Source organism: Marmota monax, unplaced genomic scaffold (assembly GCF_021218885.2).
Source record: "Marmota monax isolate L192 unplaced genomic scaffold, Marmota_monax_Labrador192_F-V1.1 WCK01_AAM20220418_F8-fsc00004, whole genome shotgun sequence".
Taxonomy (NCBI): domain Eukaryota; kingdom Metazoa; phylum Chordata; class Mammalia; order Rodentia; family Sciuridae; genus Marmota; species Marmota monax.
Genome location: NW_026692881.1, coordinates 11,205,701 through 11,349,879, shown reverse-complemented (window position 1 = coordinate 11,349,879; position 144,179 = coordinate 11,205,701). Strand labels below are relative to the sequence as shown.

At 37.5% G+C, this 144,179-nt stretch overlaps 2 protein-coding genes, 1 long non-coding RNA gene and 1 pseudogene across 3 annotated transcripts; all 4 read right to left on the bottom strand.

The window, feature by feature from the left end:
- Nucleotides 1-250: 250 nt before the first annotated feature.
- LOC131424387 (uncharacterized) lies at nt 251-14,977 on the bottom strand. The gene is made up of 2 exons (XR_009227293.1): nt 13,887-14,977; nt 251-1,299 (listed from the first exon to the last, which is right to left on the bottom strand). It is a non-coding gene; the product is annotated as an uncharacterized LOC131424387 (long non-coding RNA).
- Nucleotides 14,978-16,802: 1,825 nt separating this feature from the next.
- Nucleotides 16,803-45,651, bottom strand: LOC124096537 (cytochrome P450 2C5). Its single transcript, XM_046450483.2, has 9 exons — nt 45,445-45,651; nt 44,293-44,455; nt 43,980-44,129; nt 40,769-40,929; nt 39,573-39,749; nt 32,627-32,768; nt 29,644-29,831; nt 18,786-18,927; nt 16,803-17,344 (listed from the first exon to the last, which is right to left on the bottom strand). The coding sequence occupies exons 1-9, from the start codon at nt 45,610-45,612 to the stop codon at nt 17,163-17,165; spliced, it is 1,473 nt and encodes a 490-aa protein (XP_046306439.1). The 5' UTR covers nt 45,613-45,651; the 3' UTR covers nt 16,803-17,162.
- A 7,464-nt stretch (nt 45,652-53,115) lies between these two features.
- On the bottom strand, nt 53,116-91,299 carry LOC124096345 (cytochrome P450 2C5-like; annotated as a pseudogene).
- Nucleotides 91,300-101,621: 10,322 nt separating this feature from the next.
- LOC124096538 (cytochrome P450 2C55) lies at nt 101,622-139,643 on the bottom strand. Its single transcript, XM_046450484.2, has 9 exons — nt 139,291-139,643; nt 138,018-138,180; nt 137,722-137,871; nt 127,376-127,536; nt 124,355-124,531; nt 120,340-120,481; nt 115,756-115,943; nt 104,175-104,316; nt 101,622-102,145 (listed from the first exon to the last, which is right to left on the bottom strand). The coding sequence occupies exons 1-9, from the start codon at nt 139,456-139,458 to the stop codon at nt 101,964-101,966; spliced, it is 1,473 nt and encodes a 490-aa protein (XP_046306440.1). The 5' UTR covers nt 139,459-139,643; the 3' UTR covers nt 101,622-101,963.
- Between the last annotated feature and the right edge of the window lie 4,536 nt (nt 139,644-144,179).

Below are 144,179 nucleotides of genomic sequence, written 5' to 3'. Positions count from 1 at the left end.
ATCTGCTCTTGCTATTTTGGAGTTCTATCCGAGAGGCACACCCAGAGCCCAGTGGAAGGGGAGAGAGTTCCCGGGGAGCATGTGTGGAGTGCTGGTGGAGTTCAGCAATAAAGAGTTGCTGTTTTGAACCTACAAGTGCTTCTTGGAAGCTCGGTTATTTGTGCCCAGCCAGACTGCGACACTGTGCAGTGATGAACTCCATCTGTTATGCTGAAATTCGGGACCCCCAAAGACCACCAGAGACCCGAGATCGATGCAAGCAGCAAAGAGGTGTTTATTGCGAGCTAGCTCGGTCCTCTGCATGCCCACACAGCAACTGGTGATGCTGAGAGGCCCCGAGCCCAGGGTTTGCAGCAGTTTTATACATTTTTTGGAGAAGGCAGGGACTTCACATACATCATAGCCTCTTTTAGCAAATCATCACACACCGTGGGAAAATCAAATAACAACTCTAAAACATGATTAGCACATTCACTGGCGGGAACAAGTTGGGTAGGGGTGATTGGTCAGTACAAAAGGGGTATTCGTTTGAACTGATTGGTTTGAGCCAAGAGGGGTGTACGTGCTGAACTACATGGTTTCCAAACTTGTTATTAACCACCATAAACCACTGGGAGGGTTATCTGGCATCCCAGGTATTTCCCTGTCTCATGCTGATTGGTGGCTGCTAGGGGGCTGCTATGGATCTCCACCTAGCCTGACTGAGTCAGGGACACCTGGCGCAGCAGATCTCTCCTGTTATTTGTAGATAAACAACTTAGCAGGGTGGGAATGTGCTTAGGAGTGCTCTGTGGGTTTTTCCAAGGACTAAGGTCATGTCCCTTCCTTGGACAGGCTTTTCTCTGAGGTAGAGGCTAGTTTTTCATTCCCCCTTTGTCTGGAAACTTGGGAACCAATCATGGTTTCCTCAGTTGGGGGCCTATTTGGACAGGCTCTACATCCTGGTAAACAGTAATCCTCAGGAGACAGTCTTCAACTTCCCAAACTCACTTAAAACTGGCCTCCTAGATCCAACCTGACTCTATTTACCTATCTACACTGCCTAACCATTTCTGGCTTTATTTCCCCTAATTTTAGAAACTTTGTTGCTGTAAGGAGAAGGGGTGAGAAGGGGCAATGGCTCGTTCTGGCTGCTTCAGAGCTGAAAAGGCGTGTCGAACATGAGGGGGCTCAATGACATGGGGGACAATGGACGACGTGGGGGACGATGACATGGGGGACATGAGTTCCCTTTTAGAAGTCAGTTCCATTTGAGGTCTGGTTGGGGAAAAACAGGTTGTCATCTGGGGATGGGTGCTTCTATGAGAGAAACAAAAACCATGAGTACTGAATAAATGTTGCAACAGCTGAACATGTCACTGTACATAAGTTCCCTCACCGGGCTTTAACATTTCCAGTTACCAGGACTATAAACATAACATTTAACTTTTAGGGTTACAGATATCCTTCCCCTTAAGACACAGTTTAATAATTTAATGTCATCTGATCTTGCAAAATCCTTTTACTAGTATGACCTCTGTGTCTAATAGAGAAATCTTTATTTCTGTTACTTAGGGCTGGATAATCATACTAGCAAACACTAAGCCTACCTGTGTAGGTTAGGAATATCTGTGGGCCTTAAACTAAAACTACTCTGGCAGTTTCTTTTGATAGTTATCAGTCATTCCTACCTAAGAATATCTTTTGCAGCCTCCAGTTTACTTATTCATGGAAGTTACATTTAACTATTATTATTATTATTTAAAATGTCCAGGAATAGCTGTGTTTTGGCTTTGACTGTCTTTGCTAAGTGTTTAAGATGAAGCAGTCAAACTGACTTTTGTTTCTATCTATTGTTAACAGTCAGCTGAGTTTCCCTGGGAGTCCTGGGGGAACTTTACAGCAGCTTCTCAGTTCTGCTAGTGCCATTTGCACTAGGATGGGTCCAGGCCTTGCTTAACCATGTGGCTTCCCTTGGAAGCATCAGGGATATCTCCTTTTTCTGATGACCCTCCTCTTCATAGCAAATGCACTGATTTGCTTTCTGTCCTCTAGTGGTCTCATTAATCTCCCTGATTGGGAGGTTATGTGGCCCAGGGTTGCAAAGCTCTTTGGAGATGTCCCCTGTTCCCTGGATTCAGACTGACTCAGAGGGCAAGAGCCAAATATTTGTTTCCTTAGCCCTTTTAATTTAACTTTAATTTTAAAACTTAATCTTAAACATCTAGCAAATAAATTTCTACAGCCTTATATTAAGATTACTGGGCTTTAATGTCTATCTCTCTATCCTGTAGGTGATAACTCATTATCTTAAATTAACCCAGGTTGTGAGTTCTTAAAACAGTACCTCTGCAAAACATTAACAGGCAATCTTTAGACCATTTATAAGAAAACTACAAAATAAAATTATCAAAAGTAAAAACATATTTAGTTCATATAATACCTACCTTGAATTTTGGTTATAATTCCCTGTTTGAGATCCTAGTAATCTTGACAAAAATCAACTTTTGGACACGACTTTAAATGTACTGAAATTTGGCCTACTTCTTTCATAGTTGTGAGATGGGACACAGAGCCTTATCTCAGGTAAGGCGGGCTCTTCATAAATCTTAAGTACTGTAGTTCTAAAACTGATCTTTGCTTTTTAAACATCATTTTACTGAGATCCAACATGGCGGCGGGCGTGGAGAGATCAAGTCTCTGACCTCTTCAGCTGTGCAGGCATAGGGAGACATAAACCATCTAAATGCTGTTTGCTCAGAATCACTAGGGAATGCTGAGCTGACGTGGATCTGGGGCAAACAGTCTGGGCCTCTCAGAACACACACCGAGCCCGGATAGGCTGAAATCAAGCTCCCGTTCACCTGCTTTTCGCAGACACACTGCTGTGACTCAGCACTAAATGATCCCGCTGAAAGAACTGGTCGGCCCTTCTGATCCTACGGGGGTTAATGCCAAACGAGCCTTCATAGGCAGTGGCCACAGGATTGAAACGGGGATTGGGAGAGACAGTCAGGACCCACCCGTTGCATTGGTCACCCGGCAAAGGGAACAAACGGTCACCATTTGCATGGGATATCACCATGGCAGAGAAATGGCGTCACGGGCGGAGGAGATAACTGCATTGAAACCAGCGTGACAGGTGTGTAATCCCCTAGTCATCTCTCTCCACACAGCAGGGAAAACTTAAGGGCCACTCCCAGCTCTCCTGTGAAAGCAATAACCAGACCGAGGGAATCAGGAGTGGTGCGGGACCCTCAGTGCAGAACTCCCGGCTACCACTCCCACCAGTGCTGACAACTGAGGTCTCTTGCACCAGCTACCAGGGGTGTGGCTACTGGCGGGCAAGCAAAATTCGCTGAGGGTTCTCAGCACCAAGCTGTACAAACTTAGGGTGTGAGGGAATGGCAAACAGGGAGAGTGTGCCCAGTCATTCATGAAAACAGGACTCCCGGGAGCAGCAGACCTGGCGTGTAGCCAATATTGTGGTGAGCATCACCAGTGAGCGGGGCCTGGCATGAGGAAAAGTGGGGAAGTGACTAGACACAAGAGAAGGCCCTAGGCACCCAGGATTGGAGACCCGCCAAGTCTGGGAGGAGGAGCTGCTGCACAGTGATTGGTTCCCACGTATTGAGAGGAGAAGCTTGGCCCAGTGGGCACAGCTCCACCTACTGGAAGAGACGTTAATCAAACTCTAAGACTGCATTTATTAATTTTTTTATTTGTGTTTTTTTTCATTTTCATTTTTTTGTTGTTTTTTAAATTTTTTTAATTTTTTTTAATTTTTTTTAAAAATTTTATTTTTATTTTTTATTATTTTTTTTAATTTTTTTTTTTTATTTTCTATTTTTTTTCTTTTGTCTTTTCAATTTTCTTATCCCCCCTTCCTTGAATTCTACCTGCTTACTCTCATTCTCTTTCGTGACTTCTTCCCTTCCCTTCTAATACCTTTCCTCCCAAGCATCAAATAAATTTATAGGAGTAAACAGTAACTCAGCAGTCAAACAGAACAAGAAGTAACATGAGCAGCATGAAAAGCAAGGAAGAAAAGGAGTACAAACAATGCAGGACAGCCTAAATATTCAGGAGGACCTAGAGTCATCAGAAAAATGGTCAAATAAAGAACTCAAGGAATACCTTAGACAGATGGAATGGAACCTTAAAGAGGATATGAGACAGCAAATTCAAACAGTGAAAGAACACATTGAAAATGAATTACATAAACAGATAAAAGAAGAAGTTAAGCATCTTTATCAGGAGATAGAGATTATTAAAAAAATCAAACAATAATTCTAGAAATGAAGGAAACTATAAACCAAATTAAAAACTCAAATGAGAGTATCACTAACAGAGTGGAGCAAGTAGAAGCCAGAACGTCAGATAATGAAGACAAAATATATCATCTTGAAAAGAGTCTAGCCAACTCAGAAAGGCTGGTAAAAAATCACGAGAAAAACATCCAAGAGATATGGGATAACATAAAAAAAAACAAACTTAAGAGTCATCGGGATAGAGGAAGGTATAGAGATTAAAACCAAGGGAATGAGTAACCTGCTGAATGAAATAATTACAGAAATCTTTCCAGAAATCAAAAAGGAAACAGATATACAAATTGTAGATGCATACAGTACACTGAGCATACAAAATCACAGTAGACCAACACCAAGACACATTGTTACGAAGATATCCAATATATAGAACAAAGAAAAAAATATTAAAAGCTACAAGATAAAGGAGGTAGATTACATTCAGGGGTAAACCAATAAGGTTAACAACGTATTTTTCATCACAGACGCTAAAAGCGAGAAGATCCTGGAACAACGTATTTCAAACACTGAAAGATAATGGATGCCAACCAAGAATTCTGTATCCAGCAAAATTAAGCTTCAGGTATGACAACGAAATAAAAATCTTTCATGATAAACAAAAGTTAAAAAAAATTACAGCCAGAAAACCAGCATTGCAAAGCATCTTGAGCAAAACACTAAATTAGGAAGAAATGAAAAACAATAACCAAAACCATCAGTGGGAAGTGCCTCAGTAAAGACAAAGGGCGGGGGGAAAGCTAATCATGGAGAAACAAACTAAATTAAAAAAAAAGATAAATAATCAAACATGGCTGGAAGTACAAACCATATATCAATAGTAACTCTAAACATTAATGGCTTAAACTCTCCAATAAAGCGACATAGGCTGGTAACATGGATTAAAAAAACAAATCCAACAATATGCTGCCTCCAGGAGACACATCTGATTGGAAAAGACATACACAGGCTGAAGGTGAAAGGTTGGGAAAAAATATACCATGCACACGGTCCTCGTAAGCAAGCAGGGGTGGCCATCCTCATATCGAATAAAATCAACTTTAAGACTAAGTTAATCAAAAGGGATAAGGAAGGACATTATATACTGTTAAAAGGAACAATTCACCAACAAGACATAACAATTATCAATATTTATGCACCAAATAATGGTGCTGCGACGTTCATAAAACAAATTTTCCTCAAGTTCAAGAATCAAATAGACCACAACACAATAATTATGGGTGACTTCAACACACCTCTCTCACCATTGGACAGATCCTCCAAACAAAAGTTGAATAAAGAAACTATAGAACTCAATATCACAATCAATAACCTAGACTTAACTGACATATATAGAATATATCAACCATCATCAAGTGGATATACTTTTTTCTCAGCAGCACATGGACACTTCTCAAAAATAGACCATATATTATGCCATAGGGCAACCCTCAGTAAATATAAAGAGGTGGAGATAATACCATGCATTTTATCTGATCATAATGGAATGAAACTGGAAATCAATGATAAAAGAAGGAAGGAAAAATCCTACATCACATGGAAAATGAACAATATGTTACTGAATGATCAATGGGTTACAGAAGACCTAAAGGAGGAAATCAAAAAATTCTTAGAGATAAATGAAAATACAGACACAACATATCGGAATCTATGGGACACAATGAAAGCAGTTTTAAGAGGGAAATTCATCACCTGGAGGTCATTCCTCAAAAAAGAAAAAACCAACAAATAAAAGAGCTCACACTTCAACTCAAAGCCCTAGAAAAGGAAGAGTAAAACAACAGCAAATGTAGCAGAAGGCAAGAAATAATTAAAATCAGAGCGGAAATCAACGAAATTGAAACAAAAGAAACTATTGAAAAAATTGACAAAACTGAAAGTTGGTTCTTCGAAAAAATGAATAAGATCAACAGACCCTTAGCCATGCTAACGAAGAGAAGAAGAGAGAGAACTCAAATTACTAACATACGGGATGAAAAAGGCAATATCACAACAGATGCTACAGAAATACAGAAGACAATTAGAAATTATTTTGAAAACCTATATTCCAATAAAATAGAAGATAGTGAAGACATCGATAAATTTATTAAGTCATATGATTTGCCCAGACTGAGGCAGGAGGATACACACAATTTGAACAGACCAATATCAATGGATGAAATAGAAGAAGCAATCAAAAGACTACTAACCAAGAAAAGCCCAGGACTGGATGGATATACAGCGGAGTTTTACAAAACATTTAAAGAAGAATTAATACCAATAATTTCAAGTTATTTCAGGAAATAGAAAAAGAGGGAGCCCTTCCAAATTCATTCTATGAGGCCAACATCACCCTGATTCCAAAACCAGACAAAGACACCTCAAAGAAAGAAAACTGCAGACCAATATCTCTAATGAACCTAGATGCAAAAATCCTCAATAAAATTCTGGCGAATTGGATACAAAAACACATCAAAAAATTGTGCACCATGATCAAGTAGGATTCATCCCAGGGATGCAAGGATGGTTCAATATACAGAAATCAATAAATGTTATTCACCACATCAATAGACTTAAAGATAAGAACCATATGATCATCTTGATAGATGCAGAAAAAGCATTCGACAGAGTACAGCACCCCTTTATGTTCAAAACATTAGAAAAACTAGGGATAACAGGAACTTACCTCAACATTGTAAAAGCTATCTATGCTAAGCCCCAGGCTAGCATCATTCTGAATGGAAAAAAATTGAAGACATTCCCTCTAAAATCTGGAACAAGACAGGGATGCCCTCTATCACCACTTCTATTCAATATAGTTCTTGAAACACTGGCCAGAGCAATTAGACAGACAAAAGAAATTAAAGGCATAAAAATAGGAAAAGAAGAACTTAAATTATCACTATTTGCAGTTGACATGATTCTATACCTAGAAGACCCAAAAGGGTCTACAAAAGAACTATTAGAGCTAATAAATGAATTCAGCAAAGTGGAAGGATATAAAATCAACACACGTAAATCAAAGGCATTTCTGTATATCAGTGACAAAACTTCTGAAATGGAAATGAGGAAAAACATTCCATTCACAATATCCTGAAAAAAAATAAAATACTTGGGAATCAACCTAACAAAGGAGGTAAAAGATTTATACAATGAAAACTACAGAACCCTAAAGAGAGAAGTAGAAGAAGATCTTAGAATTTGGAAAAATATACCCTGTTCATGGATAGGCAGAACTAACATCATCAAAATGGCGATGTTACCAAAAGTTCTCTATAGGTTTAATGCAATGCCAATCAAAATCCCAACGGCATTTCTTGTAGAAATAGATAAAGCAATCATGAAATTCATATGGAAAAATAAAAGACCCAGAATAGCAAAAGCAATTCTAAGCAGGAAGTGTGAATCAGGCAGTATAGCGATACCAGATTTCAAACTATATTACAGAGCAATAGAACAAAAACAGCATGGTACTGGTACCAAAACAGGCGGGTGGACCAATGGTACAGAATAGAGGACACAGAGACTAATCCACTAAGTTACAACTATCTTATATTTGATAAAGGGGCTAAAAGCATGCAATGGAGGAAGGATAGCATCTTCAACAAATGGTGTTGGGAAAACTGGAAATCCATATGCAACAAAATGAAACTGAATCCCCTCCTCTCGCCATGCACAAAAGTTAACTCAAAATGGACCAAGGAGCTTGATATCAAATCAGAGACTCTGCATCTGATAGAAGAAAAAGTTGGCTCCGATCTACATATTGTGGGGTCGGGCTCCAAATTCCTTAATAGGACACCCATAGCACAAGAGTTAATTACAAGGATCAACAAATGGGACTTACTTAAACTAAAAAGTTTTTTCTCAGCAAAAGAAACAATAAGAGAGGTAAATAGGGAGCCTACATCATGGGAACAAATTTTTACTCCTCACACTTCAGATAGATCCCTAATATCCAGAGTATACAAAGAACTCAAAAAATTAGACAATAAGATAACAAATAACCCAATCAACAAATGGGCCAAGGACCTGAACAGACACTTCTCAGAGGAGGACATACAATCAATCAACAAGTACATGAAAAAATGCTCACCATCTCTAGCAGTCAGAGAAATGCAAATCAAAACCACCCTAAGATACCATCTCACTCCAGTAAGATTGGCAGCCATTCTGAAGTCACACAACAACAAGTGCTGGCGAGGATGTGGGGAAAAGGGTACCCTTGTACATTGCTGGTGGGTCTCCAAATTGGTGCGGCCAATTTGGAAAGCAGTATGGAGATTCCTGGGAAAGCTGGGAATGGAACCACCATTTGACCCAGCTATTGCCCTTCTCGGACTATTCCCTGAAGACCTTAAAAGAGCATGCTACAGGGATACTGCCACATTGATGTTCATAGCAGCACAATTCACAATAGCTAGACTGTGGAACCAACCCAGATGCCCTTCAATAGATGAATGGATAAAAAAAAATGTGGCATTTATATACCATGGAGTATTATGCAGCACTATAAAATGACAAAATCATGGAATTTACAGGGAAATGGATGGCACTAGAGCAGATTATGCTAAGTGAAGCTAGCCAATCCCTAGAAAACAAATGCCAAATGTCTTCTTTGATATAATGAGAGCAACTAAGAACAGAGCAGGGAGGAAGAGCAGGAGGAAATGATTAACATTAAACAGAGACATGAGGTGGGAGGGAAAGAGAGAGAGAAGGGAAATTGCATGGAAATGGAAGGAGACCCTCATTGTTATACAAAATTACATATAAGAGGTTGTGAGGGGAATGGGAAAATAAACAAGGAGATAAATGAATTACAGTAGATGGAGTAGAGAGAGAAGATGGGAGGGGAGGGAAGGGGGGATGGTAGAGGATAGGAAAGGTAGCAGAATACAACAGTTACTAATATGGCATTATGTAAAAATGTGGATGTGTAACCGATGTGATTCTGCAATCTGTATTTGGGGTAAAAATGGGAGTTCATAACCCACTTGAATCTAATGTATGAAATATGATATGTCAAGAGCTTTGTAATGTTTTGAACAACCAATAAAAAATAAATAAATAAATAAACATCATTTTACAAAGCCTACATAAATTTTTGCTCAAGTTCACATGAATATTAGCTAACACAATATAATATCACATCTAAAACATGACTTAAAGAAAAGCTGAAAGCTTTTAACCTTTTGTAGAAAAGTAGCAATGTACTTTTGTGTTTTACAATAAAACCTTCACACAGATTAGGCTCTCATTAACTTAAAAATACATTTAAATTGTATCTCAGTGTAAAAAGTAATATAGAACTATATATAACTTATAGATAACAAGTCCAGTTATAGAACACAAATGATGTAAATAAATCTCCAACATGTTTTTTTAAGCCTAAAATTACCATACAATTTTAGAACACCAGCTTGATATAATGCTCTTTTTTCTTACAGACTTGTATACCTGGAAGATATGAACACATTAATAGCACCACAATTACATTGATGTTTTTATATTAACCAAGTTTAGCTTTTAAAGAAATAACATAGCACAATGCTCTAAAACAGCACTTGTTTATCCAGCTGTTTAATTTCTTTAAGATTACTTGCTCAAAAACTTACACATATAACCAACTTACATAGACCTTTTTTATCACTTACTTAAACCCTCTTAATTACTTAATCATATAGACTCTTATCCAGAAACACATTTCCCTCTATTAAATCCATACCTAGAAGCTTTTAATTTTTTTTTTCTGTTAACCTTCTTTTCTGTTCACATTTTTAAACAATACTTATAAATTTCTGAATTTAAGCAGATTATTTCATAGACATTGTATCAACATTTTATTAGGGCCTTTTTTGAACACCTAGAAAAACTTATAAGCTTAATTTTAAAGACATCTTTACTTTTATCTGTTTACCCAATTTAAATTGAACCATTTGAATCACGTGAATCAAAGATAGCACTCCTCATATATCTGCCAATTGTCATATAATTGCATGATATATGTACATACACATACAGACATACAGACATACAACACGTAACACAAGTGTGCACACATACACAAGGCCTTGTAGTTTTTCTCAGGTGAAATCTCCATTGCAATGTTTAAAAACTCCACAGCTGATCAAAAATAGAACTGATCAGAAAACATTAACTTGTCTGTAGGATCAAAATCATGAGCTCAAAAAAAACAGAATTAAGAAAAAGCAAAAGTCCTAGAAGAAAAAAAATGACTGGCCAGTTATTAGTAGATACCACAAAATTTCCTTTTTGGTTTAATATAGTTTGATTTCAAGTAAAAAGACACTTTTATTCTTTTTTTTCCCTTGGGCCTCAGATCTGTCTCCTACAGAGCTCCAGGCTTCTTCTATTTGTATTTCAACTTAAATCCTGCCTGAGGTCTGGGAGGAGCAGGAAAAACTGGAATTCTGAGGAGAAGCCTCATGCCTAAGGCATTTTAACCATAAGTCACAATTTTCAGGTTTGGATGTTGGAAATTATGATACAAGTTTAAGATACAATTCTCAAAATTTCATACCTTTACATCTTCCTACAATAGAAAAACTTGCTCACACAAAACTGAAAATAGGATCTCTACCATCAGAAGAAATTTTTTTTAGGATCAATAAGCCACATCCTTTGTTCTGAAGCTCCTAAAGTAGTATTAAGTTACATTAAATCACCTGAAAAGAAATTTCAAAAGAGAACCACACACTACCATGTATATCCAAAATTAAGCTTTAAAAATTTCTAAGATTGTTGCTATTCAATGTCATTTCAATAAGCCAGACCAATGTCCCAATCCAACACTTTCTTTTCCTAAATCTTACGCACTGAGGGGAACAGATATCATATCATAATTTATTATCCTTGCCCAAGTTAATGTACTGGTACACCTAGTGAAATCTTTTCAGGCTACCCAGTTCAAAAATTGATGAAAAAAATAAAACTAAATGATTGGGAGTTACTTGCCAACTTGGAAGTAGAGTTCTTTAATTTTCCATCCTAAGTATTTAAGTTTTCTAGCATGAACTAACTGAAATCACAAACTACACAATTACTTAAACCCAAATTTTAACTGCAAGATTGTGCAATGCTTTAGAAACCCATTCAGATACCACATTGTTACAATAAAAAATCATCTTTTAGATACACATTCAGCCAAGATCATCCCCAAGAAACAATCTATAATATCAACACATTACTGCATTTATTGTCCCTTTTTTAAGTAGACAGAGGTGGAGTAATCCTTAAAGTGCAGGTAAGGAAGAGGGAGTTCCCCAAAGCAAAATGGCTTTGGCAGCTGCTGGGAGTCCCTCAGTCCTTTTACTTACAGGATTAGTTCCTCTGGTTTGGTCCGACCCCAGGCACCAGGCACTCTCCATATCTCCTAACTTTTCAGTAGTCAGCTCCCAAAAAAGTTCATCCTCTGCTTGCAATTGTCTCAAGAGTGCTAGGCTTCCCCAAGAAGGCAGAGTGGGGACTCCTCTAAAGTCCCCTCTGGGGTGCCAAAATTTGTGACTGAAAATTCGGTTCCTGCTCTTGAAGCCAACTAATGCCAATTTAATAATGAGGACAGGGTTTTGAGAAAAAGAAAAAGCGAGGTATCAAAGTTCTTAGATCCCCAGCAGGCATTTCCCTCTGCAGTGGGTGCACTCAAGCCAACTACGGAAGAAAACACTGCTTCCCTAATCTTGCTTAACAAAGGGGAGTAAAGTTTATCAAAGTTCTTTAAAACACAGCTAAAAGGGGTGTAAAAGGTGAGAACAGAAAAGCTGTTCTATTGACTTTTGGTCCCTTACAGGAGAAGCATATTAGGGACAATTTAGGCTAAAATTTAGCTAAAGTTACCTCCACACATCTAAGGCAGATTGGAACTTGGGACTCTGCATCTGTCCAAAGTAAAACAATGCCATCACACTTAACAGAGACACAGACAAAGACACACAAAGACATAGATTCCCTTTTCAGATTGTCAAAAAAACGAAAGAGGGTGCTGGCCCCAAGCCAACTGGGGCCTTCCCTTCAGACAAACGGATTGAGGGAGTATCCCCCTAAGATTGGGTCTGATGACCCTAGACTGGGAGATTAGTTCTCTTGCCAGAGTGTTGGGGTGGAGACAGACAGGACAATAGAAACAAACACACATAACACAAAATTTGCAGCGCGGCCACAGAATTCGCAGCGTGTCGTGGATTGCTACCCAGAAACTAAAGGCTCAGGTGGACCGCGGATCCGTCAGCTAAAAAATACTTTACCAAATACTTCACAAAATACTTTACTACAGGCAATCCACTCAGAACCCAGAAAGGGGCTGGGGACGTCTCCCACAAACCCCATCGGCTGCCCTTCGGTGCGTCCACCTGGACCTTTTGCCGACCACACTACACAAAACCAGGACCTGCATGCAACCAGAGTACATTTTCTTACATATCGGCAATGCCTTTACTTACCGGCCGGGTCATTATCACCTCTCAATTGGGGTGTCTGGGTAGGCTTATTAGGGGGATCCCAGACGAGCCCCCATATATTATGCTCGAATTCGGGACCCCCCAAAGACCACCAGAGACCCAAGATCGATGCAAGCAGCAAAGAGGTGTTTATTGCGAGCTAGCTCAGTCCTCCACGCCCACACACAGCAACTGGTGACGCTGAGAGGCCCCAAGCCCAGGGTTTGCAGTAGTTTTATGCATTCTTTGGAGAAGGCAGGGACTTCACATACATCATAGCATCCGTTAGCAAATCATCACACACCGTGGGAAAATCAGATAACAACTCTAAAACATGATTAGCACATTCACTGTCGGGAACAAGTTGGGTAGGGGTGATTGGTCAGTACAAAAGGGGTATTCATTTGAACTGATTGGTTTAAGCCAAGAGGGGTGTACCTGCTGAACTACATGGTTTCCAAACTTGTTATTAACCACCATAAACCACTGGGAGGGTTATCTGGCATCCCAGGTATTTCCCTGTCTCATGCTGATTGGTGGCTGCTAGGGGGCTGTTATGGATCCCCACCTAGCCCGACTGAGTCAGGGACACCTGGCGCAGCAGATCTCTCCTGTTATTTGTAGATAAACAACTTAGCAGGGTGGGAATGTGCTTAGGAGTGCTCTGTAGGTTTTTCCAAGGACTAAGGTCATGTCCCTTCCTTGGACAGGCTTTGCTCTGAGGTAGAGGCTGGTTTTTCACATCCTCATGTCATGGCATGGTATTTTATATGTTGTAATTTGATTGGAAATTGTCTCTTCAGCAGCCATGTCCTTGCTTTTGTTTTATTATTAATTTGTGTCATCTCTTCTTTCTTTGAGTCAGTCTAACTAACAATTTATGTATTTATTAACTCTCTCAAACACCTCGATGTGCATTCTCTTTCTCCTCACATAGATTTTTATCTAAAGAATAGAGTCAGCATATTCTAATTATTTAATAATTGCATGTTTTCCATGATGCTTCATGGATATTCATGCTCCCCTAGGTTATCCGAGTGCTTGACAATCACTATTGTCCTGACCATGTAACATCCCTAGCAAAGTTACAGCTTGTAAGTGAACGTGATCAAGGAATCAAAAGACTAGGCTGATGGCAACACTTTACCTGGGCCATTTTTATCAGGAAATAGTCAATGAAGTACTGAGGATCATAAACATCCAGGGATTCTTCTTTTTTTTTTTTTTTACTTTCTCCAAAAAATAAATTTTCACATAATCAATATTTTTGAATAAAATGTGATGATTTCCTGGAAGATAATCAATGAGAGTAAGAAAATTATTGCAGGCCTATAAGAGAAAATAATAATACATTGATAAAAATTATTAAACTCTAGTAAGAACTTATTGCTCTATATGTAAATACAATCTGGACCTCAAGATAGAGGTGCCATTTCTATTGAAAATATATAATTCTCTCAGCTTATAGAATGATTGATGGGAGAATTTTCTTGCCACAGCATCCAAAGTGATAATCATTTCAGAAATTAAAAACCTTCTCATGGAATAAGTGTTCTAGGAGTGGAGGTTGCCCAAAGGTAACATGAAGCCCAACTGTCCTCTAGAACAGCTAGGCAACTTCTAAAGATCATTCAAGTGTTAATTAGACAGAGTATAGTACATGCCAACTCAGGACAGAGAAAATTTGTGAGCTTTTATGATCCACACATCATAAAACCAACCATTTTGTCTCTCCTAACCCAGTGATCTTTTCCACTAGGATAACGCTAAACAACAAAAACCTCTACCCCACTCAGTGATTCCTCAAAGTTTCATTGTCCCTAATATTCTCTTTAATTCCAGAAAATGTTCTCTTCTTGAATTGAGGTATTCCTGTCAAATATTTTGATGTAAAGGCCTCCAAGTGTTGATATTGCAGGGCAGATCTTGTGGGCAATGGGAACTTTCAAAAAGTCCCAGGATGTCCACTGAGAGACAGGGTCATCCTTTGGGCAGTCACCAAAAGACTTACAGAAACAGGGCTTTTGAGATTTAAAGGGATATCCACTCACTGCAATGGGCTAAAAGGCTTTGAAGCCAGCTCTTTTTATGCACCTTCATTTTCCTGCATGTAAAATAAAGAACTCAGAAACTTTTCCCAGATATTTACTCCGTGATGCTCTTGACAAGACAGTAGATTCATTTCACAGTTTCTCCCTTTTCACGTCCCTCATTCCTCCTCAATCCCCTTCTTCTACTCCACTGATCTTTCCTCTGTTGTAAGGAAATCCTTCTTCCCCCTTCCACCCCCCTTTATTTCTTGGTTTTATTTATCTCCCCACCCCCTTATTTTGTATCAACTTCTGCATATCAGAGAAAATATTCAAGCTTTGACATTTGGGGCTTCTATAATTGAGAATGATATTCTCCAGTTCCATCCATTTACTGTCAAATGCCAAAATGTCATTCTTTATGGCTTAGTAATTGTGTATATATGCCACAGTCTTTATTCATTCATCTGCTGAAGGACACCTAGGGTTATCCCATAGTAAGGATGTGCTTTCAGTTTTTTTCTCATCCATAACAACATTGGCGATGGGTTTATTATAGATAGCCCTTATTATGTTAAGATATAACCCTTCTGTAACTAGGTTTTATAGGGTTTTTATCATGAATTTATGCAGAATTTTATTGAAGGGTTTTACTGCATTACTGAAATAATCTAGGATTTTCACCTTTGATTCAATTTATGTGGTGTATTACATTTATTGATTTGCCAAGGTTAACCAAACTTATGTCCCTGAATTGAAGTGAACTTGTTCATGGTACATGATTTTTTTAATGTCATGTGGAATTGGATATATAAGTATTATATTGAGAATAGTGGCCTCTGTGTTCCTCGAGAATATTGGTTTGGTTTATAGTGTGTGCATGTTTTTATGTGCACACAGTCCCTCACAATTGGTGAGAGGGTAATAATAGCTTCATAGAGTTTGAAAGAATTCCTTCCTTTCTTCTTAGTGGAATAGTTTTAAGATAATTGGTATTAGTACTTCTTTTAAAATCTGGGAAATTGGGTGGTGAGTCTATCTGCTTTTATTACTTCCAACAACATCATTGCTTTTTATTTGATATATTTAGGCTTCTTACAATCTCTTGGTTCCACTTTGGTAGGTTGTATGCCTAGAACTTTCCACATTATCCAATCTGTGGACATATAATATTTCTAAAACATTCCAGAATTCAGTGGTATCTGTTGTAATATGCCTTACTGTCCCGACCAGCAGGACATCAACGAGGGCCTCGAACCTAGGCGGGGAGGAATGAAGGGACAAGAGACACGAGGGATGACAGCAAGACAGGAGTTCTGATCAAGCTGCACACACAGGTATTTATATGCTGGGGATGGGGAAGCTCTCTTATTGGCATTTGCTGGATGTCTGCACAAGGTGAGATAACCGCAGGATGTTTCAGGAAGATAGGTAGCTGCAGGATGTCTCCCAGGCAGGATGTCTCTCAGGGGGCTGTTTCTTGTAAATGTCAGGGTGTTCTTTGAAGGAGAATTTCCTTCTAGCTCCTGACACCTTACTTATGTCTGATGCAGTATATTTGGGTACCCCCTTTCTTTTGGTTAGTTTAGCTAAGGTTCCCCAATTTTCTCTATTTGTTCAGAGAAGTAACCCTTTATTGCATTGATCCTTCATTCTCTGCTTTCAATCTCGATTTAATTTCTTCCTGGTCTTTATTATTTCTTTTCTTATGCTCACTTTGGAATTGGGTTTCTCCTTGTTTTTCTAATCCTTGACATGCATCATTATGTTATTTACTGGAGATCTATTTTTCCAGTGTAGGCACTTATAACTATAAGCCTCCCTCTTAAACCTGCTTTTGATGTGTCCCAAGGGTTCTCATAAATTCTGTTTCCATATTCATTTGTTTCTATGAACTTTTTAATCTCCCCTGGTTTCTTCAATGACCACTGCCTCACTGTGCCTACCATTATGAGAACCAAATTGGATCTTGGGACTCTATTTTCTTACCAATAATGCACAAAAGAAGAGAAATTTGAGAACTGACCCAGAAATCAATTACGTATTTTATTAAGAACATGCATAGAATAGATGGTTCTGACAGATCATATTCTAAATGACCATGATGTTTTACAGTGATAATGTATCAATAACTCAGCATTAGATCCATGTTATTACTTGGGGTGGTCAATACAAGTATTACAGAACACAGGAAAGAGCAGGTATATCTGTACAATGACCAGAAAGAAAAAAAACTCTATAAAGGAAGATCTGTGTTCCCTTACTCTCTATAATGAGGAGATGCAGAGGGAGAGGTCAAGAATGCATCACAGATGGGGAAAGGATGTGGACGATGCCCTGGGGGAAGGGACTGCAGACAAGAGCACAGCAGCAGCCACATTGTCTGCTCTGTTTCACACAGGAATGAAGCAGATCTTGTATAAGGGAGGAAGAGAGGCAAATCCTTTAGCTATTGGGGTGGTATCGAGTTCCTTTGGGTCAAACTGAGATTTCAGATGAAAGTGCTGTAAAATGGTAGTCAGAAATAAAAATAGCTCCATGCGGGCCAGGCTCTCTCCCACACACATACGTTTCCCTGTAACAAACAAAAAACACGACATGCTTATGTGTCATTTGGACAGTGACAAGCACTGTGCTTCTTATGTAAAAATGAGAATATAAATAAACATTTAATGAATGATTGAATGTTTGGATGGACAAATGGAAAAAGAGCAGACACTTTTTGTCCATCTTAACAAATATTTCATTCAAACAGTATTTTTGGAGGTATCAGCTTTATGCCAAACACTTTATTTAGAATTCCTACACTGGAATGACACTTTTGAATTTGAAGTTTATAAGTATTTTTTTTCTGAAAAGAACTCTGTTACTTGTATTTTCTATTCCCATTCTGATGTTCCATGACCTTGCCCTCATTCTTCAACCCTCTAATCTCACCTTTAACAGAATCCTTTGGAATCTCCAAAGAACCATGAATGTTCATCTTTTACATCATGCTAATCTTCTTGTATAAGACACAATTTCCCTTCATTCCATTCAGGACACAAGTGGAAATTCATGTCCTCTTTACACTCTTTATGATCCCCTCAAGCACTAAAATCTTGCCCACTTTTGATATCCTCAACATCATTCTCATGCTCTTTTGGAACCATGAAACACCTGGAATCATAGTTTTCCATGTCCATCTTAATTTTCTAACCTGTTGAAATGTGAACACTTGAAGAATGGTTCCTTGACTCATCATCATGGGATGTACAGTGCAACATGTAAGGCAGACATCTAGAGTCATGGAATCAAGGAAGTAGAGTCCAAGAGCAAAGAATCAGTAAACACATTGCAGATGGGAGACACATAACCATAACTGGAGGAAGAGCAGGATGCTCTGTGGTCATTGTAGGGTCTCTTCCCTCATCCCCAATTCTTCCATAAGCTCATGGTTATCAGGCAATTTCTGATATCCCTGACTGAGAACAAAAGTTCTTCTGTGGTGATTCATTGCTTCCTTAAACATGTCCTGCCTTTTCTTTTCTCCATTCTATGTGACTCTTTTGAGTCAGCTCAAACATCATTAATTATGAAGACACAAAGTCCATTTTAAGCCTCAAGTGGAATATTATAGTCCAACATCCTGGAAGCCTCCCCTGGTAAGCCAGGAAATCTTCCCTAACTCAGCGCACTAGTCATACCAGAATACAATCAGTTGTTCACGAAGCTGCTTGCCTAGAGGCCCTTTGCTATGTGATCTCATGCTTGTAGAGACTACCATCACCACAGCGGAGCAAGAGGGGTGTAGAACAAAACCATTTAGAAACCAACCAACATCATGGAGTGAGATGCCTTTCACTTAGTGGGTGAGGAATATTTAAATGAGATTGAATTTACATAAGGAAAGCTTAGCAGGGAGAGTACATTGGTATCACAATGGTGCTCTACTCATGTAAAAAACAAATGTTCTAACACCAGACGAGGCTGGAGGCTCGAGGTAAGAAGTAGCTGATCCCAAATATTTCTCTTACCTGATGAGAAAGGCATGAAGTAGTCACTTTTCCTCAAGTTGCCACAATCATCCAGAAAGTGCCCAGGGTCAAATATCTCTGGGTGGGGGAATTCTTTGTTGTCATGGAGCACTGATGTCAGTGAGGTCCATATGGCTGTGCCCTGGAAAAAACAAAGACAAATCAATTTAAACAGGAATTCAGGAGCTGAAAGGCACAATGGATATTACTTAGCTCAATCTACTGGTCTGAAAAATGGAAACTGTGTCCCAAAACAAGCAGTGACATTTTCAGAGAGAGAAACCATATGACAAAACTACATAAAGCAAAAGAGAATAAAATCAGCAATATCATTTTACAATGCCTTCCGTCTGAATATCAGTTCAAGCAAGGAGCATCAATCAAAGCTAGAACAGTTAGGTGAGTGATTTCATAACCAGGATGTTTACATAGTCATGAAGGACCATAATGTGATGTCTATCACTTACTTATAAGAGCAGAAGCTCTGTAATGGAGAGATCTGTTGGATACCACCTTCTTTCCTGAGAAAATTAGCATAAGCTATATTGAATAAGTGACATGATGTGTTCCCACCTCACCATGTGATTCAGTGACACTTTCATTGACATTTATGTAGTTTTCTTCCCAAATTCACAATGAGAATCTAATCCCTAGAAAACTACCATACAAAGCCAGCCTCAGGAATGTTTGATTTCTGTCCTGGATTCCTTGGTAAGGCGAACATGATGAAAGGAAACAAACAAGTACAGGAAAGGGAACTACGACCCCTGATTACAGGAGAGTAAATAGAAAAGATAATCACATTACATGTCTGTTCTTTAACTGGACACTAAATTGTACAAGAAAAATCTACAAGAAGATTGTAAAATTAATGGGCTAATTTAAACACAGGCTTAGGTTAGTATTATAGTGTGAATGATGTCTGAGTATAAATGCAATGTCTACTGTGCAGGAGAAAATCATCATTCTTGAAATGACTTGAGGCACCAGTCTATAAGTAAATAGCTTAATGGACAGATATTAAAGTATAAATGTACTTCTAAATTTTATTTAGATTCCAATTTTTTAAAAAAATGTACCAGTGGGAAAAATTTAATCCCCTAATATTTCAAAAAAAAAACATAAAAGAATTTGCCTCACATGCACAAGGCCCTAGGTTCAATCCCCAGCACCACAAAAATAAATAAATAAATAAAATCATGTATCAATTTGCTTTTAAACTTCTTCCTTTAAGTATAGTTAAAGTAGTGATATATGACAAGGTTTTCTTAAGATGCATGTGGATATATGTTTAGAAAAAGTTGTTTGAACACATGGAAATTCACAAATAAAAAAATGAAGCAGAACAATACCACCATAAGCAAAAGGTAAAAGAAAAACTGGTCAATTAACTAAGAGCTAAACAAAACAACTTTTACAAAAAGACAAGGGCATATCTTTGAGAACTGGTTTTTGCAAATTCTCTTCAGATAGGACATAAATCCACAAATTGACCTCATATGATTATAGAAAGTCTACTGGAACAGTGTGTCTCATAAGAGGGTTGAACAACAAAGTCAACAAAATGCAGCCTGCCATGTGTATTCATATAACCAGTGAGCAAAGAATGTTTAAATTGAAAGAAAAAGAAGAATATTTTTACATGAAAAAATATTTGTGAATTTATTATTTCAGTTTCCATAACATTGAACTTGGTCATGTTCTATAGAATGCTCTATAGATTGCCTATGACTGCTTCCATGTTGCAATGGCAGAGTTCAGAAATGTCAACAGAATCCTAGTATCCTGCAAAATCCATATTGGCTATAGACATTTACAAAAGGAAGTTAGTCAACACTATTAGAGTGTTATCTCCACTGACATCAGTGATTTCAGCCTGTGGAAGAAAAAATAATTTATCTAATTGGAAAATGGCAACCAAGGATTGAAAAATTCTATATCAGACTTTTCCAAAGGAAGAGCATAAATGGACCATTCTCTTGAGGCTACAGTTCTATAAACTTCAAAGATACCAGCCATATCATAACCTGCCAAGCAGTGAGCTGAATGGGATCATCAAGCAGGTCCACAAAGCAGATGCTTTGTTGGATAAGGAGGACTGACAATCCCTGATTCTTCAGTCTATTTCCCATTTAGTTGCACATAAGGAGGCAATCAACTTTCATTAATTTTATCCTCTCATCCCAATAAGAAATAAACACCATCTCCTCCTTGTTCCCCTGCTAGAAAGAGAGTAATTTCAGGTCCTAATCCTTATACTGAAGGACCCCAAGGCCCCAGGCCCAACATTAGGAAAACTAACCCCTGTGCCCTGAAGCTGCAAGATGTTCCCTTACCCAACCCCCATGTCAAAACCCCACCAGCTGCACGTAGCACTTCAAGTCTCGCACAATGTTACCACAAGATGTTCCATATAGATAACCCCGGAAGGGCCAAACTTGAGCAAACAGGGTAAGAACAGGAACTAAAAGGACAGGATGCAATTTTATGGTTTTTCCGAGAACTAAAGTGGGAAAACAAGTTTACCCCCCAGGTGACCTAAAGGCTGAATTCAGAGGAACCAATAGAATAACTGTTACTGTGCTAAGCTAAAAACTAACCCCCTGCTCCCTATAAAAAATCTGTGCCCTAGAGCCCGGTGTGCCAGTTCGCCGCAGCTCCGGCTGAGGTCTCGCTGAGCACCCGCAGGCGCCTGTGTAGCAATAAATCGCCTCTTGCTTTTGCAGCCAGTGCCTCGTGCGTCTTTCTTGGACAGGGAATCGGTGGGTCTTTCATTTGGCGAGCCAGCCAGGAGTACTCCTGTAACCCCATCCGGATCCCTGCCCGAGGAACTCCCGACATCACTGGGAGGTAAGCTGGCCAGCTCAAACTTTCTGTCTTGTTGTCCTGTTGGCTATCTGTTCTCTGTTCCGTGCAGCGTCTGTAAGACTATATGATCCTAGGCATAGTCATTTAGTATTCTGAGGCAGTTCTGTAGTCATCTAGTATTCTGAGGCAGTTTGAGAAGGAGTTGACGAACTCGGACTTCTCCCCTGCCACCCTGGGAGACGTCCCAGGGATCAGAGGGGTCCATTTCTTTGGAGCCCCCCGGTGTTTCCGAAGATTACACCATCTTTGTAGGCAACGGAGAAGTACGAACTTCTCCCAGGCCATCTGATTTTTTCGGTTTCCACCGAAGCCGCGCAGCGATCTCACTGTTTGATTTCGTTTTTGTGTCGTTGTGTCTGTCTCTCTATTTCCTCTCTGAGAATATTTTGGGGGCCTTAAATGTTTTCGAAGAGTACACTGTTCTTGTGGGTGATGGAGTTCCTCCTCCCCCTAATCTGATATTTCCGGTTTGTGCCGAAGCTGCGCAGCGTTCTTTGTGTTTTGTGTCCTGTCTGATTTGTATCTGTCTCCTTGCCTCTGCATTTTCTCATTCCACCTGAGACTAACATGGGACAATCTATAACAACTCCCTTGAGTCTCGCCCTTGACCATTGGCAAGACGTCCGAAATCGGGCAGACAACCAGTCAATAAAAATTAAAAAAAAAAAATGGGTAACACTCTGTACCACGGAGTGGCCAATATTGGCCCACCCTCGAAGTTAAATGGCCCCCAGGAGAGTCCCTCCATCTCTCTCTCTAATCTGCAAAGTCAGAGATTGTCTTTCAGCCGGGGCCGCATGGCCATCCAGATCATGGCTTTTAACCTTTCAGGACCTCTGCGAATCCCCTCCTGCATGGGTGGGATCCACGCAGTCCGCCGGGAGGATTCCACCCGGCGGTATGGCGGATCTGTCCCGTCCCTGTTCCTCCCGGCCCCTCCACCCCAGGAAGCGAACGGGTCTTCCTGGAGTCGGGCTGCTTGGAAATGCAGCCCAAGGCGGATGATAAATTCTATCTAAGGCTGAATACTGAGACTAGGGAAGCAATGTTTTCTTCCCCCCCCATAACCGGCTTGAGTGCAAATAGAGATGCCTGCTGGGGATTTAACAACTTTGACATCTCGCTTTGACTTTTCTCAAAGCCCTGTCCTCATTATTAAATTAATGTTAATTGGCTTTAGAGATGGGAACCAAATTTTCAGTCACAAATTTTGACACTCTCAAGGGGACTTTTAAGGAGTTCCCACTCTGCTTTCTTGGGGAAGCCTAGCACTCGAAACAACTGCAAGCAGAGGATGGACTTTTTGGGAGCTGGCTACTAACAAGTTAGAAGAAAAAAAAAAATACCTAAACTAGAGGAACTGATCCTGTGGGTGAAAGATAGGATTAAGGGACTCCCAGCAGCTGCCAGAGCCATTTAGCTCTGGGGAGTTCCCTGGGTCCTTATCTACATCTTAAGGATCTGTTTACTTCACCTCTGTTTACTTAAAAAGAAGGGACACTGAATGCAGTAAAGCCAGTCACACTGAGACCCTTGATTTTACACCTATAGTTGCCCCTACGTGAAAACATCTGGTCCACTCATAGGAAAATCTATGGTGCCACTGATGGGAGTCATAATTAAATGAAAGTTCAAAACCTGGAGAGATATTTTCTTATCTGGTTGTCTAATTGTTTCTTAGGGATAATCTAGGTTAAATGTGTGTCTAAAAAATAAATAATAATATTTTTTTATTGTAACAATCTGGTATCTGAATGGGTTTCTAAAGCATTGCACTATCTTGCAGTTAAAAGTTGGGTTTAAGCAATTGTTTAGTTTGATTTCAGATAGTTCATGCTAGAAAACTTAAATACTTGGGATAAAAAAATTTTAAAAGTTTCAATTTTGAACTGGGTAGCCTGAAAAAAAAATTAAAAATAGATCCAAATATCTTTAATTCACGTGATTCAAACGGTTCAATTTAGATTGGGTAAACAGATAAAAGTAAAGATGTCCTCAAAATTAAGCTTATAAGTTTCTCTAGGTGTTCAAAAAGGCCCTAATAAAATGTTAACTCTGCTTAAATTTAAAAGTTTACAAGTATTGTTTCAAAATGTGAACAAAAGGAGGTTTATGTAATTATGGTGTTATTAATGTGTTCATATCTTCCAGGTATACAAGTCTGTAAGGTAGAAGCTTCAAAAGAACATTATATCAAGCTGGTGTTCTAAAGTTGTATGGTAATTTTAGGCTTAAAAAAAAAAATGTTGGAGATTCAATTATATCATTTGTGTTCTATAACTGAACTTGTTATCAATAAGATATGTACAGTTCCATGTTACTTTCTACTCTAAGATACAATTTATGTATTTTTAAGTTAATAAGAGCCTAATCTGTGTGAAGGTTTTATTGCAAAACACAAAAGTACATTACTACTTTTCTACAAGAGGTTAAAAGCTTTCAGCCTTTAATTCATATTTTAGGTGTGATATTATGTTGTGTTAGCTAATGTTCATGTAAACTTGAACAACAATTTATGTAAACTTTGTAAAATGATCAGCTTCAGAACTATAGTACTTGAGATTTATAAAGAGCCCTGCCTTACTTGAGATAAGGCTCTGTCCCATCTCACTACATGTGAAAGTGGCTATGAAAAAAAGTAAGCCAGATTTCAGTACAGTTAAAGTTGTGTCCAAAAGTAGGTTTTTGCCAAGATTACTAGGATCTCAAACAGGAAATTATGATGTATAACCCTGCCAGAATTCAAGGTAGCTATTATATAAGCTAAATATGTTTTTACCCTAGTTAGTTTTGTTTTGTAGTTTGCTTATAGATGGTTTAAGGATTGCCTATTAATATTCTAAAGAGGTATTGCTTTAAGAACACAACCTGGGTCAACATAAGATAAAGAGTTATCACCTACAGGATAGAGAGATAGACATTAAAGCCCAGTGTTCTTAATATAAGGCTGTTAACTTATTTGCTGGATGTTTAAGATCAAGTTTTTAAAATTAATTAAATTAAAAAGGCCAAGAAAACCAATATTTGGCTCTTGCCCTCTGAGTCAGTCTGAATCAGGGAATAGGGGACTTCTCCAAAGGGCTCAGCAACTCTAGGCCACATAACCTCCTGAGCAGGGAGATTAATGAGACCAGTGGAGGACAGAAAGCCAAATGGTGCATTTGCTGTAAAGAGGAGGATCATTAAAAAAGGGAGACATCCCTAATGCTTCTGAGGGAAGCCATATGGTCAAACAAGGCCTGGACCCATCCTAGCGCAAATGGCACTAGCAGAACTGAAAAGCTGCTATGAAGTTCCCGAGGACTCCCAGGATAACTCAGCTGACTGTAAACAATAGGTAGAAACAAAAGTCAGTTTGACTTGCTTCATCTTAAACACTTAGCAAAGACAGTCAAAGCCAAAGCACAGCTGTTCCTGGACATCTTAAATGATAATAATAATTAAATGTAACTTCCATAAATAAATAGACTGGAGGCTACAAGAGAAATTCTTAGACAGAAATGCCTGATAACTGTCAAAGGGACTACTAGAATAGTTTTAGTCTAAGGCTTTTATTTCTAGCCAACGCAGGTAGACTTGATGTTTGCTAATATGGTTATCCAGCCCTAAGTAGCAGAATTAAAGATTTCTCTATTAGACACAGAGGAGAAACAAAAGTTCTCTTGGAAGCTCACAAAAATGTGCCAGGGGACATTGGGCGCCCCACCCAACTCACAAATTTGATTAATGAAGTTTTCCTTTAACCCGGCCAAACTGGGACTATGCGACTGAAGCAGGTGAGAACCACCTACGTCTCTATCGCCAGTTACTCATAGAGGGTCTCCATGGAGCAGGGGGATCTCCATGGAGCAGGGCGATGGCCCACCAATTTGGCTCAGGTAAGACAGACTATCCAGGGGTCAAAGGAAACTCCGAAAGCCTTCTTAGAGAAATTAAAAGAGGCTTATCGGAGGTTTACTCCCTTTGATCCTGATAGTGAGGACCAAAAAGGAAACATCTAATGGGCCTGCCTTCGTCTCCCAGGTGTCAGGCGGTAGCCAATACATTGGAGATTAATTAAAAATTACATTATGGTTATAGACCCCAAAGTTCAGGACAGGTAAAAAAGATAAATAGAACCATTAAGGAGACTTTAACTAAATTGACACTTGAAACTGGCACTAGAGACTGGGTACAACTCCTACCTTTAGCCTTGTATGGGGCCCAAAACACCCCAGGCCCACATGGACTAACCCCATTTAAAATCCTGTACGGTGCCCCACCTCCCGCTATTAACTTTTATAAAACTAAAACCTATGCCTCCCTCACCCCATCTATGCAGACTCATTTGCATGCTTTGCAATTGGTCCAGAACGAGGTCTGGAAGCCTCTAGCTGCAGCATACAAAGAGGAACTTAAAACCCCCTTGCTGCCACATCCCTTCAAGGTCGGAGATACCGTCTGGGTATGCAGGCACCAGAGCAGGAACCTCGAACCGCGGTGGAAAGGACCCTACACTATCCTGCTGACCACTCCTACTGCACTCAAAGTGGACGGCATCGCTGCTTAGATCCACGCTTCCCACGTGAAGACTGCACATCCACAGGAGTCCGCAGACACCTCTCCGGATCCAGAATGGAAGTTGCAACGTACCCAAAATCCGCTAAAGATAAGACTCACTCGCTGTTGATTTTTCTTGCTTTGTGCTGTGTCTTCCCCATATCAGTTAACCCCAACCAATCTGTGAGCCAGACATGACAAGTATTATCGGGGACAAGAAATATAATTTAAAAAAAAACATCCACAAAATACCCCCTTTGGGCTTGATGGCCTACCCTAGGGCCTGAAAACTAGGTCGCAGGCACAAAAATGTGGGCAACATGAAAGTTACTATTGTAAGTCTTGGGGATATAAAACTACGCGGGATGCATAGTAGAAGCCAAGCTCATCTTAGGATTTAATTCAAATAAAAAAAAAAAAAAACAGGATCCCCCACTTTCTGCCGACTCTTGCAGGAGCCTGAAATGGTACAGGGCAAGGCCATGTACCGCATTTGCCTGCAACCCCTTAAACATTACCTTTACTCAGGCAGGCAAAGCATCAAAAGATTGGATAAAAGGAAAACAATGGGGCCTGAGAGTATATCATAAAACTGCCTATGACCCTGGGGTCCTATTCAAAATTAGATTAATAGTAAATACCAACCCCCAACCAGTATGCTGAGCCGTCAGCTGAAATAATGCTGGAATCCGAGCAGATGGGTCAATGGATATAAGATTATATCCATGATATAAAAAAAAGGGGGGGAATGAAGGACCCCAAGGCCCCAGGCCCAACATTAGGAAAACTAACCCCTGTGCCCTGAAGCTGCAAGATGTTCCCTTACCCAACCCCCATGTCAAAACCCCACCAGCTGCACGTAGCACTTCAAGTCTCGCACAATGTTACCACAAGATGTTCCATATAGATAACCCCGGAAGGGCCAAACTTGAGCAAACAGGGTAAGAACAGGAACTAAAAGGACAGGATGCAATTTTATGGTTTTTCCAAGAACTAAAGTGGGAAAACAAGTTTACCCCCCAGGTGACCTAAAGGCTGAATTCAGAGGAACCAATAGAATAACTGTTACTGTGCTAAGCTAAAAACTAACCCCCTGCTCCCTATAAAAAATCTGTGCCCTAGAGCCCGGTGTGCCAGTTCGCCGCAGCTCCGGCTGAGGTCTTGCTGAGCACCCGCAGGCGCCTGTGTAGCAATAAATCGCCTCTTGCTTTTGCAGCCAGTGCCTCGTGCGTCTTTCTTGGACAGGGAATCGGCGGGTCTTTCAATACTAAATACAAGAGCAAGCCCCATGGCCTTCCTTCCCCTGAAGCCATCAGTCTTCTCCCCAGGACAGCCTTAATAAGTGCAACCTAATGAATCTTACCAGATTTTTCCAATGAAAAGACAATTCTTATTTGTATTATTTTAAATATAATAGTGATATTTTCTGACCTCAAATTTTTTTAAAGAGAGAGAAAGAATTATTTATTTTTTTAGTTTTCAGCGGACAAAACATCTTTGTTTTTGTATATGGTGCTGAGAATCAAACCCGAGCCGCACGCATGCCAGGCGAGCGCGCTACCGATTGAGCCATATCCCCAGCCCTGACCTCAAATTTTAAAATCTATTTTGTAACAGCAAGTAGGTTTTCAGAATGAACACAGAAAGCATGTGGTAGAAAGAATGTCAGCGCTTCACAGATAAAAATCATCTCAAGACTTCAGATGTGGATGCTGGAAATGAGGCCCAGTGGTAGAATGTTGCCTGGTGTATGCAAGGTTCTGTATTTGATCCCCTGTGTAAATGGATGGATGGATAGATAGATAGATAGATAGATAGATAGATAGATGGATTCCATAAATGGGAGACAGAGAGGAAATGGAATAGCACAATTTGATTATGTTCATATACTGTCCTAGTAAAGATGAGGGAAGGAAGTGTTACAACATTCTTTCCATTTATGGGAAAGAAGTGAACCCTTTCTGGAAGAATATAAGCTCTGAAATTTTATATTTTTCCCCATGTGATACCCAGTTCTTCACCAAAAAAGATTTGGCATTTCAAGCATATGACAAAGTGGCCATCAGAAAGAAGAAACATACCTACTTCAAGGAACATTTCTCACATATTTTTATGCAGTCAGCACTATCTTGATATCTATTATCAAAGAAATTTTTTGGAGGAAAAATTATTGACAAAAAATCTGTTATAAGCACTGAAGACATGAAAACATGTGATAGATCAAATCCAGCTCTGTGTATGTATTTGCAATTTGCATATTTACTGCAGAAAATCCATCCAATATCATATAATCTATCCCCCAGATGCTGAAAATCAATTTGTGTATACACATTCTTGACCAAAGTTTATACGAAATTAAGAGAAGAAAATTTTCCTTATTTGAAAAAGAACATCTACCAAATTGTACGTAAAACAACCTTCTCTGCGATGAGATAGAAAGCCTCTAACCATTCCTATAGATAAGAAATTAAAAAAGAATGACTGCAATCATGTATTCTGTTCAAGGTGATTGAGAAATCCTAAAAAGGGCAATAATGCAATAAAGAGAAATCAAGGATATAAAAACAGGAAATACATCAAATTGACTCAAACAAGAGGATAAAAAAAAACAGACAATTCAAATGTATCTCAGGCAAACCATTGGCAATTACTAGGAAAGTTATTAAGTTTACGAGAGGTAACATCATCACAATGATAAAATCAAATATAATCCCACACACCAGTTAGAAAGAAGAGGCAAAGATGTGTTTAAATGACATAGCATGAACAAAAATATTCATTTTACAGGAAAAAATAACAAAATACTTATGAGTCACTGAACTGAAAAAAACATGACTGAGAATATTATATGAAGCAAAAATAAATTGAGAACATAATCATGAATTTAAAGAATCAACAGGTCAAGATATCAATTCTTACTTAATTTGTCTATAGGTTTATTGTTCTCATGAGGAAAACCTAAGAAATCACTTGGGGAAATAACAAACTAGTTTTTTAATCAGAAATTGAATGCAACACTATTTAACTACTGAGCTACATCCCCAGCCATTTTTTATTTTATATTTTGAGTCAGGGTCTAGCTAAGTTACTTAGAGCCTTGGTAAATTGCCAAGACTGGCTTAGAACCTGCACTCCTCTTGCCTCAACCTCATAAACTACATGAGCCACCACACCCTGTGACAACGAAATTTTTAACCTTGGTATGGAAATGTAGACATTTAATAATGGCAAAAACAATGTTTAAAATGTAAAACCAATTTGGAAGGCTCACATGGCCAGATACAGCCACTTCTTAGAAAGCTTTATACCCAAACTAGAAACTACACACAGGCCATTAAGTAGCCAAATGTTTTGCAACTTGTCTCATCCTGTGTGTTAGAGAATTACAATCCTGCTATGGATTTGGGACCAGGAAGAACACTGAGGTGCAGCCCAGAAGAAACAAGCTTACCTTGGGAATGAGGTAATTTCTGAATTTAACATCACAAGTCACTGCATGGGGCACGTTGACTGGAAGGAGATCAATGTATCTCTGGATCTCATACAACACAGCATCTGTGTAGTGCATGCGGCTTCTGTCCTGCATGCAGGGGCTGCGGTGTCTGCCAATCACACACTGAATCTCTTCCTGGACTTTAGCTGGTAAGACACAAGAAAGAAATGAGGGGATAGGAGAGAAAGGGCACTTTTGTCATAGCAACTGAGTATCATAGCATTATGAATATAAATGATATGCCCAGAGGCACACTTACATATATAAACAGTGCCACTAGTGTGTATATATATATATATATGTATATACACAAACACACACACACACACATACACTCTTCATTAAACTACATTTTAAAGTAGATAGAAGCAAATAAAGTAAATAAAATAAAAAATAGGACCATACTTATAAATTAGCATCCCACAGAATTAATATAAGTAGAACTAAATAATATTTTCAAAAAATTTAACAGAATATAAACACATCAAGAATTTACAGTTCTGACAGAAAGAAAATGGGAATCAAATATTAAATTTTCATGAAAATAATTTATGTTTAATATAAAGTACAATAGATTGATATATATGTATGAAGGTTTTGTATGAGAGCAATTTGCAGTGGAACTCCCATCATATTCCAACATCTTTTTTTAAAATATTTTTTTTAGTTGCTGACGGACCTTTATTTTATTCATTTATTTATATGTGGTGCATAGAATCAAACCCAGTGCCTCACACATGTCAGGAAAGCGCTCTACAAATGAGCCCAATCCCAGCTCTATCCTCCCACATCTTAGCCACAGGCACTCAGCACTCTACCACCTCGTTCTGAAATTTAAAGTCATATTCAAACAATGATTCTCCGTTTCTTGTGTGTGCATTATTACACAACACTTAATGATTTCCAAGTATGTGGAAATGAGAGTTTGCATAACTCAATGAGTTAAGCACAAAATTGGGAAAGGACACACACACACACACACACACACACACGAGATTGCCCACCAGACTCTATTCACGAGGATATATTAGACGGCAATTTTTGCTTATATCAACATCCATGAGGTACGACCTTCTGATAGTATACACATACTTTCTGTTATATGAAATTATGATTATTTTACATTGTTGGTGCTTTCTTGGTCTTCTCCCAGTTTCTCTATGTAAGCCCATCATTTTCCAATTTTGAGTTAGGATTATTCAAGATGCTCAGGTAGATGTTTTATACTGCAGGAATCATTGTCCAGCCGTCGGAAACCTCAGATTATTTCTCACATCCCTTTTGCTCCTGAGTTCTCTCCTGTCATCTGTATCATCCACCTTCATGCTGAAGGCTGCTTCCTAGGTCCAGCACCCAGCAGTCTCCCCAACACTCTCATCCCATTCCTGGAGCCCATGGCTTCCTGACTTATAGACATTTAGATGCAACATTCTCCAGTAATTTTCTGAGAAATAGGGGTACTGGTATAATATTTTGGCAAATGTGCAGGTCTGAAATACACCTATTCTATGAAATAACAAGATATTAGTTACTTGTAAGAACTCTGGTGCTGCTCTGGTGTTTCACATAAGTCAAGGGATATTTCTCTGAATGTTGTAATGAATTCTTCATCCCTTGTGATATGCAATGCTACAACCCTGTGTTTTGGGTGGATGCTTTTATTTCACTCTCTCTGATGGATGATTGGAAGAATTTTCTACTAAGATGGCAAAATATGAAAGTCTTTACTCCACAGTTCTTCCCTCCCTTGAGAGCACATGACTTTTCTGATGTTGAAGGAAGAGCTCAGATTCTCCAAAGCTTCCTTTCAGCCCCACACCTCAATCTTTCTTTGCCATTACATAAGATCCCTTAGGAAATGGATTCTGAGGCTCGGTATGTTCCCTTACAGTTCTTTTCCTACAAAGAAAATATTTGTCACCTGATGAGTGAAGATGTGAAAAGAATGATTTAATGCTATTAGCTGACAAGGGATTTGCCTGAGCAGAAAAGCCTCCCTTTTCAACCTCACTCTCCCTTCATTGATTCCTGTTATTTCCAAACAAGAGAATCTTGTTGGAGTTTTAAGAACAGAGATTACTTTTCTTTCTTCATAAATTTTCCTCTTCTAATATTCAGGTTACCAGACTATCCTCCTTTTAGATTCCATCACCACACTTGCATCTGCCTTCTATGATTAAGAAACTTGGTAAAGAGTATATAAAGTGTTTATTGTTCCCGTCCTCTCGTGCTTGAAAGAGAATGAGTCTAACAAATAATTGTGTTGCCATCCTTTAGTGGAATCATCACTCAAGACTCAAAAAAGTATGCTTATTGCTACTGCATGAACAAAATTCCTTTAAAGGTGATTTTTAAGTGGTATTGATAAAACATCAAATTTTTGACCACCCCTCAAGAAAGGTTCTTACTCCATGAAACACAAGTTTTATGGAAGCAGTCTGTTGAAATGATGAATTAAAAAATTAGGAACAGATCTGCCAAAATTAAAATACCTTTCTGACATATATACATGAATAGAATACTTCCAAGTGAGGAATCATCTCAGGAAGCTTCATTACATTCTAGGATTTCCACCAAGGCTTCAAGAAGGAGTTTCCTTTTCCCTACCCCAGAATTAGAATTAGCAGAATGAGGAGAGGCATCTTCAAGACTTCATCTGCTGAACCAAGTGGTATTTCGGGATACAAACAGGAGACATTCCCATGCCCGTTGATGCTGGCTCTGCCACCACAAATCACCTCCAATGAAATGCAGACACTGCACCAGGGTTCCACTGCCTCTCCTACTGCCATGCTTTCTTCACTTTCTCAGCCCTCCTCCTGATCACACTTGGTGGCAGAGAAAACTAAACAGTGAAGCTTCCATAAGACAAACAAGTGAGGACCAAGAACTTCTTCCCAACATCTCTCTCAGTTCACTTGCTCGTCATCTGTGTTCATACCTGTGACCTGTGGGTGCTTCAGCAGGAGCAGGAGAGCATATCTCAGTGTTGTGCTTGTTGTCTCTGTGCCAGCACCAAACAAATCAGAGGCAGCAGTCACCAAGTTTTCATACGTATACTCTAACCCTTGATTGTCCTTTTCCTAGGAATGATTTGATACTGTTACATGTCAAGTCATTTGCCAATGGATGAAAATACAGTGAACCACATTAACTCATAATGTTGTAAAGTTGGCCAACACAGACTCTGAAGCATGCAGTACTACAAGCATTAACTGGTTGTCGTGGCAGAGACTATATATCCCTTGACCCAAACTTCATTTCGTACACTTTATTTCCTACCTGAGATTCTATGCAGCGTGATCGATGAGCTGTGTAACATGTTTCTTTCCCCAAAACAGAACGAGCATGTCGGGTGGCTCTCACCCTGGACGTGAAGGCTTAATCATAAAAGTGAATGCCCCAATCTTAAATAGGGAGTCAAAAATGAAAGGCTTTTTTATTTGTATTACAGAAAATAGGTGAATGAGTACTACATCGTGGTAGATGTTATAAGTCTGAACAGGAGTTTTCATTTCTCTTCCGTCAAAAATTGAAAAAGTCTCAATAGAACCCACAATTTTCATAAAGTACCAATTATGAGAACAGCATTGTAGCAAATCCAAGAAGTTATCAGAGGGAAAGAGAACAGGTTCACCAAGACAGGATGGGCCAGCACTAATGTAATGAACAAGGGAAAGAACAAATATATGGTCTAGGGGACAAGAATAAGAATGCATTAATTGAAAAGTCACTAAACCATAAAGACAAGAAGTTGAGACATTAACTGTCCAAATGGGATATATGACAGCGAAGGGGTAATGAGATGCCAAGGATAAAGTTTTGGACTGAAAAGACTATGAAAATGAATTGAAAACATCATAGCTGTTTAAATACTGAGTAAAGGGGATCATTATTATAAAAAATACATTATTTGACAGCTAGTTCCAGGGCCAGCATGGTACATTCATAATCTCTATGTGGCTATGTTATGCTTCACATATGTAATTAACACCATCAAAACAAACTAATCTCTTTCAACACACATACTGGGTAACCAAGCTCAGTATATGTCTTGGAAATACCTACTTCATATTGAGCCTGTTAAGTCAAAGTTCATCAATTAAGTCTCAAGTTAACAGTCATAGACCAATGTTAACCGGTGTGCTCTAAAACCAATGTTAATGTTTCTATCACCTAAGATGAATTTGGAGAGTTACTTTATATAGGCATATATGCAATCACAATTAGCCTTGTATAAACCATATAGAAAATTATTTTTTAATACTCATTTTCATTTTTTCTATATCTTCATTTATTTTTATATGGTGCTAAAGATCGAACCCAGTGCCTCACCTGTGCAAGGCAGATGCTCTACCGCTGAGCTATAGTTCCAGCCCCTACAAAATTATTTTAAAACTAAATAAATGGGCACACATTCCATGCTACACAATCAAATATTAACATTGCTATGGAATCATTACTTAGTGATGTCACAAACATCATAGATCAGAACATCCAGGAACTGGCCTTTCCAAGACAACAACTGTCAACCTCACGTAAACCATTTAAAGAAACTTCTAGGGAGTTGTGGTGTCTAGGCAAAGATCTTCACCATCCAGCAGTAGTTCATAAGGAAAGTGTCTGAAAAATTACAGTAAATTTGCATTTCAAATAGAAGCTGACACTCCCTATTCCCCAATTCTGGGATAAAGAGTTGTGGGCATACTGCAGTGTGTTTCCGTGCAGCCTGCTTGTTCCTCGCCAAAACTAGGAACAGGTTCCTCCAATAACCAGTGTTGCATCTTTTGATTGTTGATGGTCCACACAGAGCCTGGCCACTGCTTCAAACATTATGGACTCCAGTGACATCCCCACTGACAATACATGAAGAATTTAAACAATGATTTCCTCTTCTTTACTTATTGGATCACAGGACTTAGGAAAATAACCATCAGCCTTATTTTACTGCTCTGACATAACAGAAATGTGATTAATTGTCTCCAGAAATATAGATTTTGCAAAAATTATTTGGAACAACTCTCAAGTAAATGAATTGCTGTAGCCTTCATCATGCTATTCAGCAATTGCTATAACAGAAAAATGCTCTTCCTTAATGAGTCATCCAATTGCAATGGTAAATTCCAATTCTCAACAATAAATTACATAAATTTTTCATTCACATCCTCTACTGACTTCCTTAATTCACACAGCTGTTTTTCTATATTTTCTTGGTATTGACTGATCATATTATAGTCATTCATTGTATTTATTTATTAAATATTTCATCCACTTCAGTATCTTTGGGATCAGTAGCTAGTGAATTATGAACTTTTTCAGCTATGTGTTACCTTGTATTTTCATATATCTTATATTCCTGTGTTGTTGTATGCATCTGTTCAAGTGGATTTCTTTACCACTCTTATGTGTAGGCCTTTTTAAGGCACAGTCTTCGCTTGCCAAAGTGTCCTGGACTTCTCAAGATTGAGACCCATTCATAGTTGGGTAATAAACAAACTTTATGTTAATTCACTGCTTTTGCTATAGAAATGAATTTCCAAGAGTGAGACCTAAAGGCCCTCCATTAGCCATTCCTACTTAGGGCTATTACTGGTTTTTCTCTTCTATTTATTGTAATAAACTAGAGATGAACTCTGGTAATTTATGTGTACAGGAAGGTGCCCTTTTCATCATGAGGTTTAGTTCAGCAGCAGAATTTCTATCCCATAAATTTCTACTTCCCTGTAGATTACCATCATCTCACAGGAAAGAGGGAAACAAACATATCAACAATCAAAGCAAAAGCAGACAGTAGTAAAATTGGTGCCTGCTGTCTCTCTGTAGAGTAAATGATGCTGAAGACAGATGCTGAAAAAATGGTCAGTCTTGAAAATTCAAACATTGTTAAAGAAAAGAAAAGAAGTAGCCATGACCAGAATATACAAAAACTCTGGAACAACACTAAGAAACCAAATTTAAGAATCATTAGAATTGAAGAGCAGTGGGAATTGTGGGCTAATGGAATTGATAGCCTTTTCAGGTAAATAATAACAGAAATTTTTCCAAATGCAGAGAGCAAGATGGCCATCAAGACACAGGATACATTCAGAAACCAAAATATACAAGATTGAAAAAAGAAACTCTCCACAAAACATTATAATGAAAATACCTATCATATAGACCAAGGATAGAATGTTAAAACACTCAAGAAAAAAAAAAATTCATGTCACATTTAGAAAAGGCAATCAGAGTTACTTTTAATTTCTGAGGTCACACTCTAAAATACAGAAGGACTTGGAATGATGTATTCCAAGGGCCTGAAAGAAAATAACTGCCAACCAATATTGCTACATTTAGCAAAACGATCCAGCAGAATTTTAGCAGAACAAAAACCTTCTGAGATAAGCAGAAACTAAAAAAATTAATGACTACTAAGCTGTTACTAGTGAAAATACAGAAAGAAATACTATACAGAAAAAAATCAAAAACAAATCCAAGTCTCACAAAAGAATAAATTTCATTTGAAGAACAGCTAAGCAAATGAGGAAAAGGACCAAATTAAACATTATAAATAAAGCAAAATGCCAGCAATGAATAATCAACTCTATACAATAACATTGAATGTAAATGGTCTCAGCTCCCCTAAGTAAAACACATAGGCTGCCAGAATGGATTTTTTTAAAAAGATCAAATTATATATGATTTGCAAGAGACTCAAATTATAGGCAAATACATCCACAGGCTGAATGTGAAAAGACGGAAATACCATGCAAATAGAGCCTGAAAACATGCAGAAATTGCTATTCTCATATACAGCATCAGAGAATCAAGTGTCGTGTGTTTTCAGTCATATGTGAAAGCTACATAGGAAAAAGGAAAAAATGTTGTGGTGGGATCTCATGGAAATGGAAGGGATATCAGTATAGTAGAGGAAAGTGATCATGGGGAGGGAAGAGGGAAGGAAAAGGGGAAATACTGGGGAATGTTATTGGCCAAATCATAATGTTATACTGTGTGCATGTACATATATGAAAAAATGAATCCCACCATTAAATGCAACATTATGCAACAATAAAATATGGGAGGAAATAAAAAGCAAAAGAACACTAGATAATAAACCAAGGCCATATTAAGAAATAATTATCATTATTAATAATAACTACATGGTTTAATAGAAAATATGCTCTGATATTCTTTTATTTCTATGTAGTTTTTTTAGTTTCTATAACAAAGAAATATGCAAAAAAACACAACTGTTTTTTTATACTGGAACCTATTTAAAGATATAGATTGTGACTAATAACAATAAAAAAAGAGATGAGTTTGCATGGGAGTAACACGATCTGTGTGCAATTTGAAGCTTAGAATCAACTCAACCTGGACTATTAACATTGACCATGTTAAAAGAAAACCACATGGTATATAATAAGAAAAAAATTAAAAACAAAGAAAAAGAGAGGAAATTTTAAAGTTTCAATAGAAAAATGTTGATCAGTTAAGACATTATCAAAAATATGTAATGTTATTGTGCACATGCATATCCATCAATCAATTGAGCTCAACTTGTATGAGGTAAACATTACAAATGAAGAGAAAGGAGAAGATTATGCATTCTTCTCAAGAGAACATAAACCCTTCTATTCTCCAGGACAGTCCAGGTGGTGGGACATACACAATTCTCGATAAATTTTAAAATCACATGATCATAGAAAATATCTTCCCTGATCCCAATGGAATGCAACTAGAATTCAAGGAGAGAAGGAAAATCTTCCATTACACAACATGCTCTTCTACAACTAATGGGTTAAAGAGGGAATCACTAGGAAAACTAGATAGGATTGAAATGTAAAGGAAACAAGATACAATACAACAAAACACTGACAGGAAGCAAAAACCAGTTCTTAGTGGGAAACTTAGAGGGGTAGTACTTATAATCAAAGAGAAGACAAGAGCTCAAGTACAATGTAACTTCTCAACCTGGGACTAGAAAGATAAGAGCAGGCTGAATGCAAAGCCCCCCAGAAAGGAAAAACAGAGCTTCATTACCTCTTAGAAAGGCAATGTGATTGTGAGAGGGGAAAAAAAGAAATGAAAAACAGAGTGGGAAAACAGCTGAATACTCACTCAAACCAAATACTGCTTCTCAGAAACTGTAAGCAATTGTCCTAAATCATTAGCTGGACTAAGCACAAATAGAGAGAAGACACCAACCACTAAATTCAGACATGATAGCAGGAAACTACTGATTTTACAGAAATAAAAATGGCAACAAGATATTACCTTAAATTACTGTACAACAGCGAATAAGATAATCTGAATAACAGGAAAATTTAATAGAAACACAAATTACAAACTGATTCAAGGTCAGTATGCAAAACATGATCAACTGCAACAACTTAAGATAGACAATTTGTAATCAAACTCCCCCCAAAAGAAAGGTGGATTGTGTGATATACTGGTGGATTCTATCAAAAATTTTAAATCATACTATGTACACCAATAAAAAACATAAGCACTCAGCCACACAAAAGAGCAAAATGGTGATACTTGCTACAACTTAGATGAGTCTCCAATGCATTATATAGAATAAAAGAAGCCAGAAACAAAAGGTTGCATGTGCCACAATGTCTTTCATTATTTATCCACGATGGGAAGACCCATGCAGACAGAAATCAGAGTGTAGGGGTATGGAAGAGGGGTGTGTTCATTTCATGGTACATATACTTTTGAGAAAAAATTAACAGGTTTTGAAATTGGAGACAGATACGATCACAGAACACAGTAAATGCTATAAATACCAATAAAGTTAACTTCAAGAAGGTTCACTGTATGGTATGTGAATTTCATCTCAATTTTCTAAATGACAATGATGAGACACAAATTTATTGCAATTCATGTCAGAATTCCACACTGGGTTTTTGCTGAAACTGACAATCTCATCTTGAAATTGATATGGAAATTCAAGGGACCTAGAATTGCCTAAAAGTCCTGAACACCAACAACACAGTTGGAGAACTCACATTCCTATTTCAAAACATGAAACAAAGGAACACTGAAGAGGACAAGACGTCAGGATGCTGAACCTCCTGGCATAGGGTGGACATACCCATCGTGGAGCAGCATGAGAGTCCACATACAAAGCCTCACATTTATAGTAACTGGTCGTTGACAGGGTGCCAAGGAAATTCAATGGAAATAAATACCCTATTAACTCATGCTGCATTGACAGCACATTCCTGCTTACAGGGTCCCTGACAGACACCATCTCTAACTCTGTGTTATATGTGACTTCATTTAAAGCTGCATTCAACAAGGCTTCTCTCTTCTCTGCACCAATCTTGCCCACACCACCATCTACAAGACTCAACACATCTTCAATTTACTCTTCTGTCCACGCTGCACATGTCAAGGTCTGTTTCAGTCCACAGGACATTCAGGTGGTGCACCTGGGGTAAGCTGCTAATTTCTATGTCCCCAAAACCTGTGCAGAGATGAACTCCATCCTCATGTCATGGCAAGGTATTTTATATGTTATAACTTGACTGGAAATTGTCTTTTCGGCAGCCACATCCTTCCTTTTGTTTCATTATTAATTTGTGTCATCTCTTCTTTCTTTGAGTCAGTCTAACTGACAATCTGTGCATTTATTAACTCTCTCAAAAACCTAGGTGTGCATTCTTTCTCCTCACATAGATTTTTATCTAAAGAATAGAGTCAGAATATTCTGATTATTTAATAATTGCATGTTTTCCCTGATGCTTCCTGGAGATTCATGATACACTGGGTCATCAAAGTGCTTCATAAGCACTATTGTCCTGATCATGTAACATTTCTACAAATTTAAAGGGGCTCAGAAAACCACAACATGATCAAGGAATCAAAAAACTAGGCTGATGGCAACACTTTACCTGAGCCATTTTTATCAGGAAACAGTCAATGAAATCCCGAGGATCGTTAACATCCAGGGATTCTTCATGTTCTTTTACTTTCTCCATAATATAATTTCTAATATAATCAGTATTTTTGAACAAAATGTGATGACTTCCTGGAAGATAATCAATGAGAGCAGGGAAATTATTGTAGACCTAGAAGAGAAAACAATAATATATTTATAAAAAGTACTTAATTAACACATAGGTGACATGTTGCCAGCTTTCATAAGAACTTATAGCTCTATATGTAAATAAAATTTGGGTCTATCTTGAGGTGTCATTGTTACTGAAAAATATATAATTCAATCACTCTTATAGAATGATTTATGGGAGAATTTTCTTACCAGAGCATCACAAGTGATAATCATTCCTGAAATTTATAAAACTTCTTAATTCTAAAACTTAATTTTATACAACTTCACTTGTTTTCTCCATCAGTTTTCCCCAAAACATGAAATATGACAGCATGAATTAATGTGATTCACATTTCATAGATAACAAAAGACATTAAGGGATATGGGGAACATTGATTTAGAACACAACACTAGTCCCTGCTTTTTTATTTCTATCAACCAGCTTCACATGTGGAATGAGATGGCCCAAAAAAACATGGAGCTCGACTGTCCTCTAGAGCAGTGTCTCCTAACCCAATGATCTTTTTAGCTAGGATAGCAGCTGCACATCAAAACCCCTACCCCACTCAGTGATTCCTCAAAGTTTCATTGTCCCTACCCTTCTCTTTACTTCCAGAAAATATACTTTTTCTGAATTGAGATATTCCTGCCACATGTTTGGATGAAAAGTCCTCCAAGTGTTGATTGCTGGGCAGGGCTTGTGGGAAATGGGAGCTTTCAAAAAGTCCTAGGATGTCCACTGAGTGACATGGTCATCCTCTGGGCAGTCACCAAGAGCCTTACCAAAAAAAGGCTTTTGATATGTAAAGAAATATCCACTCACTGGAGTGGGCTAAAAGCCAGCTCTATACGTGCACCTTTATATTCCTGCATGCCAAATAAAGAATTCAAAACCTTTCCCAGATACTTGCTCCATGGCTCTAGGCAAGACAGTACAATCCAAGCAATCACATCACCTCATGCACCATATACTATTTTGGATGTGTCTGAATAAAAAAGACTAAAGTGTTTCTAAGGGAGAATGGATCTTGGCCTCACTTGCGCCCATGCAGAGCTCAGAATCCTGACGTTTTCATTTAACTTGTTCACCAAGGTGAGAAAATCTGGATCTTGGTACTCATACCGGTTCTTGAAAATAATGGAGCAGATCACATTGCAAGGAGCGCAGCCCAGGATGAAGGTGGGATCACAGGGTGAGCCTAAAGAATTGGAAATGAGTCAAAATACATTCTATGATCATGTATAACTTAAAAGGACAACTATCAAAAAAATTAAAAATTAATAAAAATATTTCAATAAAAAAGAATTGGAAAGTATTTTAAAATATCTTTAAAATTGGCCGTTACAGCCATGCTACCTAAATAAATGAGTTTAATATACTCAGCTCACATCCACTGCCTAGACTTATACACTTTATACTGCAACATTCTGCTATTTGGGAAGATAAAGACTTATCTTTCTGGGGCTGGGGTTGTGGCTTGGTGGTAGAGTGTTCGTCTAGCATGTAGGAGGCACTGGGTTCGATCCTCAGCACCACATAAAGATAAAATAAAGATACTGTGTCCACATAAAACTAAAATAAATATTAAAAAAGACTTAACTTTCTACTTAACAAGTCCAGTATCCAGAGCAGAAACACAGGTATAAATGATGTACATATTTTAAACAGTACATTGTATACAGAGCACCTGACAGCAAAATGTTCACATGCATTAAAACAAAGAATTGCCAAGTGCAATGGCACATGCCTATAATCCCAGAGGTGTTGAAAGATGAGGGAGGAGGATTGCAAGTTTGAGGCCAGCCTCAGCAACTTAGTGAGGCCCTAAGGACTTAACAAAGCCCTAAGAATTAGCAAGACCCTGTTTCAAAATAAAAAATAAAAGGGGCTGGAGATATGGCTCACTGGTAAAGTGCCCCAGGTTCAATCTTCAGTACCAAAAAGAACAAAGAATCACTTTTACCTAACTCTGAGTAGGCCCTGAAAACCTAACATGTTAAATAATGGAGTTTACATAACTTAGTTCACATCCACTGCTTTTACTTACACCTCTTTAGCCCCTGGGGTTTCCTGGTTTAGGTGGTGGTTGTTGATAATATTGTTGGTGGTGCTGGTACTGAGTGTTGAGCCCAAGAGCACTTTAGCACTGAACTACGTCCCCAACCCTTTTTTGTTTTATAATTTTAGACAGAGTCTTGCTAAGTTTCTTAGGGTCTCCCTAACTTGCTGAGGCTGGCCTTGAACTAGAGATCATCCTGTCTCAGCCTTTCAAGTTACTACCATTACAAGATTTCCCAACCTTGCCCAGCCAAGGGATAATTCTTAAAGGCAAAAGACTATCTTAAACATAATAATTCAAGTATTCAGAACATAATCACATCTGTCTGTAAAGCCTATGGAAAATACAGCAATGAGATACAGAAGGAGGCTATGCTGTGGGCCTGGAAACTTTTTTATGTGTAATAAATGGAAGAAAGAATTCTGTGTTGAACCAGTAGAGAGGAACTAAAGTGAGATTGTGGGTGAGTTCAGGCATATAGGGGAAAAAATGAGAAAAGCAAAATGTGTGTGATATTTGAGAAGATAAAGTAATATCAATAAGTGGGTTAGATTTCTTTGCTAAAATAAACAACTTTTATTCAAAATATAAACCCCAGGTAAGGCAATCAAAAATGCAAAACTAAGAGACACATATTATTTCTCATTTAAGAGTTTAAAAAATGAATTTTACTGTGGCTCAGTGGTAGAGTACTTGCCTAGTATGTGTGAGGCACTGGGTTCTATTGTCAGAACTGCACATAAATACATAAAACAAAGGTCTATTAAAAAAGAAAGAATGAAAGAAAAAAAGGTATATTTTAATCATTGTGAAATCTGTCCATCTCATACATTAAGTATATTATTTTACAGGAAATGAAATCAAAAGTATAGGAAGTGTTCCTTTATGTGGGGAATCTGTAAGATAAATTGCTATAATCAAATAATAGGTACCAATTTATATGTATGAGCTCGCAAATTCATACCTGTGGACCTTAAATAAGGGAGACAAGAATCAAAGCCACTTTGAAAAAATAGGAGGGCATTTGAAAAATAGAAAAAGTTTCTGTTAGATGCTGTGTGCAAGCATTTTAAATATTGCAGAGCTCTAAGCTTTTAGAAATGTGATATTTTTATCCATGGAGGTGGAAGATAACTTGCAGAGTCTTGGGAATTTGGAGTGTGTATACATGTGTGTAGTGCACTGGTAAAATTGAATTTTTAATCTTTTCTTCCATTTCATTTGAATCAGAAAATGTGAAAACAAGGTCATTTGGTATCCAAGCTGATAATCACATTCACGATGACAGACACTTCACAGGTGAGTAGAGTTGGCAGTAGGAGGAAAATAAGGACCATAATTTCTAACACCAAATCCAACAAACAGGGGAAGAAACAAATGGAAAACTGAAAACAGAGTTAACATTCTATTAGGAGAGACTATGTAAGGAGACACTGATAGTCTTCAAAATCTAGTTAAAGAAACCATTTTATAAATGTCTGTGTACTTTGTAGATTTTTATGAAAACAGATATTTATGTAAATCAAAACACTAAATATGGGTAAGAAGATGCAGTTTGTGATTATTTATAAAAAAATCATTCTGCATTTAGAGAGAAATAATTAATGAGAATTTTATGAAGATAAAGCTAATCAATTAAAAGCATACATTACACCATGACTGGCCAAAACTGTAGCCTGGACCTGGAAGAAACCCTGAGCTATGTTGGTGAAGCTGCTCACACAAGTACTGTCCAACTTAAGGAAAGCAGATGGTGACGAGCTGGGATTCCATGAAGGAGTGGTGTTGTCACTGCCTCCCCATCACTTACCAAGTGTTTTCTACTGGCATGATACGGAGTAGGTTGCCCTCATTTACACTAAGGGAAAACACTGCTCCTTAACTCTTTAAGGAAAAAAAAACAATCACCTACTAAGTTCATAATTTCTGATTGGAAAGAAAAATAAAAATATTCAGAACAGAAACAGATCAAAAGAATTTTTACACCCCAATTGCAGGCCAAGGCACATCACTACCCAGGCAACATTGATAAACAAACATGTCCTGTCCCTTTTTAAAACCATCCCTGTCCCACATGGGGTCACAACCAGGGCCCATAATGAGAGCGCTCACTCAACTGAAATGCTTCCAAGAAAGTCAATAGAGAAGAGGGCACTCTGTTAAGGTCAGTGACACAGACAGGCACCCACCATTGGTTTTCCTCAACTCCTCCACAAGGCAGCGGGCTTCCTCTTGAACACGGTCCTCAATGCTTTTCTTCCCCATCCCAAAATTCCTCAGGGTCATTAGAGAGAAGCGTCTTATCTCCTTCCATGTCTTTCCATTGCTAAAAAGGATACCTACAAGTAGAGGAAAGAGATTAGAAGGGAGACCCAACAAGGCAGGGAAGCTAATGGGGGACACCACAGGGATGGCCAAGCTCTGCCTCAGGAGCCCTTCTGGTCTCTTTTCTTCACGCTGCTCATCCCAATGACCACCATGCACATATGCACGTGCACTTACCAAAGTTGTTCTTACTTCTTTTTAAAATTGGGATAGAGTCTCTTCCAGCAAATTCCTCCCCATTATCAACCAGGGCTTCCTTCACAGCTTCATATCCATGCAACACCACAATGGGCTTCATGCCCAAATACAGAGTGAACACAGGGCCATAGACTTTTGACAACTGGAAATGGGGAAAAAAATGCAAATATTAGCAAACCAAATCACTCCCTAAACCATGCATTATGCTGATTCTGGCTGATATTATCATCATCATTTTATGGTTTTATTCTACCAAACAGAGATGGACATATTTCTGAATTTAATGTATAAATGATCATGATAGCTGCCTTTGATGGATGGCTTCTGATGTGCCATACAATTTCAAGGCTTTTCATACACAGATTAAAATTAATCCTCACATCAATGCATTCAGCAGTCTTATTTGCCCTGTTTCATTAACAAAGAAAATGAGATCAGAGAATTCCAAATTCATTTCCAGGGTTCCACAGCTAAGATAAGAGAACAAAATTGGAACATCACTGAATCAACATTTGATGCTCGAGCACTTGATCGCACCCCCGTGCCCACCTTGGAATCAATACCCAAGAGACTGCTCAGGATCACCTTCAAAGCTCTTTCCAGAAGATGCTGATAGCCCCATAGTGAACCCTAGAAAGTCGTATTTTTAAGGTAGCATGCTTGATCCCAATGCCCAGTGATGGTTGGGGTCTGCAGCTATTACACAGAGTACGCACTGCAGAGGCAGAACCAAGACATGAACATCCACTGGAAGAACCATTTCTTCTACCCTTCTCTATTCCTAGCCCCAGGCAAAGAATTTCTGCAGCAACCAAAAGATTCTGATATCATCAATTGGACACTGACTCATTGTGTTATTTTCATTTCTTTTGCTATATCTGACCTCATGCTATTGCAGAAATCCTTACGCTATTTCTTTGCTTTCAGGCATAATTGTTGATTCTGCAGAGAAGTTCTATACTCATAGCAATCTTGTATAAAACATGGAGCTAATATGGCACATGACTTCAAGGTTTACAGGAAGTATTTTCATCTGTGAAAATAGTTGCCTCCAGAAGTATACTATTTTTAAAAACAGCGGTCAGCTGACTTGCCTTCACAAGCCACTGAAGGAGAACAAAGCATACTTACATGCGTTAAGGATTTGCTGATGTCCTTAACATCTATCTGCAGGATATTTCCAATAATTGGGAGAGGAGTGGGCCCAGGAGGGAGCTTCCCCCTCCCTGATCTGTGTCTCCACAGTGAGAGGAGAAGCAGACAGGAGACACCAAGGACCAGGGCCACCACTGGATCCATTGGAGTCTTCTCTTCCTACTGAGATAACTGTGACCTTGCTATCCAAACTTTTATGGTCTCCTGCTAATCCAATAAGTAACACTTTGACACATAAACAAACAGTAAGCTGAGTGAACTTTCATCTCTCGAGGAGGCTTTCTTCCAATAACAGATAAAACAGAAAATATTGATATTTCTTCTTTTCTAGTAAGCACCCTGGAGTTATGATTTAAATGTACTAGGTTGCTGTCTAGTTACCAGCTAGTAGAAAAAAGAAAGAACAAATATTTTCATGTGCTGCTATGATTGAGAAATACTTAAACTAATAATTTTATGCAAGAAAATTACTCGTAATGCTAAATAGACACACTCAGGCCAATTGGGAATCTATGACTTTGAAGAATTCAGTATATTCCATGACTTGTATGTTTTGAAAACATACAGTTGGAGATGCAGTGTCCAGGATAGGACAAGGACACAGAGACTGCTCATGGTAGACCTGAGCCTAGGAACTACCATCCCTGCATCTTGCACCCTTCCCCAGAGGGAGAAACTCACTTCTTATACACTGGTGGTAGGAATTAAAATTAGTAAGGTCATTATAGAGAACTGTATAGAGGTTTCTCAAAACACAAACCAAAAAAAAATACTTGATCTACTGCTGTAAAATGTACATATTTCACCTGTGAGTAAACATCAAAGGAAATGAAATCAGCATATGAAGAGATGTTTATCACATGCCCATGTTTATTATGGGACTACCTGCAATAGCTAAGATAAGAAATCAATTTAGACGTCCACTGTCAGATAACAGAAAAGGAAAATATGGCATAGATACACATTCTAATATTATCCAGACATAAAACAGAATGAAATAGTGTCCTTTGCAGCACAATAGATGGAAGGAGGGAAACATTTTATCCAGTGAAATAACTGGACACAGAAAGATAAGGACTGCATGTTTTCTCATGTGTGGAAGCTAAAGAAAATTGACTGGAAAGTAGGATCATAGTTAATAGAGGCTGCCAAATGAATGGGAGAAGGGTTGATAAGAACAAACTGCATTTAATCAACACACCCTGAATGTGTGCATGGAAATATCACAATGAAACCCATTAAGATGGACCACCAATATGTTAATCAAAGAGCAAAAAGGAAAAAGACATTCACTTCTACTGTGTTCACCAACATTTCCTGATTGTGCAACAAGGTTCAGTATTTCATGATTCATCATAATCACTGACTTTCAAAGTAAATATGAATTTTGTTAATAATTATACAAACAATTGACTAAATAGGGATCAAAACAGTTTGGTTTTATAACCTGCAGAACATGGCGTGATCCCAAGTCATGGCAGGGCATGACTACCTGCAAGGCAAAACAAGTAGTAGTCTCTTGCTTGACCCGCAGAGCTCTAAACTCTAAAAAGAATCTGATTGACTTATTTTGGGTAACAATCACCTCAGTTGCTTTTGTCACAGGAATCACTTTATTTCTGAGAGATGTGTGTCCCTGCTCCACCCCCTCTTCTCATGTTGGCCTGAGAATACTGCCTGGCCCTTTCCTTTGATAGATGAAAGAATACAAAATAATTAAAAGATACAAGAGTTCTCTGAGATCAAGTGTGTGAACTTTACTTTTAAGCAATGAGGAACAATCAGTGACCAAGTGAGATGAAGTGTCACTAATGCAGCAGTGCAAGATCTTCTCTCAGAATCCCGGTTTTCCAGCTCCCCAGTGATTTCCTACTTCCCATGGCACAGAATTCTCATCCCAGTCCAAATACTCAGGAGGGGATCAGCAGGATGCCCTCAAGATTCATAGTATACAAACCTCAACTTTGCCAGAATTGTGGATTAGAATGTCATTCTTTTTAATTAACAAAATTTAACTTCTAAAGAAGTTTAGTAACAGCAAACCTAAATGTAAAGTTCCTACACACACCCTGGTCACATCCACTCACAGCTCCTCCCACAATTAGTGAGCCTCAGAAGGGTGGTTCATTAGATACAGTCAAACCAATATGGACACTCACAGATCATAGACTACTCACAGATCATAGTCAACATAGGGTTGACTCTTTGTCCTGCACATTCTGTGGGTTTTGACTAATGTACACTAACACGTAACCACTAGTGTACTGTCATGCAGATTACATTCGCTGTCTTAAAAGTCCTCTTTGCTCTGCCTAATCATCCCTTCCTATCCTACAAGCTCTTGGAAACAAATGGTCATTTCAGTCTTACCCTAATGTTGCATTTTCAAGAATGTTACATATTGGGAATCGTACAATATGCAGCCTTTTTTGTTTGGACGCTTTCAATTATTAATATGCAAAGAATCCTTCATGGGTTTTTTCATGCTTTCAGAATTCATTTCACTTTAACACCAAATAAGATTGTATTGTAGATTTACCACCATTTGTTTGTACATCAATCTATTGAAGGACTTCTTGCTGACTTCTGGTTTTTGTCAGTGATGAATCAAAATGCTATATATACACATTTGCAGATTGTTGTGAGAACCCAAGTCTTCAATTCATTTGGATAATTACAGAGAGCACAAGTGCTGGATCACATGGTAGATGTGACTACTAAAATGTCTTTCAAAGTCTCATCACAATGGCTGGAGGAGGTGAGTCACTGGTGATGTGCCCTGGAATCATGAGCTGAGCAACTTTCCTCCATTGGACCCTTCCCCCATCATGTGCTGCCTTGGCAAGACTCAAAGTAATGGAGTCATCCATCGATGGACTGGGACATCCAAAATTGTGAGCCCCAAATGAACTTTCCCTCTTCCAATTTGTTCATGTCAGCTATTTTGTCACAGTGACACAAAAGTTAACTAAAACACACCAACAGTGATTAATAGTCCCATTAAACCATATCCTTGCCAACTTTTTAGTTTGATCAGTGGTTTGGTTTTAGCCATTCTATGTGGAATCTCATCTTGTTTTCAGTTTAAATCAGGGGATGGTGTACGATTGTTAAGCATTTTTTCACATGCTTATTTGCCTTTGAATGTCATCTTCATTGAGATGTCCCTTCAGATGTTTTACCCAATTCTACTTGTGTTGTTCAATTCCATAATATTCCATTTTAAGAGTTCTTTGTATATTTAGAATAATGGTCCTTTCTCAGAGATGTCATTTACAAATGTTACTTCTAATGGATGGCTTGTCTTCTCATTTCTTTGGTTATATCTTTTGCAAAATAGAAGTTTTCATTAATTTAAAGTAATTAAACAGTTCCTCCTTTTATGGACAGTGTTTCTGTTGTGTTTTAAAAGCTATTTTCTGAACAAGGGCATCTAGATTTTTTCCAGATTTTATAGTTTTGTGCCTTATGTGTAGATTTACTATCTATCTATGTTGACTCATCCTTCCTGGTGGGTGTAAGGTCTCCATCTAGATTCACCCTTTTATATGTGAATGTCCAGTTGTTCCAGCCACCCTTATTGAAAAAAAAAACCTGTCCTCCTTCATTAAATTGCCTTTGGGTTTTTTGTTTTGTTTTGTTTTGTTTTTTTTGTTTGTTTGTTTTTGTCAAAACTCAGTTGATTGTATTTATATAATTTAAGCCTTCTGTTCTGTACATCAATTGTCTACTCTTACACCAATATCATACTGTTGGATCTCTGTGGGATCTGCACCCATCTTTCTTTCCTTTTCCTCTCTTGCTACCACATATGAAAGAAAACATACAACCTTTAACCTTCTGACTTTGACTCATTCTGCTTCACATAATGATCTCTAGTTCCATCCACTTTCCTTCAAATGAAATAATTCTAGTTTTCTTTATGACTGAATAAAAGTCCATTGTATATAATATACATATCATATACATATGTATATAAAATGCCACATTTTCTTTATCCATTTATCCACTGATGAACACCTGTGCTTGTTCCATAGTTTGACTATTATAAATTTTGTTGCTATAAACATGGGTATGCATATATAACTATAGTATTATGACCTTAATTCTTCAGTATAAATACTGAGAAATGGTATAGCTGGGTCATATGATTGCTCCATGTCTAGCCTTTTGAGAAAACACTACATGGATTTCCACAGTGGTTGTACTAATGATCTGTGTACTAATGATCTGTTGTACTATGATCTGTGGGGCTATTTTAAACTATATATATATATATATATATATATATATATATATATATATATACAAAAATATAATAGATAGATAGATTTATTTTTTAGTTTTTCGGTGGACACAACATCTTTATTTTTTATTTTCATGTGGTGCTGAGGATCGAACCCAGCGCCCCGCACATGCCAGGCAAGCATGCTACCGCTTGAGCCACATCCCCAGCCCCGTTATTCTTTTATTTTGCAAGGGATTGCATTTCTGCTCAGTATATACCTATGAGAAAATGCTAACTAGATACATGTTCCCTTTCAGTAAATTATGCCTGAGAAATGTAAAAATGGTTGAATCAACTTATAATTTTTTCTGACAATGCCAGTTGCTTCACATTCTGGTCAACATTTTGTGTGTGTTTTTAAATTTTGATCATTCTGTTAGATTATAACAATTATATCTTATGGAAATTTTAATTTGTATTTTAATAAACCCTAATGATGCTTAGCACTTTCTGAGATGTCCCTTGGCAATATCAACTCTTTTTGTGAAAGACTATTGTATTTATATTTATAAATTATCCACAATTCCTTTGGTGTCTGTGTGTGTGTGTGGGGGGGGGGGGTCTTGGGATTGAAGCCAAGGCCTTGTGCAGGCGAGACAATCACTCTAACATCTGAGCTCTATTCCCAGCCTGGTTTCCTTTTTTTTTAACTTTATTTAGTTAATTATTTTTATGTGGTGCTGAGGATTGAACCCAGTGCCTCACACATGCTAGGCAAGCACTCTACCACTAAGCCAAAACTTCCTCATCTGGGCTTCCTTTTTTAACAACCACAAGTATTTAGAAAATGTTCTAGTATGTACAGAATTGTTTTAGTTTGAAACATTTGAAATGGAAAAAGCGTCATTGCGTCATTATGTGGACTTTTCTGGCAGAAATGCATAAGCTGAATTGAATAATTAGGCAACATCCAACAAGCTCAAAGGAAGGGGCGTTTTATAAACTTGGGTCTAGGCTCTTAGATTGTCAAGGTCATGGTAAATTGGAAATATTTTAGTATGTATATCCTAAAAACAAGACAATTTTTCTATATAACAACAATCAAGCCATCAGAATTAAAAAATTCATAATGATGAACTGAGACTTTCTAAACCTTATTCTCTTTGGTGTTTTATCAATAAATCCCAGATATATTTTATATCCACTGAAAGTTCATTTCAGAATCCAAAATCACATGGTAAAACTGTGTGTCATGTCTCTTCAGTTAACTTCAATCTAGAACAATTCCTCAATCTTTCCTTGACTCCCATAACCTTGACAATCTAAGAGCCTAGACCCAATGTTTTTAAAATGCCCACTTCCTTTGAGCTTGTTGGATGTTGCCTAATCATTCAATTCAGCTTATGCATTTCTGCCACAAAGGTCCACATAATGCCACTTTTTCTTCCCCTCTATAGGTGACAATTTTGATTAGTTTCATTACAAATGATGTTCATCTGATTACTAAGAACAGAGAGGGAGATCCAAGATGGTGAACTTGAGGGAGGGTGCAATCCTTGTTGCTCCATGACTGGGGTTTCAAGCAGAGGAAATACTGCTTCTTTTGCAAGGCAGCCGTTGCTGCCCACTGATTCCCCACTGTTTGCCCCCCCCCCCCCGTTCATCTATGCAATTGTCCACCCTCTACAAGCATGTTGCCTGCCTTTTGAGCACAGATCACTGACTGACCACTGCCTATCATCAGCCATTTGCCCACCTCTTGCCTGATCATCGCCCACCAACTGATATTCACCCACCAATCGCCTGCCATTAGCCTACACATTGTCTGCTCCCCACTACCTCCTCATGCCTGGAAGTCCATTGTCACAGTACACACAGGTTTGGTTACATGTCCCCTGCCATCTTGGGATACCCACCAAGGCCTGAAGGTTTGCCGCCACCATTGCCACCATCTCAGGGCATGGCCACCTCAGTTTAGGGACACCAGCCAGGGCCTGGAGATATATTATTGGGGTACCTGCTGGTCTGGTTGCACCTGAGATTTTTCTGCTGGTGGTGCTAGTGGCTGCCATCTGGCTACCTCTTTGCAGGGTCCCTCCTTTGTGTGAGCACATCCCTGGTAGTCTCTCTGCAAGTTGAAAAGGCATTGAGATCTTGGGACCGCAGCAAGTCAGAGCCTAGGGAATCTGAAGCCCAAGTTCATTAGATTGCATCTGGGTTTGTGTGGGCCAGTCTGGTTCCAGCAAGCCCGTAGAATGCCAAAGACTAGGAGCAGTCCCCCAAGGAGAGCACAGGTTGGTGAAACTGGAAAAAAAACAGGGCTGTCTCCAGCTCAGTGAGTTGAAGTGCACAGGGATGGGGCTGTCTACAATGGGTTGGAAAACTGGAAGAGTGTGTGAGATAATCTTGCTATCAGCTCACTCACCCAACTGGTCTGGCAGCCACCAGACTGGAGCTACCATCAAACTTCACACAACCCAGGGGAGAAGAAAGCTGAGAAAATTTTTGAAAGCCAATGGAAACTACCTTTCAATTTTCTATTGAGACATTCCTTTTTTTTTTCTTTTCCCCTCTCACAACTCTACCATCTTTGAGTCCAAATATTTTTATGCATCAATTTATTGAAGCGTGGGATGTCTGAATAGTATATTGCAGTTTTGTTGTGATCCTTTTTTTTTCTTTTTTCTTTTTTTTTCAATCTGCACAGTAAAGTTACTTGGGAATGCACAAACCCTTCCTGAACACGCTCTATTCCCAAGTCGCTGTAGAAGGTCACAATTAGAAGGGTGCTTCCCAGAACACTAGCCAGAACAAAAACCCACAATAGTCCCTTTAGTCAACACAGAAACTTAGTCAATTCATACCTTCTTTAGGGCCACTGGGCTGAAACTCACACCAACCAATGTGAGGGAGATAAAATGTAGAACACCTACGTTCTAGAAGAGATTACTTGCAAAACCCTGGACATGTGAGACACCAAGTTTTCTGGGATTCGAATACAATCTCAGTCCCTATCTTGAAGAATTATTTTCCTTAGAGCAAAGGAACATCTAGTCATTAAATTGGAGAGCCATCTGCCTTCTAACAAGTGTGGACTTTTAGAAATAAAGCTCATTTTTATTATAATAATCAGCAAATATTAATTGTATAAAATAGTGGGTTTCCAACATATATAAGGTACTTTGATAATATTTACCCTCCGTATTTCCTTCTTCTTCCCAGTTGTGTCCTTTCCCTTCCCTAATAACACCCCATAACTTTTATGTCATCTTTTTATTTTTTATAGATTCCACATACCAGAGAAGACATGTAATATGTGTCTTTCTGTCAGAGACCAGCTCCAACAGGGGGTCTCAGGAGACGAACGGATGGTGAGGAGTCGGTGAAAGGGGGGTAGAGAAACAACACAGACACCAAAGTGAAGGTGTTGATCCCCATCTTTACTTGTGAAGTTGATCATATATACTTTTCATTTTGGCAGGCTCACAGTACTTTCTGGTTACAAAACAGGAATCATTATACAAAGAAACAAAGTGTTATGGAGCTACAATTAGAATAGAAGAATGTATCTTGGCTTATGCATAAGCAAGCATTTGTACTTTCAGTTCGTGTTTTGCTTTGAGCTGCTTCTGCTTAGTTAACTTTTAATAATAGTTAGAAATGTCCCAAACTATTGGCCTATACCTTGACTATTCTTTCTTGACTTACTGACTGGAACTGGTGCCATGGTTACGGCAAGTGGTTGACTTGTTATTAATTTTAATCAAACAAGAGTAAGAGCACAAACCATTGCGCACAGGAACAAGAACAAGTTGCCCAGTACCAAGCACTAATCTGTCTTCTTAACATTAATTTTTCTTCTCTAGATTTTAATTTAGTTTCTCAAAAACTTCCTTGACAGGAATACAAGGAGTTTTTCATTAGACATTAACAATTTACGCTCCACAGCTGAATCATTGCATTTAGAGAAACAGATCTATTCTTTAGAAGTAGTTGCATTAATTGGGAAAGTCGTGTTTTTTTCCTTCATACTTAATGGTCACATGGGAAATCGCAACTATACTTATTAAAGGAATACAAAAACAAATCAGCCCGTTCCCAGAAACATACTGTGCTCCTCCGGAGGATGGACGCCTTGCACCATCCACCTCAGTAGGGCCTTGCCATTGCCTGAGTCAGGGGAGGGGCGCAGCATCTTTCTAAAGTCTGGATCATTTTATTCAAAATAAGATTCTCCAGTTCCATCATTTTTTTTCCAAATGTATGGAAGTCCATGGTTTCTATCTTCTTTTTGACTGAATAATTATCCATTGTGTTTGTATACCACATTTTTTATCTATTCATCTGCTGATGGGTGTCTAGGCTAATTCCATAATAGCTATTGTGACTAGTTCCCCAATAAATGTGGGTATGCAAGTATCTCTATAGCATACTGACTTTGACTCCTTTGATACACAGTCACACTGGTATAGCTGGCACCTACATTAGATCCACTTTCAAATTTTTAAGGAATATCCATTCTGTTTTCCACATTGGCTGGACTTATTTATATTCCTACCATCAGTTTATAAAGTTTCATTTTTCCCTGCATCCTTTGCAAGATTGTTTTTTCCTTGATAATAACCATTCCAGCAGGGTGAGATGAACTCTCAATTTTGTTTTTATTTCCATTTCTCCAGTGCTTAAAGATGCTGAATCTTTTTTTAAAATATGCATATTGGATATGTATACTTCTTTTGTAAAGAGATTGCTCAGCTCTTTTCATTCATTAATGAATTAATTAGTTATTTTCATTATGTTTTTGAGTTCAATGATTATTCGGCAAGTACTCCTCCCTCAGATGAATAAGCTGGCTAATGTCTTCTCCCAGGGCTGGGGTTGTGGCTCAGAGGTAGCATGCATGAGGCTGGATTCGATCCTCGGCATCACATGAAAATATGCAAATAAAATAAAGGCATCCTGTCCATTTACAACTACAAAAAAATTTTTTTAAATTTCTTCTCCCATGTGTAAATTGTCTCTCCACTTTCTTGATTGTTTTCTTTGCTGCCAGAAACTTTTGAATTTGATGTAAAACCATTAGATAAGCCTTAGTATAATTTATTAAGCTATTGGAGTAGTAGGCAGGAAATTGTGGCATCTTCCCACATATTAAAGTATTTCCACTACATTTTACTCAAGTAATTTAAAGTTTCAGGTCTTCCATTAAGGTCTTTGAATCCTATTTAGCTGACGTTTCTGCAGGGTGAGAGATAGGGATGCAGTTTCAATCTTTTCTATATGGAAGTCTGTCTGCCCCAGCAAACTTTCCTGAAGAAGCTGTTATTTCTCCAATGTATAATATTAGCTGCTTTGTAGAAAATAAGATAACCATAGATGAGTGAGGTTGTTCCTCATCCCTCTGTTGTATTCTATAGGTCTATGTGTGTAGTTTTATGCCAATACCATGATGTCTTATCACAGTGTTTCTACAGTGTAATTTGAAGTCATGTATTTTGATGGCTCAAACATTCCTCCTTTTTCCCAGAATTCCATTGGCAATTTGGGGTCTTTTAGACTTCCATATAATTTTTTTAGTTCTGTGAAAAATACCATTATCATTTTAATTGATATTGCAGTGAATCCATAGATTGCTTTTGGAAGTTTGGCTATTTTAATAACCAAGTCTTCCTAACCATGAATATTGGATATATTCCCATCCTCTTGTGTCTTCTGTTTCTTTCTTCAGTATTTGGTCATTTTCATTGTACTGGTCATTCATCTCCTTTGTTATCTTTATTTTGAGGTTCTTATTTGATTTTGTTTGTTTTTATAAGTCCAATTTTATTGAGATCACTTTTTTGATGCTCAGTGAGTTTATTGTTAGTGTAAAAGAAAGCAATTGACCTGGTATGTTGGTTTTCATTCCTGCAACATAAGTGAAGTTCTCAGTTCCCAGAGATTTTTGATAGACTCTTCAGATTATCCTAGGTATAGAATCATATCATCTGAAAGCATGGATAGTGTTATTTCATCCTTTCCTATTTGTATACATTTTATTACTCTCTCTGCCTGATTGCTCTGTCCAAGGTGTCCAGGATTCTATTGAATAAAAACAATGAGAGTATACACCCTGTTTTTTATTTTTAAACATTTTTTCTTCTCTTCTCTTGCTTACTTTTTTATTCTTTTTAGTTATGACACACTACCAGGATAAACCTTGACATAATCACAAAAGCGTAGAACCCAACCCAATCCAATTCTGTCACGCAGCACAGCACCTCCAGCCCCCACTCCCCTCTTTCCAATCCGTCTATCATACTTCATCATCATAGCAACTGGGCAATCTTGTGTAAGGAAAATTAAAAGAGACACAGAGACAAGATGCAGAGGCAGGAAAGATGGCAGAATTGCAGAGAGGCCAAACTGCAAAGCTTTATTTATATCAATAGGTTACTTTAGGTCATTAGTGCCATAACTACATTATTGTTTGGTGTTCCTCTATTCCCAGGAGCTGAATGTCTGAAATCAAGGTCTAGGCTGATAAGACTCTAGCCAAGAGTCTCTACATGAAGGAAATGACATAGCAACTAGATACTACACCTGTATTAGTTATCTTACTAGCTTCTAGGAGAAGCTGCCAAACATTCCAAGCATGGGAAATAGAGTGCCAGATACCCACTGAGAGTTTACTCACCAAAGGACCACTTCCCTGTATATTTCCACAGTCAGAATCCCTAAAATCTTGTCCTGCACCTTTGCACAGAAAGTTCCCAGAGCAGCACAGCCACAGGCATTCAAGGACCATAATCCAAGTCATGCCTCTCCACATCTCTCCCTTTTTTATTTTTTAAATGTAACTGATGCATGTCTACTCTGAAGTGCTGGAACTTGTATCAGATGAGCTTGCAGTTGACTGTGAGAACAGAACACAGAATTAAGAGCAAAGAAATAAGTCCTAAGAGATTCCATGCAGCATGTTTTAGCATGTTTTATGAACTGAAACCATTCAGGTCATTTAACAGGTTTCTCTATAAAACTGGCAGGAAATAACTTGGGAATCTTACTTTTTGTATGACTTGGATGTAATGGTGCATTTGTAAGAGATCTAAACTAACATTGTTATGATTCCAAATTCCTAACAGATGCATCTCTATCTTTTCTCAGTTCCATTAGGATCTATGTCATGGAAGAGGTGTTACACAAATAAACTGGCAAGTGACATGGCATTGTAATTGTTGTCTGACCTAAATACTTTGTATCTGATCATCCAAGCCAACTATAGAAGCCTGTAAGGCATTCAACTTAGCTTCAAGTTTATTATCAATAGACTCCTGATGTCAGAGGGCTTTTAAAATATTTTGTGCCAAAGGGTTAGTGATAGGGAGCACTATATACCCATTTCCTTCACTTTTTTAAATATAAAAAAAATCAGTTACCTGTCCCTTGTCCCAGTCTCATTCTCACTTCTGAGTAGGAAACTCTTACTGCTATAAGGGGAAATGAGCGATGACTGTTTTGGCTGCTTCAGGCTGAGAGGAGATAAAGTGGGGCAGACAGTTTGGGTTTTCCTTTTCGGAATGTTTTGGCCAGTCCAGGGGTATATGGTGAAAGTCTGGTTCAGAAAAAAAAAAACAGGCTTTAAAATCATCTGGGAGGTGAGTGCTTCTATAAGAGAAACAAGAAGACATGAGTACTACAATGAGATAAATACAAAATAAATAAATATAACAGTGACAAAAGGGACCAGCAATTTTTTACCAGGATGGGCAAGAGCTAAGAAATTATATTTCTGGGAGGCACTAACAGAAAATAGTCATAAAGTTTACAATGATAGTACAAATGAAATTAACAAGTTAAAACTCATATTGAAATCTTATAATAACTATGACCCAAGAAATATAATTTTATGATTCCAAATCTTTACTTTAAACTTTAGTTTGAAGAAAACAAGAGTGGAAAATGTCCCTTTAAGAACTTTATTATAAAAGATTTGTATACTTGGAAGATATGAATGCATTTAGTATACAAAGAGGCCAGTAACAACACCACAATTATACTGATGTTTTTAAATTTACCAAGTTTAGCTTTTAAAGAAAAATTTAGACTCCAGGCCAACGATAGTAGTCTGTAAGGCATTCAACTTATCTTCAAATTTATTATCAATAGACTCCTGATCTCAGAGGGCTCTTGAAGTATTTTTTGCCAAAGTGTTAGTGATGGGGAGCCCATAATAGAGTGTAATACTCTAAAATAACAGTTGTTGTTTAACTAGAATTGTACAAACCCTAATTCCCTTAAGACTAGTTTTTCTAAATCATAAAACTTAACAGACATAAGAAATTATCTTGATAGATAGAAGCAGATTAATGTTTTAAGAAATCCTTATGACGTTAACACACAGAGGATTAAACTTTAGTTTATATCAATACATTAATATTAGACCTTGGGGAAAACCTTGGATAACTTTAACTGATTGAGCTATTTATATATAACCAATTTAGTTTCACACAAACCTTTTGAACTTTACGCTCTACAAACATTATGTAAAGTACTTAGACATTTTACAACTTTTTACTTTACCACACAAAAGACTTTCTTATCCAGAAACATTTTTTTTCTTTCTACTTTTCATATTAAAATCTTTCTACACCTAGAGCTTTCCTTATATCTCTTTTCTAGCTGTTGACCCATCTTTTAAATTTACATTTTAAAACAGTCCTTATGAAACTTCTGAGTTTAGACAAATTACTTTAATAAGATGGAATATTTTGTTTTTATCATACTTTAATTAAAACCTAATTGAAATCTTTTGTACTCTTTATATATAAAATTATACCTGATAGAATCTTAATTCTTAGTACACTTGTTTTACTGAAGACACAGAAAAAAATCAATCTCAAACCTTTTTTAACTTACTGATTTATGAAAACTCATATAATGTTTAAATATATTACCATGTGGAATTTTCAGATGTCTCCTCTTTAACAAACACATGTATAAAGATTGATTCCATCTACTGTAATCTAATTTACTAATTTTAACTGTAAAAACCAGGATATCAGACCAGTGTAGTTAACAGTAAAGCCATCTCTTCACTATTAAAGAAAAAAACCTAGGAATAATCAAAATTACATTTTCAACATTTTACAGAAACCAACACTTTATTGTCTGACCACTTAGAAAAACTTGAGTTAGTAATTTTAAAAATATCTTTACTCTCATCTGTTTACCTAATTTAAATTGAACTTCTTTTTTTTAAGTCACATGAACCAAAAGATATTTGAATCATTTTCTTATTTAAATTTTAATTTATGAATGCTCATTTATCTATATGCCAATTTTGATACCATGTGCATGATAAATGGACAAAAGCACATATGTAGAAACAACAATACAATACACAGGTGTACACACATACACAAAACAGACAGGAAACAAATATCTTGTAGCTTTTTGTAGGTAGATTCCCACAGGTAGGAGGCAACAGGTAGATCCCCACCAGTAGGAGGTTTATTAAAACCTCTATTAGACTTAACGTTTTAGAAATTAAAAGGGAGCCTATCAGACTTTTACATTATGACTTAAATATAGGGCAATCCTGTATAGTTGGAAATATTAGGTGTAAAGCCTGACAACCATGGCAGAAACAGAAATCAAATGTTCAGTTGTCCACTTGTCCCCAGTAGCTATCAGACTTATTCCCAACACCACCACGTCAATTACCATTTAGGATTTAGTGAAAAGAGATTTCTCAATGCATTTAAGAACCAACTCTTGAAAAGTTGTCCTCTGAACAAAGACAGAGTGCAAAATCCTCTATAGTTACATACAGGACTGATTGGGAAAATATACTAATTTAGGAATGCAGGATCAAATGTGAGTTTACCATAAAACCATGAGCTCAAAAATGTAGACTTTTAGAAAAACAGATTTTTTTTTTTAAAAAAATGACACAGCCATTAATTATTCTAGTAAAGGAAGATGCAGAACATCTTTATCAGATCAGAGTGTATTTTGACATCAGATTACAGTCAATCCTGATATTTAAAGAATGTGAAAGAATTGAAATCCTCAAGTAAAGAAGACTTGTATATATAAGATCTTCCCATTTTTCTCCCTGTGATATAGTATTTATGGAGAAAATCATTAAGAAATCAGAGTGGTAGACAGTGAGAGGAGATAGTGCCAGCCATTTAGACCCCACAGCAGCTTGAATCTACAAGTGACACTTTTTTTTCTTTGATCTCAAATTGGTTTTGAATCATTGCCTCTGTAATTTACATTTCAAATGCAAGCCCAGGAGAGACAGAGATCTGGAAGAAGCTAAGAAGTAAGGAGAGCTGCTATCTTGAGCTTGAGAGGCAAAACCTCATGCATAGAGCATTTTAGCCATTTTTTTTTTTTTTTTTTTTTGTAAAACCAATATCTTAAGGTGTGGTGCAATAGTTTATGTTTTCTCTGGAGACCCCTTTTTCTTATTTTTCATTCCTTGAGATTTAAACATTACTTTAAGCACTTGTATACAAAGTTTCCTCTCTTTGGAAACTGTATGTCTGGCTATATACTTGCAGTCCTTACCTTTCTTTATCTGATGTGATTCCTCAGGAGTGTCCCCTCACCTAATCCTTATAGTTCCCCCTGTGTCCTGTTCAGGAGCCAACTGCACGACCTGTATGGCTGAACCTTAGAGTTTGGCAAAGGGCAATGGGAGGTGAAGAAAGACAAACAGACACTTAGAGAGAAATCTAGAAACACATGGGACACCATACTATGATGGAGAACCAATGACCCGTACCTAGCTCAACCCATTTATTGTATAAGTTTTATCATCAAAAGGCTCTCTGTGGAAATGTTTCCTCAAAGGAGGCAGGCTTAAAATCAAAGCACTCACAATCAATTATAATTATCTTGCTATGCTTATGATTCTCTATCTCGGGCAGCTGGTGACTGAACTTAGAGTCAAGACTCATAGTCCCATGCCTTGCAAAGAACTTCCTCAGGCAAGCCATCACCATAGCAACAGAGCAAACTTGTCCTGCTTCATCACACAGAAATTTCCTATAACGGTGTAGCTATAACCGAGAGGCAATCAAAGTCCATGATCCAAGTCACTGTTCTTCTGTAATTAGGTTTTTGTCATGAATATATGCAGAATTTTTTGAAAAATATATTTTCTAGTTGGTGATAGACCTTTTTTTATTCATTTATCTGTATGTGGTGCTGAGAATTGAACCCAGTGGCACACACCTATGAGGCAAGCACTCCACCATTAAGCCATAACCCCAGCCCCTGTATGCAGGATTTTATTGATGGAATTTAATGCATCAGTGAAATAATCCTGAGATTTTAACCCTTGATTCAATTTATGTGGTGTATTACATTTATCAATTTGCAAGGTTAGCAAAACATATGTCCCTAGAATGAAGTCAACATGATCATGGTACATGAGTTTTTAATATAATGTTGAATTGGACATATAAGAATTGTAATGAGGACACTGGTCTCTGTGTTCCTCAAGGATATTGGTTTATACTTTGTGCATGTGTATACAAAGTGTGCTTGTATTTATGTGCACACAAGCCATCACATTTGATGAGAAAATAATACTATATTTATAGAATGAGTTTGGAAACATTCCTTCCTTTTCTCTTAAGGAATACTTTTAGGACAACTGTACTTCTTTTAAAGTCTAGGAAAACTGGGTTGTGAGTCTATCTGCTTTTATTACTTCTTCAACATCATTGCTTTTTATTGATATATTTAGACTTTCTACAATTTCTTGGTTCCACTTTGGTAGGTCTTATGATTAGAACTTTCCACATTATCCAATCTACGGACATATTATCTGTCAAAACATTCCATCATGATCCTCCAGATTTCAGTGGTATCTGTTATAATATGCCTTAATTACATCTGATGTAGTAAAATTGGATATCCCCTTTCTTTTGGTTAGTTTGGCTAAAGGTTCCTCAATTTTGTCTATCTGTTCAGAAAAGAACCCTTTACTGCATTAATCCTTCATACTCTGTTTTCAATCTCCATTTCATCTCTTCCTTGTCAAATCTTATTATTCCTTTTCTTATACTCACTTTGGAATTGGGTTTCTCCTTGTTTTTCCAATCCTTGACATACATCATTATGTTATTTACTAGAGATCTGTTTTTCTAGTTTAGGCACTTATACCTATAACCCTCTCTCTTAAGCCTGCTCTCGATGTGCCCCAAGGGTTCTCATAGATTCTGTTTCCATATTCATTTGTTTCTATGAACTTTTTAATCTCCCCTGGTTTCTTCAATGACCACTGCCTCACTGTGCTTACCATTATGAGAACCAAATTGGATCTTGGGACTCTATTTTCTTACCAATAATGCACAAAAGAAAAGAAATTTGAGAACTGACCCAGAAATCAATTATGTATTTTAATAAGAACATGCATGGGATAGATGGTTCTGACAGATCATATTCTATCATATTACAGTGATAATGTATCAATAACTCAGCATTAGATCCATGTTATTACTTGGGGTGGTCAATACAAGTATTACAGAACACAGGAAAGAGCAGGTATATCTGTACAATGACCAGAAAGAAAAAAAAAGCTCTATAAAGGAAGATGTGTGTTCCCTTACTCTATAGAATGGGGAGATGCAGAGGACAGGTCAAGAATGCATCACAGATGGGGAAAGGATGTGGACGATGCCCTGGGGGAAGGGATTGCAGACAAGAGCACAGCAGCAGCCACATTGTCTGCTCTGTTTCACACAGGAATGAAGCAGATCTTGTATAAGGGAGGAAGAGAGGCAAATCCTTTAGCTATTGGGGTGGTATCGAGTTCCTTTGGGTCAAACTGAGATTTCAGATGAAAGTGCTGTAAAATGGTAGTCAGAAATAAAAATAGCTCCATGCGGGCCAGGCTCTCTCCCACACACATACGTTTTCCTGTAACAAACAAAAAACACAATATGCTTATGTGTCATTTGGACAGTGACAAGCACTGTGCTTCTTATGTAAAAAGGAGAATATAAATAAACATTTAATGAATGATTGAATGTTTGGATGGACAAATGGAAAAAGAGCAGACACTTTTTGTCCATCTTAACAAATATTTCATTCAAACAGTATTTTTGGAGGTATCAGCTTTATGCCAAACACTTTATTTAGAATTCCTACACTGGAATGACACTTTTGAATTTGAAGTTTCTAAGTATATTTTTTTTCTGAAAAGAACTCTGTTACTTGTATTTTCTATTCCCATTCTGATGTCCATGACCTTGCCCTCATTCTTCAACCCTCTAATCTCACCTCTAACAGAATCCTTTGGAATCTCCAAAGAACCATGAATGTTCATCTTTTACATCATGCTAATCTTCTTGTATAAGACACAATTTCCCTTCATTCCATTCAGGACACAAGTGGAAATTCATGTCCTCTTTACACTCTTTATGATCCCCTCAAGCACTAAAATTTGCCCACTTTTGATATCCTCAACATCATTCTCATGCTCTTTTGGAACCATGAAACACCTGGAATCATAGTTTTCCATGTCCATCTTAATTTTCTAACCTGTTGAAATGTGAACACTTGAAGAATGGTTCCTTGACTCATCATCGTGGGATGTACAGTGCAACATGTAAGGCAGACATCTAGAGTCATGGAATCAAGGAAGTAGAGTCCAAGAGCAAAGAATCAGTAAACACATTGCAGATGGGAGACACATAACCATAACTGGAGGAAGAGCAGGATGCTCTGTGGTCATTGTAGGGTCTCTTCCCTCATCCCCAATTCTTCCATAAGCTCATGGTTATCAGGCAATTTCTGATATCCCTGACTGAGAACAAAAGTTCTTCTGTGGTGATTCATTGCTTCCTTAAACATGTCCTGCCTTTTCTTTTCTCCATTCTATGTGACTCTATTGAGTCAGCTCAAACATCATTAATTATGAAGACACAAAGTCCATTTTAAGCCTCAAGTGGAATATTATAGTCCAACATCCTGGAAGCCTCCCCTGGTAAGCCAGGAAATCTTCCCTAACTCAGCGCACTAGTCATACCAGAATACAATCAGTTGTTCACGAAGCTGCTTGCCTAGAGGCCCTTTGCTATGTGATCTCATGCTTGTAGAGACTACCATCACCACAGCGGAGCAAGAGGGGTGTAGAACAAAACCATTTAGAAACCAACCAACATCATGGAGTGAAATGCCTTTCACTTAGTGGGTGAGGAATATTTAAATGAGATTGAATTTACATAAGGAAAGCTTAGCAGGGAGAGTACATTGGTATCACAATGGTGCTCTACTCATGTAAAAAACAAATGTTCTAACACCAGACGAGGCTGGAGGCTCGAGGTAAGAAGTAGCTGATCCCAAATATTTCTCTTACCTGATGAGAAAGGCATGAAGTAGTCACTTTTCCTCAAGTTGCCACAATCATCCAGAAAGTGCCCAGGGTCAAATATCTCTGGGTGGGGGAATTCTTTGTTGTCATGGAGCACTGATGTCAGTGAGGTCCATATGGCTGTGCCCTGGAAAAAACAAAGACAAATCAATTTAAACAGGAATTCAGGAGCTGAAAGGCACAATGGATATTACTTAGCTCAATCTACTGGTCTGAAAAATGGAAACTGTGTCCCAAAACAAGCAGTGACATTTTCAGAGAGAGAAACCATATGACAAAACTACATAAAGCAAAAGAGAATAAAATCAGCAATATCATTTTACAATGCCTTCCGTCTGAATATCAGTTCAAGCAAGGAGCATCAATCAAAGCTAGAACAGTTAGGTGAGTGATTTCATAACCAGGATGTTTACATAGTCATGAAGGACCATAATGTGATGTCTATCACTTACTTATAAGAGCAGAAGCTCTGTAATGGAGAGATCTGTTGGATACCACCTTCTTTCCTGAGAAAATTAGCATAAGCTATATTGAATAAGTGACATGATGTGTTCCCACCTCACCATGTGATTCAGTGACACTTTCATTGACATTTATGTAGTTTTCTTCCCAAATTCACAATGAGAATCTAATCCCTAGAAAACTACCATACAAAGCCAGCCTCAGGAATGTTTGATTTCTGTCCTGGATTCCTTGGTAAGGCGAACATGATGAAAGGAAACAAACAAGTACAGGAAAGGGAACTACGACCCCTGATTACAGGAGAGTAAATAGAAAAGATAATCACATTACATGTCTGTTCTTTAACTGGACACTAAATTGTACAAGAAAAATCTACAAGAAGATTGTAAAATTAATGGGCTAATTTAAATACAGGCTTAGGTTAGTATTATAGTGTGAATGATGTCTGAGTATAAATGCAATGTCTGCTGTGCAGGAGAAAATCATCATTCTTGAAATGACTTGAGGCACCAGTCTATAAGTAAATAGCTTAATGGACAGATATTAAAGTATAAATGTACTTCTAAATTTTATTTAAATTCCAATTTTTTTAAAAAATGTACCAGTGGGAAAAATTCAATCCCCTAATATTTCAAAAAAACATATAAGCATTTGCCTCACATGCACAAGGCCCTGGGTTCAATCCCCAGCACCACAAAAATAAATAAATAAATAAAATCATGTATCAATTTGCTTTTAAAATTCTTCCTTTAAGTATAATTAAAGTAGTGATATATGACAATGTTTTCTTAAGATGCATGTGGATATATGTTTAGAAAAAGTTGTTTGAACATATGGAAATTCACAAATAAAAAAATGAAGCAGAACAATACCACCATAAGCAAAAGGTAAAAGAAAAACTGGTCAATTAACTAAGAGCTAAACAAAACAACTTTTACAAAAAGACAAGGGCAAATCTTTGAGAACTGGTTTTTGCAAATTCTCTTCAGATAGGACATAAATCCACAAATTGACCTCATATGATTATAGAAAGTCTACTGGAACAGTGTGTCTCATAAGAGGGTTGAACAACAAAGTCCACAAAATGCAGCCTGCCATGTGTTTTCATATAACCAGTGAGCAAAGAATGTTTAAATTGAAAGAAAAAGAAGAATATTTTTACATGAAAAAATATTTGTGAATTTATTATTTCAGTTTCCATAACATTGAACTTGGTCATGTTCTACAGAATGCTCTATAGATTGCCTATAACTGCTTCCATGTTGCAATGGCAGAGTTCAGAAATGTCAACAGGATTAAGGGAGGAAGATGGCGGCGAAGGGTGTGCATCACCCCCATGTACCGCGTCACTGTGCGGGAGAATGATGAGTTAGAACGGCTAAAAGCTATCTTGTTAGGAATTTCCAGCAAAATTGGGGTGCTCCAAAACCTAGAGGAAGGATTTCCATCACATCACACGAGGATCATCTATGGGGGCTCAAACTCGAGCGATTTGTCCACACAGAGGGTCAAGCTGCTTATCCAGCAAATTGCTCAGGCTCAGTGCTTAAGAACTCGCGGAAACTGCTTCTTGGAGCCTGCTCCTATCAGAACATACACGGAGCCCAGAGCACCCGAATTCCAGCTCCCAGAACTGCTCTGGCCTAGGGCTAAAGAACCCGCGGAAACTGCTTCTCGGTCCGGGTCCTGCTGAATACTGTGGAGGTAAATACCAACCGAGCCTTCATAGGCAGTGGCAACAGGATTGAGACGGGGCTTTTGAGGGCCGGTCAGGACCCACCTGTTGCTTTGGTCACCCGGCAAAGGGAACGAAATGCTGCCATTCGCATGGGATACCAACATGGCAGAGATCTGACATCATCAGAAAGCGGGGAGGAGATAACTTCTTCATCCATACCAGCGGTGACAGGTGTGTAATCCCCTAGCCCCCCTCTCCACACAGCGGGGAAACCTCAAGGGCCCCTCCCAGCTCTCCTGTGAGTGCGATAGTCAGACCGAGGGATTCAGGAGTGGCGCGGACCAGGGCGCGGGACCCCCGGGCTACCACTCCCACCAGCGCAGACAACTGAGGTCTCTTGCACCAGCTCCTGGGGGCGTGGCTACCGGAGGGCTAGCAAAATACGCCAAGGGCTCTCAGCTGCAATCTCTACAACCTTAAGGGCTGAGGGATTGGCAAGCAGGGATAGGGTACTGAGTTGTTCAAGAAGATAGGGCTCCCGTGAGCAGCAGACCTGGCGTGTAGCCAGTACTGTGGTGAGCATCACCTGTGAATGGGGCCAGTGGCAAGGTGACTAGACACAAGAAATGGCCAGAGACACTCAGAAGTGGAGACCCGCCCAGTTGGGGAGGAGGAGCTGCTGCACAGTGATTGGTTCCCGCTCACTGAGAGGAGAAGCTTGGCCCAGTGGGCACAGCTCCACCTACTGGAAGAGAAGTTAATCGAACTCTAAGACTGTATTTTTTAAATTTTTTTTTATTTTTTTATTTTATTTTTTTAATTTGAATTTTTTTCTTTTTTAATTTTTTAAAATATTTTTGTATTATTTATTTATTTTTTTACTATCACTTTTTTATTTTTTTAAATTTTTTCTTTTTTTATTCTCTATTTTTTTCTTTTGTCTTTTCATTTCTTTTCAATTTCCTTATTCCCCTTTCCTTGAATTCTATTTGTTTACTCTCATTCTCTTTAGTGACTTCTTCCCTTCCCTTCTAATACCTTTCCTGCCAAGCAATATGACGCTGTTTATGTGTAATTTACTAAATATATATAGGTCAATGTTCTGAGGCATTATATAGTGCTACCAAGACCTCAACTTCCACCAAATACTCCAGACCATTCTCCTGTTAATATCCCTCATCAGTAGAGCAACCCTCCAAGGTTGCCAAGAGATACCAACCTCAATACCATCACACCATTCGACCTAAATATAAGTCCCAAGACCAAACCACAGATCGCTATATGCCATCAGAACCCTTATACAGTTTAGGAAATGAATGAACCTACATTAAAGTGCAACAAAACTCATCATCTCTAGTCATAGTCTCCCATCAAAAAGAGAAACCCCAGATACACACAAAATCAAATAAATTTATAGGAGTAAACAGTAACTTAGCAGTCAAACAGAGCAAGAAGTAACATAAGCAACATGAAAAAGCAAGGAAGAAAAGGAGTACAAACAATGCAGGACAGCCTAAATATACAGGAGGACCTAGAGGCATCAGAAAAATGGCCAAATAAAGAACTCAAAGAATACTTTAGACAGATGGAATGGAATCTTAGAGAGGATATGAGACAGCAAATTCAAACATTGAAAGAACTCATTGAAAATGAAATACACAAGCAAATAAAAGAAGCAAATGAGCATCTTTATCAGGAGATAGAGATTATTAAAAAAATCAAACAATAATTTTAGAAATGAAGGAAACTATAACCCAAATTAAAAACTCAATTGAGAGTATCACCAACAGAGTGGAGCAAGTAGAAGCCAGAACGTCAGATAATGAAGACAAAATATATCATCTTGAAAATAGTCTAGCCAACTCAGGAAGGCAGGTAAAAAATCAAGAGAAAAACATCCAAGAGATATTGGATAACATAAAAAAAAAAACAAATTTAAGAGTCATCAGGATAGAGGAAGGCATAGAGATTCAAACCAAGGGAATGGACAACCTGTTGAATTAAATAATTATAGAAAACTTTCCAGACATAAAAAAGGAAATGGATGTACAAATTGTAGATGCATACAGAACACCGAACATACAAAATCACAGTAGACCAATGCCAAGACACATTGTTATGAAGATATCCAATATACAGAACAAAGAGAAAATATTAAAAGCTTCAAGAGAAAGGAGGCAGATTACATTCAGGGGTAAACCAATAAGGTTAACAATGGATTTTTCATCACAGACGCTGAAAGCAAGAAGATCCTGGAACAACATATTTCAAACTCTGAAAGACAATGGATGCCAACCAAGAATTTTGTACCCAGCAAAATTAAGCTTCAGGTTTGACAACGAAATAAAAATCTTTCAGGATAACCAAAAGTTAAAAGATTTTGCAGCCAGAAAACCAGCATTGCAAAGCATCTTGAGCAAAACACTACACGAGGAAGAAATGAAAAACAATAACCAAAACCAACAGTGGGAAGTGTAGAGAATCAGATGTGACTGTGTTACTATTACTGTCCTTGATGGAGTCTGCCTGCAAACGGGATATTTTGTCAAGGTATAGATAGATAACAGTGGACATGCTTGAAAACAAGGTGTCTGCTGTCCTTGGGAGGACTTGCCTGTAAACGGGATGTTCTGCCAAGTGGGCTAGGAGGGCACTGAGAAAAATTTTATTATCTGTTCTTAACAAAGAGCAGAGCTCAACATACTCCGGGCTGAAAGTAGATTAGCCATGAGAAGCGAGTCACTTCTGATTAGAAAGTAAAACTTCTGTATGCTATGTTTAATTAGCTGAAAGACCTGATTTATTGATGTTGGAAGGCTGCCTTCTTTGTTCACAATACTATAAAAAGATTGCTTGTACACAATAAAGAACCTTTTTTTCTGCTGCTGCTTTGCTTGCTCTGCTTCTTCTTTCTTTTCCCATGCTGACCTGCAAGTGAATTACTACAACATTTGGCGTAGTCAAATCCAGCACTGAAAGGGTAAGCACCCCGGGTTAAGGAAACGAAAGGGGGACTTTCGGGATTAACAAAATATCGAAAAGTATCGCCCCAGGTTGAAAGAAACTTTAGGGGGACTTTCAGAACTAACAAATATTGAAAGGTATCGCCCCAGGTTGAAAGAGACTTTAGGGGGACTTTCAGAACTACCAAATATTGAAAGGTATCACCCCAGGTTGAAAGAGACTTTAGGGGGACTTTCAGAACTAACATGGGAAACTCTCAGTCCTTAAAGGAACAATATGTGAAGTTACTACAAGGATTATTATATTCCATAGGTGTAAAAACATCTCATAAGAGACTCAAGGAGTTATTTAAAATTATAAAATGTCATTGTCACTGGTTCCAGTATCAAACTAAGGTCCAATTAAATTTAGGGGAATAGAAATTTGTTCAAAAAGAGCTCCATAAGCAGTATCAGGCTGAGAATGTTATTTCTTTGAAGATTTGGACACTGTGTAGCACTATTACTCAAGCATTACTATTATTAGAAAGCAATAATAAAAAGGGCTCTCTTTGTGAAAGACAAGTTAATACATCAGAATCTGATAATAAGGTTAACAAAACGGAGCCCAAAGAAGATATTTGTGATACTATAGATGACTCTCCTAAATCAGATCTGGGTGATAATGAAGATTCAAAAAGTTCAGATAGTGACTCCAGTATGAAAGAAATTATGGAGGCCTTTATGGATAAAATGAAATTTAAAAAACAAATGTCCTCTCTTAAACCTACTACTCCTTCTAATGCTTCTCTCTTTCCAATGACAGAGTATACAGTTAATGTGGGTAGAAAACAACAACGTTTTTCATTTCCTCTTACTATGATACATGATGATGATGATCTTGCAGCTCCTCCTGGTTGTTTTGTTGATCCACCACATTTGTTTCCTATAACTAGACAACAAAACCTTCAAAATCCCCAAGGACCTATGGAGGATAAGTTAATGGAGGAGGGTAATTACGGTGCCTTTAGAGACAGGCTCAATATACAGATTCAGATCTTCAACAAGTTTGACAGGTTTTCTTAAGAGCTTAGAGATGTGTGATACCCACTGGTCAGGCACAACCTTCCTTTACTAAAACTATACAAGGGGCTACTGAAACTTACACTGATTTTCTTGCAAGACCACATACTTTTGTATGAGGGCAATGGGTCAAGATCAAATAGCAAAGGTATTATTGAAAACATTAGCATTTGAAAATGCAAATCCTGAATGTAAGCATATTTGGGGGCCATTAAAAGGGCAAAACGCCTCATTGAGTAAATATGTGAAAGCTTGTGCTGGAGTGGAAGAAATTGAACATCAAAGTTTCTGTTTTTGCTGCAGCCATGGCTGGAGCCCTTAAACCCAATAAATCAGGAACTTGTTTCAATTGTGGAAAAGCAGGTCATTTTAAAAGGGATTGTAAAAAAATAATAATAATGATAAATAAATAAATAAATAAAATAGATAAATAAATAAATTTTATGATACTTTCTAATTACCAGCTGGTCATTTTTTCTAGGACTCTTGCTTTTTCCTAGATTCTGTATTTTTTGAGCTCATAATTTTGATCCTACAGACCTAAGTTAATGTTTTTCTGATCAGTTCTATTTTTGATCAACTGTAAAATATTTAAACATTACAATGGAAATTTCACCTTAAATAGCTACAAGGCCTTTATTGTGTTATGTGTGCACATTTGTATTATATGTTGTATGCCTGTGCGTATGTCCATATATCATGTACATGATATAAAGATTGATATATATATGTAAAGAGCGCTCATAAAAATTAAAAAAAAATAGATCCAAATATTTTTAATTGACTGATTTAAATGATTCAATTTAAATTGGGTAAACAGATAAAAAATAAGATGTCTTTAACATGTTAATGACTGATGTGCTCTGGTTCTAGGACTTTTCTTCAACAACAACAACAGAAAATGGCTAAGACTGTTCATTATACTTGTCTAATGTTTTGATAAAATAAGTAAATTAATTAGACATAAGATTACTTGTTTATGAGTACTTTTGTTAAATATCGGGTTGATTTACAAGGTTAATATGCTAAATGTTAAATATACCATTAAATACTTTTAATTCCTTAAATTACATGAGATAACATTATTAATAATTTTTTAAGTTGGTAAATAATAAAAATAAATAAATAAATGGTTGCTTTGTCATCCCTAATATTTAGACACTATATTTTCATAGTATGTTAAACAAATGTGATTAATTGTGTACTACAAATAACAAAATATCTCTTATTAAAATGGAATAATTTGCTTAAATTCAAAAATTTACAAGGATTATTTCAAGGTGTGAATAAAGAAGAGGTTAAAAAAATTAGAAGGTTCTAGTTATGGATTTAATAAAAAAATGTGTTTCTAGAAGTAAGTAAATAAAAGGGTTTAAGCAACTGATAAAGAAGGTCTATGTATGTTGGCTATATAGGTTTAAACAAGTGATAAATAAGGTCTATGTATGTTGGCTATATATGTAAGTTTTTTAAACAAATAATCTTGAAGAAATTAAAGATTATACAACTATGGTTAAACAACAACTATTATTTTACAATATTCTAATATGTTATTTCTTTTAGAGCTAAACTTAATTAATATAAAAACATCAATAGTAGTTATGGTACTATTACTCTTCTTTGTATATTAAATGTGTTCATATTTTCCAGGTATATAATCATTAAGATAAAAGCTTTAAAAAAAATTATATCAAGCTGGTATTCTCCAAAAGGTTACATGGTAATTTTAGGCTTATAAAAATAACATATTAGAGATTTATTTATATCATTTAATTTCTATAACTGGGCCTATTATCAATAAGATATATAAAGTTTTGTGTTATTTTTTACACTGAGGTACAATTTAAATGTATTTTTTAGTTAATGAGAGCCTAATCTACATAAAGGTTAATATTATAAAAAACAAAGACATTTTTCTATTTTTCTACAAAAAGCTAAAAGCTTTCAGCCTTTCTTTATTACATGTTTTAGATGTGTTATCATATTGTGTTAGTTTTTACTCAAATAAACTTAAACAATTATTTATATAAAATTTTTAATCTAATATTTAATAAAAACAAAAATAAACTTTAAAACTACAACACTTTACTTAAAATTTATAAAGAGCCCTACTTACCTAAGATAAGACTCTATGTCCTATCTGACTACATGTAAAAATAACAACAAAAATAGTAGGCCAAATCTCTATATATTTTACTCATATTAGACACATTCTACACTGCCAGGACCATTAACTAAAAAAAATCAAAATATTGATCAACTATTATTCCCCTTACAAAAGGCTCATCTAGAACATGCTTTACATCATACAAACACTAAAGGACTTTATAAAAAAATACAAAATAACTCAAAAACAAACATGTGAAATTATAGCTCACTGTTCATCATGTGCTCCTTTTAATATTCCTTATTGTCCTCCTGGTGTTAATCCAAGGGGACTCCATTCTATTGCTCTTTAACAAATTGATGTTGTTATAATTCAGTCATTTGGACAACTAAGATATGTACATCATACTATTGACACTCATACTCATTTTCTATGGGCCACAGTTTATCTTAAAAAAAAAAAAAGCTGATGCAATCATTTCTCATTTATTATCTTGTTTTTGCTCTCATGGAAATTCCTTAAAAACTTAAAACTGACAATGCACCTACATATACCTCACAAAAATTACATTCATTTTTACAAAAATATGACATTACACATACATTTGACATACCTTATAATAGTCAGGGTCAAGCTATTATAAAAAAGACACATCATACGTTAAAAAAATATATACTAAAAATAAAAAGGGGGGATATGGCTATGGCTTATACACCTCAAAATATACTTCATAAAACTTTACTAACTTTAAATTTTTTAAATGTCTGGTCAGCTTTTGAGGTTCCTGCAGCTCAGCAACATTCTCTACATTTAAGTCTCAACCATTATTTCTAAAATCGGAAATACCTATGTGGTACAGGAATGAAAATAAAGAATGGATTTCTGGGTTGTTGCACCACATGGGAAGGGGGTTTGCTCTTATTTCTACAGGTAAAACACCTTTCTGGGTACCTTCAAAACTTATCAAATTGCAGAATGAGCGACCTATTTGTCAGACAATTTCAAGAGCTGGCAATGCAGAGAACTTTTACGATGGCAACGAGAACAGCAGACCCTCAACATGGGGACAGATGAAAAAGCTGACTTAAGAAGCTAAAAAAACTTTTCAAAAGACAAATCAGCCTTTAAATCCGGTTAATCTTTTATTAACTATGCTTGCAGTTATTAATTGCCAGGTAAGTATAGTTTTTGCTCATTCTTCTGCTTTTTGGGCCTATGTTCCTAACCCTCCTTTGGTGCACAATGTTTCCTGGGGAGAACCTAAAGTTCGTGTGTGTACTAATAATACTAATTTTCCCTCTCCTGTATGTGGGGGAATTAAAAATATTCCATTCCATAAAAATCTGTATAATATTTCTAATATAACTGTAGCTGTTGAAGGAGTCCCATTGTGTATAGGGGCTCATTCTTTCTGTTTGCCTCTTATAGCACATAACAACTCTCTTTCTTATAATAGTTGGGGAGTTAATTATCATAGTTATCCTACTGCTGTTTTTACTGTCATGGTATCTTCCTGAGGATTTAATACCTCTAGTATGTATGTTAATCAATAATGGCTATCATCTGAAGAATGTTTTGTCAGAACTCATCTACCTTTATGTTCAGCTAAATATTTTTAAACATTTTTAACTCATTTAAAGTGGGGAAAATGTCACGATCATCATCCTAAAACAGTAGTCAAATATCAAAATATCACTATAGTTGGGTGGAGTCCTGATCATTCTGAATTTATAGAAAGTTGGTCAAATCGTACTTTAAGATGACATCAACATAATGGGACAATAAATGGTTGGGGTAATGAGACAATTAAAATGCAACATTATGCTTTGGTCCCTCCAATGTTACAGCATATAAGGTTTTCCAATATTCAAGGGGATATATGGAAATTATGGGCAGTATCTGGGAAACTCACTGTATGGACTGGAAATTTCACATTAGATGTATCCCATTCCTCTCCTTTTGAAGTACATCTACATAATAATCTGACTTATTTTGCTTCTACATGTGTTAAATTCCCTTATTCTCTTATGATTGAAAACTGGGAATGGAATGTAACTTGGGGAACAATATCATGTATAGACTATTATTTTACTCAATGTGTATATAGAACTAATTGGGAATTAATAGAAATTAATAATTATTCTTTAGTTATTGTTAAAGCTCACACAGAATTGTGGGTGCCTGTTAATTTGACTCGTCCTTGGTCTGATTCATTGTCTGTTACTCATTTGTACAATGCTGTTCAAGTTTTGTTACATCGCTCTCGAGGATTAATAGGAATAGTTATAGCTTCATTCCTTGCAGTTGCTTCTGTAACTGCCACTGCTGTGATAGCTAGTGTTGCTTTGTATCAAGACATTCAAACTGCAAATTTCGTGAGAACATGGCGTCAAGATGCTCATTTATTATGGCAACAACAAAATGACTTAAACTCTCAATTGGCTACAGATGTGATCAATTTACAACATACTGTTTCCTGGCTTGGCGATCACGTGACTATCTTGGCTACCAGAAGTGTTCTGAGTGTGACTGGAATTCGTCTCATATTTGTGTGACTCCTGTGCCATATAATACCAGTGTTTCCTGGGAAACTGTTAAAAGACGGTTAAATGGACATCAAATTTAACTTTAGAAATTATGAATTTGGAAAAAACTATTATGGACACCTTTAGTAAGACATTACCTGAACTAACAGGATCTGACATTTTACAAAAATTGTCTTCAAGTATTGCTAATTTAAATCCCTTAAGTCATTTCTCTACCTTGTTGTCAACTTCTTTAGGTAACACTGTAATAATTTTTGTTTTGTGTTGTATATAGTCTTCCAACGCTGGAAAAAGCGAAGGCAACTGAAACATGAAACCTCTCTTTTCGCTTCTGCTATGGCTCTTTTACAAAAACAAAAGGAGGGAGATGTAGAGAATCAGATGTGACTGTGTTACTATTACTGTCCTTGATGGAGTCTGCCTGCAAACGGGATATTCTGTCAAGGTACAGATAGATAACAGCGGACATGCTTGAAAACAAAGTGTCTGCTGTCCTTGGGAGGACTTGCCTGTAAATGGGATGTTCTGCCAAGTGGGCTAGGAGGGCACTGAGAAAAATTTTATTATCTGTTCTTAACAAAGAGCAGAGCTCAACATACTCCGGGCCGAAAGTAGATTAGCCATAAGAAGCGAGTCACTTCTGATTAGAAAGTAAAACTTCTGTATGCTATGTTTAATTAGCTGAAAGACCTGATTTATTGATGTTGGAAGGCTGCCTTCTTTGTTCACAATACTATAAAAAGATTGCTTGTACACAATAAAGAACCTTTTTTTCTGCTGCTGCTTTGATTGCTCTGCTTCTTCTTTCTTTTCCCATGCTGACCTGCAAGTGAATTACTACAACAGGGAAGTAAGCCAGAGAACAGGGGGAAAGCTGATCATGGAGAAACAAACCAAATTTAAAAAAAAAAAAAGATAAATAATCAAACATGGCTGGAAATACAAATCATATATCAATAGTAACTCTAAACGTAAATGGCTTAAACTCACCAATAAAGAGACATAGGCTGGTAACATGGATTAAAAAAACAAATCCAACAATATGCTGCCTCCAGGAGACACATTTGATTGGAAAAGACATACACAGGCTGAAGGTGAAAGGTTGGGAAAAAATATACCACGCACACGGTCCTCGTAAGCAAGCAGGGGTGGCCATCCTCATATCAAATAATATCGACTTCAAGATTAAGTTAATCAAAAGGGATAATGAAGGACATTATATACTGTTAAAAGGAACCATTCACCAACAAGACATAACAATTATCAATATTTATGCACCAAATAACGGTGCTGTGACATTCATAAAACAAACACTCCTCAAGTTCAAGAATCAAATAGACCACAACACAATAATTATGGGTGACTTCAACACTCCTCTCTCACCATTGGACAGATCCTCCAAACAAAAGTTGAATAAAGAAACAATAGAACTCAATATCACAATCAATAACCTAGACTTAACTGACATATATAGAATATATCAACCATCATCAAGTGGATATATTTTTTTCTCAGTAGGACATGGATCCTTCTCAAAAATAGACCATATGTTATGCCATAGGGCAACCCTCAGTAAATATAAAGGGGTGGAGATAATACCATGCATTTTATCTGATCATAATGGAATGAAACTGGAAATCAATGATAAAAGAAGAAAAAAAATCATTCATCTCATGGAAAATGAACAATATGTTACTGAATGATCAATGGGTTACAGAAGACATAAAGAAGGAAATCAAAAAATTCTTAGAGAAAAATGAAAATACAGACACAACATATCGGAATCTATGGGACACAATGAAAGCAGTTTTTAAGAGGGAAATTCATTGCCTGGAGGTCATTCCTCAAAAAAAGAAAAAAAACAACAACAAATAAATGAGCTCACACTTCATCTCAAAGCCCTAGAAAAGGAAGAACAAAACAACAGCAAATATAGCAGATGGCAAGAAATAATTAAAATTAGAGCAGAAATCAACGAAATTGAAACAAAAGAAACTATTGAAAAAATTGACAAAACTAAAAGTTGGTTCTTTGAAAAAATAAATGATCGACAGACCCTTAGCCATGCTAACAAAGAGAAGAAGAGAGAGAACTCAAATTACTAACATATGAGATGAAAAAGGAAATATCACAACAGATGCTACAGAAATACAGAAGACAATTAGAAATTATTTTGAAACCCTATATTCCAATAAAATAGAAGACAGTGAAGACATCAATAAATTTCTTAAGTCATATGATCTGCCCAGATTGAATCAGGAGGATACACACAATTTGAACAGACCAATATCAATGGATGAAATAGAAGAAGCAATCAAAGGACTACCGACCAAGAAAAGCCCAGGACCGGATGGGTATACAGCAGAGTTTTACAAAACCTTTAAAGAAGAATTAAAACCAATACTCTTCAAGTTATTTCAGGAAATAGAAAAAGAGGGAGCCCTTCCAAATTCATTCTATGAAGCCAACATCACCCTGATTCCAAAACCAGACAAAGACACCTCAAAGAAAGAAAACTGCAGACCAATATCTCTAATGAACCTAGATGCAAAAATCCTCAATAAAATTCTGGCAAATCGGATACAAAAACACATCAAAAAAATTGTGCACCATGATCAAGTAGGATTCATCCCTGGGATGCAAGGATGGTTCAATATACGGAAATCAATAAATGTTATGCACCACATCAATAGACTCAAAGATAAGAACCATATGATCATCTTGATAGATGCAGAAAAAGCATTCGACAAAGTACAGCATCCCTTTATGTTCAAAACACTAGAAAAACTAGGGATAACAGGAACTTACCTCAACATAATAAAAGCTATTTATGCTAAGCCTCAGGCTAGCATCATTCTGAATGTAGAAAAATTGAAGGCATTCCCTCTAAAATCTGGAACAAGACAGGGATGCCCTCTATCACCACTTCTATTCAATATAGTCCTCGAAACACTGGCCAGAGCAATTAGACAGACGAAAGAAATTAAAGGCATAAAAATAGGAAAAGAAGAATTAAATTATCACTATTTGCGGAAGACATGATTCTATACCTTGAAGACCCAAAAGGGTCTACAAAGAAACTACTAGAATTAATAAATGAATTCAGCAAAGTGGAAGGATATAAAATCAACATGCATAAATCAAAGGCATTCCTGTATATCAGCAACAAAACTTCTGAAATGGAAATGAAGGAAAACACCCCATTCTCAATATCTTCAAAAAAAATAAAATACTTGGGAATCAACCTAACAAAAGAGGTGAAAGACTTATACAATGAAAACTACAAAACCCTAAAGAGAGAAATAGAAGAAGATCTTAGAAGATGGAAAAATATACCCTGTTCATAGGCAGAACTAACATCATCAAAATGGTGATATTACCAAAAGTTCTCTATAGGTTCAATGCAATGCCAATCAAAATCCCAATGGCATTTCTTGTAGAAATAGAGAAAGCAATCATGAAATTCATATGGAAAAATAAAAGACCCAGAATAGCAAAAGCAGCTCTAAGCAGGAAGTGTGAATCGGGCAGTATAGCGATACCAGATTTCAAATTATACTACAGAGCAATAGTAACAAAAACAGATGGTACTGGTACAAAAACAGGCAGGTGGACCAATGGTACAGAATAGAGGACACAGAGACTAATCCACAAAATTACAACTATCTTATATTGGATAAAGTGGCTAAAAACATGCAATGGAGGAAGGATAGCATCTTCAACAAATGGTGCTGGGAAAACTGGAAATCCATATGCAACAAAATGAAACTGAATCCCTTTCTCTCGCCATGCACAAAAGTTAACTCAAAATGGACCAAGGAGCTTGATATCAAATCAGAGACTCTGCGTCTGATAGAAGAAAAAGTTGGCTGCGATCTACAGACTGTGGGGTCAGGCTCCAAATTTCTTAATAGGACACCCATAGCACAAGAGTTAATAACAAGAATCAACAAATGGGACTTACTCAAACTAAAACGTTTTTTCTCAGCAAGAGAAACAATAAGAGAGGTAAATAGGGAGCCTACATCCTGGGAACAAATTTTTACTCCTCACACTTCAGATAGAGCCCTAATATCCAGAGTATACAAAGAACTCAAAAAATGAAACAATAAGATAACAAATAACCCAATCAACAAATGGGCCAAGGACCTGAACAGACACTTCTCAGAGGAGGACATACAATCAATCAACAAGTACATGAAAAAATGCTCACCATCTCTAGCAGTTAGAGAAATGCAAATCAAAACCACCCTAAGATACCATCTCACTCCAGTGATATTGGCAGCCACTATGAAGTCAAACAACAAGTGCTGGCGAGGATGTGGGGAAAAGGTACACTTGTACATTGCTGGTGGGACTGCAAATTGGTGCAGCCAATTTGGAAAGCAGTATGGAGATTCCTTGGAAAGCTGGGAATGGAACCACCATTTGACCCAGCTATTCCCCTTCTTGGACTATTCCCTAAGGACCTTAAAAGAGCGTGCTATAGGGACACAGCTACAACAATGTTCATAGCAGCACAATTCACAATAGCTAGACTGTGGAACCAACCTAGATGCCCTTCAATAGATGAATGGATAAAAAAAAATGTGGCATTTATACACAATGGAGTATTACTCTGCACTAAAAAATGACAAAATCATGGAATTTTCAGGGAAATGGATGGCACTAGAGCAGATTATGCTAAGTGAAGCTAGTCAATCCCTAAAAAATAAATGCCAAATGTCTTCTTTGATATAAGGAGAGCAACTAAGAACAGAATAGAGAGGAAGAGCATGAGAAGATCACCACTAAACAGGGTTGAGAGGGGGGAGGGAAAGAGAGAAAGAAGGGAAATTGCATGGTAAAGGAAGGAGACCCTCATTGTTACACAAAACTACATATAAGAGGAAGTGAGGGGAAAGGGAAAAAAAACAAGAGGGAGAAATGAATTACAGTAGATGGGGTAGGGAGAGAAGACGGGAAGGGAGGGGATGGGAGGGGAGGGAAGGGGAGGGGAGGGGGGATAGTAGAGGTTAGGAAAGGCAGCAGAATACAACATACACTAGTATGGCAGTAGGTAAAAAAGTGGATTGTGCAACCAATGTGAACCTGCATTATGTATATAGGGTAAAAATGGGAGTTCATAATCCGCTTGAATCAAATGTATGAAATATGATATGTCAAGAACTTTGTAATGTTTTGAACAACTAATAAAAAAAAAGAAAAAGGTCATTAAGGTATTCAGACCAGGTTGTTTGAACCAGTGATTTAGTAATCATTTCCAAATGACACATTTCACACATTCCCCAAAGCATTTTGTAGTCTGTAGCAGAGTTCTCATGGTGTTTCCAATGGAATATTATACAAATAGATGCCACTTGGAAAAAATATTTTTGGTTGTTCAGAGAAATGTTACAAGTTCTTCCTCTTGGGTCATTATGAAGCATATTAAAGGTTCCAAGCAGTCCTTCAGTAAAAAGATCTATTCAATTCATTTAACTTGGCATTTAGCCGACATATTTGATCCTAGGAAGAGAAATAACATTTTGTGGGAACTCTATACCAGACATATATTAGTGTCATAGTTGGACCTGGAATTCTCCCAAAGGTGTATGTATTGAAGTCTTGGTCCCTAGTGCAACAGTGTTTAGAGTTGGGGACTTCATGGATTCTAAACTAATCAATGGAGTAACCCATTGATGGATTCTAATTTGATGGAATTATTAGAAGGTGGTGGAAACTATAGGAAGTGGGGTCTATTTGGAGGAATAAGTCACTAAGGGTATGTTGTAGAATGCTATATCTTGTCCCTGGCCCTTTTCCTTTCCCTCTCTCTTTTCTCTATCACTCCTCCCTCACTCTTTCTCTCTCTCTCTCTCTCTTTCTCTTTCCTGGCTGTTCCTCTACCTCTCTGGGTATCACAAGTTGAGCAACTTTTCTATGCTATACCCTTCCATCATGATGTTCTGCTTTACCTTGGGCCCAAAGCAATAGAGGGAGCTAACAATGGATTGAAACTTCTGAAACTAAGAACCAAAATAAAATTTAACTCTTTTAAGTTGTTCATGTCAGGTATTTTGGTTACAGCGATAAAAAAGGTAACACAATTAGCTTATTGAACCTTTAAGTTAACACTCCAAATTTGGTATTATAATCTATATTTAAAGATGGGAAATTGAATTTTTGCTGCTGAAGGACATTTTCCAAGTCCTACATTGACAGACTTTTGTATAGTGAGTTCTTAGGTGGACTCTGCAGCCAATTAGCTGTATATGATGATTCTGTACAAATCAGTCAAACTTGCTTAATATTTTTGTTAATTACATTTAAATAATAATTGTTATTCTCATATACAGATATGCCACAATGAAACCCAGTATTCTCTATACCTAATATATATCTATCAATAAAAATTAATAAATAAAAAATGTCAACAGAATCCTAGTATCCTGCAAAGTCCATATTGGCTGTAGACAATTACAAAAGAAGTGAGTCAACTCCTATTAGAGTGTTATTTCCACTGACATCAGTGATTTCAGCCTGTGGAAGAAAAAATAATTTATCTAATTGGAAAATGGCAACCAAGGATTGAAACATTCTATATCAGACTTTTCCAAAGGAAGAGCATAAATGGATCATCTCTTGAGGCTACAGTTCTATAAACTTCAAAGATACCAGCCATATCATAACCTGCCAAGCAGTGAGCTGAATGGGATCATCAAGCAGGTCCACAAAACAGATGCATTGGATAAGGAGGACTGACAATCCCTGATTCTTCAGTCTATTTCCCATTTAGTTGCACATAAAGAGGCAATCAACTTTCATTAATTTTATCCTCCCATCCCAATAAGAAATAAACACCATCTCCTCCTTGTTCCCCTGCTAGAAAGAAAGTAAGTTCAGGTCCTAATCCTTATACTAAATACAAGAGCAAGCCCCATGACCTTCCTTCCCCTGAAGCCATCAGTTTCTCCCCAGGACGGCCTTAATAAGTGCAACCTAATGAATCTTACCAGATTTTTCCAATGAAGAGAATTCTTATTTGTATTATTTTAAATATAATAGTGATATTTTCTGACCTCAAATTTTTTAAAGAGAGAGAGAGAGAGAATTTTAATATTTATTTTTTTAGTTATCGGCGGACACAACATCTTTGTTTTTGTATGTGGTGCTGAGAATCGAACCCAGGCCTCACGCATGCCAGGCGAGCGCACTACCGCTTGAGCCACATTCCCAGCCCTGATTTCAAATTTTAAAGTCTATTTTATAACAGCAAGTAGGTTTTCAGGATGAACACAGAAAGCATGTGGTAGAAAGAAAGTTAGCGCTTCACAGATAAAAATCATCTCAAGACTTCAGATATGGATGCTGGAAATGAAGCCCAGTGGTAGAATGTTGCCTGGTGTGTGCAAGGTTCTGTATTTGATCCCCTGTACGGATGGATGGATGGATAGATAGATAGATAGATACATAGATAGATAGACAGATAGATGTATTCCATAAATGGGAGACAAAGAGGAAAGGAAATGGCATAATTTTTATTATGTTCATATGCTGTCCTACTAAAGATGAGGGAATGAAGTGTTACAACCTTCTTTCCATTTACGGGAAAGAAATGAACCCTTTCTGGAAGAATATAAGCTCTGAAATTTTACCATTTTTCCCCATGTGATACCCGGTTCTTCACCAAAAAAGTTTTGGCATTTCAAGCATATGACAAAGTGGCCATCAGAAGGAAGAAACATACCTACTTCAAGGAACATTTCTCACATATTTTTATGCAGCCAGCACTATCTTGATATCTATTATCTAAGAAAGTTTTTGGAGGAAAAATTATTGACAAAAAATCTGTTATAAGCACTGAAGACATGAAAACATGTGATAGATCAAATCCAGCTCTGTGTATGTATTTGCAATTTGCATATTTACTGCAGAAAATCCATCCAATATCATATAATCTATCCCCCAGATGCTGAAAATCAATTTGTGTATACACATTCTTGACCAAAGTTTATACGAAATTAAGAGAAGAAAATTTTCCTTATTTGAAAAAGAACATCTACCAAATTGTACGTAAAACAACCTTCTCTGCAATGAGATAGTAAGCCTCTAACCATTCCTGTAGATAAGAAATAAAAAATGAATGACTGCAATCATGTATTCTGTTCAATGTGATTGAGAAATCCTAAAAAGGGTAATAATGCAATAAAGAGAAATCAAGGATATAAAAACAGGAAATACATCAAATTGACTCAGACAAGAGGATAAAAAACACTGACATTTCAAATGTATCTCAGACAAACCATTGGCAATTACTAGGAAAGTTATTAAGTTTACTAGCTGTAACATCATCACAATGATAAGATCAAATATAATCCCACACACCAGTTAGAAAGAAGAGGCAAAGATGTGTTTAAATGACATAGCATGAAAAAAATATTCATTTTACAGGAAAAAATAACAAAATATTTATGAGTCACTGAACTGAAAAAAACATGACTGAAAATATTAAATGAAGCGAAAATAAATTGAGAACATAATCATGAATTTAAAGAATCAACAGGTCAAGATATCAATTCTTACTTAATTTGTCTATAGGTTTATTGTTCTCATGAGGAAAACCTAAGAAATCACTTGGGGTATTAACAACCTAGTTTTTTAACCAGAAATTGAATGCAACACTGCTTAACTACTGAGCTACATCCCCAGCCATTTTTTATTTTATATTTTGAGTCAGGGTCTATCTAAGTTACTTAGAGCCTTGCTAAATTGCCAAGACTGGCTTAGAACCTGCACTCCTCCTGCCTCAACCTCCTAAACTACATGAGCCACCACACCCTGTGACAACGAAATTTTTAACCTTGGTATGGAAATGTAGACATTTAATAATGGGAAAAACAATGTTTAAAATGTAAAACCAATTTGGAAGGCTCACATGGCTAGATACAGCCACCTCTTAGAAAGCTTTATACCCAAACTAGAAACTACACACAGGTCATTAAGTAGCCAAATGTTTTGCAACTTGTCTCATCCTGTGTGTTAGAGAATTACAATCCTGCTATGGATTTGGGACCAGGAAGAACACTGAGGCGCAGCCCAGAAGAAACAAGCTTACCTTGGGAATGAGGTAATTTCTGAATTTAACATCACAAGTCACTGCATGGGGCAGGTTGACTGGAAGGAAATCAATGTATCTCTGGATCTCATACAACACAGCATCTGTGTAGTGCATGCGGCTTCTGTCCTGCATTCAGGGGCTGCGGTGTCTGCCAATCACACACTGAATCTCTTCCTGGACTTTAGCTGGTAAGACATAGGAAAGAAATGAGGGGATAGGAGAGAAAGGGCACATTTGTCATAGCAACTGAATATCATGAAAAGCAGGACAAAGATGTCCCAACAGCATTATGAATATAAATGATATGCCCAGAGGCACACTTACGTATATAAACAGTGACTCTGGGCATATCATTTATATATATACACACACACACACACACACACACACACACACACACACTCTTCATTAAACTACATTTTAAAGTAGATAGGAACAAAGAAAGTAAATAAAATAAAAAATAGGACCATGCTTATAAATTAGCATCCCACAGAATTAATATAAGTAGAACTAAATAATATTTTCAAAAAATTTAACAGAATATAAACACATCAAGAATTTACAGTTCTGGCAGAAAGAAAATGGGAATCAAATACTAAATTTGATAAATAATTTATGTTTAATATAAAGTACAATAGATTGATATATATGTATGAAGGTTTTGTATGAGAGCAATTTGCAGTGGAACTCCCATCATATTCCCACATCTTTTTTTAAATATTTTTTTTAGTTGTTGACGGATCTTTATTTTATTCATTTATTTATATGTGGTGCAGAGAATCAAACCCATTGCCTCACACATGTCAGACAAGCGCTCTACAAATGAGCCCAATCCCAGCTCTATCCTCCCACATCTTAGCCACAGGCACTCAGCACTCTACCACCTCGTTCTGAAATTTAAAGTCATATTCAAATAATGATTCTCTATTTCTTGTGTGTGCATTATTACACAACACTTAATGATTTCCAAGTACGTGGAAATGAGAGTTTGCATAACTCAATGAGTTAAGCACAAAATTGGGAAAGGACACACACACACACACACGAGATTGCCCACCAGACTCTATTCACGAGGATATATTAGACGGCAATTTTTGCTTATATCAACATCCATGAGGTACGACCTTCTGGTAGTATACACATACTTTCTGTTATATGAAATTATGATTATTTTTCATTGTTGGTGCTTTCTTGGTCTTCTCCCAGTTTCTCTATGTAAGCCCATCATTTTCCAATTTTGAGTTAGGATTATTCAAGATGCTCAGGTAGATGTTTTATACTGCAGGAATCATTGTCCAGCCATCGGAAACCTCAGACTATTCCTCACATCCCTTTTGCTCCTGAGTTCTCTCCTGTCATCTGCATCATCCACCTTCATGCTGAAGGCTGCTTCCTAGGTCCAGCACCCAGCAGTCTCCCCAACACTCTCATCCCATTCCTGGAGCCCATGGCTTCCTGACTTATAGACATTTAGATGCAACATTCTCCAGTAATTTTCTGAGAAATAGGGATAATGGTATAATATTTTGGCAAATGTGCAGGTATGAAATACACCTATTCTATGAAATAACAAGATATTAGTTACTTGTAAGAACTCTGGTGCTGCTCTGGTGTTTCACATAAGTCATGGGATATTTCTCTGAATGTTGTAATGAATTCTTCATTCCTTGCGATATGCAATGCTACAACCCTGTGTTTTGGGTGGATGCTTTTATTTCACTCTCTCTGATGGATGATTGGAAGAATTTTCTACTAAGATGGCAAAATATGAAAGTCTTTACTCCACAGTTCTTCCCTCCCTTGAGAGCACATGACTTTTCTGATGTTGAAGGAGGAGCTCAGATTCTCCAAAGCTTCCATTAAGCCCCACACCTCAATCTTTCTTTGCCACTACATAAGATCCCTTAGGAAATGGATTCTGAGGCTCGGTATGTTCCCTTACAGTTCTTTTCCTGCAAAGAAAATATTTGTCACCTGATGAGTGAAGATGTGAAAACAATGGTTTAATGCTATTAGCTGACAAGGGATTTGCCTGAGCAGAAAAGCCTCCCTTTTCAACCTCAATTTCCCTTCATTGATCCTGTTATTTCCAAACAAGAGAATCTTGTTGGAGTTTTAAGAACAGAGATTTTTCTTTCTTCATAAATTTTCCTATTCTAATATTCAGGTTACCAGACTATCCTCCTTTTAGATTCCATCACCACACTTGCATCTGCCTTCTATGATTAAGAAACTTGGTGAAGATTATATAAAGTGTTTATTGTTCCTGTCCTCTCTTCCTTGAAAGAGAATGAGTCTAACAAATAATTGTGTTGCCATCCTTTTAGTGGAATCCTCACACAAGACTCAAAAAAAGTATGCTTATTGCTACTGTATGAACAAAATTCCTTTAAAGATGATTTTTAAGTGGTATTGATAAAACATAAAATTTTTGACTACCCCTCAAGAAAGGTTCTTACTCCATGAAACACAAGTTTTATAGAAGCAGTCTGTTGAAATGATGAATTAAAAAATTATGAACAGATCTGCCAAAATTAAAATACCTTTCTGACATATATACATGAATAGAATACTTCCAAGTGAGGAATCATCTCAGGAAGCTTCATTACATTCTAGGATTCCCACCAAGGCTTCAAGAAGGAGTTTCCTTTTCCCTACCCCAGAATTAGAATTAGCAGAATGAGGAGAGGCATCTTCAAGAGGGAGGGCGGGGGCCGTCTGCAGGGTCTGGCGGGGACCCTTCACGCTGCGCCAGGCCGCTGGGGGCTGCTTGCAGAGCCGGGCAGGTGGAGGCCGCGGGACTGGACCTCTGCACCGAGTGGTCAAGATTCACTCGTCTGGGACAAACTGTCACCTCTAATAAACTTACTAATTCCCGGCAGGTCTCCTTTCAGCGGAATTTTGCTAGAAGTTCCTCAGTAGGTAGAATCTAGGTGTATTAATGGGTCTTTCTGATCCCGTTAATGTGAAGATACTGAAAGTGCTGCTTCCTCACCGGCTGCCATGTTGGATCCCTTGTACACATTTTAAACAGTATATTGTATACAGAGCAACTGACAGCAAAATATTCACATGCATTAAAACAAAGAATTGCCAAGTGCAATGGCACATGCCTGTAATCCCAGAGGTGTTGAAAGATGAGGGAGGAGGATTGCAAGTTTGAGGCCAGCCTCAGCAACTTAGTGAGGCCCTAAGGACTTAACAAGACCCTAAGAATTAGCAATACCCTGTTTCAAAATAAAAAATAAAGGGGGCTGGAGATATGGCTCACTGGTAAAGTGCCCCAGGTTCAATCTTCAGTACCAAAAAGAACAAAGAATCACTTTTACCTAACTCTGAGTAGGCCCTGAAAACCTAACATGTTAAATAATGGAGTTTACATAACTTAGTTCACATCCACTGCTTTTACTTACACCTCTTTAGCCCCTGGGGTTTCCTGGTTTAGGTGGTGGTTGTTGATAATATTGTTGGTGGTGCTGGTACTGAGTGTTGAGCCCAAGAGCACTTTAGCACTGAACTACGTCCCCAACCCTTTTTTGTTTTATAATTTTAGACAGGGTCTTGCTAAGTTTCTTAGGGTCTCCCTAACTTGCTGAGGCTGGCCTTGAACTAGAGATCATCCTGTCTCAGCCTTTCAAGTTACTACCATTACAAGATTTCCCAACCTTGCCCAGCCAAGGGATAATTCTTAAAGGCAAAAGACTATCTTAAACATAATAATTCAAGTATTCAGAACATAATCACATCTGTCTGTAAAGCCTATGGAAAATACAGCAATGAGATACAGAAGGAGGCTATGCTGTGGGCCTGGAAACTTTTTTATGTGTAATAAATGGAAGAAAGAATTCTGTGTTGAACCAGTAGAGAGGAACTAAAGTGAGATTGTGGGTGAGTTCAGGCATATAGGGGAAAAAATGAGAAAAGCAAAATGTGTGTGATATTTGAGAAGATAAAGTAATATCAATAAGTGGGTTAGATTTCTTTGCTAAAATAAACAACTTTTATTCAAAATATAAACCCCAGGTAAGGCAATCAAAAATGCAAAACTAAGAGACACATATTATTTCTCATTTAAGAGTTTAAAAAATGAATTTTACTGTGGCTCAGTGGTAGAGTACTTGCCTAGTATGTGTGAGGCACTGGGTTCTATTGTCAGAACTGCACATAAATACATAAAACAAAGGTCTATTAAAAAAGAAAGAATGAAAGAAAAAAAGGTATATTTTAATCATTGTGAAATCTGTCCATCTCATACATTAAGTATATTATTTTACAGGAAATGAAATCAAAATATAGGAAGTGTTCCTTTTTGTGGGGAATCTGTAAGATAAATTGCTATAATTACATAATAGGTACCAATTTATATGTATGAGCTCGCAAATTCATACCTGTGGACCTTAAATAAGGGAGACAAGAATCAAAGCCACTTTGAAAAAAATAGGAGGGCATTTGAAAAATAGAAAAAGTTTCTGTTAGATGCTGTGTGCAAGCATTTTAAATATTGCAGAGCTCTGAGCTTTTAGAAGTGTGATATGTTCATCCATGGAGGGGGAAGGTAACTTGCAGAGTCTTGGAAATTTGGAGTGCGTATACATGTGTGTCGTGCACTGGTAAAATTGAATTTTTAATCTTTTCTTCCATTTCATTTGAAACAGAAAATGTGAAAACAAGGTCATTTGGTATTCAAGCTAATAATCACATTCATGATGACAGACACTTCACAGGTGAGTAGAGTTGGCAGTAGGAGGAAATTAGGACCATAATTTCTAACATGAAATCCAAAGAACAGGGGAAGAAACAAATGGAAAATTGAAAACAGAGTTAACATTCTATTAGGAGAGACTATGTAAGGAGACACTGATAGTCTTCAAAATCTAGTTAAAGAAACCATTTTATAAATGTCTGTGTACTTTGTAGATTTATATGAAAACAGATATTTAACCAAAGTATGTGAATCAAAAAACACTAAATATGGGTAAGAAGATGTAGTTTGTGATTATTTATAAAAAATCATTCTGTATTTAGACAGAAATAATTGATGAGAATTTTATGAAGATAAAACTGATCAATTAAAAGCATACATTACACCATGACTGGCCAAAGCTGCAGCCTGGACCTGGAAGAAACCCTGAGCCATGTTGGTGAAGCTGCTCACACAAGTACTGTCCAACGTAAGGAAAGCAGATGGCGATGAGCTGGGATTCCATGAAGGAGTGGTGGGGTCACTGCCTCCCCATCACTTACCAAGGTTTTCTACTGGCATGATATGGAATAGGTTGCCCTCATTTACACTAAGGGAAAACACTGCTCCTTAACTCTTTAGGGAAAAAAAAAACACTCACCTACTAAGTTCATAATTTCTGATTGGAAAGAAAACTAAAAATATTCAGAACAGAAACAGATCAAAAGAACTTTTACACCCCAATTGCAGGCCAAGGCACATCACTACCCAGGCAACATTGATAAACAAACATGTCCTGTCCCTTTTTAACACCATCCCTGTCCCACATGGGGTCACAACCAAGGCCCATAATGAGAGCGCTCACTCAACTGAAATGCTTCCAAGAAAGTCAATAGAGAAGAGGGCACTCTGTTAAGGTCAGTGACACAAACAGGCACCCACCATTGGTTTTCCTCAACTCCTCCATAAGGCAGCGGGCTTCCTCTTGAACACGGTCCTCAATGCTTCTCTTCCCCATCCCAAAATTCCTCAGGGTCATTAGAGAGAAGCGTCTTATCTCCTTCCATGTCTTTCCATTGCTAAAAATGATACCTACAAGTAGAGGAAAGAGATTAGAAGGGAGACCCAACAAGGCAGGGAAGCTAATGGGGGACACCACAGGGATGGCCAAGCTCTGCCTCAGGAGCCCTTCTGGTCTCTTTTCTTCATGCTGCTCATCCCAATGACCACTGCACAACACACACATGCACGTGCACTTACCAAAGTTTTTCTTACTTCTTTTTAAAATCAGGATAGAGTCTCTTCCAGCAAATTATCAACCAGGGCTTCCTTCACAGCTTCATATCCATGCAACATCACAATGGGCTTCATGCCCAAATACAGAGTGAACACAGGGCCATAGACTTTTGACAACTGGAAATGGGAAAGAAAATGCAAATATTAGCAAATCAACTCACTACCTGAACCAGATATCATGCTGACTCTGGCTGATATTATTTTTATGGTTTTATTCTACCACACAAAGATAGACATATTTCTGAATTTCATGTATAAATGATCATGATAGCTGCCTTTGATGGATGGCTTCTGATGTGCCATACAATTTCAAGGCTTTTCGTACAAGGATTAAAATTGATCCTCACATATTGCATTCAGCAGTCTTATTTGCCATGTTTCATTAACAAAGAAAATGAGATCAGAGAATTCCAAATTCATTTCCAGGGTTCCACAGCTAAGATAAGAGAACAAAATTGGAACATCACTGAATCAACATTTGATGCTCGAGCACTTGATCACACCACAGTGCCCACTTTCAAAGCTATACCCAGCAGACTGCTCTGAATCACCTGCAAAGCTTTGTCCAAAGAGATGCTGACATACCTAAGGTGAATACTAGAAAGTGGTGTTTTTCAATCACCACACTTGATCCTAATGCCTAGCCATGTTTGGAGTCCTCAGCTATTACCAAAACAAAGTAGGCACTGCAGAGGCAGAACCATGACATGAACATCCACTGGAAGAACCATTTCTTTCATCCTTCTTCATTTCCAACCCCAGGCAAAGAATTTCTGCAGCAACCAAAAGATTCTGATATCATCAATTGGACACTGATTCATTGCGTTATTTTCATTCCTTTTGCTGTATCCAATCTCATGCTATTGCAGAAATCCTTACGCTATTTCTTTGCTTTCAGGCATAAGTTGTTGAGTTTGCAGATAAATTCTATATTCAGGACAATTCTGAATAAAACACAGCATTAATGTGGCACATGACATCAAGGTTTACAGGGAGTATTTTCTTTTACAATCATCTGCTAAAATAGTGTGCCTCCAGAAGTATACTATCTTTATAACCAGGGGTCAATTGACTTGCCTTCACAAGCCACTGAAGGAGCACAAAGCATACTTACATGCGTTAAGGATTTGCTGATGTCCTTAACATCTATCTGCAGGATATTTCCAATAATTGGGAGAGGAGTGGGCCCAGGAGGGAGCTTCCCCCTCCCTGATCTGTGTCTCCACAGTAAGAGGAGAAGCAGACAGGAGACACCAAGGACCAGGGCCACCACTGGATCCATTGGAGTCTTCTCTTCCTACTGAGATAACTGTGACCTTGCTATCCAAACTTTTATGGTCTCCTGCTAATCCAATATGTAACTCTTTGACACCTAAACAAACAGTAAGCTGAGTGGACTTTCATCTCTCTCGAGGAGGCTTTCTTCCAATAACAGATAAAACAGAAAATATTGATATTTCTTCTTTTCTAGTAAGCACCCTGGAGTTATGATTTAAATGTACTAGGTTGCTGTCCAATTATCAGCTAGTAGAAAAAAGATAGAACAAATATTTTCATGTACTGCTATGATTGAGAAATACTTAAGCTAATTTTGTGCAAGAAAATTACTCGTAATGCTAAATTGACACACTCGGGCCAATTGGGAATCTATGACTTTGAGGAATTCAGTATATTCCATGACTTGTATGTTTTGAAAACATACAGTTGGAGATGCAGTGTCCAGGATAGGACAAGGACACAGAGACTGCTCGTGGTAGACCTGAGCCTAGGAACTACCATCCCTGCATCTTTCACCCTTCCCCAGAGGGAGAAATTCACTTCTTATACACTGGTGGTAGGAATTAAAATTAGTAAGGTCATTATAGAGAACAGTATAGAGGTTTCTCAAAACACAAACCAAAAAAATAATTGATCTACTGCTGTAAAATGTACTGCTGTAAAATTTCACCTTTGAGTAAATATCAAAGGAAATGAAATCAGCATATGAAGAGATGTTGATCACATGCCCATGTTTATTATGGGACTATCTGCAATAACTAGAAAGAAATCATTTTAGATGCCCACTGACAGATGAATAGATAAGGAAAATGTGGCATGGATACACATTCTTTTTTATTAATTTTTTATTTTTATATGACAGCTGAATGCATTACAATTCTTATTAAACATATAGAGCATAATTTTTCATATTCTGGTTGTATACAAAGTATATTCACACCAATTCATGTCTTTATATATGTACTTTGGATAATAATGTCCATGACATTCCATCATCATTTGTAACCCCAAACCCCCTCCTTTCCCCTCCTACCACTATGCCCTATCTAGAGTTCATCTATTACTCCCACACCTCCTCTCCCTACCCCACTATGAATCTGTCTCCATATATCAGAGAAAACATTCAGCATTTGTTTTTTGGGGGATTGGCTAACATCACTTAGCATTATTTTCTCCAACTCCATCCATTTACCTGCAAATGCTATGATTTTAGTCTCTTTTATTGCTGAGTAATAATCCATTATGTATATATGCCACAGTTTTTTTATCCATTCATCTACTGAAGGGCATCTAGGTTGGTTCCACAGTTCAGCTATTGTGAATTGTGCTGCTATAAACATTGATGTGGCTGTGTCCCTGTAGTTACCCTTTGGGGATAGAGCAAGGAGAGGGATATCTGAGTCAACTGGTGGTTCCATTCCCAATTTTCCAAGAAATCTCCATACTGCTTTCCATATTGGCTGCACCAATTTGCAGTCCCACCAGCAGTCTATGAGTGTACCTTTTTCCCCCACATCCTCGCCAACATTTATTGATGTTTGTATTCATAATATTTGCCATTCTGACTGGAGTGAAATGAAATCTTAGAGTAGTTTTGATTTGCATTTCTCTAATTGCTAGCGATGATGAACATTTTTTCATATATTTGCTGATTGATTGTACATCATCTTCTGAGAAGTGTCTGTTCAGGTCCTTGGCCCTTTTATTGATTGGGTTATTTGGGTTTTTTGGTGCTTAGTTTTTTGAGTTCTTTATATACTCTAGATATTAGTGTTCTATCTTGAGGAGTAAAGATTTTGGAGAAAAATTGAAAGCATTCCCTCTAAACACTGGAACAAGACAGGGATGCCCTCTTTCACCACTTCGATTTAACATAGTTCTTGAAGCACTGACCAGAGTAATTAGACAGATGAAAGAAATTAAAGGGATACACATAGGAAAAGAAGAACTCAAATTGGCACTATTTTCTGATGAGATGATTCTACACCTAGAAGACCCAAAAAGTTCCACCAGAAAACTTTTAGAACTAGTAAATGAATTCAGCAAAGTAGCAGGTTATAATATTAACACCCATAAATCAAATGCATTTCTGTATATCAATGACAAATCCTCAGAAAGGGTAATAAGGAAAACTACCCCATTTACAATACTGTCAAAAAAATGAAATACTTGGGAATCAATGAGAGAGGTAAAAGATCTATATAATGAAAATTACAGAACCCTAAAGAAAGAAATCAATGAAGATCTTAGAAGATGGAAAGATCTATCTTGCTCTTGGATAGTCAGAATTAATATTATCAAAACTGCCATACCACCAAAAGCACTATACAGATTTAATGCAATTCCAATCAAAATCCCAATGACATTCCTCATAGAAATAGAAAAGGCAATCATGAAATTCATCTGGAAAAATAAGAGATCTAGAATAGCTAAAGCAATCCTTATCAGGAAGAGTGAAGCAGGTGGCATCACTATATCAGACCTTAAACTATACTATAGAGCAATAGTAACAAAAACAGCATAATATTAGAACCAAAACAGACTGGTAGACCACTGGTACAGAATAGAGGACACAAGAGACTAACCCACAAAATTATAATTATCTTATATTAGACAAAGGCACCAAAAACATTCATTAAAGAAAAGATAGCCTCTTCAACAAATGGTGCTGGGAAAACTGGAAATCCATATGCAACAAAATGAAATTAAACCCCTATCTCTCACCATGCACAAAACTCAACTCAAAATGGATCAAGGACCTAGGAATTAAACCAGAGACCCTGAATCTAATAGAAGGAAAAGTAGGCCCTAATCTCCATCAGGTGGGATTAGGCCCCAATTTCCTTAATAAGATTCCTTTGGCAGAAGAATTAAAATCAAGAATCAATAAATGGGATGGACTCAAACTAAAAAGTTTCTTCTCAGCAAAAGAAATAATCTGTGAGGAGAATAGAGGGCCTACATAAATACACATTCTAATATTATCCAGCCATAAAACAGAATGAAATAGTGTCCTTTGCTGCACAATAGATGGAATGAGGGAAGACATTTTATTCAGTGAAATAACTGGACACAGAAAGATAAGGACTGCATGTTTTCTCATGTGTGGAAGCTAAGTAAAATTGACCTGATAGTAGAATCATAATTAATAGAGGCTGCCAAATGAATGGGAGAAGGGTTGATAAGAACAAACTGCATTTAATCAACACACCCTGAATGTGTGCATGGAAATATCAATGAAACCCATTAAGATGGACCACCAATATGTTAATCAAAGAGCAAAAAGAAAAAAAGGCATTAACTTCTACTGTGTTCACCAACATTTCCTGATTGTGCAACAAGGTTCAGTATTTCATGATTCATCATAATCACAAAATAAACATGAATTTTGTTAATAATTATACAAACAATTGACTAAATAGGGATCAAAACAGTTCGGTTTTATAACCTGCAGAACATGGCATGATCCCAAGTCATGGCAGGGCATGACTACCTGCAAGGCAAAACAAGTAGTAGTCTGTTGCTTGACCCGCAGAGCTCTGAACTCTAAAAAGAATCTGATTGACTTATTTTGGGTAAAATCACCTCAATTGCTTTTGCCACAGAAATCACTTTATTCCTAAGAGATGTGTGTCCCAGGTCATCCTTCTTCCTCCTGATGACCTGAGAATACTGCCTGGCCCTTTCCTTTGATAGATGAAAGAATACAAAAAATAATTTAAAGATACAAGAGTTCTCTGAAATCAAGTATGTGAACTTTATGTTTTTTTCGTTTTTATTGATAAAAAATAAATGACACCGGAATGCATTACAATTCTTATTACACATATTCAGCACAATTTTTCATATCGCTGGTTGTATATAAAGTGTGTTGACACCAATTTGTGTCTTCATATGTTGCGACCCCTTGCCCGCAAGGAAGACGCAACTCGGGAATCTTCTTTCAACAGTTTATTCAGGCCCTTGATATTTCTTCTTCTCTCCCCCGGATGCCCCTCCCAGCCTTAATAAAGCATCCCAAGCCCCAATGCAAAGCTGCCGCGTGGAGCTTTCTCACAGGGTGGTGTACAGGGTGGTGAAAAATCATGTGCCAACTCTCCCAGATAAGGAGTTGTTTGTCACAGACCACAGCGGAGCCAGCGTCATCTTGTAATGGCGACCATAATCTGCAGAAACAGCAGAAGCGGCTCACCACATTCATACATGTACTTTGGATAATGATGTCCATCACATTCTACCATCCTTGCTAATCCCCTGCCCCCTCCATTCCCCACCCACCCCTCTGCCCTATATAGAGTTCATCTATTCCTCCCATGCTCCCCCTCCCTACCCCACTATGAGTCAGCCTCCTTATATCAGAGAAAACATTCAGCATTTGTTTTTTGGGGATTGGCTAACTTCACTTAGCATTATCTTCTCCAATACCATCCATTTACCTGCAAATGCCGTGATTTTATTCTCTTTTATTGCTGAGTAAAATTCCATTGTGTATAAATGCCACATTTTTTAATCCATTCATCCACTGAGGAGCAGTTCTAGCCCATATGTGAACATTACTTTTAAGGAATGAGGAACAATCAGTGACCAAGTGAGATGAAGTATCACCAATGCAGCAGTGCAAAACCTTCTCTTAGAATCCTGTTTTTGCAGCTCCCCAGTCAGTGATTTCCTACTTCCCATTGTACAGAATTCTCATCCCAGTCCAAATACTCAGGAGGGTATCAGCAGGAAGCCCTCAAGATTCACAGTATAAAAACCTCAGCTTTGTCATAATTGTCATTCTTTTTAATTAACAAAATTTAACTTCTAAAGAAGTTTTTCTTAACAGCAAACCTAATTGTAAAGTTCCTACAAACACCCTGCCCACATCCACCCAAAGCTCCTCCCATAATCAGCAAGCTTCAGGAGGGTGGTTCATTAGATAGAGTCAAACCAACGTGGACACTCACAGATCATAGACTACATAGGGTTGACTCTTTGTCTTGCACATTCTGTATGCTTTGACTAATGTACACTAACATGTAACCACTAGTGTACTGTCATGCACTACATTCACTGTCCTAAAAATCCTCTGTGCTCTGCCTATTCATCTTTTCCTAGCCTACAAGCTCTTGGCAACAAATGGTCATTTCAGTCTTACCATAATGTTGCATTTTCCAAAATGTTACATATTGGGAATCCTACAATGTGCAGCCATTTTTTTAATTCTTTCACTTATTAATATGCAAAGAATCCTTCATGGTTTTTTCATGCTTTCATAATTCATTTCACTTTAACACCAAATAAGTTTGTATTGTAGATTTACCAACATTTCTTTGTACATTAATCTATTGAAAGACTTCTTGCTGACTTCTGGTTTTTATCAGTGATGAATCAAAATGCTATATATACACATTTGCAGATTGTTGTGAGAACCTAAGTCTTCAATTCATTTGGATAATTACCAGGGAGCACAAGTGCTGGATCACATGGTCGATGTGACTACTAAAATGTCTTTCAAAGTCTCATCACTGTTATATCCTCCCACCATGTCATGGTTTGGTTAGGAGGTGTCCTACAAAATCTCCAGTTAATGCAGGGATATTCAGAGGTGGAATGATTAGACACTGACAGGTAGAACCTAATTAGTCCATCCAGGTTTGAATGGACTGACTGGGTAATAACTGTAGGTAGGTGGAGCCTGGCTGGAGGAGGAGGGTCACTGGTGATGTGCTCTGGTAGCATGCATCTTCCCTGAGGCTCCTTCTCTCTCCCCTCACTGTCTGCTTCCTGACTCCTTCATGAGCTGAGCAGCTTTCCTCCACTGGACTCTTCCCCCATCATGTGCTGCCTCAGCCTGGGTTCAAAGTAATGGAGCTGGCCCTCTGTGGACTAAGCCCTCTGAAACTATGAGCCCCAAATAAACTTTCCCTCTTCTAATTTGTTCTTGTCAGGTGTTTTGGTCACAGTGACATAAAAGTTAACTAAAACACACCAACAGTGATTAACAGTCCCCATTAAACCATGTCCTCATCAGTGGTTTGGTTTTAGCCATTCTATATGGAATCTCAGAGTTTATAGTTTTGTACCTTATGTATAGATCTACTATCTATGTTGAATCATCCTTCCTGATGGGTGTAAGGTCTCCATGTAGATTTACCCTTATGCATGTGAATATCCAGTTGTTCCAGCTACTCTTGTTGAAAAAAACCTGTCCTTTCTTCATTGATTTGCCTTTGTTTTTTTTTGTCAAAACTCGGTTGAATATAGTTATATAATACATATTCAGCCCTCTATTCTATACATGAATTTGTCTACTCTTACACCAATATCATACAGTCTGGGTTTCTGTGGAATCTGCACCCATCTTTCTTTCCTTTTCCTCCCTTGCTTCCACATATGAGAGAAAACATACACCCCTTAACCTTCTGAGTTTGACTCATTCTGCTTCACATAATGGTCTCTAGTTCCATCCATTTTTCCTCAAATGACATAATTCCAGTGTACTTTATGACTGAATAAAATTCCATTTTCTTTTTCCATTCATCCATTCTGATGGACACCTAGGCTCGTTCCATAGTTTGACTATTATGGATTGTGCTGCTATAAATATGGGTATGCATATATCACTATAGTATGATGACCTTTATTCTTCAAGATAAATACTAAGGAATAGTATAGGTGGGTCATATGGTGATTCCATGCCTAGCCTTTTGAGGAACCTCTATAGGGATTTCCATAGTTGTTGTACTAATTCACAATCTGTTGGGCTATTACAAATAGTATATGCTATTAGAATATGCTATTTGTAATAGCCCAACAGATTGTAAATTAGTACAACCACTGTGGAAATATATATATATGTGTGTGTGTATACATATACATATATGTATACACACACACACTCCTATTCATGTCTTTTTGCAAGGGACTGCATTTCTGTTCAGTATACATCTATGAGAAAATGCTAACTAGATACATGTTTCCTTTCAATAAATTATGCCTATGAAATGTAAATATGTTTGAATCTACTTAAAATTTTTTTCTAACAGTGCCAGTTGCTTCACCTACTGATCAACATTTTGTGAGTTTTTTTTTTAATTTTAATCACACTGGTAGATGACAATAATTATATCTTAATGAAGTTTAATTTGTATTTCCACAAAGCCTAATGATGCTGAGCACTTTTTCAAGTGCCCTTTGGCAATATCAACTCTTTTTTATTTATAAATATCCACAATTGGCTTCCTTTTTTAATCACAAGTGTATGGAAAATTTTCTGTATGCACAGAATTGTTTTACTTTGAAACATTTGAAAGTAAATTGTTTACTTACTTCCAAAGATCTGAAATACTTTTAGTATGTGTTTCATAAAAACAAGACAATTTTCTTATATAATTATAATCAAGCCATAAGAATCACAAAATTAATACTGATGAACTGAGACCCCCTATGCCTTATTCTCAATAAATCACAAGTATATTCTTTATGTCCACTGAAAGTTCATTTCAGAATCCAGAATCACATGGCACAATTGTGTACAGTCAACTTCAGTCTAGAACAATTCTTCAGTCTTTCCTTGACTCCCATGACCTTAATAATCTAAGAGCATAGACCCAAGGTTTATAAAATGCCCCTTAGTTTGAGCTTGTCTGATGTTGCCTAATCATTCAATTCAGCTTATGCATCTCTGGCACAAAGCTTCACAGGATGACACTTTTTCTTTCCCTCCATGGTGACAATTTTGATTAGTTTTATTACAAATGATGTTCATTTAATTATTAAGAACAGAGAGTTTCTTGCAGTCTTCTCCACTCTAAAGTTATTCTTATTAATTATGTAATTTAGAAGAATTTAATGGGTAGATTCTTTGAAATTTTATAACAGTCTGTCACCAAATTTTCAACTTGTTCCTTTCTTTATTTATAACAACAAAGAAACATAGATTTAATGGTTCCAGTAGATTATAATCAATTCATGCCATTATATATTTCATGGTTCAAATGTAATATATGTGACTAGATTTTGCCTCTCTTTCCATGACACAACCAATTCTTGGTCACTTTCCTATTTTCTTTGTTTTTGTTTTGTTTTGTTTTGTTTTTTGACACTATAACATATTCTAGGTTCATCTTACATTTCCCCTGCTTCAACTTTTCAATCAGCCACTTTCCAAACACTACTGGATCCTTTTATTCAAAAATTTGAAATTGGAGTCAATGATTGTACTGGGTATATTTATTGCTGTGAAGATGTCACAAGACCTAGAGCTTCTTAGGGAGCAGAGTTAGGGAATACATGCTTAAGAATACAGTAAATATCCTATGCAGAGAGAAAACAAAATGGTGGGATTTTATTCGGAGAAGAAATAGACATTGGTTATTAACCTGTCAAGGAAAATTATGGCTCACAGCAAGAGGTTAAAAGTTTAAAGAGAAATGACCCCATGAGCTTAAAAAAAAATGAAGAGTTAGGGATCTACAGAAAAGGAGTCAAATTCTAGAAGACTTGCTCATAAGAAACATTTTCTCTTCTCCGAGGCAGATTTTGTTCCTAAACTAAAACCTCATGATTATTGGTTGAGAGATTGAGATGCAGAAAGAAACTGCGGACAGCATGTGTCAGACACAAGACAAAAAAAATCACACAACTATGATTAAGCAAGAGCTTCCCTATATGAGTCCTTGGACATTTGATGATCCCAATGAACCAGCAGATTCAGGGAGCATTTGTTCCTGATTTCTGGGTATAGGACACTCCTCCTAAGATACAAGGACATCTCATCCCTCTCTTGAGACCTCCCTTTGACTGCCAATATGCCCCTCAAATTAATTCCCCAATCTATTGCCTAGGGGACAAAAGGGTTGGTCTTTAATTTGAATCTGCATTCCTACTATCTTAGAACCAATTGATGCAACCCAACTCAGATCCTGAGGATAAAGGACTTTTTAAGGAACCTTACCTCTACTTGTGGTCCCTCTGGACTCCTCACTCTTCATTGTAAAAGGACTTGTAGAAGCACTGAGCCAGAGGCTTGAAATCAGGATAAAATATTTGCCCACCCTGCTCCCAATGACATTTACTGGGATTGGAGCTGTGGGACTGGAGGAGAAGTATTCTCTTGCATCTTGATTATATTATAACTTTCAGGACAGTTTTATTAAATAAACATCATTAAAATATTTTCATACTACTTTACAGTCTAAATGTGTTAGTCATCTTTCTGTTACTGTGACAAAATTTCTGACCTAAGAAAACAAACTTATAAAGAGAGAAGGTTTAGTTTGATTCATAGTTTCAGAGATTTCATTCCATGAACAGTTAGTTTCATTGCTTTCAGCACTGTGGTATGGGAGTACATCATGTTGGTGAGGCTTGACAGAGTAAAATCATTCATCTCCTGCCCAAGGCAGGAAAGAGAAAGTTCACATGGGTTCCCTCAATCCCCTTCTAGTGCACACTCCCAGTGACCTAAGACCTCCCACTAGGCTTCACTTCTTAAAGGTTCCTACCACCTCCCAATAAAACCACATACTTAGGAGCACATGAACCTTATGAGGGATGTTCCAGACTCAAACTATACCATTAGATTATGTAATTAGTAATTTTTTGGAATAGGAGTAGGATTTTTGAATTGTGGTAAAGTATGCATAATAAAAAAATTACCACTTTAAGACTTTAGCATACAATTTTTCAATTTGCAAAACTAAGTTTGTATAAAGAAATAATAAACTGCTGTTTTTAGCCTTCTTTTGTCCTTGATGACCACCCACATAATAACCCATAGACACTTAATATTCTATGAATTTTCCCATTCTAGATAGCTCATATTAGTAGAATAATACAGTATTTATACTTTTGTGACTGGCTTATCTAATGTTGCATAATGTCCTTAAGTTTCATCCACGTCATGGGATGTATCGCATTTCCTTTCTATTCAAGGTATGGAAAATATCTATTGTATGCAAAAAAACACATTTTGCTTAGCACTCCTTCATCAGTGAACACCAGGAATGCTTCCACCCTTGGCATATGGTGAATAATGCTATTTTGAACACGGGGGTACAATAGTTTTGATACACTGCTATTCTTTCTCATGGGGATGTACCTAGAAATGCAATTATTAGGTTACATGATCATTCAATTTTAATTTGTTTAGGAACCACTCACTGTAGTCTGTTTCACAGTGGCTGCATCATTTTTCATTCTCCACATATGCGCAGGCCTTACAATCTCTATATATTCTCACCAACACTCCTGTTTCCTTGTTCTCGTTCTCTCTCCTTCCCTCCCTCTTGTAACAGCCATCCTAATGTGTGCAAGGTGGTATCTCACTGTGGTTTTTTCCAACTTTTTTTCTTTCTGCATTTTGCACAACAACAAATTTCTGAGAATGGACCCATCAACGACAGTACTTTTTATTCAAAACATGCAGAGAATTCATGGCTCTGAATTGTCGTAGACTAGTTATTGTGCTGTTTTACCATGATAGCATATTAGTAACTGAATATTAGCATCTGTTGTGGTTGATACAAGAGTTACAGAGTACAGGAAATAGCAGATATATTTATGCAGTGACCTGGGAAACTCTCCTTAATGAAGGCTGCATGTTCCCTGGATCAGGAGGGGATGGAGATGTGAGGGAGAGCTGAGAGAAGGTATCCCTGAGAGAAGGGGAATGATGCCTCCACGGAGGAGAAGTGGCAGGTGTGGCACAGCAGCAGCCAGTAGCCCTTCTTCAGACAGGAATGAAGCAGAGCTGGTACAAAGGTGGCACACAGCCAAACGCATTGGCAATGGGGGTGGTGTCGATGTCCTTGGGGTCAATCACAGGTTTCAGCTTAAAATTCTGTAAAATGGTGGTCAGGAACAAAAACAGCTCCATGCGGGCCAGGCCTTCTCCCACACACATACGTTTTCCTAAAGATGACAAACACAGAGTTTCCCCTCCTTAAACATTAGGTATGGCAATGCTATAAAAAGTATGCAACCCTGTCTCAAAATTTAAAATGGGCTGGGGATGTGGTTCAGTGGGTAAGCACCACTGGGTTCCATCCTGGATCTTAAAAAAAAAAAGTATGCCATAACTATTTGATGAATGATTATTTACATGCCTGGATCAGACACAGGACACTTGGAATGAAGGTTGGCAAGACAGATGCACAGAAAAGTGAAGACATTCGCTATTCACTCTACATCTCATTTTATCAGGCACTCTTCATTCTCCAAATAGTACATATTACCACAATCACAGCTCTAATAACCATTCTCACAATATAACTGCACTTTTGACATTTCAAGTTTACATAAATCTTTTTCTGAAAACATACACTTCCCACCCAGCTGACTAAAGGGAGGAGGACAAGAGGAATGTTCCCTTTGTACCTCTGGCACAATTCTCAGCCACAGACCCTTGTTCCCTAGCATAATTTCATGATCACCCATCTTCACCTCTCACTCCCTCATTTTAGAGGTTCCAAAGGTTCCTTGTCTGTCCTGAGACAAGGAAGGGATAGCCTGACCTGGTCCTCACATTCTTTTCCCTCTCTGATGTTCAGCCTCATCCTTCCATTCCTCACATTCTCTCCTCTCAGCTCCCGGCAAGAACCCTCTTCATCCTCCCACACCATGAAGTTTCAAGCTTCCCCTCATGGTGTCCCATTTGGCTAAGAAGCACTGCTTTTATGCTTTCATTAGGACCCATGTCCCTGTAATTTCCTCTTTACAATGCTTGTGATCTCCTCAGGCAGTAGATGCTCACCCTCTAAATTTCCACAATACAGTCAGGCTTCCACAGCAGCGTGGATCACCTCAAATTCCATTTTCTGTTATTCTCTACCCTGCTAAAATATGAGTCACTCAGACTTAAAAGAAGGGCTTCATCCTTGACATTTCAATATGGACAGTTCTGGGTCCATCTAAAGTCATAACAAAAAAAATGAAGGTGACTCCTTATCTAGAGTTCCAACACACACAATTTATCAGTGAGACTGAATATCCCAAATGCATGATCATGAGTAGAGGAAGAGAAAGGTTCTCTTCAATCACTGCAGACTCTTCTTCCACATTCCCAAGGTTTTGCTCATATCTAATATGTGATGTGTTCTGACTCCCCAGATCTATAGGAAACATCCTTTCCTATACTCCATTACCTCTGTAAAGTGCCCTGCCTTCTCTTCTTTCCTTGCTCCCTACCTCCTACAAGCTAGCTCAACTCTACTTTACCTTGTTAGGATGTGCCAGGGTATGAAAACGCAGAGTGCAAGCAACTTCACCCTCTGCCTCCCCAGAAACCTGAGCTTACCTCTCTCACAGGTGCTAGTCCTACTAGACAATGATCTGTTTGCTTGTCTGCTTCCTAACTCAGGAGTGAGACTCTTAAAAGCCCATTATATTCTCTAGGATATTGGCAAATGTTTGGGAGTGAGGGACACCACAGAGGAGATACTTAAGGTGTGGATTGAGATACCTTTCTCATGGCAAGTAAGGAAAGTTTTAATGAGTTTCACTTCTAAGAATGAAATGCTTAGAAGTTTCAGCTAAGTAACTTGTTTGTATATCCAGAGGCATAATTCAACCAACTTCGACTGTGAGCTTTCTCCATTTGGAAAACCGGTCATACATCCCATAAAGCCCCACTAATGTAGCACAATAGTGAGGACATGTCATGTCCAGGGAAAGTTCATGGGCATTGAAGGGGAACTTCTAGTGATGTATAAAAAAGAAATGTACCAGTCCCAAAGGAGGCACCGCATAATTTCCAACTGGTCTCAGAATTTATGTTTCAGAGTTGAGTGTAGTGGTGTATGCCTGTAGTCCCTGATACTTCAGAGGCTAAGGTGGAGGATGGTTGGAGTTCAGGAGTTCAAAGCCAACCTGGGCAACAGCATCTCTTTAAAAAAAAGTCATCTTATCCCCTAAAATACTAGTGGAAGTAAATCTTTATTACCTGTTGAGAAAGGCATGAAGTAGTCACTCTTCTTAAAGTTGCCATTCTCATCCAGAAAGTGGCCAGGGTCAAAAGTCTCTGGGTTAGGGAATTCTTTGTCATCATGCAGGACAGATGTCAGTGATGTTATTAAGTCTGTCCCCTGAAAAGAGAAGACAGTCAAAATAAGTTACAAAAATTTCAAGGATGGGAGGACGTGATGTAGCTCACCTAATCCAATCTGTTTGATCTATAAATGTGGAAATCCAGGTCCAAAGAAAAGCAATGACATTTCCAGGAAGTCAAACCAATTAAAAACTGCATTAGCAGTTGAAGGATCAAATACTTTGCAATTTGAGTGCAAAACCTTCTGAATTTCTCTACTTAGCACCAAGCTGGTACACAAAGTTTCTCCACATGTTACTCTACTTCACTACTTCAGTATTCACACAACTGGTATGTGGATTATGATTAAAAACCAGAGCTTGTGCTCCCTCCCAAAATGTCAGTAGAATTTGGAACCTGTTTATAGGTCTTTTTTTGTCTTTTTTTCCATAGTTTTTATTGGTGCATTATAGTTGTACATAATGGTTCAATTTGTTCTTACATATTTATACATGCACACAATATAACTATGTAATTTGATGTTTATAGGCCTTTTTCAAATGGGAGAGCTGATCTGATTTAAAATGACTTCTGGGCGGAGGAAGATGGCCGCTGCGTACGGGGGTTGCTGAAGTGCTGAGCGTGGTGCTCAAAGCAGTGGCTTTAATAGAGATTTCGCACAGTCTGTTAGAGCTCCTTTTACCGTTAATCTGTAGCAGACCACTTTGCCAAGGAGCAGGAAGAACAAAGAAATTGAAAAAGAGACGCTTGGCTGCTCAGAGCCGCGGGCGCTTTGCTCCCATCTGCTTCCTCTTTCGCTTCGCTCTGGGCGGAGAAGCTGAATGTGTAATCAGCAGTGGATTGTAAGTACCCAAGGCAAAGAAAGCTCAGTGCGCCCCGCCTTTTTTTTTTTTCTTCTTTTTTTTGAATATTTTTTATACAGGGAGAGTTTGTGGATTGGGATTGTTGGCGGGGCTGTGGTTTCTGTGCCGAAAAACCACTCCGCGGGAGCCGCCATTTGCTTTCTGCTTGCTGTCTTGATGGCTCTGTATACACTGTCCGGCAGCCGCACCTAGAGGTTGGAGCTGGGCTGCGTGCCGAGCCCTGTCCTCCGAAGGCTGGACTGCAGCCTCGAGCGTCTCGGTGGCCTGTTCGCTGCTGCACCTTCGGGCAGAGCCTGCTCTGGGGTCGTTCTGCACCCCCCTGCCAGGGGACCCGTGCTCCTGAGGAGGGGGACAGAGAGCCGCGGCAGCAGCCGCTTGGGCCCCTGGGGCCGGGCACCGGGCTGAAGAGCTGCAGAGGCCAGGGCGGCTCTGCTACGGTCGCAGACAAGCGCGGCACTCGTGAGCGCAGCCCAGAGACGGAGGCCACGGCGGCAGGGTTTCATTTCTAGAAATCTGGACTGAAAACAGAAGCAGCAGTTTGTATAATCCCAAGAACTTGCTTATACCAGGAAGCTGTAAGGGCAACATGAATATCACTGAGGAGATGTAACATGGTGGCAGGCGCAGAGAGATCAAGTCTCTGACATCTTCAACTGCGCGGGCATAGGGAGCCGTAAACTGTCTAAATGCTGTTTGCTCAGGATCACTAGGCAATGCTGAGCTGACGTGGATCTGGGGTGTACAGGCTGGGCCCCTCAGAACACACACACAGAGCCCGAATCGGAGGCAATTAAGCTCCGGTTCACCTGCTTCGTGTGACTCAGCACTAACGATCCCGCTGAAATAATTGGCCGGCCCTTAGGAACTTACAGAGGTAAAAGCCAACCGAGCCTTCATAGGCAGTGGCCACAGGACTGAAACGGGGATTGGGAGAGACAGTCAGGACCCACCCGTTGCATTGGTCACCTGGCAAAGGGAACAAACGGTCACCATTTGCAAGGGATACCACCATGGCAGAGAAATGGCGTCACGGGCGGAAGAGATAACTGCATTGAAACCAGCGCGACAGGTGTGTAATCCCCTAGCCATCTCTCTCCACACAGTGGGAAAACTTAAGGGCCACTCCCAGCTCTCCTGTGAATGCAATAACCAGACCGAGGGAATCAGGAGTGGCGCGGGACTCGCGGCGCGGAACTCCCGGCTACCGCTCCCACCAGTGCTGACAACTGAGGTCTCTTGCACCAGCTACCGGGGGCGTGGCTACAGGAGGGCAAGCAAATTCGCTGGGGGATCTCAGCCCCAAGCTCTACAAACTTAGGGTCTGAGGGAGGCAAACAGGGAGAGTGAGCCCAGGTGTTCATGAAAACAGGGCTCCCAGGAGCAGCAGACCTGGCGTGTAGCCAGTATTGTGGTGAGCGCCACAGGTGAGCACGGCCTGGCTTGAGGAAACACAAGACAAGGCCCTAGACACTCAGGATTGGAGACCCGCCCAGTCTAGGAGAAAGAGCTGCTGCACAGTGAATGGTTCCCACCTATTGAGAGGAGAAGCTTGGCCCAGTGGGCACAGCTCCACCTACTGGAAGAGAAGTTAATAGAACTCTAGGACTGCATTTATTATTATTATTATTATCATTTTTTTTCTTTTCTTTTTCTTTTTTTTTCTTCTTTTTCTTTCATTTTCAATTTTTATTTGTTGTTGTTCTTTAACTTTTTTTCAATGTTTCTATTTTTTTTAATTTTTTAAATTTTATTATTATTATTTTTTTTTAAATTTTAATTTTCATTTTTTTAGTATCGCTATTATTTTTGTTAAAAATTTTTTTTAGTCTTTTCTTTCTTTCTTTATTATCTAATCTTTGTTATTCTTGTTTCTTTTGTCTTTTCATTTCTTTTCAATTTTCTTATTCCCCCTTCCTTGAATTCTACCTGCCTACTCTCATTCTCTTTAGTGACTTCTTCCCTTCCCTTCTAATATCTTTCCTCTCAAGCATCAAATAAATCTATAAGAGTAAACAGAAACTCAGCAGTCAAACAGAACAAGAAGTAACATGAGCAGCATAAAAAAGCAAGGAAGAAAAGGAGTACAAACAATGAAGGACAGCCTAAATATTCAGGAGGACCTAGAGTCAGCAGAAAAATGGTCATATAAAGAACTCAAGGAATACCTTAGACAGATGGAATGGAACCTTAAAGAAGATACGAGACAGCAAATCCAAACAGTGAAAGAACACTTTGAAAATGAATTACATAGACAGATAAAAGAAGAAGTTAAGCATCTTTATCAGGAGATTGAGATTATAAAAAAAAACCAAACAATAATTCTAGAAATGAAGGAAACGATAAACCAAATTAAAAACTCAATTGAGAGTATCACTAACAGAGTGGAGCAAGTAGAAGCCAGAACATCAGATAATGAAGACAAAATATATCATCTTGAAAAGAGCCTAGCCAACTCAGAAAGGCTGGTTAAAAACCACGAGAAAAACATCCAAGAGATATGGGATAACATAAAGAAACCAAACCTACGAGTCATCGGGATAGAAGAAGGTACAGAGATTCAAACCAAGGGAATGAGTAACCTGCTGAAAGAAATAATTACAGAAAACTTTCCAGAAATAAAAAAGGAAACGGATATACAAATTGTAGATGCATACAGGACACCGAGCACAAAAAATCACAGTAGACCAACGCCAAGACACATTGTTATGAAGATATCCAATATACAGAACAAAGAGAAAATACTAAAAGCTACAAGAGAAAGGAGGCAGATTACATTCAGGGGTAAACCAATAAGGTTAACAACGGATTTTTCATCACAGACGCTGAAAGCGAGAAGATCCTGGAACAACGTATTTCAAACACTGAAAGACAATGGATGCCAACCAAGAATTCTGTATCCAGCAAAATTAAGCTTCAGGTACGATAACGAAATAAAAATCTTTCATGATAAACAAAAGCTAAAAGAATTTGCAGCCAGAAAACCAGCATTGCAAAGTATCTTGAGCAAAACACTACACGAGGAAGAAATGAAAAACAATAACCAAAACCATCAGTGGGAAGTGCCTCTATAAAGACAGAGGGCGGGGGGAAAGCTAACCATGGAGAAACAAACTAAATTAAAAAAAAAAAAAGAAGAAGAAGATAAATAATCAAACATGGCTGGAAGTACAAACCATATATCAATAGTAACTCTAAACATTAATGGCTTAAACTCTCCAATAAAGCGACATAGGCTGGTAACATGGATTAAAAAAACAAATCCAACAATATGCTGCCTCCAGGAGACACATCTGATTGGAAAAGACATACACAGGCTGAAGGTGAAAGGTTGGGAAAAAATATACCACGCACACGGTCCTCGTAAGCAAGCAGGGGTGGCCATCCTCATATCGAATAAAATCGACTTCAAGACTAAGTTAATCAAAAGGGATAAGGAAGGACACTATATACTGTTAAAAGGAACCATTCACCAACAAGACATAACAATTATCAATATTTATGCACCAAATAATGGTGCTGCGACGTTCATAAAACAAATTCTCCTCAAGTTCAAGAATCAAATAGACCACAACACAATAATTATGGGTGACTTCAACACACCTCTCTCACAATTGGACAGATCCTCCAAACAAAAGCTGAATAAAGAAACTATAGAACTCAATATCACAATCAACAACCTAGGCTTAACTGACATATATAGAATATATCAACCATCATCAAGTGGATATACTTTTTTCTCAGCAGCACATGGATCCTCCTCAAAAATAGACCATATATTATGCCATAGGGCAACCCTCAGTAAATATACAGGGGTGGAGATAATACCATGCATTTTATCTGATCATAATGGAATGAAACTGGAAATCAATGATAAAAGAAGGAAGGAAAAATCCTACATCACATGGAAAATGAACAATATGTTACTGAATGATCAATGGGTTACAGAAGACATAAAGGAGGAAATCAAAAAATTCTTAGAGATAAATGAAAATACAGACACAACATATCGGAATCTATGGGACACAATGAAAGCAGTTTTAAGAGGGAAATTCATTGCTTGGAGGTCATTCCTCAAAAAAAGGAAAAACCAACAAATAAATGAGCTCACACTTCATCTCAAAGCCCTAGAAAAGGAAGAGCAAAACAACAGCAAATGTAGGAGAAGGCAAGAAATAATTAAAATCAGAGCGGAAATCAACAAAATTGAAACAAAAGAAACTATTGAAAAAATTAACAAAACTAAAAGTTGGTTCTTTGAAAAAATAAATAAGATCGACAGACCCTTAGCCATGCTAACGAAGAGAAGAAGAGAGAGAACTCAAATCACTAACATACGGGATGAAAAAGGCAATATCACAACAGACACTACAGAAATACAGAAGACAATTAGAAATTATTTTGAAAACCTATATTCCAATAAAATAGAAGATAGTGAAGACATCGATAAATTCCTTAAGTCATATGATTTGCCCAGACTGAGTCAGGAGGATACTCACAACTTAAACAGACCAATAACAATAGATGAAATAGAAGAAGCAATCAAAAGACTTCCAACCAAGAAAAGCCCAGGACCGGATGGGTATACAGCGGAGTTTTACAAAACCTTTAAGGAAGAATTAATACCAATACTTTTCAAGTTATTTCAGGAAATAGAAAAAGAAGGAGCTCTGCCAAATTCATTCTATGAGGCCAACATCACCCTGATTCCAAAACCAGACAAAGACACCTCAAAGAAAGAAAACTACAGACCAATATCTCTGATGAACCTAGATGCAAAAATCCTCAATAAAATTCTGGCGAATCGGATACAAAAACATATCAAAAAAATTGTACACCATGATCAAGTAGGATTCATCCCTGGGATGCAAGGCTGGTTCAATATACGGAAATCAATAAATGTTATTCACCACATCAATAGACTTAAAAATAAGAACCATATGATCATCTCAATAGACGCAGAAAAAGCATTCGACAAAGTACAGCATCCTTTTATGTTCAAAACATTAGAAAAACTAGGGATAACAGGAACTTACCTCGACATTGTAAAAGCTATCTATGCTAAGCCCCAGGCTAGCATCATTCTCAATGGAGAAAAATTGAAGACATTCCCCCTAAAATCTGGAACAAGACAGGGATGCCCTCTATCACCACTTCTATTCAATATAGTTCTCGAAACACTGGCCAGAGCAATTAGACAGACGAAAGAAATTAAAGGCATAAAAATAGGAAAGGAAGAACTTAAATTATCACTATTTGCAGATGACATGATTCTATACCTAGAAGACCCAAAAGGGTCTACAAAAAAACTACTAGAACTAATAAATGAATTCAGCAAAGTGGCAGGATATAAAATCAACATGCATAAATCAAAGGCATTTCTGTATATCAGCGACAAAACTTCTGAAACGGAAATGAGGAAAAACACTCCATTCACAATATCCTCAAAAAAAATAAAATACTTGGGAATCAACCTAACAAAAGAGGTGAAAGATTTATATAATGAAAACTACAAAACCCTAAAAAGAGAAGTAGAAGAAGATCTTAGAAGATGGAAAAATATACCCTGTTCATGGATAGGCAGAACTAACATCATCAAAATGGCGATATTACCAAAAGTTCTCTATAGGTTTAATGCAATGCCAATCAAAATCCCAATGGCATTTCTTGTAGAAATGGATAAAGCAATCATGAAATTCATATGGAAAAATAAAAGACCCAGAATAGCAAAAGCAATTCTAAGCAGGAAGTGCGAATCAGGCGGTATAGCGATACCAGACTTAAAACTATATTACAGAGCAATAGTAACAAAAACAGCATGGTACTGGTACCAAAACAGGAGGGTGGACCAATGGTACAGAATAGAGGACACAGAGACTAATCCACAAAGCTACAACTATCTTATATTTGATAAAGGAGCTAAAAGCATGCAATGGAGGGAGGATAGCATCTTCAACAAATGGTGCTGGGAAAACTGGAAATCCATATGCAACAAAATGAAACTGAATCCCCTCCTCTCGCCATGCACAAAAGTTAACTCAAAGTGGATCAAGGAGCTAGATATCAAATCAGAGACTCTGCATCTGATAGAAGAAAAAGTTGGCTCCGATCTACATATTGTAGGGTCGGGCTCCAAATTCCTTAATAGGACACCCATAGCACAAAAGTTGATAACAAAAATCAACAAATGGGACTTACTTAAACTGAAAAGTTTTCTCTCAGCAAGAGAAACAATAAAAGAGGTAAATAGGGAGCCTACATCTTGGGAACAAATTTTTACTCCTCACACTTCAGATAGAGCCCTAATATCCAGAGTATACAAAGAACTCAAAAAATTAAACAATAAGAAAACAAATAACCCAATCAACAAATGGGCCAAAGACCTGAACAGACACTTCTCAGAGGAGGACATACAATCAATCAACAAGTACATGAAAAAATGCTCACCATCTCTAGCAGTCAGAGAAATGCAAATCAAAACCACCCTAAGATACCATCTCACTCCAGTAAGATTGGCAGCCATTATGAAGTCAAACAACAACAAGTGCTGGAGAGGATGTGGGGAAAAGGGTACTCTTGTACATTGCTGGTGGGACTGCAAACTGGTGTGGCCAATCTGGAAAGCAGTATGGAGATTCCTGGGAAAGCTGGGAATGGAACCACCATTTGACCCAGCTGTTGCCCTTCTTGGACTTTTCCCTGAAGACCTTAAAAGAGCGTACTACAGGGATACTGCTACAACGATGTTCATAGCAGCACAATTCACAATTGCTAGACTGTGGAACCAACCCAGATGCCCTTCAATAGATGAATGGATTAAAAAAATGTGGCTTTTATACACCATGGAGTATTACGCAGCACTAAAAAATGACAAAATCATAGAATTTGCAGGGAAATGGATGGCACTAGAGCAGATTATGCTTAGTGAAGCTAGCCAATCCCTAAAAAACAAATATCAAATGTCTTCTTTGATACAATGAGAGCAACTAAGAACAGAGCAGGGAGGAAGAGCAGGAAGAAAAGATTAACATTAAACAGATACATGAGGTGGGATGGAAAGGGAGAGAAAAGGGAAATTGCATGGTAATGGAGGGAGACCCTCATTGTTATACAAAATTACATATAAGAGGTTGTGAGGGGAATGGGAAAATAAACAAGGAGAGATATGAATTACAGTGGATGGGGTAGAGAGAGAAGATGGGAGGGGAGGGAGGGGGGATGGTAGAGGATAGGAAAGGTAGCAGAATACAACAGTTACTAATAGGGCATTATGTAAAAATGTGGATGTGTAACCGATGTGATTCTGCAATCTGTATTTGGGGTAAAATTGGGAGTTCATAACCAACTTGAATCTAATGTATGAAATATGATATGTCAAGAGCTTTATAATGTTTTGAACAACCAATAAAAAAAAATTTTAAAAAAAATAAAATAAAATGACTTCTGAGAAGATATTAACAAGTACAATAATGCCTATTGAGTGCTTATCATTGAAATGTAATGTTTTCCTTTTGATTTAAAATGGAAAGGACAACCAGAAGGGTGAGCAGTTATACTCCACTTATGTATGATGCGTCAAAATGCATTCTACTGTCATGTACAACTAATTAGAATAAAGAATAAAGTGGGAAGGAACTCATCATCACAGATGAATCCTCTTTAAAACACAGCAGGTTTGCAAAATTAGAAAAGTTATTATTTTGCAACAGTTCAGGTAAGATCATCAACCCAGGCAGGGATCATTGATTAATGTAAAATCTATTGGGTGAGATATTTGGGGAAAAGGATATTAGTATTATCCCATGGACTTTTTTTTATCATCTCAACAACAGAAATATCTGGAAGACATCCCCATAGCAAGTTTGAATCTTAGTATCACCAATAATGGTACAAACTGATATTTTTTTGCTTCCAGTCACAATCTGATGTAGTTGGACATATGTAATATTTAAAAATCAATTAAAAATATTTTAAAAATATTACTCACCATGCTCAACTGAGTTTCATCCCCGGGGGTGCAAGGATATATGTAGCACAACATATTCAACTTAATAAATGTGAAAAACCACATCAACAGAATGAAAGGCAAAAACCATAGTATTATCTCAATAGATGTAGAAAAAGCACTTGATAAAATTAACATTCCTTCATGATAAAAAAATGAACAAAGTACATATATAAGAAATATATAGATGGACTTTATTATATTTTTATTTATTATATATTATATATAATATATATGGCCTTTATTTTATTCATATGTGTGTGTGTATATATATATATATATATATATATATATATATACATATTAATCAGCTAAAAGAAAATATAATACTTAATGGAGAAAAGTTGAATGCTTCCTTTCTAAGATCTGGAAAAAGACAAAATGCTCCCTTTCACCACTTTTATTCAACATAGTACTGGAAATCCTGGCCAGAGCAATCAGGCAAGAGAAAGAAATATAGGACATTTAAAGTGTAAAAGAGGAAGCCAAATTGTCAATGTTTTGAAATGATAATTTTATATATAGAAAACTCCAAGGACTTCATCAAACAAAAAGTTATTAGAACTAATAAATAAATTTAGCAAAGTTGTAGGATACAAAATCAACACATAAAACTGAGGAACATTGCTATATGCCAATATTGAAGCAATTCCATTTACAATAGCTATAAAAAAAAACTTTAGGAATAACTTTTAAAAGAGACAAAAAATCTATATAATGTAAGCTATAAAACACTGATGAAAGAAATTGAAGAAAACATTAAAAATTGGAAAGATAACCCATTTTCTATGGATTGGAAGAACAAGTATTTTTTAAATGTTCATACTACCAAAAGCAATATACAAATTCACCACAGAATACCAAAAAACATTCTTACAGACTTGGAAAAAATGCAAAACTTTGTATGTAAACACTATAATCCCTGAATAGCCAAAGTCATCTTGAGCACAAAGAACAGAACAGGAAGTATTAAACTACGTGACTTCAAAATATGCTACAAGACTGCAGTAGCCACACAGGGAAATTGTCAGTTACCCAGCCTGCTGTGTGGATCCAGCTTCCACTATTTGCTTGGCTTTTTTCCAAGGATGGAACCCAGGGCCTCGCACATGCTAGGTGAGTGCAGCACTATTCACAATTGCCAAGAAATGCAAGCAACCTAAGCATCCACAAATTAATGAATGTGGTACATATACCCTCAGAAAATTATCTAGCCATAAAAAAGGAAATCCTTCACTTGCAACAACATGAATAGAACTGGAGATCACCATGTTAAGTGAAATAAACCAAGTACAGAAAAGGAAGTATTTGATCTCACTCATATGTGCAATTTTTTAAAAATCTCAAAAAATTGAGATTAGATTGATGTTTACCAGATGGCTAGGAAAGGAAAAGGGTGGAAGATTAACCAATGGGTAACAAGTTGCAATTATTTAGGAGAAAGAAGTTCAGGAGTGCCATTGCAGAGTCAGGTGACTCTAGACAGCAATTGTGTACTATGTATTCTAGAAAAGCTAGAAAAAAGAATTTTGAATGCTTTCACTAGGGGGAAATGGTAAACATTAAGAATAAAGATGTTGGGCTGGGGATGTGGCTCAAGCGGTAGCGCGCTCGCCTGGCATGCGTGGGGCCCGGGTTCGATCCTCAGCACCACATACAAACAAAGATGTTGTGTCCGCCAAAAACTAAAAGATAAATATTATTTATAAAAAAAAAGAATAAAGTAATGTTTTGAACAACCAATAAAAAAAAAAAGAATAAAGATGTTTAACTGGATTATACAACATAGACATGTATCTAAACACTACATGTTACCCTATGTACAATTTAGAAAAATAAAAATTAAAAATGTTTACATTATGAGAATTAGAAAATAAGAACTAAAACAAGTATTGAACCATGCAATAAAATGTGCACACATAAATTATTAATAAATTTATGAATTATTTAGCAATAATAAGTGAATTTAACAAGGTTGCTCAGCATAGGATCATCAAAATAATAAATAATAAAGTCAATTAGATTTCCATATGCCAGAGACAAAAGGCATTTTTGAAAATACGCTATTTACAATAAACTCAAAAATCTCATTTATTTAGGGAAAAAACATAAATGTGCAAGCTGATGCATTGAAAACCAAAAATATATATAAAGAAAATTAACTAAAGCCCAAAAGAATTGGAACATAATTGTATCTATGAACTGAAAGAATTAACATGTCAAGACACCAATGCTTTCTAAATTAAACTAGAAAACTATAAGTTTTTTCTGTAAATTATGTTGAACTTTATTAACAAAATCTGAAAAAAATCTCAGAAAAGCTTTTTGGAAAATTAATAATATGGACTTTTAACTTTCATTTGGAAATATAAACACCTAAGAGTTGCCAAAAGAAATTATCAAAGAAGTACAACAAATTTGGAAGATGTCACCAATCAGGAAGTCTTGGAAAGCTTTACAGCCTAAAACTGTAAACAGCACAAAGTCCATCAAGTGCCACAAGTGTGAGTTTTTCACCTCTCTCATCCTGTGTTGGTAGAAGATTGGGACCATACTGTGAATTCAGGAACTTTAAAAGCACTGAGATGCAGAATAATAGAAACAATCTTACCTTGGGGATAATGTAGTTTCTGAATTTAATGTTACAGGTCGCTGCATGGGGCACATTGTTGGGTATGAGGTTAATGTATCTCTGGATCTCATGTACCACGGCATCTGTGTAGGGCATGTGACTTCTGTCCTGCATACAGGGGCTCCGGTGTCTGCCAATCACATGTTCAATCTCTTCCTGGGCTTTAGCTGGTAAGATACAAGAAAAAATAGAGTAAGAGAAAATAGTATATTTGTCACAATAATTCAAGGCTACATGAAGTATGAAGCATTATAAGGCCATAAAATACAGCTACACTTAGAATTGCTCTGCTGTGGATACATAAGCTCCTATAAACTAAGCATTAAGATAATTCTTTGTTTAATTTTTTATTTATTTTTATTTTATATGATGGTGGAGTGCATTACAATTCTTATTACACAGGCACAGAAAATTTTTCATATCTCTGGTTGTATACACAGTAAATTCACACCAATTCATATCTTCATACCTGTACTTTGGATAATAATGATCATCACATTCCACCATCATTAATAACCCATGCCCCTTCCCTTCCCCTCCAACCCCTCTGCCCTATCTAGAGTTCGTCTATTCCTCCCATGCTCCCGCTTCCTATCCCACTATGAGTCAGCCTACTTATATCAAAGAAAACATTCGGCATTTGTTTTTTTTTTGGGGGGGGAGGGATTGGCTAACTTCACTTAGCATTATCTTCTCTAACTCCATCCATTTACCTGCGAATGCCATGATTTTATTCTCTTTTATTGCATTAATATAATTCTATACACATCTACACATTACTGTATAGGATAACTAATACATAGAAACAATGAAGTAGTTCAATATATAAATATCTTATATATATGAATGCAAATTACTATCCTCACAAAAAGAAAAATGGAAGATAATAATCAATTCCACAACAAGTTAACAAAAGGTATTTCAAATTTTGAATTCCACTGACATATTTCTATGTGCACATGGGTTTGTGTGCTCTGTATATGTGTGTTTATTTTCAACTTGCAATGAAAATACACTCCCCAAAGGCACTTACTTTGAAACATTCTAGAAGTTTCTTCCGTAAATTATGTTGACCTTTATTAACAATGACTTTCTATTACTTGATCATACTATTTTTAGACAATATCTAAAACTTACTGGTAATAGAAATAAGGACTTACATCCCTATCATCACCTTGTGCAAAGTATACAAAGACACACACACACAAACACACACACACATACACACAAACAGGTAAAATTTCCCTGCTCTCTTTTTCCCAATGTAATAATATCATAATTATTATTTTGTCAGTATTCATTGTTTTCATTAATATGACTTTAGAAATATCATTTACAAGTAAGCAGAGCATGGTGATACATGTCAGTAATATCAGCAGCTTGAGAGGCTGAAGCAAAAGGATTGCAAGTTCAAGACCAGTCTCAGCAACTTAGCAAGGCCCTGTCTCAAGATAAAAAATGAAAAAACCTGGCCTGGGGATGTGGCTCAGTGGTTAAGCAGCCCTGGGTTCAATCCTGGTACTGAAAAAAAAAAGAATAGTTTTGATTTTCATTTCTCTAATTGCTAGAGATGTTGAACATTTTTCATATATTTCTTGATTAATTGTATGTCATCTTCTGAGAAGTGTCTATTCAGTTCCTTGGCCCATTTATTGATTGGGTTATATGGGGTTTTTTTGGTGTCAAGATGTTTTAGTTCTTTATATATCCTAGAGATTAGTGCTCTATCTGATGTGCATGTGGTAAAACCTTGCTCCCAAAATATAGGTTCTCTATTCACCTCACTGATTGTTTCTTTTGCTAAGAAGCTTTTGAGTTTAAAGCCATCCCATTTATTGATTCTTGATTTTAATTCTTGCACTAGAGGAGTCTTATTTAGGAAGTCGGGGCCTAATCTGACATGATGTAGATTTAGGCCTAATTATTCTTCTACTAAGCACAGTGCCTCTGGTTTAATTCCTAGGTCCTTGATCTGCTTTGAGTTGAGTTTTGTGCATGGTGAGAGATGGACATCATTACCCTAAGTACATGTATGAAGACACAAGTGGCGTGATTCTACTTTGTGTACAACCAAAAATATGAAAAATTATACTCTGTATGTGTAATATGAATTGTAATGCATTCTGCTGTTATATATAGCAAATTAAAATTTTTAAAAAAAAATAAAAAATAAAGAAAGGAAGAAATATCATTTAAAGTAAAACAATTATAATTGTGCTTCAGCTTTTGTGAAGCAAAACAGTCTTGGACTTAAAAAAGTGTCTATTTTAATTCCTAACTTTTAGATGCCAATTTAGAATTACTGCAAATTTTCATGTATGTTTCAAATTTCTAGTAAGAATTTTCTCATTACTAAAATCATCAAACGATCACTCGTGTTTCTTTGGTTCTTGGTGTCTTTTCTAATACCTGCATTATCCACCTGACCCATTCCAGGACAGGTGCCCAGCAACAAGGACTCTCTCATTGACCTCTACTTTGTGTACAACCAGAGATATGAAAAATTGTGCTCTATATGTATAATATAAATTGTAATGCATTCTGCTGTCATATGTAACAAGTTAAAAATTAAAAATAAATTTAAAAAAATAAAGAAAGAAAGATATTTACAAGTAAAACCATTATAATTGTTTTACTCGTCCATTGACCTCTCCTGATTCCTGGAACCTATGACTTCCTCTGACTTGGTTTCAGACATTTGGATAGAGCACATCCTTTAGTATCTTTCTGAGAAAGTAAAGACAAGAAGTAAAATTTTGCCAACTTATAGGCATGAAAATATTTTTTGTCTATGAATGCACAGAAGACAGTTGTTATTGAGAATTCTACTGTCATTCTCATTCTTTTTTAATATTTATTTTTCAGTTTTCGGTGGACACAACATCTTTATTTTAAGTGGTGCTGAGGATCGAACCCAGCGCCCTGCGCATGCCAGGCGAGCGCGTTACCACTTGAGCCACATCCCCAGCCCCTCTCTTTCTTAATCTTCATATATGACTTGATTTATCCTTGAAAGTATTGGTAATTTCTCCTTTAAGCCTGGTTTTCTGAAATTCTATAAAATGAATGTTTTTATTTTATTCATTTCTCTGGACATTTGTTGTGATTTTTTTTCTAGATGGCAAAAAAAACATGGAGGTCTTTCCATTGGCACTACTCATTCTCTAGAGTTTACACCTGGCTGCTGAAGCATGAATAAGATGGAGAAGGAGGTAAGGGTCTCATAATTTGAGTGAACTCTTACTTAACCCTTCCTTCAGCCATGCACTCCATTCTTTCCCAGTGTCTGTGTTCCTGAGTGCTGGGCCCTTAGGCTCAGTTACTTTAGAGAGTGATCACCTTTCCTCTAGGAGAAGTTCTCTGATAAATGGTGAGATGGAAGGAACCTGGGCAGGGAGACCTCCTGTTTCTGATTTGTCCTCCCTCTATTTCTTTGACACTTGGTTCTGCAATATACTGAGCCTTATGAAAGTTGTAGGGACACAAATTGACCTGTTCATCTATGTTAAATCTTCCTATTATGACATTCAGGGTACGATTTCAATCATTCTGCCTAATTAGTCACCTCCTGTTCATGTGTTCTGTTTCCTTCCAAAGTTTTATAAAGATTTACTGCTGATGGGAAAGGCAGTGGAGCACAACAGACACTAGTATGGCAATATGTAAATCAATGGATGTGTAACTGATGTGATTCTGCAATCTGTGTATGGGGTGAAGGTGGGAGTTCATAACCCACTTGAATCAAAGTGTGGAATATGATATGTCAAGAAATTTGTAATGTTTTGAACAACCCACAATAAAAAATTTAAAAAAAAAAAAGATTTACTGCTAATTTCTACACTCTTCAACTTACATAGAAGTAATTCTCATTTGTAATTAATTTATTATCATCTCAATGGAACTCTGACCCAGGGAAAAATATATGTTTATTAACAGAATCTGCTGAGAGGTAATTTTTTTAAAAAAATTAAGGTTGCTTGTAAAAGAGAAAGCTATTAATAACTCAGAAAAAAAAGTCTCTTCTTGGCAAGTATTTATCTAGACTCAGACTTCTAGAATAATAAAATGCATTAGGCACATATTCTGCCTAAATAACATCTCTTTCTCATAAATATGAGCTATTAAAATACTTCTCAGAATCTGGAAATTTTCTCAAGCCATTTACCAAATTTCCAGACTATTTACTATGCTTTAACAAATAATTTCCATCTTCCCTGACCCTATATCAGAACACCACAGTTTCAGAATAAAGATCTATAAGAACACATCTATTATTCAAAGTGGTCCGTTCTCTAGAAAACCAATATACAAGGATGCCTGTGCCTGCTGAAAATTCCCTCCCATGACATCCAAACTCTTTATCCAGAGTATTTTGTCACTAAAATACATATACTTTTCTCTCATTCACTTTCTTCTATTTTCCAAATTTGTCTCATTGTTATCCCCTTGTGACATTAGTAAAAATGATATCTCATAGCCCACACATTTTGATAATTAAGTTTCTCTAAGAGGAAAACTGTGGAGAAGACTTGCAATGTGTCAACTACATCTCTGTGCTCATACCTGTAATTTCTTGGTGCTTCAGCAGGAGCAGGAGTCCATATCTCAGGGTGGTACTTGTTGTTTCTGTTCCAGCTACAAACATGTCAGTTACAGTGGCCAACAAGCTTTCAATAGTAAACTCAGACTGTTGATTGTGATTCTCCTAGGAATTTTTGATTATTTAATTATTAAATAGCTACCATCATATTGAATTACAATAAATCCAAAATAACACAGGTTATTCCAAAAATAAGCATATTTAGAAATAGAAAGTATATTATGCATACAACTGAATTGTATAGCAGAGAATGTAAATTAGTTGACCCAATTTTCATTTTTTATACCCCTTATTTCTTGTTTGCCTTAAAATTCCATTGCCCAGATTTTATTGCAGCTATGTTGGTCATGATACATATTTGAAGCCAAAGATGTAAGAGAAGGAATCTGCTAGTATGATTTTCTCTTTCCTTCTTCTTACTAAAACACATATGTGACAATGGAGCTGGTACAGGCAATACTTGGGAACATGAGTATTTCAGCTTTAATGCAAAGACTCATACAACAAGTATAGTGATGAATAATGGCAGGCACATGAGTTCCTGGTGATTCAGGGCTATAGTATTAGCTCTGGACTAAACAATAGGAGACTCTCTGTATATGAGATATGCATACTATTTTTTAATCCATTGTTAATTTTTTTCTTTCTTATTTACACACAGAATCTTAAATGATACAAAAAGATAAATCAGAGCCAAATCTTGTAGGATATTATGAGTCATAATCAAGAGTTTGCAGTTTTTAGCTGGGCACAGGGGCACATGCCTATAATCCCAGCAATTAGAGAGGTTGAAGCAAGAGGATCGTGAATTCAAAGCCAGCCTCAGCAATGCAGTGAGGCCCTAAGTAACTTAGTAAGACCCTGTCTCAAAAATAAAATATAAAAAAGGCTAGAGGGTTGGGCTGGGGTTGTGGCTCAGTGGTAGCACACTTGCTTAGCACATGTGAGGCATTGGGTTTGATCCTCAGCACCACATTAAAAAATAAATAAATAAAGTTCTTATGTCCATCTACAATTAAAAATATTTTTTAAAGTGGCTAGGAATGTGGTTCAGTGGCTAAGCACCCCTGGGCTCAATCCCTGGTACAAAAAAAAAAAAGTGAAAGATTGCAGTTTTTAGAGCACAACATGAGCCACAAAGCTGAATAAGAGACTTGCCTCTCCCTCCTCCCCTGAATGCACCTCTACACAAATCAATTCCCTCTCAGAGAAAGTCAGAAATCAGTTGAGAAAGTCTTACACAGTTGCCATCAGAGGAAACATCCATACAAAATGAAATGTAAAAGCCACAAGATTTTTGGGCAGTGACCCCACCCTAAGGACTAAAGCCACACAATCTTGAAGGAATCACCCCCACTCAGATTTTCCCTAAGGAGAGGAGGGATTAGACCACAGTTATTACACCCTAACTCAAAAATTCCGCATGGTTTGTCTCTTCACCAACTCTGGGAATAGAGGGGAGCATGCATCCATGTGTTGTTTGAGGGTTTTTTACATTTTTGCATGCATTTTATATTTTTCTTCTTTTATTAGTGCATTATAATTATACATAAATAATTGTCATAAAGATGCTTACTGAGAGAGAGCAATGAAAGAAAAAACTGACAAAGGGGAATGAAAGGAAGGGAGCGGGGATAGGAATAGGAAAGACAGTAGAAAAAAATCTAAAATAATTTTCCAATATATACATATGAAAAGGCCTAAGTAAACCCCACCATCATGCCCAACCATAAGAATGGGTTCCTAATTAGAATAAGATATATCCCATGCTTGTATAATTTTATCAAAATGGATTCTGCTGTCATGTGTAACTAAGAAGAACAAATAAAAATAAATAAATAAAAAGAACAAACTGAGAATTTCAGCAAATTACAGAAAATATATTTCTCAACAACTATAGAAAATATAAAACAGTGCCAAAAAGAAATTATAGTGATGGAGAATGCTATGACTGAACTGAAAAATTCAACAGAGGAATTCGACAGCAAAATAGATGAAGCAGAAGGAAGGATCAGTAAATTCAAATGTAGGTTGCTGCCAATCTGAGAAGAAAAAAAAAAGAATGAAAAAGAGTGACGACAGCTTAAGGACATCAAGAACACAATCAAGTGGAACAACATAAGTAATATTGTCATGCCAGAACAGAGATTGAAAGAAGCAAAAAACCTATCAAAATATATAACAATTTCCCAAGTCTGGAAAAAGAATTAGAAATCCAGGTTTGGGAAGTTCAGGGGACACCAAATAAGATGAATCCAAAGAGAACCACACAACACACATAACAGTCAAATTGCCAAAAGTTTAATGCAGAGGATTTTCCAGGCAGCAAGGTAAAGATGACTTATAACATAGAAGGGAATTATAATGAGATTCTCAGTGAATTGATTATTTTCAGCAAAAATCTTATAGGACTGGGTGAGGGACATGCTTATCAATGGATACTTACCCTGAAATTCTAAATATAAAAATATATATGACAAGCCTACAGCAAACATCATATTCACCACTGCAAAGTTGGAGGCATTGCCTCTAAGACCAAGAAAGCAAAACAGTAACAAAAGGAATGGGAAATGGGCAATCTCTTCAATAAATGTTAACGTGGAAACTGGGTATCCACGTACCCAAGAATAAAATTTGACCATTACCTCAATCCTTGTATAAGACTCGGCTCAAAATTCATTAAAGACTTCATTGTGAGACATGATACTAAAAAACTACCAGAGGGAAAACCTCTGTGTCACTGGTCTGGAAGGTGATTTCTCAGATATAGCCACAACACCACAGGCAATGAGAACTAAAATAGCAAATGTGATTTCCTCAAACTAAAAGTGCCTGCACTTCAAAGGAAACAATTATCACAGTGAAGAGACAATCTACAGATCAGCAGAAAGTATTTGCAAATGAGGAGGGGCTAATATCCTAAATATATAAGGAACTCAAATTACTCAATAGCAAGAAAATAAATAACACTATTTACAAATGAACAAAGGATATGAATAAACTCTTCTCAAAAGAAGACTTACAAATGGCCAAAATATATGAAAAAAAATATTCAACATTACAAATCATAAGGGAAATGCTCACTCCATTTAGAATGGCAAAAAACAGTCAAATTACTTCAGAGTAATAATAGAGCTGGTGAAGATGTGGAGAAAATAGAACCCTTGCACACTGTTGATGTATATGAAAATTACCAAACAGCATCACAGTTCTCACCACTGCAACTTTCCATATAAAACCTATCATTTGCCTCTCATCTACTCCTCTACCTAAAACTCATTTCTGTAGAGCTGTAGAATATGACAAGAGTGAAGACTTGATTTTGTTTCATGATCTTCAAACTGACAAAGTCCAAAGAGGTGAAAAAATCTCATAGCTGGCTCATACATATACCTGATCAAATCCCACTCCAGGCCAATGTTCAGGTTTTCAGAGTACTTGAAAGAAATTTCCACCTCCTTATCTACCCAAATTCATTTCTGGTTACACTCACCTCAGACTTCTTTCCTCCATCTGTACCACCACACACATTTGAACCTCTCCTCTGAAATCCCCTCCCCTATTTCTCTCAGCAAATACTTGAAGATCTACATCAAACCTCAAGACAAGCAAGAAGACCACATAGGTTAAGCCCTTCCTGCTCATTCTCCCACATGCTGTGTGATAGGTTGTGTCTACTTTTATTTTATGACTTGGTATTCTGTATTTTCTAATGGGTTCATATTTCCATTTCACCAGAGGCATATAATCTGTCTTTCCTCAAACAGTTTATTAGTGCCTAAAAACAGTGTCCATATAGTCTAACTGAATTTAAGAATTCAATTTTAAATCTTCCAAGAGGTTTAGTCCAGATCCATGCATGCACTAGGCACTTAAATGTTTACCAACTGTTTCTTGCCTGACCAATTACATTCCCAATAAGTAAAGAAATTATTATTGAAAGAAGCACAAAATATAAGCAAACAAATAACATTTTACCTGTTTCATTTTGATCAGGAAGCAATCAATGAAGTCCCGGGGATTGTCTAGGTCCAAGGATTCTTGGTGATCTTTTACTTGTTCCAAAACATAACTTCTTATGTAAGCAAAATTTTTAAATACTTTGTTATGACTCCCTGGGAGAAAATCCATGAGAGCAGGGAAAGCACTGCAGACCTTAAAGATTAAAGTAGTATTTATTAGGCCAGGAGTAATGGTGCACCTACAGTTCCAGCTACAAAGTAGGCTGGGCCCATGAGCTGGAGACCAGACTGGGCAACATACTGAGACCACTTATCAAAAATAAAATTAAATTTTAAAAAAAATTACTGAAGTCATATACACCATATGCCAATCATGGTTAAAAAGTGTGATGACATGGCATTTGCAGGTAAATGGATGAAGTTAAAGAATATCATGCTAAGTGAAATAAGCCCATCCCCAAAAACCAAAGGCTGAAAGTTTTCTCTGATATGTGAATGCTGATCTATAATGGGTGAGGGGGGTCAGGGGGAAGCCTGAGAGGAATAAAGGAACTTTAGTAGGGCAAAGAGGAGGGAAGGGAAAGGAGAGAGCTTGGTGGTAGAAAAGATGGCGGAATGAGATGGACATCATTAACCTAATTACATGTATGAAGACACAAATGGTGTGCCTCTACTTTGTGTACAACCAGAGACATGAAAAATTGTGTTCTGTATGTGTATTGAAATGCATTCTGCTGTCATGTATAACAAATAAATAAGCAATTAAAAAAATAAAAAGAAAAAAGTATGGTGAATTAAAGCTAGATCTCCAATATGTGATTGCACATATAAAGGAATCCTCCATGCTGTCAGGGAGATGGGAATAAACTGACCACGTCATCAAACATGAGAAGAATGTCCCATCCTGATACATTTTTTACAGCATGAGGGCATCTTTATGTCACTTCTCTCACTTACAACCTTGAAATATAGAATGCCATGAATTGCTATGATTCACATGTAACACATGAGCACAGAGGTTAAGGACGTTTGGACAACCTGATACAGAGCACACAGCCACTCCCTGCTATTCCTTCCACCAGCAATAAGCCTCAGGAACAGAATTACGATTTTGTAACTGGGAGGGGTGCAAAGATACCATGAAAACCAACACTGCATTTTATAGACAAGCACTTGTGCACAAGAGTGGTTAAATGACTCCTATAAAATCATGCAATTATCTTTTAGGCAGAGTTTAGGGCACAGTAGCTCAACACAGGGTAATAGTGTGATGTTTGCTTATGGTTCATTCACACCAAAAACCAATCATTCTGGGATCTTGACCCTGGTCACTTTCTCAACTAGGATCCCAGCTGAAGCCTCAAACACACTCACTACTCAGAGGATCCTGGCAGCAGCTGTGTCCCAACATTCTCCATCCTTGATATTCTAAATTACAATATTGCTGCCAAGTAATGTCATGAAGAGCTCCTTAGTGTTGACTGGCAGACCAGCCTGTGGGTCATGGAAACTTTTCAACAAGAGCCCTGGACGTCCACTGTGTGCCTGGGCATGCTTTGGGGCAGTCACCAAAGTGCTGCCTAGAAACAGAGGTTTGGTGGGAAAACCACTAGCCACTGGGCTTGAATTCTACCCCAAGATTCAGGCATTTGTCATCTTTGTAAAAATGAAGGGCTGTCTACCTTTTTGAGAGGTTCATACCATGATACTAAGATCTGGACAGAACTGCGGTGTCTAAACATTTACTTCACAGTAGGCACCACCAAAAAAAAAAAAAATCTATATCTTGGAAAAGTTGCAGAATCAATTTTATCAGAACTCTGGAAGACAGTCATATGTTTACAAAGGGTAAACCAAATGGAAAAAAAAAAAAAAAGACCTAAAAACTCAGAGAGCTTTGTGGCATTGCTTCTGCTCTTCCCACCTCCCTCCCGGGCTTGGCAGTGGCCTTAAGGAGGGTAGCCCTGTTCCCAGTGAGGGACCCTGGTTCTTGGTTCCAGAGGAGCAGAGATTGTGTTTCTCTGTTGTAACCTATCGAGGACTACCTGAAAGACAGAAGTAAAGCCTTTGTATCCTCTTCATCTGAGTCAGAACTCACTGGGGCAGAAAAGCACAATGGCAATATCAAAAACCTCATAATGAAAAAAAACTCATAATGTCCTACAGAAGGAAAAAAAAATTTAACTTAGAATGTCATGAAGCAACCCTAAACCAGCCAGGGCAAAAGAGTACAGTGAAGGCACAACAGCCTAGGAAGGAAAGCTGGGAGGAGGGTATCTTTGAAAAATTACAACATTCAAAAGCACCCACACATTCTGATAAATTCAAACAAATTCAGACAGGCCCAGGGCAGAATTTGGGCTAAGAAAAGACCCTAAGTTTTCACCTCTGCTGAATTCTAGGCTGCCTACAAGCAAGTTGCCTGGCATAGAGTCAATCTGGAGAAAGTTCCTCCCTCCTTCCCTCCCTCCCTCCCTCCCTCCATTTATTTTGGCCCTTCTTCTTTTTTTCTTCTTTCCTTTGGTTCATCTTTTCTCTCTCTCTGACTCTCTGCCTCTCTCTCCTCCCCCTGTCCTCCATTTTCTTTCTCTCTCTTTTTGGCTCCTCACCTTCAAGGACATTTCTGTTGAAACTACGGCTACATAAGCTAAAGGAGCAGAGATTTCAGAGACTACACGTGACAAAGATTACAGACTTTTAAAAAATGACTTAGAAAAGTCACACAGTTTAGAATTTGTGCTTATTTCATTAGTTTTTCTTTTCATATACCATGTATGACTTTTGCCATGTTGTTGAAAACAACATTCTACAGAAAGGAGAGAGAGACACTATCAAACAAAAAAAAAAAAAAGAAACAAAGAAAAGAAAACCAAAAAACCAGGAAGGAGGATGAATCTGCTTTCCAAACAATTATCTATAAACTGAGGTATGAGAGAAATGTTTGAATAGTGAACACAATGGACACTGATGTAGAACTTCGGACTTGTCAGAGAAATAAACACAAATGGTTGTTAAGAAAAGATGATCTTGGCCTCACCTGCATCCATGGGGAATTCAAAATCTTGAAGTTTTCATTAAATTTTCCCATCAAGTTAAGAAAATTCTTATCTTTATAATCAAAACGATTCTGGAAAATAATGGAGCAGATCACATTGCAAGGAGCGCAGCCCAGGATGAAGGTAGGATCACTGGGTGAGCCTGAAGAATTGGAAACAATTTTGAAAGACATTAAAATATACATATAAAAGTCTGTGTTTTTAAAGTCACAAACAAGGGTAACTTTAGAATCTCTAAAACAATTCTGACACAGAACTCTCACATGCTTAAAATCAACACATCATTTTTCCTTTGATCCTAAATTGACTATTCTATCCTAGCTGTCTTAATAATTGTTATACAAATACTCTTTTAATATTCACGCCTCAAGTAAACATCACTCTTTGTGTGCATGATTCTGATCCAAGGTCCCTGTTACTTTGGAAGGCAAAGGGTAAAAACTTTGAGTGGCCACTAAATACACAATGAAATATTACTCAGCAATAAAAGAGAATAAAATCATGGCATTTGCAGGTAAATGGATGGGGTTAGAGAAGATAATGCTAAGTAAAGTTAGCCAATCCCAAGAAACCAAATGTCAATGTTTTCTCTGATATAAGGAGGCTGATTCATAATGGGATAGGGAGAGGGAGTGTGGGAGGAATAGACGAACTCTAGATAGGGCAGGGTTCTTGGAGGGGAAGGGAGGGGGCATTGGGTTATAATGATGGTGGAATGTGATGATCATTATTATCCAAAGTGCATGTATAAAGACACGAATGGGTGTGAATATACTTTGTATACAACCAGAGATATAAAAAATTGTGCTCTATATGTGTAATAAGAATTGTAATACATTCCGCCATCATATATAAATTTAAAAAAAGAATAAAAAAAACAGTAAGGGCTAGAGTCATAGCTCAGTCGTAGAGTGCTTACCTAGCATGTGTGAGGCACTGGGTTTGATTCTCAGCACCACATATAAATAAATAAACAAATAAAGGTCCATAAACAACTAATTAAATTAATTAAAATATGAAAAAATCTTTAAAAATAAAACACCTAGTAAGGACTTGGGATATGGCTCAATGTTAGTGGACTTGCCTATCATGGGAGAGGCCTTGGATTTAATCCTCAGTACAGGGGGTGAAGAGAAAACCCTTAATAATTTGAGTTAGTGCTGAAGCACATTGTCAAGATGAGCAAAAGGTACGACTTATGCAGTCCAGGGGGAGAAATAAAGAATATCCATATGCTTTTGCCCTTTTCAATGCTTTATTCACTCAAATCACTCAATACAATTTCACTCTACAAGTTCTTACTCAAGAAAACAACAATCCTTAATGCTAGGCACTGCAATAGACATAATCGATTCACAGCAAACAATTCTAGATTAAGTAATTCTAAGCACTGCAAACACACTTAATCATGACAGGCTCATGACAGACATTCCCTCTGCATGCTAAGTTCAAGTGTCAGATCAAAAGTCTCAAGCCTTAGTTAGGCTCTAAGTCCAGCAGATGCACACTCACTCACACCACAGTGACCAGGTCCAGAACCAAGGCAGGTTTCTGAGGTGGAGCTGATGGCCTGTTTAGGAGGTAGTCCTAGGGAGAAGTTGCAGGTCTCACCAGGGTCAAGATGTGGCTGTAGAGTTTGAGAGCGGTGAGGACAATGCAGAGGTTCAGGCAGATGAAATGAGTTGGGATGTCAGTCCAGTCCTCAACAGGCTCTCCAGCTTGTGTCATAAGTATCAAATGGATGAATATTTGTTCATTTGCTCTATTATTTATACTAAATTTGGGGGCTTTTGACCCCCCCTTCAATCCTTATCAGTTACCACCAGATTTCAGTTACCACCAGATTTCTCAGTGACATCATTTACCCTGGGGTTAACACATCTGGTCTGGTGGTCTCCCCGCTGATCTTCTCACCTTTTCCTCTTACCAGGCCAGGACAGCCTGCCAGGGGCTGCACTCTGTTTATTATGGTAAGGGGAAGTAACTTGTTTGAGGTCATACTGGAGGCCTCTGTGGTTGTGCCTGGTGAGACTGCAGGTTTCAAACTGGAGTTTATAATTTGGAGTTGCTTAGGCTCAGGCCTAAGGCCATCCTCACACACATCCACCTGGGAAGCTTGTAAAAAGTTAAACATTGACATAGGAAGGATTAAGCAACCTGGAAACTTTTATATGGAATGAATAGTTTAAGAAATTATAGGAACTATATGTAGAACCAGCACAGAAGCTGACTAAATTAGAGAGAATAACTACAGGAAATTCAGGCATTTGCAGGTAAATACAAATGTAAAAAGGCAAAAACTATCCATGTTATATGAAAAGAAAACCTAACAAAAATTAGCACATACTCTTGGGGCTAGGGTTGTAGCTCAGTGGTAGAGCGCTTGCCTGGCATGTGTGAGGCCCTGGGATTCTCAGCACCACATATAAATGAATAAATAAAATAAAGGTCCATCAACAACTAAAATAAATACTTTTTTTAAAAAATTAGCACATACTCTAAGATAGATCTATTAGCTTAAGATAAGTGAAATAAGAAATCTTCATTTCAAATTTAAATCACAGGTTGGACAAACACAAAAGGTTACATCAATAAATGAAGTCCTTTTATTTCTTCATTTCAATACTGAAAGGGAAAATTAAATAAAAAAAAAAAAAAAAAAGAATCTCCTGCTCTAGGAAATAGTGTCCGTCATCACAGAGTCCACCTTTACTGTATTTGGGCAAATCTTGGGCTCCTGTGGAAATATGGGTTATTGCTCTATATAGTTATCAACAGAATACTGAATGTGTAAGAATGGCCTTAACCTAAGAAGGGCCTTAACCCAAGTAACTCCATTTTAAAATAAAACCACAGTCCCCACCAAGCAAGCCTACAGAGCCCTCTAATATTGTCATCAGGCAGAGCCTGATAAAAGCAAGTCACTTTCCACAACCCCGATAAAAACTCAGAGTGAAGTCACTGTCATTTGCCTTTGTCCTGATAAAGTCAGAGGCAAGAAATCAGGCCTCAACTCACTGGTACAGTAGTCCTGACCCCAGAATCAAAAGACCTCACTGAGAAACCCAGTAGCGGCTGATAGGGATCAAAAGGGTGAGTAGAAGCCCCAAAATCTAGCATAAGTGAAGGAGCAAATGAACAGACATTCAGCCAGCTATACACTGATGCCCCCACATGCCAGAGAGCCTGATGAGGACCTGGACTAACATCCCAACTCTTCTCATCATCTGCCTGATCCTCTGCATCATCCTCACCACTCTGAAACTCTACAGCCATATCTTGATCCTGGTGAGCAGCGACTTCTCCTTATGATGGTCTCCTCAGCAGCCATCAGTGTCACCCCAGGAGAATCCTCCATTGGTTCCTGACCTGATCACCATGGTCTGAGTGAGTGTGCATCTGCTGGACTTAAGGCCTAGGCTTGAGACTTTAGATCTGGCACTTGAGCTTAGCACGCAGAGGGAATGTCTGTAATGAGTCTGTCATGATTAAGTGTGTTTGCAGTGTGCTTAGAATTAACTTAGAATTGTTTGCTTTGAATTAATTATGTCTATTGCAGTGCCCAGCATTAAGGATTGTCATTTTCTTTTTTTAAAATATTTTTTAGTTGTAGTTGAACACAATACCTTTATTCTGTTTATTTATTTTATATTTATGTGGTGCTGAAGATCGAACCCAGCACCTCACACGCACTAGGTGAGCACTCTACTGCTGAGCCACAACCCCAGCCCCAGGAGTGTCATTTTCTTGATTAATAACCGATAGAGTGGAATTGTATTGAGTGATTTGAGTGAATAAAGCATTGAAAAGGGGCAGAAGCGCATGGACGTTCTTTATTTCTCCCTCTCAACTGCAAAGTCACACCTTTGCCCATTGCAAAGTATGTTATTACGAATTTTAAATTTGAACATCATTTAGGTCTATTCCATAATTTTACAGAAAAGAAAATGGGAAATTTTTCTTTTTTGAATGGGCAACATTTAAATAAAATTTCTGTAACAAAATTAGCCAAAAAAAAAAAACCTTTATATGTAAAAGCCCCCAAATATGCATTATAGATATAATTAAGGGGAATTTGAATGAAAAGTGTTATGAAGAAATAATAGGGAATTAAATAATAGAAAACTGTTTAGTTAACAACTCTTATGTCTGGCTCTTTTTCAGGTGAAATCCTAGGGCATTAAGCTTTCAAGAAAAAAATTCTTATTTTACTTTGGAAGATAAGGAATAATTTGAAATTTCTCTCTGTGAATGTGTTTGCTTCACACACAAAAAAATCTGATTTTCAATCTTTCCCTTCATTTAGAAAAAAACTTAGTATATTTTAGGGTAATTTCAAGCTGGAAATCAATATGTCATAGATGAATAGAGTTTGCACTGGGGGTAAGTAATTACCATAAAACCTCTAACCCCAAACTAAATAGTTTTAAGATGCTCCTGGGATCCTGTTTTTGCTTGGATGTGCTGAAGACAAAAAAGCAGGAGATCATAACCATTGAAAAGACTGGTAGTTATTACAGTCCCCAAATAAAAAATGCCAGTCCCCACAGGGCCAATTTCCGTCAGGAGGCAAAAGAAGCAAGGGGAAGTCATGGAGCAAAAACCTCATTGGAGTTTGCAACAGAAGGAATGAGTGAAGTAGGGTAGGTACACTGTGTATCTCATTGGATAATCTGAATAATTTCAGTGGGCTCGGGACTATAGAGATCATCAATAGTTATTCCATAGCTGTCCCTGGGATGATTAAGAGCAAGGAGAATGTAGCTTCTCTGAGAGTGATAGAGGACCCCTATACAGCTTCTCTCATGCAGAAATCACCAGTGCTGTGCCCCCTTGCAGGACTCTTGACCTCAGCATTCAAGGAGGACTCTGGCTCCTGACAACCAACTCCCAAAGTACTAGGGCTTGCAAGCACCTTAGCACCGTTGCAGAACTCCCAGATGCCACTCCACTCCACTCCACGCAGGACACTTAGATGCTACCTACCCTCAGGAACTCCAGCCGCCACTCCCCTGTGGACCCCCATCTACCAATAAGGGGATCCCTGGGTCGCCTCCATCTGGTGACTCAACTCCGCAGCTACTGCCATAGTCCCGTCCCCTACATGGTAATCTGTATGCACCTGGGGACATCTCACAGGCTCTGAAGGCAGCCAAAGCCACAGTACTGAATGTTACAGAGCTCATTTCTGAACACATCACACAATGCCATTGCCCGGCTCTCCCCACCCAACCCAAAACCCTAACCCTAACCCTAACCCCAACCCCTAACCCCTAACCCTAACCCTAACCCTAACCCTAACCCCTAACCCTAACCCTAACCCTAACCCTAACCCCTAACCCTAACCCTAACCCTAACGCTGGAAGCAGACCGCCTCCATCTTGGCTTACCTTCCTCACCATATTTGGTGGAGGAAGTTCCCAGATCGGAACTCCAGCTGGCCAGGTGCCTACTTTCCAACTCCCCCCTTTTCCCCAGCACAGTAACTGCCCAACACAAAACAGCTCTCAGTGGTACAGGTGCACAGTGTGACCCTGGAGCAGCCCCTGGAAGCCCTGGTGAGAGAGGTCCCTCAATTGGGAACTACTAAGGGAGAGGGAGATGGGGCTAAAGTTTAGAGACTAATGGAGAGATCAGGAACTGGGAAATCTTCAGGCAAGATAAAGGGAGATAGGACCCAATGCTCAAGTCATATGAGCAGACCCAAAAAGAGAACCATGAGGTGTAGTCTCCCTGTAGGGACTGGCGGGACCCACTCCTCACTTCCAGGCACCCTACAACAGGACCAGTCTTTCCACCCTGGTTACCTTCACCATTCTGAGGGAAGAGATATCAGCTAACAACAGACAACACCACCTATTGGATGAGAAGGGAAGCACAAAAGATACTGCTCTCTAAGATATCAACAATCCTGGTTTCTTCCTTGGAGACTTTTTTAATTTTTCTCTTTTTCTTCTCTCCCTCTATCCTCCTGGCCTCACATCCCCAACATATGTGAAACCAAGTACTTTGCATGATTTAGGATTTTGAGGACTGGGGCATTTGAATAATACACTATAGGTGTGTTGTATAGGCCTTTTTTTTTTCTTTTCTTTTTCTTTTCCCCTCCAATTGTTACTATTTTAACATCCTTTATTTTTCTGAATACATATGTGTGTTTGTTTTATGTACTCTACTGACTTCCCACTTACTTGTCTACCCAAAATTACTTCCTCTCTATTCTCTTGCTACTAATCCTCTTCATTAGATTTCTCTTTCACACTTCCTAAGATATATTAACTCTACATCCTCACATACTACCTCCTCAGCATATTGTCCTATGTCTCACCCCCAGTTCATTGTCCACCTTTTCAGAAACTGTAAACCCTTTTACAAACTTACTGATTATATTATAGATAATAATATAATTCAACATTTCTGTACATTGACCAAACTGTAAACATCTTAATAGCAACGAATTGTTCATAGGTGGTATATTGTTGATAGTGGAATCTGTTAATGTTGTCCTTCCCCATAAAGGAGAGGTATTGGAACCATACAGAAGCACTATAAGCCTATAGGGTTAAAACAATAACACCCCAGGCCCACAGAGCTAGAAGGGAAGACACACGAGCAACATGAAAAGACAAGGGAAGAAAGTGCCCCAAACAAATCAAGAAAATACATCATTAGCATCCATGGCCAGCACAGCAGATGAAACGACAGAGAAGGAGTTCAGGATGTACATAATTAAAATGTGCATATCATCCTGTGCATTTAAGGATGATAAAAGAGAGCAAATACAGGCAGCAGAATATCATTTTGACAAGGAGCTACATGAACAAATACAGAAAGCAAAAGATACTCCAACAGGGAGATAGAGGTTCCAGAAAAAAAAAAGAAAAGAAACAGAAATCCTTGAAATGAAAGCAACAATAAACCAATTGAAAGCTTCACCAACAGAGTAGATCACTTGGAAGACAGGACATCAGACAATGAAGACAAAATATATAATCTTGAAAAGAGCATAGACCACATAGTAAAAATGGTAAGAAACCATGAGCAGAACATTCAAGAAATATGGGATAGCATAAAAAGACCAAATTTAAGAGTTATTGGGAAAGAGGAAGACATAGAGTTCCAAACCAAAAGAATGAACAATCTATTCAATGAAATAATTTCAGAAAACTTTCCAAACATGAAGAATGAGTTTGAAAACCAAACTTAATAAGCCTACAGGATGCCAAATGTACAAAATCACAACAGATCCACACCAAGGCACGTTATAAAGAAAATGCCCAACATACAGAATAAGGACAGAATTTTAAAAACCACAAGAGAACAAAATCAGATTACATATAGGGAGAAAACAATTTAGGATAACAGCATATTTTTCAACATAGACCCTGAAAGCTAGAAGATCCTGAAAAAACATATATCAAGCTCTGAAAGAAAATGGATGCCAACCAAGAATCTTGTATCCAGCAAAATTAAGCTTTAGATTTGATGACAAAATAATCTTCCATGATAAATGAAAGTTAAAAGAATTTGTAGCTTGGGCTGGGGATGTGGCTCAAGCAGTAGCACGCTTGCCTGGCATGCATGCGGCCCGGGGTTTGATCCTCAGCACCACATACAAAAACAAAGATGTTGTGTCCACCAAGAACTAAAAAATAAATATTAAAATTCTCATTCTCTCTCTCTCTCTCTCTCTCTCTCTCTCTCTCTCTCTCTCTCTCTCTCTCTCTTTAAAAAAAAAAGAATTTGTAGCTAGAAAACTGGCACTACAAAACATCCTTGGCAAAATATTCCATGAAGAGTAAATGAAAAACAATAATGAAAATCAGCAGAGAGGTAGTACCCTAGAGGAAAAACTAATCAAAGGAGAAAACAAGTAAAGTTAAATAACAAAAATAAACAAATATGGCTGGGAATACAAACCATGTCTCAATAATAACCCTGAATGTTAATGACCTAAAATCACCAATCAAAAGACATTGGCTGGCAGAAAACAAAAACAAAAACAACAATATGCTGCCTCCAGAAGACTCATCTGATAGAAAAGACATCCACAGACTGAAGGTGAAAGATTGGGAAAACTCATGCCACTCACATGGACTGTGGAAGCAAGCAGGGGTTTCCATCCTCATATCAAATAAAGTAGACTTCATGATAAAGTTAGTTAAAAGGGATGAAGAAAGACATTTCATACTGCTCAAGGGAACCATACACCAACAAGACATAACAATTATAAATATATATGCACCAAACGATTGAGCATCTTTGTTCATCAAACAAATTCTTCTCAAGTGAAGAGTCAAATTGACCACAACACAATAATCTTGGGTGACTTTAACACATCTCTCTCACCATTGGATAAATCGTTGAAACAAAAGCTGAATAAAGAAACTACAGATCTCAATAATACAATCAATAACTTTGACTTAACTGATATATATAGAATATTTTATACTTCATCAAGTGAATACACTTCATCAAGTGAAAACACTTTCTTTTCAGCACATGTGCTGAGAAGAAAGTGTATTTAGACCATTTTAGACAATGGTCTAAAATAGACTATATATGCCACAAAGTAACTCTTAACAGATACAAAAAAGTAGAAATACTACCCTGCATTTTATCAAATCATAATGGAATGAAATTAGAAACCAATGACAAAATAAAAATTACTCCAACTCCTGAAGACTAGACAATATGCTACTGAATGAACAATGGGTTGCAAAATACATCAAGGAGGAGATTAAAAACAACAATAAGTGTTGGCGAGAATATCAGGGAAAAGGCACACTCATATATTGCTGGTGTCACTGCAAAATGGTGCAGCCAATATGGAAAGCAGTATTCAGATTCCTTGGAAAACTGGGAATGGAACCACCTTTTGACCCAGCTATCCCATTCCTTGGTCTAGACCCAAAGGACTTAAAAAACAGCATACTAGGGCTGGGGATGTGGCTCAAGCGGTAGCGCGCTTGCCTGGCATGCGTGCGGCCCGGGTTCGATCCTCAGCACCACATACAAACAAAGATGTTGTGTCCGCCAAATACTAAAAAATAAATATTAAAAAATTCTCTCTCTCTCTCTACCTCTATCTCTCTCACTCTCTCTTTAAAAAAAAAAAAAAAAAAAAACAAAACAGCATACTACAGGGACACAGCCACATCAATGTTTATAGCAGCACAATTCACAATAGCTGAACTCTGGAGCCAACCTAGATGCCCTTCAGTAGATGAATGGATTAAAAAAATGTGGCATTTATACACAATGGAATATTACTCAGCAATAAGAGAAAATAAAATCATGTCATTTGCAGGTAAATGGATGATGTTGGTGAAGAAAATGCTAAGTGAAGTTAGCCAATCCCAAAAAACAAATGCCAAATGTTTTCTCTGATATAAGGAGGCTGACTCATAGTGGGGCAGGGACAGGGAACATGGAAGGAATAGATGAATTCTAGATAGGGCAGAGGGGTGGGAGGGAAAGGAAGGGGACAGGGGATTAGCAAGGATGGTGGAATGTGATGGACATCATTATCCAAAGTACATGTATGAAGACATGAATTGGTGTGAATATACTTTGTATACAACCAGAGATATGAAAAATTGTGCTCTATATGTATAATATGAATTGCAATGCATTCCACTGTCATATATAATAAATTTAAAAATTTTTTAAATTAAATATTTTGTAGCAGCCAAAAAAAATAGTTCATTGTTTACAGGGAACACAATAGATGAGTCCTGCACTAAGAGATGCCTAGGCAAATAAATCACAGAAAAGCACCACTCCTGTCAGAAATTGCAGGCATGGGTCATAAAACAAACCCAGACATGTCAGCGAGGCTGATGGAACAAATATGAAACAATTAAGTGACAGCACATGTCACTTTCTTATGCTCCATAAAGATGTGATGAGGTCATTCCCCATATCTACTTGACAAGTGCTCCCTGATAAAATGCTCTAGAAATAGTTGATCCACAATTACATGACAGGAAAAATGTTAGTCTTTAATGACTTTTTTTTTGTATTGAGTCTCAGAACTTTCTGTCTTCATGATATATGGATTTGAAAACAAATAAATAAGCTGGGGAAAATGTAGGGTTCAATGAGTGTTTTACCTACACTTCATTCATAGTCATCATGAACAAAAAAACAAACATACAAACACGAAAGCCCCATTGGCTCCCTGCCTCACACCATTGCCTCCTCCCCATGAGAGATAGAAATCACCACCCAAGGATGAAATATCCGGCCACCCCTGCAATGTTTGGAAGGACCTCATAAGAGAAGACAGCAGTGTGTTGAGGTGAATAACATAAGAGTCACCCACCACTGTTCTTCCTCAACTCCTCCACAAGGCAGCGGGCTTCCTCTTGAACACGGTCTTCAATGCTCCTCTTTCCCATCCCAAAATTCCTCAGGGTCATGAGGGAGAAGCGTCGGAGCTCCTTCCATTTTGTTCCATTGCTGAAAATGACTCCTAACAGAATGAAATATAGAGAGAAATCCAAAGCAAAGAAGAGAAAAATGACACAGGGCAGCCAAGATCTGTCTGAAGAGCTCAAATCTCATCCCCAGGACCACTGCCTGAAACACACTTGCACACTCATGCACATTCACACTCACCAAGTTCATTATTAAGTCTTTCAATTACTGGGAAAGTGCCTCTTCCAGAAAACGCCTCTCCTAGATCATCCAGGGCTTCCTTCACAGCTTCATAGCCATGCACCACCACCATGGGCTTCCTGCCCAAATACAGTGTAAACACAGGGCCATAGACTTTTGACAGCTGGAAATAGGAAAGAAATGCAAATATTAGCAAGTCATAATTTCAAAATGTTCATGATTCCAACTAACATTATTATGTTGTTGCTATTTTTATTCTACCAAACACAATTTTCAATCTTGCTGAATTTTATACATAAATAAGATGGTAGTTGTTGATTGTTACAGCCGCCACATACATAATGACTCATTTGCCAGGAAATTGTCAGGGAAATTACTATGTGAACGGTCACAATTAATCAGTACCTTGAGACAGATTTATTTTACTGTTTTACAGGTAAAGAGACTGAGGTTCAAAGACTTTCAGATTCATTTCAGTTTCCCATAGCTAATAAACAGAATATCCAAATTTGTCAACTTCTGGTACCTGAGCAATTTGTATCAGTCACCAATGCCTAGAATAGCTGCTGTTGGACACTGCTTGAGAGTCACCTGATCTCCATTTTTAAACATCCCTCCAGATGATTCTAATGCATAGACCAGTTTGAGATCCACCAATATTATTAACTCGGGAAGAGAGTGGTCACAACAGAGAAATATCAGGACATGAAGCATTCCATAGAAGGACAATTCCTTCCACACTGGACATTCATAGGTCACAGACAGGAACTCTATGCAGTGCCCAAAAGCATTCTGATGCCACTCAGCTGGCTCTCATAAATTCTTTCTTTTATTCACATATGTTTTTATAGACCCATAGGTATTTCCTTGACAACAGATAAATTTGCTTCTGTGGAGAAGTTTATCATGGCTAATCTAAACAAAATATACACCATGTTCAGTAAAGGACTTCTTGAATAAAATCTCTAATCTCAAAACATTTGTGCTATCACTTACCTTCAGGCAAAAAGTCATAGCAAATGACTATGAATCAAAGAAGCTTAGTACTTTATCATTTTGAATCTACCACACAATTTAATTATTTCTCTCCTAGCAAAATGCATTATTATAATTTCACTTTATTTGACAGTGACAAATCAAAACTAATAATCCACAGGGAGTATTTGCCTTATAAAAATATCTTTTAACAATTTGCCTCCATTGGTATATTTTATTTAAAAGAGTGAATTATTCATCCTTTGCAAGCCACTGAAGGAGCACAAAGCATACTTACATGCGTTAAGGATTTGCTGATGTTCTTAACATCTATCTGCAGGATATTTCCAATAATTGGGAGAGGAGTAGGGCCAGGAGGGAGCTTCCCCCTCCCAGAGCTCTGTCTCCATGCTGAGAGGAGAAGCAGACAGGAAACACCAAGGACCAAGGCCACGACTAGGTCCATTGAACCTTCTCTTCTAACTGAAACAGCTGTGAGCCTGCAATCCACAGCTTTTATAACACTCCCTGCTAACTTGTGGCTCTTTGACACATAAGTGGCCCATGAGCTGATTGTCCTTTAATCTCTCTTCTGAGTGGACTTCGACCCATGGAAAAAAACATGAAAATAAGGTGTTCCCTACACTTGCACTCCTTCCCACAGCCCCACCCTGGAGACTCTAGCGTACCTAGTCTGGGGTGAATCCTAGGTACTATTTTTAATGTTTTTAAAACACCCCATTGTTTCCAACGTGCACCCAGAATTGAGAACCAATGAGAAAAATTTTTTGTTGAAAAATTGTTCAACCTTCTCAATTCTTAGACTGACAACCAGTTGGAAATTTCTGACATTTAGGTCAATCCATGTGTTTTATTCCTTGCATGTAAAATAATGATTACCCAGTCATGACTCTCAAACTCTTCATACCATTACTCTTTTTAAATATTTTATTCTGCTGTACTAACATTACAGTTGCTTAAACAGGTAAGAGCTATTATAAGTCTTGAATGACTGAACATGTATCAAGTAACTAACTAATATACATTTCTTTTACTAATAAGTGCTTTCTAGAGGAATTGAAGACAGAGGTTATTATTATTATTATTATTATTATTATTATTATTATTATTATTTTACTTTTCAAATAAGGAAAGCAGAATTTGAGAGAACAAGAGACCGTCCGTGTCACACAGCTCAGAGGTGGCGGCAGAACTGGGATTGGAATGAGCTCTTCCAGTGCCAGTTGTGGTAGGCTATGGCTTCCCCACAGCTGCCTGGAGAACAATTTTAGCAAAACCGAAAAACTTTAGTTATTGTGAATATAAACCACCCACAAGCTGTTCACAAAATAAAAACCATACACTCTCTAGTGAGGAAATCAGATAGGGTTTCTCTCCTCTCTATCACTACAGAAGGAAAACTTGCTTAGTGCAATGGAGGGAAGAACCAATCTCAGAAAATTTCGGAGGAGAAAAGAAGGAAGATGATAGAACGAACAATAAGCATGTGCTTTGGTGGTGGGTGGGGGAGACAGAGACTATCTTTCAATAGTACACACAGCACAGAAGGACCCCATTGTGCAAACCTGAACAGAAGATGACATTCAGTGGTCATGAGGGTCTAAATATCGGTGAAATAATGTACACCACTAGATCACTAATGGCAATGCTCATACCAAAAAAAAATTACAGACAGAAGAACACGGAGGTAATGGCAATGCTTGTATAAAGTAAAATTACAGACAGAAGAACACGGAGGTAGGGAAGTCTTTAAGTGCACAGCACAGAATGTCCCCAACATGTGGACCTGAGTAGGATAAGATATTTAGGGGTCACCAGCATTTAAAATTGACTGGAATGATATATATTATTAGACAGGTAATGAAAAAGCTTATGCAGAGGCTTGTTTTCTAACAATATCATCACATTCATCCTAAATTGACTAGTGCAGTTATTTCTAAGCACCTTTAATTTTTAAAAAATTAAATCTGTGAAGAATTAATTACATAAGGATTTATCAGTCATGTTTACAGGGATTCTGAGGATTTACAGAGGATTATCACACCTGTCATATCCCTTTTGATTCTCTCAATTTCCTTTGCCTAAGATAAATTATTCTCACTGTGGAGCTGAAGAGTTGGGCCTTGGAGATGCATTGCCTTGGCCAAGGATACAGAGACTGTAGGAGGGAGAGCTGAGGCTGGATCCCACCTTCCCGACTCTTGCACCCTTCCCTCCACACCAAACATTCACTTCCACGGGATTTACTAACATCCACATGTCCTTTGATTCAATATTTCATGATTCACTCTCAGACTTTCAAAATAAACATTAATTTAGTTAATTATTACACTACAAGTTTATTAAAATGACACATCACATTTATTAATCAATTCAACACAGGGCTTAGTGAATGCTTTATGCAGGGCAAAGAAAAACAGTAATTTGCTGCCTTACTCTCATAGCTCTAAACTCTATCAGAACCACAGTAACTCCATTTAGAGCCATCGTTTCATTCCTTGGGGCAGCCCTCTCCACTGAGTTTGCCCTATGGGCTTGGACTTTGAACCTCCAGAACTGTGGGGGGAAAAAACAAAAACCTCTTTTTCATAATAGACTCTGTTAGGTATTTCTTTACAGTGATGAAAAATTAATGTGGAAATAATAGGCATGGTCTTTGGTGGTTTCTGTAACATCTTCACAGCAATAAACACACCCATTGTATTGATATTGACTCTAAACCAGATTTTCAAATAAAGGAATGAGGAGTATTTAGAGAAATGGCTAATTGCAGAATACAGAGAGGGAACACACAAATGAGTCTCAGAGACTTTCAAAATATATACTAATTTAGTTAATAATTACATAATTAATTTTATTCCATAAAAGTTATTTTTCCCATGATATTGTTATGGACACTTGGATTGTTTTCAGTGTAGGACTATTTTGAATAGTGCTAATATAAACATTTCTATTTATGTCCTTTGGATATCCCAATGGAGTGCATTTGTGTTCAATACATATCTATGAGTGGAATTGCTGAATATGCATATATTCACTCTAAGTAATATTGACAAAAAACTCAGATTATTGAACCAATTTTTAATTACACTCTAAGAATGCCAGTTGCTACAAGTTATTGACAGTACCTAGAATAATCTGTCTTTATTTCATTTTAACCATTCTGGTAGATTATATCATTGTATTTTATTTAAGTTTTAATTTGAATTTCCATAAAATTTAATGCTACTGGATGTTCCTTTCATTTATAAAACTCTAGGTATTATATATATATATATATATATATATATATACACACACACGTGCATATATATACACATATGTATACATATATAGAGAGAGATTATATATATATATATATATACACATAGAGACACACACAATTATATATATAATATAAAATAAATATATATATTTGTATACACATACACATATATGCCTACAACTGGATTCATTTTTTTAATAATCACAACAGAAAAGAAATTGTTACTATATACAGGGAACTTTTTGCTTGAACCATTTGAAAATAAATTAATAGCTGGGCACAGTGGCACATGTCTCTAATCTCAGCAGCTCTGTAGGCTGAGGCAGAAGGATTGCAACTTCAAAGCCAGCCTCAGCAAAAGTGAGGTCCTATAGAAACTCAGTGAGACTCTGTCTCTAAATAAAATATAAAATAGGGCTAGGGATGTGGCTCAGTGGTCAAGTCCCCTGAGTTCAATCCCCAGTGTTCAAAAAAAATGGGTAAATTAACACCATGTTCCCAAAGACCAGAAATCCAGAAATATTTTAGTGTATATTTTATTTAAAAAAAGGTTTTTTTACTGTACAATTATACTCAAAGTATTAAAATCAGGAATTAAGTATTGATATATTGGGACTTTCTAATCCTTATTCCTAATGGTATTTAATCAATGAGTTCCAAAGATATCCATTATATTCCATTAAAAACTTAGTAGAGAATCCAGAATCATGTTATAACTATTTGTCACATCTTTTTAGAAGACTCTAGGACACTTCTTCAATCTTCACTTACATGACCTTGACACTCTTTAAGAGCATAGACTTCATGTTTATAAAATGCCCCTCAATTTGAATTTATTAATCAGTTTCCTACTAATTAAATTCATCTTAAGAATTTCTGGAAGAAAGGTCACCGTATGACATTTTCTTCCCTTTCTAGGTGATAAACAATTGTATCTATTTCATTAGGAATGTTTATTTGATTAGTAGGTTCAGATATTTCTGGCAGAATTCCCCACTTTATTCCTCTCAATTTTGTTCTTTGGAAGTATGCTGTCGAAGGATTCTTTTAAATTCTTTAACTATCCCACATCAAATTTTCAAGCTGGTCATTTCTCTGAATCAATAAGGAATCAAGGATTCAATTGTGTCAGTGGGTTATAATCCATTATTATTATTATATATTTGGGTGCTCAACTTGTCTCCTAATGACTATATTTTGTGCCTTTTTCCATGTCACCAATAATCCTTAAACAATTCCTTACTTTGGGAGGCAGCAACATACTCTAGGCTCATTTGTATGTTCCCTCCCCCTACTTTGCAAGTAGCCATTTCTCCAAAGAGTCTTATTTTCTTTATTTTAAAATCTGATTTGGAGTTAATAACAGTGCATTGGGTGTTTTTATTGCTTATGAGGATGTTACAAGATCCAGCACTTCTCAGGAAACAGAGGTAGAAAATATGTGCATTGAGAATACAGCAAATCTCTTGTGGAGAGAGAAAATGAAAAGGTAGAATTCTATTCAAAGGAGAAACAGACATTGGCCATTATCAGTAAAGGCAAATCATGGCTTGCTATGATTTGAGATCAACTTATCTTGTATACATAGATATGATAAATTGTGGTATAAAGGTGTATTAAGAATTATAATGCAAAAAATAATAATAATAAGAGAGCTCATGTAAAAATAAATAAATAAATAAGATTTGAGAAGTTCAGATGAAAATGACTCCATGAGCTAAGAAATGAAGAGCAAGAGACCCACAGAAAGGGTATCAAAGTTCTAGGAAAAAGTGCTCAAAAGGGTCATTTTCTCATCTCAATGGCAAATTCTGTCCCAGGAACTAAAAGCTCATGATTGTTGGTTGAGAGCTTGAGAGGCTAAAAGAAACTTCATATGAGGACAGAATGTGGCAGACATG

Coding starts and splice junctions, on each gene's coding strand:
- LOC124096537 (XM_046450483.2), bottom strand. CDS start 45,612: ATGGATCCAGTGGTGGCCCTGGTCCTTGGTGTCTCCTGTCTGCTTCTC. Junction 44,130..44,292: donor AAGAAGTAAGAACAACTTTG/GTAAGTGCACGT, acceptor CTCTACTTGTAG/GTATCCTTTTTAGCAATGGA. Junction 40,930..43,979: donor GGAGTTGAGGAAAACCAATG/GTGGGTGCCTGT, acceptor CCAATTCTTTAG/GCTCACCCTGTGATCCCACC.
- LOC124096538 (XM_046450484.2), bottom strand. CDS start 139,458: ATGGACCTAGTCGTGGCCTTGGTCCTTGGTGTTTCCTGTCTGCTTCTC. Junction 124,532..127,375: donor TGAATTCCCCATGGATGCAG/GTGAGGCCAAGA, acceptor TTAATCTTTAAG/GTCTGCAGTGCTTTCCCTGC. Junction 115,944..120,339: donor GAAGCACCAAGAAATTACAG/GTATGAGCACAG, acceptor GTATCTTACCAG/CTAAAGCCCAGGAAGAGATT.